At 42.4% G+C, this 126,911-nt stretch overlaps 2 protein-coding genes and 1 long non-coding RNA gene across 6 annotated transcripts; 1 reads left to right on the forward strand and 2 right to left on the reverse strand.

The window, feature by feature from the left end:
* Positions 1–1,908: 1,908 nt before the first annotated feature.
* Positions 1,909–83,572, reverse strand: shf (Src homology 2 domain containing F). 4 transcript variants are annotated; one of them, XM_086107376.1, is made up of 8 exons: positions 82,857–83,509; positions 62,008–62,140; positions 23,121–23,339; positions 21,793–21,891; positions 17,379–17,525; positions 11,748–11,922; positions 11,413–11,532; positions 1,909–5,938 (listed from the first exon to the last, which is right to left on the reverse strand). In XM_086107376.1, the coding sequence occupies exons 1-8, from the start codon at positions 83,289–83,291 to the stop codon at positions 5,752–5,754; spliced, it is 1,515 nt and encodes a 504-aa protein (XP_085963502.1). In that variant the 5' UTR covers positions 83,292–83,509; the 3' UTR covers positions 1,909–5,751. The 4 variants fall into 4 exon arrangements, with proteins under 4 accessions (XP_085963502.1, XP_085963498.1, XP_085963499.1 ...); XM_086107372.1 differs by lacking the exon at positions 21,793–21,891 and having other exon boundaries at positions 82,857–83,572; XM_086107373.1 differs by lacking the exon at positions 17,379–17,525 and having other exon boundaries at positions 82,857–83,572.
* A 5,092-nt stretch (positions 83,573–88,664) lies between these two features.
* On the forward strand, positions 88,665–91,044 carry LOC147207827 (uncharacterized). Its single transcript, XR_015100481.1, has 3 exons — positions 88,665–89,056; positions 89,231–89,301; positions 89,899–91,044. It is a non-coding gene; the product is annotated as an uncharacterized LOC147207827 (long non-coding RNA).
* A 22,961-nt stretch (positions 91,045–114,005) lies between these two features.
* Positions 114,006–124,810, reverse strand: ube2q1 (ubiquitin-conjugating enzyme E2Q family member 1). Its single transcript, XM_086107377.1, has 13 exons — positions 124,108–124,810; positions 123,351–123,455; positions 121,067–121,189; positions 120,905–120,958; positions 120,617–120,757; positions 120,236–120,320; positions 119,209–119,269; positions 119,039–119,129; positions 118,901–118,959; positions 118,691–118,739; positions 118,489–118,584; positions 117,247–117,313; positions 114,006–116,483 (listed from the first exon to the last, which is right to left on the reverse strand). Exons 1-13 carry the CDS (start codon positions 124,264–124,266, stop codon positions 116,452–116,454), a joined length of 1,122 nt encoding a protein of 373 aa, XP_085963503.1. The 5' UTR covers positions 124,267–124,810; the 3' UTR covers positions 114,006–116,451.
* Between the last annotated feature and the right edge of the window lie 2,101 nt (positions 124,811–126,911).

Below are 126,911 nucleotides of genomic sequence, written 5' to 3' on the forward strand. Positions count from 1 at the left end.
GCAAATATTTTGTTTTTTTGGGGGGGTTCAATTAAATATCGGTTGAACGTGATTTTCAAATCATTGTGTTGTGTGTTTTTTTTTAATGTTTAACACAACGCCCCAACTTCACTCAATTGAATTTGTCGTTTGTGTACTTGGAAAGCAACTTAATTGTTTGTCTGTCGTGTCGTGGCTACGTGCTAGTTTGTTGACTGTTTACGTATAGGTTTGTATAGCACGCAGGGAACTTCTTGATTTATTTGAAATAAAATTAAACAAAAATCATTTTAAGCACCATATTTAGGCTCCACTAGTGCATTGTATTGATTGAGATTGGTTGTTTTCTGGTCCTAAAAATATCTGGACTGCTGCAATGGCTGCAACAAGTGTAAATGTTTCTATAATCAAAGCAGAACAGATGAGAAGAATAGCCATTCACATGAGACCACCTTGACGACGAAGAGGAGACAGGGTGGTGAAAAGAGGTATCATTAGCATAACGTCTGGTACCTGAGATTGCTTTCTGTCACCATGTCGGCTGTGAAATGGTGGACAGCAGGCCACTTCTCTCCCCTCAAAGCTTCATTCAACTGCTTTCAACCCACATTTTCTGTACTATAGCCTCCATCTTGGCTCTTTCTTTTGTGCACAAAAGCTCCTGTGACGCGTTTCATGCCTTGATGGAAGAGGTGGAGATCACGTCTGTGGAGAGCCACTATGGAACCTTGGAATAAGAAATGGATTACCTGCTTGCTTTCAGCGTACTGCTTTGATGAATAACACAGTTAAAGACAAAAGTGGCAATACTGTATACAGCCTTAGTGAATGTGTTACACATTAAGGATTTAACTTGAGAAATTACACGTGTGGCTGGCGACTTCCTGGATTGTCAACATATCAGCTAGCAAGCTACTTTCTATTTTGACAGCAGCAACTTCTGGTTTAGTTTGCTAGTAAGCCTCAGCTTCTTGTTTCACTCGGTTGGCCACTTACCTGTTTATGTTTTTATAGTAGGTTTTTTCAAGGTTTGTCATTGTTAGTATGCTGGCTACTTATTATTTTTGTTTAAGTACCTCACAGTGAGCTACTAGATTCCTAGTGGATTTATGTGAAAGTGGGATACGTTCTGATTTCTTTGTTAGTAGTTTTCTGTTATTGGGAAACATCTTGGTGTGATGATTTATGTATTTTCTTACCTACCCGGAGCTACTTTCTGGTTGGTCAGTTTTTGTTAGTTAGCAGATTATATTTTTCAGATTTTTGTTTGTTCATTAGTGGGTTACTTCCAGGTCTGAGAGTTGAAAGGCCATTTCCTAAATTGACTTTCAGATTTGCTTGTTAGATAGCTGGCTATTTCCCATGGTTTATTTATTTATTTATGTATTGTAGTAGTTAATATTTTACTTCTTGTTTTGTTTTTGGTTAGTGCGCTACTTGCAGCTTTGTATGAGTCGCATTTGCTACTTCCAGTTTATTTTTATTTCGTCGGCTGCTTTCTGTCATTTTTTTATTCCTGAGTTGTTTACTTCCTGTTTTTTCATTTAGTTTGGCTACTTTCTGCTGTGTTTGCTTATGTAATAATTGTAGCACTGTTAGTTTGTTTTCTTTGTTAGTTAGTAGGCTACTTTTTGGTTTGACGATAATGACAGCCATTACTCTTAGATTCTGATTTGCTTTTAACTTGTTGACATTCCCTTGTACAGTACTGTGTATATTTCTAATACGCAGTCTATTTTATGTGCGCGCGTGTATTGAGTGAAGTATAGTATCGTGTTTCTACATGGAGCAGTATGAAACTTTGCAGTGGCTACCAATAGCCACAGTCCTTGTATCAAACAATGTAGCAGCGGTTCACTATTTACAGAGAAGCGTAGCCATGGAAACTGGTGTCATCGTCAAAAAAATAAAAAAAAGCATCACACGATATTCCGCGCTTCAGTCATAATAAACCCTATTTCTTCTTTTATTTATTTACTTAGATGCCTTTGCGTCCCCCGTGCTTACGATACATTCAGTATATACATTTGGCCATGAGGGGGACGCCGTGCATACACACTCACACGCACAATTTAAGACACTTCAGACAGAAGAGATGCTTTCCATAGAGATGTGTGAAGTGTCCTCCGTGGATTGCAGTCTATTTCCTCCAAAGCTAAGTAAGGCCTCCCTGTTAGTACTATAACACCCGTTTGCAGCAGTCATTAAGAGCCGACGTCGACATTCATTTATCTTCTCAAAATCTTTTCTCTCATAGGTCCACTTAAAGTCGTAGTAAAGCTGCAGAGACGTCGTCACCGCGACCGCACCCTGTTCGACTTTTTAGGCAGGGGAGTCGTTTCCATCAACCACATGGGACGGTTGGTACCATTGAAACACTAATCAGGAGTCTTCCAGTTGCATAGCACACACTTAGCAGTGATCTCTCCAAAGCTCTACAGTATGAACACTCGCCAGTTAATTTCCCTAAACATGACCATTTCTTGCGTTTTTGCTCAGCAAGCAACTCTTTTAAATGCATGTAAGTGTTTCACTGATAACAATAAATAAACACCAATGATTAGAAGAGCTCTAATTGTGTTGTGGGGCCATCATTGTTCATTTGTTTGGCAATGTTTACGCTAACTCAACTTTGCAAAATGATCAGGGTGCCAGGGCATACAACATCAACAGTGGATCCTCTGAACTCAAAAGTTTTTTTAGATGAACAATTTGGAAATTTTAGAGGGCACAATATTGTCCATGGCAGTGAATCTGTTTCTGTTGTCCATGAAGACGTTAAATCAGAATGTGGAAATTAGCAGGGCAGATGAAAACTATCTACTACAGTCGAAGGACACTTGGAACTTGAAGGTGTCAGCAGTTGAACAACTCAAAAAATGACTGCAAAGTTCTAAAAAAGGAAAATAAGGTCAATGGCAGAGATGCGCATCTGTGGACCAGCAACGCTAAGATGAACTCCTTTTTCATTATTAGCGTGACGATTTGAAAATTTAGGACAGTGGACCAATGGATTGGGCCATTGATTGCCAAACAACTAGGGTCTATGACGGTATTGCGCCGCAGTTTTCTGTGGACTAGCATTGCTAAAGCAAATTCGGTTACCAGAAAACTCTACGACAGTTCAGCCGCCAAACCTGAAGGTGTTGGTCGAAAATTTACAGAAACTTGCCGAAATACAGTGCATGGCGGAAGCTTATATGCATCTGTGATATAGCAATGCTCATGATAACTGAGTTTGACAACATCAGTAGAGTGGCTGGATAAAAATTTACGACAGTCTACCAACAGGGGAATGTTCTGGAAGGACCCGGATGTTTAAAGCAAAAATTGCAAGTCAGGCATGTGTTTTATCGTTTTGATATGGTAATATTAACAATGCTGATGTTTAGGACTTCTTTTTGAGCGACGCTAAAATATTAATTGGAACATTTCCAGTTTACCTTTGGTCATACAGCCTTCCTGATTGCATTAGAATTTTAAGCTTCACTGCAGGGACATAATTTAAGAATTGGAGTACAAGTTGATTCTCTTCCTTCATTATTCTACATAGCAAAAAAAAGTGTGCTTGTTGAGCAAAATCCAGGAAGAAGTGACTGGCCTTCTTAAGGTGGTTCAAAGCAAGATCGCCAGTGTTCTCAAGTCTTTGTAATGGGAGACGTGAAATGTATAGTTGCAGTTTGAATGTTCATCGGGGTTCCAACAAACTGCGCTGCGATTGGTCAGGAAGAATTGGGCCGAGGCGTGACGAGCACACAAGAAGAGCAAAACGAGAGCACCACAGGAGTCACCCCGGAGAACACGATCACGACAAAAAAAAAAGTGGGGCGCTAATTAGCCCACCAATAAATTACAGTCAGGGAATAATCGTTCAAAAGCAGGATAGCAGTCAGCTGATCTCCATGCATGATAAGGCTTCAACCAAACGTTTGACATCACACAGCATCGTAGTAGTGACAAAAACACACCAAAGCCGGGCTTGAATTGTCCTCCCCCCCATTTTTTTTCTTTTAAATCCAAAATGAATGATGCCATTTTAAGGAAATTAGGAAGCAGAGAGCGGATCGATGCAGGCCGTCCCACTGTACCTATTGATCTTCAGACAGACGGCTGAATGGCATTGATTTTCTGAGGTAGACAATGCAGGCGTTGTGGCAAGGGGGGAGGCGGGACAGCTCCAGGGTTAAGGGGGAGGGGGGGGGGGGGGGTTAGTTCCTCTACTCGGGCTTTTTGCATGGGTTGACCCGTCCATCACGCTCTCTCCCCAGCATGTCTTGCCACTTTGGTTGCCATTGGTGTAACACACCTCCCCCTCGCTGACGGATGGCGGAGAGTATGGATGATGACATGAAAGAGAGATCAACGCAAAAGCCGGACACCCTCAGACTTCTTCATGTTCCCCCTTTGCAATACATCTATGTGCATAGAGTACCAACTAGGGATGGGCATGTTAACAATTCGTGGATCATTACGTATTCTGATGTAACAGAGACAAAATAGAGTGCACCGCTCGGCTGGAACCAGCATCAGCGAGTTTGATGTCTTAAAAAAGGACAACTTGTCAGAGAGACGAGACTGCCGCATCAGCAGGGCCACAGTCTAGTTTCTTCTTTTGTCACCCATTCTGGAAACTGGAGTTCAGAATTTGAGGTTCCAGGTTGTCTGTTAACGGGCTGCTACTTGTTTTGTTTCTTAGATGGCATGCTGATTTCTGACGCACTTGATTCATTGCTGTTTGAATAAGATGAACACAACATGTCAGGAGTGACTACAACAAAATGAGACTGTCACGTGACAGCATAGTGCTACGCTGGTGTCTGAAAGCCACAGTCTCCTTTCCTTTTTGTGATCTATCCTCACAGACCTTCACAATAGTGGCATTTCCAACATTAACCCTCTCAATACCCCATTAGCATGGAAGCAGGAGTCTAGTACCTGATCGATAATCCAATTTTGGGACTAGTTTACTCCCTGGCTTGCTTCCCAGTTAGTTAGAAGGCCAGCTAAAACATACGAGTTATGACAAGAAAGAAACGAGAGCAGGGGATGCATAAAAGTCAGGAATCTAAAGTTTTGTTTCTTTTTTTGTCACACATGCACCCAGACCACCATTAAGACATCTTCAGAAAGTGTCTTTTTGGTCAATAGTCTAACTGGCAATGAAATGGAAGTTCAGAACTTCAGGAATGCGCTGATGCCGGTTCCATTTTGTCTAGTTAGCAGGCTACGTCAAAGGTTTGTTTGTGAGTTTAGAAGTTAATTCCTCATGCAATTTAGGAAAATGGAATCCACTGTTCAATAAGTCTCAGTTGGTTTGCTGTCTAAAGAAGGTCAATGTGACAAGTCCCCGAACGCCTACGGGGGGTGTGACAATGACAAGTTGAGATGTGCATGATCACAGCCTGAAAAAGAAACCACAGTCTGGTTTCTTAACTGTCACAAATCACACAGACCTCAACCATGGCGACCTTTTTGGTGGCATTATCGAGCGTTCATTCTGCTGAAACCCAATTGAGTCAGGTGCCCATCCTTTGTATTAGCCTCACAGAAAACCCAAGTTTTCCAAATGAAGAGCCGCAACAAATAAAAGTGTTGTCTCTCAGTGGGAACCCCCTAAAAAAGGGAAGTAAGCGTGTGTTGGTCATAAATAAACAAATAAAACTCCTGCATAAGAGACAGATCCTTGGGAATCGGTCAACAGGTGAGGTGAGTCAGAATCAGCAGTTTTGGGATTTCCCTTTCAATAATGATGGTATTGGTTTGTGTGGGGGACTATAGTGTCCTGATGGCAATGGGGTACAGCAGGGACATATGCTCGGCCCCCTTGATGGGCAGCTTGCGGCTAGAGTAGAAGTAGATGATGTCGGGCACGCTGTCGAAGGGGCAGCTGTTCTGGCCCAGGACGTACTTGTTCTCCTTGGTCCTGGACAGCTTCATGTGCATGAAGCCCTGGCTGCTCCTGGTGACACACAAAAACACAAGAAAGAGTAGTAGGTATTGCGCAACCTGGGAGACGCGACAAAGACTTGTACTTAAAGTGCAGGGTGTCACGTGCCTGGCATGGGAATGAGGCTAATGAACCCTCAGGATAAATCACTTAAGCTAGAGCAGTAAAAGCAAATGAAGAGGCTCCCTGCTCGCTTCCACCAGCCTCAGATCAATACCTTTTACAGTTTCTCAATAATCCTGTGCTCACAAATAGAAAATTACCATTCTGAGGCTGGCCACAGGGAACCGCGTGCTATTTACATTCCATATATCTTGTTAGGGAAATAAACAGAGTATTCTGAATATTAGACTGAGCGACTCATTTTGTTGTTAATTGTGTTATCAGAAAATTGCAAAACAAAAACTACTAAAATATTTTGCTCATCAGAGGTGGTTGATGGAAAAATGCGCAGTTAAACAGTTAATGTAAGTCCCTCGCCCATAACTCCCGATCTCAATCACAATACCGAAACCGTAAACCTAACCCCAAATCATAACTTAACCTTAATGCCGAACTCTGTATTTGTAACATTTCTATGTGTCTGAACAAAGATGGCAGTGTTTCCTTACAACAGACCACGAAAGAATTTTGCTTGGAATTTTGAGTTTTAAGTACTGCGCATGTACTTCTTCATCTGAACAATGTGGAAATCGGGATGTGAAATTCCTTCTTTGATTATCTGCTATTGTAAGTGTACGCCCCCCCCCACCCCCATGGGCACGCACAAAGAGAAAGTAGCACACTAATAAAAACAATGTTGGGAAAAAAAAGCACAAGGTTCAATCTGAGGGTGTCCTAAGAATGACATAATGCTGTCAAAAGAGTCGATGACTTTCTGTAGTTACCTCTTGACAGACGACGCCACTGTGTAATATTTCTCGAATCAAGCAGAGTAAACACACCTCTGTGACTTCTCTGTTATTGAGTCTCCTGAGTGTCGTGAATGACTTGAAATTGGAACATTTCTGTACTTTCTGTATTGCCACTTCTGTTAGTCTGTGCTCGCCAGCCAGGAGACCTCTTGCTAAAAATAGTCGCTACAAAGTGTTTTTGATAAATCATCAATCGCTTGGAGGCGCATGCTCGGTTACATAGAGACGCACATAAAACAGAAAAACACTTCAGGGTTTGTCGTTTCTTTTTTTAGATTCCACGATGATTTGCCAGCAAATGTTTGGAGTTGTTGATGCACAATATTGTCCTTCTGAGACAGCCACAAGGACAACAGTGCTAACTCCTACCCTGATTCATAAGGCTTAGTTCCTAACTTCATCCCCTGCCCCCTGACTCTTTTAACTAATCACTAATCACCTATCTTGTCACCCCAACTTGAACTCCTACTCCTCTGTCCTGACCTTTAATCTAACTTCTCACCCCCAATTACAATTTTAAGATTCCCAGATGATTTGGACTTGTAGATACACCATATCGTCCCGCAAAGCCACGAGGACAGCAGAGCAATAGAGCACAGGGTTTGTCAAAGCAAGAGGAATATCTGCCGTGGCTCACATTGAGCGTGTTCGTCCTTGGCAATGGTGGCTTATCTCCCTGCCTCCGACATCCGGCGACATCCCGTAAAATGACGATCTGAGTGATAAGAATCTAAGATGTCAAAATAAAATAGACAGTCTGTCAAACGGTAATGATCCTTTCCTTTGCCGATAACCTTTTAAAATTTTACTGAGCGTCAAATATACCGTGGGCATCCCTCATTTCACATGAGCGCAAATTGAATTACCCCGACACCATTCTGTCTCACACCAAATTGCCGAGGGCCCCCTTTGACTACTTCCACATCATCAGGAATCAGCCCGTAAAACACCAACACTTTGACTCACCGAAAGATTGTGCTTTGGTATGTGCTGCTGTTTTGGTTTACAAACACGCTAACAACAGAGTTCTGCTGGGAAGGTAACTCTTGTATATATTTAATGTTTAGTCCACAGGATCTATGAACACCAGTTACCTAACACCAAACCTAACCTTGTCCCGTCACAGACAATTTCATTGTTCTTCAGGTGCTTCAAAGTAATTGTACCAATAAATGTGAGACTTCATTCTGTAAGACTAAAAAGGCTTTCGTTGCGACTAAGCAGTCGTCGGGGAAGAGCGAGGAGGTTGGGAGGGCAGACAGAAAACACTTCCCATAAGGTCAGAGAACTGACTGGGGAAGGCTTTGTGGCTCTTTATCAATAATGCAGCGCACACACGTGCCACCATTTGGCCTCATGCATCTTTCAGCAATCCGAGACACAGACCATCCTCACCTTGGGCCTTCCGCTCAATCTCAGTGGCAGCTGGGGAACTCGCCTCATGTCGAGCGGGGGTGAACTCGTCACCTGTGCTTCTGAGGCGCTCCGACGTAGGCCGCTACCACCAATCAGTCCAAAGATTGCTTTTGAGGCCTGACCCGCACTCGCGCCGCAGGCAAGAGAACTGATGTCGTCTGACGCCGAGCAGCACATTAGGGAAGAAGTCTCGCCGAAGTATTGTGATGTGTCGCACGTTCTTTTTTTTTTTTCTCAGCTATTCAGCAATGACTTTTGAAGAGTGCTTTTGTATTCCTTTCCTATGGCCTTCAGAAGATTGACTTAAAATTCTCGATAAGTCATTCAGGAAAAACAATTTGAAATTTGACCATTTGAGCATTTTTGCTCCTATCCGATCAAAGTAGGCAAAAGTCCAATCGTCAAATGCCTTTAAAAGATGATCATGAGCGATTATCTTATGATGTGGACTTGGCGTGTTGAGGGCCCCCCCCCCTCTCTGATCACCTCAGAAAACAGTCAGGGGCTGTCCTAAATAGATTGGAAACCTGTTCAATATTTGTGAGTGAGAAATCGGCATGGGTGTACCCCACTTCAAGGAGTGAATCTAAGACATTATACAGGCCATTGGTTGGTTTGTATTACTGCTTTTGACGGACTCTGTCAACACAGTATCCATTCAATAATATTTTTCCTCGTGAAATTGTTACGCAGGGAATTTATTTACTCAATTACAGATAGTACCGGACATCTAGAGGTGAGGTGTTGACTTAAGGGGAGGCCTCATTCATTCACATTTCTACACGTGTGTACCAAAGTGAAAAACAATTTAACAGTAACTAACTTATTTCCTCAATAATGATTATTTACTTGTTGCAACTATTCGGATGAAGCTATTTTCCAAACTTTCTAACAATTACAAGATTATATAATATGCCTGGGAGAAATACGATTCAGTGACGAAGACGGGAAAGGCAGTAAAGTGAATGACTCTACTTTTGACTACTACTCCCAGTACAGTGAAGCCCCATTTATCATGGTGGATAAATTCTAGCCCCACCTGCAATCTGTGAAAACCCAACAACTAGAGAAAAAAAATACCTCTCCAACATGCTTTAAACATATTCAAGTACTTGGCAGGGGGCATCAATCAGTGTTATGGTGTCCACTACGTCCATGGCGTTCACTGCGGGTGAGGCCTTCATTTGTACAAATACATTTTTATGTGTGTGAACCAAAGTGAACTTGTTGAAAATGTGACTTTAATTTTTTCCGCATCACCCCGTACGACCATCTTTTATGTGGAGGGGTCACAAAAGTTATCCTATGCCAAACCTTTAATATCAGTTAGCAGCAGCCACCGCAGCTTCAAGGCCATAAATAAATCAGGTTACTGCAGCGGCTGCATATCTGCTTTAATGGCTGCTGGCTCGTTATGGAGGTCCAGCTGGACACTTTTGTGATGTGGATTAATGGCGGTGGCGGGATCCAGAAGGCTAACTCATATCTTCTGGTCCACGGAAGTGACCCGAAACGCTCTTATTGTGGCCATCTGATTGTTTTAGTAAAATCTTCTACTAATCCAAAAGGTTAGTAGAAGAGCACGTTGATTGTGGTTGTGCAGCTATTGATCATTTTGTGCTAAATATTGAATTTGTGCTTGTTATTGAGAGTGCGTCGCTGGTTGGAACCCTTGGGAAATTACTTTGGCTGCTTTGAGCATCAACAGATTGCAGTTTGGCAAATGAAAGCTTTAAAAGGGGACATATTATGGAAAATGTACTTTTTAATTGCAGTTGGGTCTCCGGAGTGCCTCCTCATCCAACAAATGTGAAGAAAACAAAGTACATTTTTTTGTTTGCGGACGATTTTGGAAAATGTGCCTGTAAGTGAGCCATGCTGCACCTGCATCAATTTACATTATAACTACCACCACACTGCGTTTCACCTCCTCTGACTTGGTGGCTGGACGAAGATCCAAAGCCACTTTCAAGTGACAGCTGGAATGGCAGAGATATTGTCAAGTTAGCTAGCGATGGCTGGGGGTTGCGTGTACCTCAAAGTTGTCATTTTATTAATTATTTTATTAATTAGGGAGTGCTTTATGTATCATAAGCATGTACATGTTTATGGCAGAATAATAAATGACGAGGTGGCCACGTGCAGAAGCATCAAGATGAAAATGTACGGTATACCATTCTTTTTTTTCCTCCTGCCTCCAGTAAGTTGAAGCTAAAGGCTAATCGGCATCTGTTTGTCTTTCATCTCCCGTCTAAAGGTCCTCGTAAGATCGGGAGGACCTTCCGAAATGTCATATGTCTGCCTTCAAATCTAGAATATTTCCATACATCCAGCAAATAAATCACTTTGCCATGCTGTCAGAGAATATCTCGCAACATTCATGTTGTCATGGCAACCAGCTCTGGCGACAAGCGTGCGATACGACTTCTCCCTGGGGCCGGAAAGTTCGCCGCAGCAAAATGTCAAGACATAACTCGGCCAATAAGAAGGCCGCCCTTCACGGGAGGTCAGGGTTCACTGATGGACGACGGCGGCGGTAGTTGAAGTGTCAGCAGATTATGAGGCCGGTGTGGCCAGGTGAAGGATGAGGGCAATGTTGGCGGGAGGAAGAGGTGGGAAAGGTGAAGATCATTAGCATAACGGGACAATGCAGTCAGCATACCTTTGTGGTCCAGGTGGAGCTTCCCATGCACTCAAGTATGAGAGTGCACGTATTACACCAACAGAATGTACAAATACAGAAGTTGGTCAACCTTGAAGGAGTCATTCATTGACTAAATACTTCTGTAAATGTTGTATACACATTAATGATAATGTAGTGATTCATTCACCTAACATCTGTGCAGGAAGTTCCCACTCAATGATAGTGTGAATGTGAGTTTAAATTGTTGTGTCTGTGTGACCTGTGATTGACAACAAGTCCAGGGTTGACCCCGCCTCTGACTCTAAAACAGCCGGGATATGCTACAGAGCTCACCCACTTCCCAAATGCTGAATTTGAAGCTATATTTTTTCTAGAACTTTTGTTTAAATTCCAAACAGTACCACTTTTGGGGTATGGTGCCACCTAAATTGACCGTTCGGCACGTCACACCAGCACCTATCCAATTCAATAATTTGTAAGCGGTTCAATAAAAACGACAATGTCATTCTTACTTAAGTGAGAGGGAGTAGTCATTCTTGCTGGTTTCGCTGTTCCGCACCAGGTAGCTCGCCTCCTTGCACAGTCGGAGCAGGCATTCTGCGTCCGTCCGACTGATGGCGCCGTGGTACCAGCTGAGGAAAGTAAAACACACAAGGAAATTAAATGTCCCGTTTCCATTACGTGGTTTCTATTCAGCTCTCCTCACTATTGACGGTCAGGTCTGAAGTGAACTTGGCCAACCATCTTTTGAGTAATACAGCTAAAACTATTTCAAGCGTACTTTCGTTTGTTGTTTCTTTTTTAACGCAACCCACCCAAATTCATACTTAGACCCGTAGCAACTCACAATTGGCTTTCCAAGGCCATGCTGGGATCGATGCGTTCCCCTACGGATGAGCCGGGCTGCTCTGCTGACGTCATTTTGGTGTTTACCAAGCAGCCGCTGGAGTGCCGCTGCAGCGGACGGGTTTTCCCATCCTTGGTGGGCGACGTTCTAGATTTTTCCACGCCGTCAAACTGGACTGCAAAAAAAAGAGTAAAATTCAGGCTCAGTCAGATTCAAGTCAGATAATGGACTTGACCATCGCACAACATTTAGCTTGTTTACCTCCAACAATAATTATAAAAACAAGGAGAAAAAAAGGGGGACACCTTTGCAGCCAATTGTCCCATTACTTTTAGGACCTTAAAAGTGGGAGGCACATGTAGAAACTGTTGTAATTCTTACACTGATTTGGATGTAAATACCCTCAAATTAAAGCTGATCATCTGCAGTCGAACTGTGTCTTGTTTGTTTCATTTCAAATCCTCTGTAGTGTTATTTACAACCTGAAAGATGAGAGTTATGTTAATGTCCCAAAATGAATGGGCCCGACTATCGTAAAATCGATAGAAATAGCAGTGAAACTGTGTGAAATGTTGGCTGGGACTGGATGCAGCAATGGTGTCAATTTGTGCGCAACTCGCCCAAGCAACGGAAACGTTCACACAGCGGAAGGAGGCGCGATACATCAACCCATCTTGACATACACGCACGTCGTATATAAATACATGCATATTTACATTCCTACATGTGTGAACGTGTCAGTAGCAAACATACAAACACAGAAAAGTTAAACATTACACATCACGACAAGGTTCTGTGCGCTCAAGGCCGACTGGTAGAAGTCACCAAACTTGTTTAGTGGGCAATGACGTCAGGCTCACATGGCCGCTCAGCCTTTGCTTGTGTGTGTTTCCCATGTGTGTGGCTTTTGGTCTCTTTCCCGCCATCATCCATCACGATAATTGATGTCGCAGCACCCTTGGCTTTGGAAGAGACCTATTTTAGAGACACGCTGACATGCCGGTGGTGAGGCCGGCATGCGCGAGCGGCTTCCATAGCAGATGTTGGGCCGTCCGAACGCTTTGACATATCAACGGCTGTGGCTTTTGATAAAGAGAATTGACGTACAGGGCTGGCAGCGTCTCTCTGTCATCAATGGAAAGTCATCTCGAGTCATCTATTAGCCAGGGTGACAATATGTCCATAAAGATGTATTGAGCCTTGTACCAAATGACATGTGAATTAGCTTCTGGAGCTGAATTTGTAAAATTCTCATTACATTTGGAGAGCAATTTTTTGGGGCGGGGGGGCACCAAAAACCTTGCAACAGCAAAAAAAAAAACGGTTATCAAAAATGACAAAATCCTCAAATTTGGTAGCAGTTGGACGAAAACTCGGGGTGGACATTTGCATCTGAAATTATGAACTAGAAGGTAAAAGTAAAATTACTACTAAGTCAATGAAAGTATATGTGGTTTAAATTTGGTGGCAATCGTACAAAATCTCACTGAAAAGTTTGTTTTGGAACAAAATATGTCTGCCTTCCTGAATCTTTTTCGATGAACTTTTTTTTTTTTATTGGACAACAAAAACATTTATTTGCAGTGTTCTCTGTTAATTCAAAAGAAGGAAATCTAAATGTTGCAGTGAATGTTCTTTGTGGATGAATAAAGTGTCCCTGTCTATCTAGTGTCCATAAATGTTCATAAAATATCAGGATAATCATTTTATCCAAGATCGATCCATTTTTATCGCCATTAGGTTGAGTAAAGTGCCGTTACGTATGTCACTGTGCATCAATCACGCTTTCTTGGCAAATTACTTTTTGGTAGTAAATCCATACTTGCTGTTGTGTTTGTGATTACTTTATGCGCCGTGTATGTTAATGTTATGCAAACACATGCTGTGCATACGTTTTGACTCCTGATGTGGGTGTTCACGTGCACGATGTCATCTGCTCAATGAAGGCACACTAGTGTGTCATTCTAAATTTAAACAGCAGGGGCTCCCCTTCCCCTCCACTCAATGAATGAACTCATTGCCCTTGATGCAATCGCAAACTCACGGAATTGATTCATCCAACTAACTTGTGTTTGTTTTAATGTCCTTGGTGTTAAAACCTGATGCATGATGGGAAATCAGTGACTTCAGAATCACTCAAGACGAATGGTGAGGCATTTGCGGGCGAGGTGGAGGCAATTCAGTCAACGGATGCTCCAGGTGAGTCCACGTTAAGGACATGTTTGGTTTTCCCGGGATATCACATTACGACTGCCACTGTGGTATGAGTGTGCTACATTTTGTTCCCATGGCAACTGACCAGTGGGACAACAAAGGTTTCTGCTCCTCTTATCCCTGTTGACAGCTGTTTTGTTTGAAATTCAACTCCTTCCTTCACTTTTTGCAGTCTGCTTTTTCATGCCATATTCTAAACATGCCAACGTGACAATCACTTGCACGCACACACGTCCACAATGCTTGTAATCACCGTTCCTACAAACGATGCCGTCAAAGTGTGTTAAAATAAAACCTTGCGAGTTAAAAACAAAAACAACTATCAAGTCCATTGGTCAACACGAGTGTACGTATTGCTCACTTGACCACATCTTTCTCTTGTCTACCTACGTCCAACCGAGACAAGACAAAAAAGATGGAGCATCAGATTGGATTAAAATCGAAAAGGATTGCATTTGCTTCCCTCCGAGCGTAAAATGTATATTTTAGGCTCCAACATCAGCGAGTCGATCTTATTCCTCTTTTCTCCAACAGATTGACGAGATGATTGGCCAGGAGAACAAAAGGCCCCGACAGGCAGCTTAAGAGGGATGAGAATGTGCACAGTTATCTGCAGAAACACACACACACACACACACATACAAACTGTCATGCATGTATTGGGGCAGCGATTGTCGATGGAATCGAATGAAAGTGTCAGTCGGATGCTGACGGATGGAGGGAACACGCCCCTTTTTATGCTGCAGCCTTCTTGAGGAAGCACTCTAAAAAATTGAAATGGAAAAAAAAAGGTCAGGGTAGAACGCGTCTGGCTGTCAAGTAAATATTAGATTGTATGTCAAAATGTAATAAAGGTATTTCGATCGTGAAATATTCATGATTTTGGGTGGGCTCAAAATATATATTTATATGAACATTTTAGGATGTGTACAGATGCAAAAGCATCTGTGAACTGTCGTAATTACACTTTTCGTAAGACCGCCTTTAGTAATGTGTTTGCAATATTGTTGGGGTTTGAAGTGCCTCTGTCAGTGTTGCTGTTTTGATTAGCAACAAAGTTCAGAAGAGCTGAGCTCGTCTGTGTGGGAACAACAACGTCTGTGTGGGAACGTCTACAAGCTGATACGTTGCAAGCAGGATTTTTCATTTATTTATTTTTTTGCTGAGGGGAGAGGCGAGGTGGGACAGCATGTTGGAGCTGTGGTTCGCGCCTCGAACGCAAAAGGTTCTGGGTTCAAATATTGGCTCAGGCTGAATTCACTCCATGCTTGCATGGGTTTTCTTAGGCTTCCTCCATATTTCAAAACCAAGCTTGTCAGGTTTTATTTAAGAATCCAAATCGTCCTTAAGTTTGAATGTGACCATGAATAGTTATCTGTTTATAGGGAGCCCTCTGTAATGTTTAATCTTATCATTACGACCAGTCCAGTGTGTAACCCGTCTCTTGACCCAAGTCAGATGGGCGAGGCGCCAGCCTACCCATGACCCTTATGAGGACAAGCACTTTAGCAAATGGAGTCACACGGTCACAGAGGGCACCCGAAAACCTGCTGCACTTGCTCAGACCGGGTGAGTATCGCTTTACAGTTGGATTCCACTCCCAAAGCCACTCACATGGCGGCTGGGGGGGGGGGGGGGGGGGGCAGAAAGCGTTCCCATGGAATGGCCGACATAAATCAAGTCCTCGCCTACAGCGCACAGGGGTGTCCTTTTACACGCTAATCTCCACGGGGGGGGGAGATCCCATTCCCTTGCATTAGTTCTGCCACACGTCCTTCACTTCTCGATGTAATGACGGCAGTTCACAGTGCTTTTAGAGAAAGTCACTTCTTTGTGAGCGTCAATAAGAGGAAATACAGCAGAAAGTCCAAAGCCAAACTCCTCAGAGATTGACTTTTTAAATCCCTGTATGCAAGTAGGAGGGCCGGGCTACCAATCAAGTGTGAAATCAAACAGCCATATAAATCTTTTCTTAGGTGCCTATTTGTGAAAATGTGAGCGAGCTATTCTGAACTTCTGTTCCACTGTGATGTAACAGTAGGGCTAATTTACACAATAACAAGTGATCCTTGACATTATAAGACAGCCTGGGTGAAAATCCAAAGCCAATTTTCATGTCTTAAACACTCATGTAGCAACATCCACTTCCGCCATCCACACCTCTGCGAACATGGCATGCAACCTGTGATATTACACAGGCTAACCTCTGCCTACATCTGTATGACAGTGACTATTTTTACATCATGGACTAAAAACAACTTAAGATGAGTGTGATTTTTTTCATTTCTCCAGTTACTCAAGCGAGGAGGCCGCCATTTGGGGAACCATCTGGAAGCGCGGCGAGTGTTGACAAGAGGAAATGGGGGGGTCAGAGTGAGTGATTATGCAGACAAGAGGCAGTTGGGCACAATTAAAACTAATGAGCCTTCAGGACTTAAAACTCAGCACAGGAGTGAGTGGTTTTCCGCCACGTGTAATCCAGATGGAAAAAGTGCGGTGTTTACAAAAGCAAGTGCCTGGCACTACTATTGCTACTAAATGCTCTTTCAATCATGCCTTGAAAAACCCACTCATACCGATCATAGCACATGCTGTAATTAGCATAGCATACTAGACAAGAAGCGTAATCACTTTTTTTTCAACCAATTGTCTCATGGGAAACATAGATAGCCATGCCTAGCCCAAAAAAAAAATACTCAGCTTGACAGCCTTGAGGGTTTGATATTTAATAGCGTACTCACAATAACCTCAAAGGCATCAAAACTGATTTCTGAACTCATCAACTTTGACTTGTACGTCATATTTAACACCCTGGATGAGGTCTTTCCAGTTCTGCAATTATTTTGTCAATATCGCCTCATGTTTATTTTCCGTTGTGCTTGAAAAGATGGAAAAATGTCATCACAACAAACCACATGGACTCAAACCTAACATTCATCGCCTTGATGAAGACTTTCTAGATATGTCTATATACTGTGTAAAAGAACCTAATATGGTAGCATAGAGACCAAAAACATTTTGAGGGGGATTGCAAAGATCTCAAAATGTAATTCCAACAAACCTCATTGGTTCATACCTCATATCAACGGCCTTGATGAGAGCTAGATATGTCATGGCTTCGTCACGATGCCTAGATACGCTGGCAGAGTGACCAAAACCTTTTGTTGTTTTTTTCTGAATAGCCAAAGTCAAGGTCTAAAAATAATACTGTAATAACCAGATCAAGACAAAACTCATTAATGCCCTCTGGCTTTCCAAAACTGTAATCAGCATCTCCAATTACTCTTCATACTGATCGTAAGTGAAACAAAAGGGTGGATGGATGGATGGATGGATACATGGTAAAAGAATGGATGAAATGATGGATGCTGGGAGTCAATGGGACTGACGTTGGACAAGTGGAACACCAACACCCACCCTGTTGGTGCTGCTCACTGGCGGCTTGTCCGGGCGAGGGTTGAGCCGTCTGCGAGGGCGACTCCAGCTCCTCCACCAGGGGAGGGCTGCTGTTGAGTTGCCCCACCGGAGGGGGCCACGGAAGGTCCTTGATCACTTTAATCTCTACTGCAAGAGACGCCCCAAGGAGGAAAGAAGGAGGCGGATGACAACAAAGGGAGGGGCGGAGAGATAAGAGAGGAAGAAGAAAACAGCGTGAAACGTTGAACAAGTTGAGGTAAGAGAGGTGGTTGAATCGACTAAACCAGGAAGCTGGAAACAGAAAAGGAAGCAAAAGAGGAAGGAAAAAGTTAGCTAGGGAAGACAAGCGTGAAAGCGCACGCAGTTGCAACAATAAACCACTTTTCGTGGAAGTAACCGCACAGAATGGAGAAGATGCGGCAATTTTCTCAACGCTGTAACAGGTGGGAAGAAAAGAAAATGCTGGGACATCAGTAGGAAATTTCTCATTTCATGTGTTGACCTTGCATTATTTCGACGTTGATGATCGGGACTTCAAAAGGCAGGTATACGTTACTTGAGGCTTATTCATTAGCATGCCTTTATGCTCTGCCGCCATTTCATTTAGCTCCGCTTAATTGACTCGGCTAATTGCTACGCGTGCATATTCAACACGAGACGGCCGTGTTTACGCCGCAAATTATGCGCACGAAGAACCTTGTTTTTGCTCCCCTCCGGTGCACGGTTTCTCAATGCCAGGATCCATCACATTGTACAATGGAGCTCCATTTCAGAGCATGTTTGTGTGAAAGAGCTCCATTTGTATGAAAAAAAAAAAAGGATGCAGACTTGATGAAAGTCTTTTCGCGGGGCTGGCCACAAGGACCCTGCGAGGCGGGTGAATACGTTTTGGGGACACTGAGTGTGTGTGTGTGTGTGTGTGGGCCAATGTGTGCAAGGGAAGATAAGAGCAAGCGGCGGGACACGTTTGAAAGAAAGAGGGCCGTCTTGAAGGTCATCTGCACGACGACGGTTTTTTTTCAGGATCCTCCTGCCGCTGAAACGTTAAGCCTATCGATGATTTATTTGAGGACTTTCTGGCTCGTTACGCCCAGAGAAGAGTCATTAAAAATTCATAAAGGCGACTCTTGCACACACCTGTAGAGATGTGATAAATGGTGAGGGCAATCATTTCTGTGTATGAATACATCATTACAGTATCATACCAAACAACCATGAGGTGCCGAGTCACATCAATCTTTGATCCAATCCATAAAGTGGAGTTATAAACAGCAATTTGAATCGTAATGATACCAAACTTTTGTCTACACGATGGTGTATACTAAACAAGAATATGAAACATAGTGATATCAATCCTTTTTTTCTCATACACTGGCCTAATATGTTCTAAACAGCAACACCATAAATCACAGATGCTGATCATTTGTCCACAAAGACTTACAAGCATAGCTCATTCAGTCTACTAGCTTGATGCTAATGCTAATTAGCATCTACATTTTCCAGTGCTTGAACCTTTTGAGCAATGGATTGAAAACATCTTATGGGGGCTCTTACAGATTGAAAACGCCAGCACACTTCCTCCTGCTCCCATACAGGCTTCCTCATTTGTTCCGCATATCATACATCATGGTTACTCCTCAGCTCCTGACTCATCCATCAGCGCCTCAGTCAACGGCGGCAGCAGAAGAGGCTTTTGTTGGCACTGTGCGACTGAGGCTGCTGCTATTGATGAGGTCAGGGCAAGGATGAGCGATTAACCAAAAGCGCAAGTCCGCGCACTCTCCCAACACCTTAACAAGACTTGGAATTTACATTAAAAAAGATTGTGGAGTGTTATTGGCTCCCCTTGGCTGATCATTAACGAGGATAAATAGTCTGGCATTGTGGTATCAGACCCTAGTGGGAGGGCAGCGGGCGGCGCGCGCAAGCGTTTTATGACAGCATTCTCATCATATTTTGTTTGGGCGACACTTTCATTTTCCTATTTAATGTGGCTGTATAAAATTGTGAAGCTTTTTCATGTTTGCCGGAACGGCCTATTAAAATTCAATTGGCGGCGAGTACATCAGTCACTGATATTACCGCGCCCATTACATCCTTCACTTGCTACAAGAATAAAACAGAATAGTTAGTGGTTTGGCAATGGAAAAAAACTATTGCACTTTAAGAACGGCAACTGCGTTAACAACTGGATAAAATGTGTATGTGTGTTTGCTGTGTTGTGGGCACTTATGAATTCACTTTGTTGGAAATCAGCTGAGAGCACAAGTACTGGTATTTCATGCTGGTGTATCAATACCGTATCGTAACAGACAACCTGATACATGGTTCTATTTATCTTTTGTCCAGATGCTGGTATGACCAATACATTATTGTACCAAACAACAAGACAGTAGTTCTATCAACCTTCTGTCTACTCTTTATGCTGGTCAATCAGTACAAAAAAGTACCGTAAGAAACAATACAATAGTGATATCTACTATGAATGAGCGTATCGACACATTCCCCATAAAACAATTTGATACATATACTTATGTATCGATACAGTTCCTTATCAAAGAAAATGATAGCAATCTTTTTTTTTTTGTTTATATCTGCATATTTTCAAAAAGTACAACAGATGAGAGTTGGGCTTGTATCTGCTAGTGTATTGCTAGAGTATCGTAACAATGCCATACTTGTGACATCTATTTTTTTGTCCATATGCAAGATTATCGAAACAGTACTGTGACAATATATTTCAATATTGATCTTGTGTCCACATAACAGTGTATCAATACACTATCTTACCAAACAAAGGTATGATACGTAGCAATATTCATCATCCACATACGTGTGTGTTGGAACAGTGTCTGAACAGACAACGGTACATTACAATATCATTTTTATCCCACGTTTTTGCAAAACTGATCCTTGATGCCGCCCCTGCGTTATAGTCCTGACTTAATCTCTATCTCTGACATTTTTGGTTGGCAAAAGCGTTCCTCCACACTGATAAGCATATTTCCATGAGAATCCATAGCAACCAATTGTTAAAAAGACGTCTCCCTCAAGTGGAGATTCAATCAATCTATATCTCCTGATGCCGGATCATAAACCGACTGCAGACATCAGATCTTATTCCCCTGCACATCTCAAAAAAGGGAATTACGCCAGCTGAGGCCTTGATATGGAGAAAGGCTCCTTGATGTACAGATCTAAGGGTGTTTCAACACCTTGAAGAAGAGTAAGCCTCAAAGGACGAGGCTTGGACTCAATTCACATCCTTGTTTTTCAGGTCCTGCATTTAGAAACACAACCAAGATGAATCAAAGGACTTTTAAGGTGCAGCTTTCTTTTTTTAAATGACATCTTTAAAGGCCCGGCTGACACTGGCATAGTAAAAAACGAGACACATGTCACGAGGGCTTTCAATATAAGTTGAAGTGTGTGTAAAAACAAATGTCTGAGTGCAGCTTGACGGCAACATAACGAGAGAGAGGAAGCATGATTGAGAGAACTGCAACTCTTATCTACGCAGAGGGAGCAAGTCGAATACGTTCTTAAAGAGGCCAGATGGAAAATGGACTTTTTAATGTCTCGTATGTCCCGGATAGTGTAGTGGTACATTCACTTGACTTTGGTGCAGGCAGCGTGGGGTCAATTCTCACTCAGTGACCGAAAGGAATGAATGGTTGTTGACGATCTCCTGCGACTGACTGGTGACCAGTCCAGTGTTTCGCCCAAAGTCAGCTGGGTTAGGTACCAGCTCTCCAACACACTGGACAGGATAAGCGGTGTTTAAAAAAATAATAATACATGTGTCCTATGCAAATAGTTGGGTGTCTGGTGTGTCTCTCCAGCCATCAAGTATGAAATTCAACAACTAAGTACAACAGAAAATGAACAGAAGGACAGAAATTTGGCAGCGTGGGATGAAGTACGACCTTCACAAGCGAAAATACAAGTGCTGCTTTTACAATCTTTATGGGGGCCCATTTTTCTCTTCAAACTCTGGGCCACTTGAGAACAAGTAGCCACTTGCCTATTCCCAACGCCCCATTGTGAGCTCTGGTTGTCATTGCAAAGAAAGCCCACTGTAAGTGGGGTGAGCAGGTGGGTGGGTGTGTGTGTTTGTCAAATCAATGGAATACGATATGATTCTGAAGAAAACTGGCAATATTTTCACACTTGTTGCCTTTGCACTGCCCCTGCTAATGTCATTCCAGTGGCGTACACCTTCAAAGCCAGCTGATTTTCACTTCAAGAGACCGACCTTTTCTCATCCTATTAATCAAAAGACCGCAACCTGAGGGCATCCCCCCCCCCTGTATAAATCTCAAATTGAGCACATGATTTATGGTGAAAACATCACATTAAGAAAAAAAAAAAAGAGAGTGAAAGACAAAGAGGCCCAGTTGCATAGTGGTGGTACCTGTGGGGGATTTAGAAGTGCAGTCCTTTCTTCTGTGGGGAATTGATCCAGTGCCACTTATAGAGCCCTCGTAGCTAATGCAGTCATAACAAAGCAGAGCTGTTCAAGGATACAAAAAAAAAGAAAAAAAATATATATACATGTATATATGGAGGGCTGATTAAATATGATTTATTCTAATGATTTTTGTGCATACTTGTTTGTCGAGAACAGCCCTGTTTTGATGTTATGGCTGCCTTAGCCAACCTGGCCTTACATGCACCTGCCTGCCGAACCAAATACGTATACCCATCCCCCTGCTTAAAGGTAATAACAGTACAAAGGAGGAACACATGCGAATAAACACGGTGGCAGGTGCTTGGAAAAGAGAAAAAGCGTATGGGATGTGTGTTTAAAGCTGAAGCAGAACAGTGAACCAGGAAAGAAAATAGAAATTGGTTAAAAATGACAAGGAATGACAACCTTGTCAGTATTGATTCAGTTGGATAGTAGGAACCACAGTCAAAAGTCGCCTTTCCACCAAGTGGTACAGTTCAGTTCCCTTTTGATAGCCATAAAAAACAATTGGCTGATTACATGGTAAGATTTTGTCAACTGCAACTGGTCCTCAATTGATGCTTGGGTCAACGAGTTTATACTGTAAAGAAGGAGCAGAGATGGGCATTCCATCCTTGGGACGCCACAGTCCCTCCATCCGTCTCTGGCACGATTGTTGAACCGGGTCGCAGCGATAAGTCAGCCTATCCGCCATATTATAGGTAGCTTTAATATTTGCCATAAATCCAGCAAATAAAATCCTAAAACTGAGCAAGGATAACATCATACAATCAAAAGCAATAATTCCATATTAATCCAGTGAGTTTTTGCTTGATGATACATCTCCAAGGAGGAAGCATCTTCACAATTTCCTTCACTTTACCATATCCTGTACGGCTGCAGCGTGAACGTACCGTATTTTCCCCACTAAAACGTGCACTGGATTATGAGGCGCACCTTCAATGAATGGTCTATTTTGTAATGTTTTTCATACATTGGGCGCACCACTTTACAAGATGCAATCTTCAATGCATCCACTAGATGGAGCTATGCTCAAGGAAACGCCAACAGAACGATCAGACGTCATTAAAACTTATTTAATAAAGCAGCGACACAGTTCACTTAACCAACAGCAAGTTATAACATTGACTCGTTAACGTTGAATAGGTAAGCTCGGAATGTCAACTTTGTACAGTCTGCCTTTTATTTAATAGACTTTTCCCAGTGTCAAATTCGTCAATGGTGGCACTTTGTCAGCAACTTTATAACCATAAATCCAAGCTCACATATACCTGCAAAGGCTTTGGAAATTCTCTCCTTCTTCCACTCCCAGGGCTGGTCGTACTCTTCGGGCGGCCGCTCGTCGTCCTGAGGCAGTCGACTCTCTCGAGGGCAGCGCGAACGTTCAGGGTCAGAGTCTCCACCGTTCTCAGTGGGCTCGTACGGAGTGTCATACAGGGGAAGCTGCTTGGTGCCGCCGTCCTTTGACCCACGACCACTGGATCGGATTTCTAAAGACAATGACAAGAAAAAAAAATTGTGATATAAAACTTTATGCTGACTGTTCTGGTCCGGTTTGGTTTGCTGAACTTCTCTACAGGGTCACATTTAGACTGATATGCAAACCAGTCACATCTGCCAACACACTGTAGCAGAAGCCAGGAACATCTGTTTGAGTTATAAAAAGAACACGTGTCACTGTCCATCAGCTTGTCTATAGTGGTCTTTCAATTTCAATTTTTTTTTTCCATCTATTATGGGGGAAGGCCTTATTTGGACAAATTGGTTTTTGGAAGAATGCTGAATGTTACATGTTAAGTTCATGTCACCTACCACCATGGATGCTATCATACGGGATATAAAGCAACAATATTAAATAAATGACTGATTTCAAAGGAAACTGCTGTCAGTGTGCTTGGGTTTAAAAAAATATTAATAATAATAAATAAAATGGAAGAATGGCTGCGCCAAAGTGAGGTGGATTCTTCTGGTCTTATTTGAAGATGGTCTTGCCTTACGATGACATTAATGTCGCGAATCTCCTAATGCCACCTGCTAAACCAGAACGCACGCCAACGCTTTCATCCTCCCAGTAAAGCGACACTCTTAATGAAGCACCATGCCCTTGAGAGCTCCCCATTTTCTGCACCCGCTGTCCTATTCTTCATGAAGCCGTTAGTGTCCACCATGTGAAGGGAATGAAATATTATGCCACCACTGCTGCATAATTGCTTCTTTACCCGCTGGTAGCTCTTGCGGACAAAAAAACGAGCAATGCGTTCGAGAGCCTAATGGGGCCTATGGTGGAGGTGAGGTGAAAATGGCTCGATCAGAGTCTTCGGTGTAAGGCACACTCACACTGTTTGATCTTGCATGTATTTTACACACTTTCACTGAGGTCCAGGCTCGCCAACAGAGGAGCAAAATAGCTTTGGAAAAGGGTAGTAAAGTAAATCTTTAATCCAGGAGTGGAAAATCCTTTTCCTATCGGAAGTCAGTTTAGTTTGGTTTTAGCCTTTTATTGCTTTATTGTTGAGTATATGTTAGTTGCTCCATGTACAGGACTTTGTATGCAGCGATGGCTGTTTGAAAGTGCTCTATACAGTAAATACAATTGAGTTGAGTTGAAAACGATGATGATTATCTCAGTGTGGAGTTGCCCTGTTTTATCTGTACTTGGTGGGGTTTCTGCAGGTACTCGAGCTTCCTTCCACAATCCCAAAAATGTAAGACGCTAAATTGGCCATAGGTGTGAATTTACGTGGAATTGGTTGTTTGATCGTATGCGCGCTGCAATAAGCTGGCGACCGGTCCAAAGTGTAATCCGCCTCTCACTCGAAGGTGCCCGGCAATTCACTACTCTGATGAGGAAGATTGGAATACAAAAAGGAAGCATGAAAATGCTTCTAACTCCTTCCATCCATCCATGCTAGCTTGTGTTGAGGCCTGCTATTGCTTTTGGAGTGCTGGGTGGGGACACAACTGTCTAAGAAAATTACAGTGACTGCCAGAACATCGAACGTCTTGCATGTTGCCACCCAGCCGCAGTTTTTGACCTCTGTGTTTAAGATTTAGGCCCATCCACCCCCACCTTGATGCCCCCCCCCACCCCTCCATCAGGAAGTCCCACTTCCTGTCCAGATGCTGCATTTCCTCTTCTACTAATTTAGAACTTACCAGCCCTTTAAAAAGCAAGACGGGAGCACTGTGGCTAAATGATTAGTCAGTCGGAAAGTTGTTGAGTGCTGCGAGTGTTGTAAAAATGGAGAAAGCTTCATTAAAGCTGCAGTAGAAGTGACCACAAGCATCTGTTAAATGCCACTGGAATAATGTCTAAAAAAAAGGGTGGGGGGAGTGCGATAAAAGTCAGTCGCCAGAATGTGAGCGTAAAGCCAGTCTGATGTGTCAAGGGTTTTCTGTGTCTGCCACAGTGAGCCTCGCCTCCCCTCTAAATGTTTTTTTCTACTCTATGTCTGATTGCTTCGGTACTTGTAACTGGAGGAGGATCATGGGATATGTCACAATCATCAACTTCCATACCTTTTGGGATACAGTGAACCCTCGCTATGACGCAGTTCACCCTTCACAGCTTCGCTGTTTCACAAATTTCTTGAGTGCATGTTTTTTTGTTTGTTTGTTTGTTTGTTTTTTACAGTGCATTTTGTTCAATGTAAAGCCCTGAGCTACTAACATTTCATCTGGATTTTCTAACGCTCTGATGGGTATGAAAATACACCCATTGAGTGGATGATGATATCCTGCTGAGGTGGCTGAATTAACTGATAACACATTCAATTGCTGCCAGGCGCACATTAATATCCTTGCCCTAAGTAATTCTGCTATTACACTGTGTGAATGCTAAAGAAAAATGACATAATTAAGATGTGAACACACAGTCCAGAGTATCTGCAGAGCACGTAAGTAACATTCAGTCATCTACTTGGTGTGATAGTATTGCAGTGCAGCCGAGGTGGGAGTTATATGATGGCAGGGAAGGTGTCGGTCAGTCACACCAACAAGGAAGGGGCTTGCTCCCTGACTGACCCGCGGCGGCCTCGCTGTTGACTGTCTTTCCGCTTGGTGAGTGGAGCCATGAGATGGCTCGCGCTCACAGAATACTAACAACTTTGCTACAGCTGCCGCAATGAAAACCATATTGCCATTTTGGCTGCGAATAAAGAAAGGTTGAGTTTAGTACAGGATAGTCATTCACAAATTAATAGCTGTCAATGTTCCTTAAAAAAACAAAAATGTCAAAACTACACAGAAACTGACACATGACTTCATAGTGCCAAAATATGACCAATTGAAAAAGATTGAAAATGTATTTTTTTTAATCTTTTATATATTTTGATCCTGTGGTGAAAATTTTTACAACTTTTACAGTTTGCCACTGAAATCATAAAAGGGTCTTATTGATGTTTGATAATGGTGTGAATGAGTGTCTTTATATTTGTCTTTATCCCCTTTCAAAGTTATTAGCTTGAGCTAGCCGATACCTTGCCAAACGCCAATTTGAAAGTTTGTTAAAAAAAAAAAAGTCTAATGGGAAAACTGTCTTTAAATGTGAACAAATCATAGGTTGACCAAATAAACATGAAAATTATCAACGACAGAAAAATGCCTCAAAGTCACAAAGTCTACCGTTATTTGCTTGTACCACGAGCCACTAGGTAGCTAGTTGTGGACTGTTTCGATTCTAAAGGGCGAAATTCGAATGCTGACCAAAACTAATCGAAATGTTATAATCTTCAAAATGTACCTTAAATGTCACACAAAAACCTTAATCCAATGTCGACTGTCAACATTGGATGCTGCTTGCCTGAGTTAGCCGCTAACCAACGACTGTTGTCCCTTGTTATCAAAAGTACTATTTGAACTTTTAACATTTAACATGACATCAGCTTTTTTTTAACACACAATTTTTACACAAGTTAATGATTAATAGAACAGCAATTGTTTTCAACCTAGAAGGTATACATACATGCTGTGTGCTCGTGTATTAGTTTTTACACTACATATATTTGCTCTTCTTTCCGATGGCCTGGAGGTGGAAAATCTGTAAAGAATTCAACCCACAAGACGACATGCACATAGATTCACTCCCGGGATTGTGGGGCGGAGAACAAGCCAGAGGAGACAACAGCGCACAAAGCGATGACGGAAATGAGCCAGACAAAGTGACAGAAAGAGAAAAAGAAGAGGAAGAAGAAGAACGAAGGCCTTGGGGATGTTAAGACAAAGAAAGTCACTCAATAGATAAAGCGAGCCGGACAAGTGAGTGTTTCACACAGTGGGCTGCTATAAACAACAGAAATACACTGTGACAGTGAGTCAAAGGTAATGAGGTGAGCGACACTTCTTTGTATGACATCCCCTGAACACAGCACTCTGAGGCTCATTAGGGAAAAAGCTCTGTTTGGAAGGCTTAAGGGCTAAGTAATACTATATGTAAGCTGTTTTAAAGACAAAGACAACACTTTCTTACTGTAAACACTGTAATTCAAACATAAGCATCTTCATTAACTGTGCAGACTACGTTCAAGTGATGTTCTAACGTTTTATTGGTCTTGCATTAAAAAAAAAAGCTCACAATTGCAAATTATGAAAAACAATTGTTTGCTCGCCCTTCATTTGATAGGAGAGTGACCTCACAGAGGATAAAATAAAAGACCAAGGTCATTTTATGGCCACAGGTGGATGTTCAAGGAACTTAAAACGATAACAAACTAAGGTAAATGTCAACAGAATCATAAGCTATTTGGCATAGGCAAAAAAGAGTTGGAAAATATTGGGTGCAACCACATGCTCAGCTCTGCTGCTCATCCCGCAAATGCATACAAATGGGACACCGATTAAACAGGTAATAAACAGGCATGCCAACGGTATAGCTTTGTTGACCAGAAGTACAGCTACAATCTTTTTTTTTTAAATGTGGAATGTTTACTTTTAGATACAGACAACTGCATCAGCATTTGATTGATGTAAAATTTTTCAATAAACAAAATATTTTGTATACTATTGATCAACTTATATGAACAAGAGATTTGGAAAAAGTGGTTTAAATTTAATTTTGGAACAGATTTTTTTTCCCCCAAAATGAACATTTCAAATTCAATTAAGCACAAAACATGATGCAGTCATGCTTTATTTACTTGAGCGAGCCACATGACATGATGCGTGGGATCTGGCCTCAAATTTGACACTTATTTGCTGGAATCTTGCGAGATAGATATCCATTCGAACTCTGGAGTTTTCTAGAAGCGCACCTCTCCTTACAAAACACTCCAAAATGAAGGCCTATAAAGATGTGGGCTTGGGTCCTTCACCAGATGTTCAAAGGAGCAAATTGTGTGTTTGCTTTCAATTGAACATGATTAGGAGTGAGCGTCTGGCAATGGCATTATGACTAATTAAGTGGACTGGCTGTCAAACTGGAGATGATAACAAAACGCTGAGGGAATCCACCCGCGTGCGTGATTTAATCCAGGTCGGGCAATGCCTCGGTCATGCATATTCCCCGAGTCCACTTTGGGCATCGATCCCGGCCTGTCGACGGGCACAATCACAGCTCATTAAGAGCGAGGTGAAAGCTGGTTAATGGAAAAGATGAATGTGGAGATTGCTTTGGAATGCTGCCGGGATAATGGCAGACCCCCCCCCCCCCCACCACTCCCCAACACACACACACACAAATACCCACTCCAAGCCCCTGTGCGAGTAACTCAAAACGCTTGAGAGAAATTACAAGCAGTGTATCAAATCATATCACTACTTGTGGCATTCATTCGTAAGACCGGGGGTAGAAAGGACGGAACAGAGATTTGTGTTCTGCTTTCTTGCATCGCAAAAAGGTCAATTTTCCGTCCTATGGACGCCACCACAGTTTCTCTAAGTTTTTCTTATTCAACAGCATCACAAAAAAAAAATGTGGGCTCTTTTTTTCTCAGACAACGCTGGCCATATTGTACTGAGCAACCAGGACAGAGATGCATGTAAAAGTTCTTTCTTTTCAAGTTGCCATTACACTTTTACCGCGGGATGTTCGATAGCACTTTTTTCAAACTCAAAACAGTGTGGGTACGCACTCTTGAGGCTCACAGATACAGATACCAAGTACCACTGCTTGCACTTGTACAGACACAAGTGTCAAACAATAAATCCAAAATTAGAGCCAAAAATACACATCTAAACACAGTAACCGCATCAAGAAAATAACTTTGACTTAACTTCAAACGTATCCAAACTGAAACAAAATAAACAAACCTGTGTGCATCGTCAAAAAAAGGGAACTAGGCGTATCTTCCTCTCTTCTATTTCTCTCTTTGAAACGTAACGCCGTGTCTTGCTGTGTGTTCATGATGCTTCTCTCGCTCACCTTTGGAAGCTCTTCTCCCCAAAGACATGAACATCACCCCCTACAGCGCCCTCTCTGGTGAGGTTGGCAACAACTACCCATAAACAGAGCTTACTGCGAATGCGAACACAAATGAAAAAGCGGCCGTTACAGTGTCATTGCCGTCCTAAATAAATCCAATTAGAATGCAAGTCTCGCACACTGCAACAGGACCCACGAAAGGCACAATTTCATGTGAGCAGTGACGTGCAGAAACCAAGCTATTTTCCGTGTGTGGCTATTGTTCCTCCGGCGCAGATAAGAAGAGCCATGGATTAGGTCCAGAGTGCAGCCGGAGTTCAGATTGCGCTGGAGGAAGACGACTGAGCAAGGGAATGTGGGAGCGAGAGCTGGAGACGAAAAGGGAGTGAGAGTCATCGGCAAGGAAAAAACAAGTCAGCCGTGTCTGTCATCGGCATGCTTGGTGATGCAGAAAGATGCATGTGTGGTCATGAAGGTGGTGGGGGGGGGGGGGGGGGGGCTGGTGACACGCCGATGGAGATGTGATGAATTGTCATGGCGTGGCCTCTTCCCAATGGGGGTCAACAGCCCATTAGTGATGATAGGGGCACTTGCTACACCCTCACCTTGGACCCTTGGCCTTCACTTTGAAGGCATGTCACGACTGTTATCTACCTACCTACCTATCAAGCTTATCGTCTATCGTGCTATCTATCAAATTCAAGACATAAAAAATGCATTTATTAAAAACAGAAAAAAGTAATTACAATTTCAAGACATAAATACAGTATAAGTTCAATATAAGTGCAATATAAAATAAAATAAGTGCAATATAATCTAAGTGCAAAAAATATCTATGCATCTATTGATGTACCAAATATACCAATCTGTATTTCTGTCTTTTGATTTATCGATCATCCATCACTCAATCCATCATCCATCCATCTAGCTATGCACTAATTGCATTATTGACACTTGTGATATGTCCAGCCGCTGCGTACACACTGTTTCGTGCATGAACTGCCGCCAACATGAGTTAAAAGGTGTTTATCCTGATGGGAACTCACTTTCTTTCTACACTCTGGGCCCAGGTGTGTTCCCGTTCCAGCTCGTGATATCCAGTCTGCAGCTACGCATGCACACACCGGCCAATGTCTCCTTAAAAGGTGAAAAGGTTTCATCAGTAAATCACCGTTTAAATCTCTCTGCTCTTCCCTTGTTTTGCTCTCTCTGTAGCCAAACAACGCAGCCAAACATTAAAAAATAAAAAATTGTTTCCCTCCATTGAGTTTCTGTACTCTCTCTGGGCTGTCACTCACTTTGGATGTCTGCAAAGACATTCTTCACAACTCAAACTGGGTTACTAAGATGTGGCAACAATAGCCACTCTGAACTGTGTGTGAACCCGCACTAACTTGTGGAGATGCTTACCAAATAATAAAACACATTATATATATATATACTATTTCTCAACTTCAGCCTAATTAGAAGCACAAATGCAGGCTGCAACAGTGGTAAATTCTAAAGCGCGTTGCATCAATATTCATTAGGTCAAGAGTAAAAAAAATGCCTTCTCCTGCTTAAAGGCAACTTTATATTGATTTGGGAATCCTGTGGGACTACATGAGGTAAATACAGAGACAGTGACAAAAAGTGTTTACCTGTGAAACAAAAGATGACCTTCAACTGATTATAGGTTAGCACGTAACACACGATTTAACTTCCTGTCTTAACAAATACATGTTACTTTTGTGTTACTATCTCAGATTATAGATGCTATTGCTAATGGATGGGCATAAAAAGCTTTACAAACTGGGACCTTTGTTGCAAACCAAAACAGAAGAAATTGTTTTTGGGAGGACTGGAAGGTTGAGAGGAGCAGCAGCAACAACAACAACAACAAAAAGACAAAGTAAAATGTTCAACGGGAGTCTGGAAAACCATCAGGAATTATTGCCGACTGATTGACAGATATGCCCCTTTCTGCTGATATGTCCTTGAGCAATTGCCCAATCCCGAACTGACATCTCCCTACTTCCATATGCACGTGTGTGCTCAAGCGTGAAAAAGAGAGGGGTGTAATTAAATTTTATTTTGCAGGGCAAATTAAATAGAGTTGATAAAAAATAAATAAATAAATAGACTACACTTTCCCTCCATTGCCGCCATTACAAAACTAGACAAGAGTTAACTGTGTTTTACTACCCTGTTTGGTTGTTTTAAAAGCTGTTGGATAGGTGGCAGAGTTCTTGGGAGAGGTTCTGCTCCAAGTGGCCTCAGGGTGGCTTGTAAAAAACTGACACCCACAGCGGTTCTCATTTTTCCAGAAAGAGTCTTTTACTTTGGAAGAAAAGGGCAAAAATAAGACATTTGAGGTCATATTAATGGCCATTCTGTCCTGATTAGTCACAAGTGATCTAGAGCCTATCGCAGCTTAATTAATGGATACACACTGGACTGGTCGTCAGACACTTGTAAGACAAATCCAGAAAAACAACCATGCACACATATCGACATCAATGGACAATTTGGAGTTGTTACCTAACAAGCAAGTTTTTGGAATAAAACCCACACAATTTGTGAGGCAGCTACCAATGTTTTCTGTTCTTAATGGTATTTTTTTTTTCATTTACACCCATTTTAACAGCTTGCTCTGCGCTCTTGTTTCTTATTCCATTATCTTTGCAACGAAATGGAAAGGATTTGTATCATAATAACTATGATTTGCCATGGGGTATCAAAATCTTAAATTTGAAATCCAGGGACGTTTGAATCAATATTTGACAAGGCTGATGTTTGAAATGATGAATGTGCGGTGTTTTTTTTTTTTAACCTCCTCCCCGTTTTCCATATCTGAAATGTCATTATCTTTGCACGGGGCTCACTGTTAATCGAAGGGATTTAACATTCATTGTGGCAGGAAAGAAGGGGGGCCTACATGTGAATTCCAGGATTGAAAAAAAAAAGTATATCAAACATAAAATGTGTGGAGAGAATTAAAAAAAATGCCTACATTAGAAATATCAGGCAGTTGATGGCTTGGCAAGGGGCAGTTTTGACTAGTGAATTATTATGCTGTTTTAAGACAAAGCTTCTGCGATTGGCTGGTGTCGCCCGCCTCTCAGCCAAAGTTAGCTGAGATAGGCTCCAGGACAAGCACCACGGAAACTCGGTGGAAAGATGGACAGCAAAGTCTTAATAACCATCCAGTGTGTCCAAACAACAGTTCAATGCTATTGGTAAAAGAAACCTGAACAATTCATCCAAACTTAAAACCGTATACTTGATCCTTCAGATTTAACACTGAGAAAAAAAAAACATGCCAGCAATGCTCAACCTTGATAATCTTGCCTCAACTTTGTATTATAGTGGTTTACAAAAACTGGCTTTGGTAGTTAGCATGTTTGCCTCACAGTCGGGAGACACACATCTGAATCTCCATGTAATGTGTTTTTGTTTTGTTTTTGCAAGATCTCCTCATGCTTGTGTGGGCTTTTTCAAGGTTATTGATCCCAAAACATGTTTGGAAGTCCAATTTAATAAACCGCAAACTATTGTCCCATAACAGTTTTATATCATATCAAATGTATCTGATAGTATATTTCAAAAGAAATGGCTTGCAAATGATTTCATTTAAAAAAACAAATGAATAAATAAAATGACCCCAAACTGCCTGCATACATGGATCAAAAACTTGCTCTAACCACCAACAGGTAAAATTTAGCTCCTCCCAGACATGCAAAATTTACCAGCATACTTCCTTGGACCAATTACAGTGCTACTGTCTCAATCCAGAGCTGTCTTTGGCACCATCATGTGGCATTTTATGATATTTTTAAAAAGAGCACAAAAGCCGTGAAGAGCTGAATTTCGGTTGCACAAAAACCAAAGAAACAAACCAACAACAACAACAACAAAACACCAATAGATGTACAGTATTTGCGAATAGTGAATCGAGCGTGTTATGGTGACTTGATATGCCCCACGATTGCCTGGTAACATGTCCAATGTGGACCGCACCTCTGGGTTATTGTCAACTGGGATTGTCTCAAGCACAACCGCTAGTCTTCAATGAATGCTGGTCTAAAGTTTTATGACACCTCTGCATGGGTGCAGTGCACAAGCTCTGCATCAATCTCAAAAGCAGCACTGCCAAACATCAGTCAGCACGCCAATAAATTGTCCACAGTGGATTTCACTGTTTCAGGAAAGCCGTAATAAACACTACACAGGAAACTGGCATGGGAGTCGAATAGTGGTCAGGGTATGGAGGTACAATAGGGTTCAACATCTAAGACAAATCCTGGCGCTACGTGGCAAAAACACGTTTTCCACATCGTAAGGACTGGCTGGCAGTATTGTGTTAAAATCAACATTGACAAGGGATGCTATTACCAATTCATTTGGTATGAATTGTCATCCACAGGAGTGTAATTATCGTCCATGTGGTTTGGCCTTCTGTAGGAACAGCAACATGTGTGCCCTCCAAGAAGTGAAAGGAAAAAAATGTAACACAAGCAAAAAAAGTAGGACTTGGAAGAAGCGCCCCCTAGTGGCGGGGCACGTTCCCCTCCAGGAATGTCTACTCCAACCGTCTACCCACTTTACGTCACGCCGTTTGAAGCCAATGTCACATGCACCGCCTGTGCTCGACTGTAATTACTCCAACGCGTAAATGTACAAAGAGAGTTCTTCGCGTGCATGCTAAAAACTCCACCGTGTCATTATGGACGACTGAAAACCTTGCAAGGCTGCATACTTGGTGTGCCAGTGATGACAGATAAAATGGTGGCATTCTTTTTCTCCCTGGCCAGAACATTACAAACTATCATTGGGTACTAATCTGTTGGTGTCGGCAATTCTGAGTCATTTGAATATTTTGTGCCTTTCGTATAGCTTAAATGAGGTCAGCAAAATATGACAAACAGCTCTCAGCATGACGCAGTACAGCTGGACACCACTCCATCGCAATGGTAATGCCGCTTGGTAGGCCAAAGGGTGTGCAACCTAGGGTCCGTGGGCAAAAGCAGTTTGATTCGGTCCGCCATGTAATGTTAAGTAAACAACTTTGGGGGAAAAATATATCTAAATGTGCAAGATTATACTGGTGAATTTTAATAAATTGCATGGTCGAAAAGATCAATTCAAAATGTAAAAAAATATTGATAAAAATGGTGAAATATTTTAAAATTGTATTGCTGACAATTTTGTTTTAAATCATCGCAAGAAATTACATGTAAGAAACAATTAGATATTCTTGAAATTAAAAAAATAATGTAGAAATTAAATGTGAAAAAAGACCACTTGAAATCTTGAAAATTGACCACTTGAAAAATTTTTTGACTTTTTTTTTTGTGGGTCGACTCAAGATAGACATGCCAACCCGATTTCAAACTTAAGTTATTATTTGGAAAAACATGCTTTTTTGGAAAAGCAGACATTTTTCTTTCATTTGCATTTTGTTTTCTTGCAATCTGTAAGAAAATGTCAAAATGGTGAATGAGTCCTATATTTGTCAGTTTTGCTTCTTGTGTCTAGTATGCTTGGATCAAATTTAGTAGCCATCTGACAATTTTTTTTTAAGTAACCTGGAGATGGCAAAAATAAATCAAAAGTAGTGCTTAGACATCATTCTTCACTCAGCAGTCACCATCATCTCTGCTAACTGCAGTTGTGCATGTGATTCTTTTTTTTTTTTTTAAGTAGTAAGTGGGCGTTCAAGGGGCACTATCGACTCTACTGAGGGCTGAAGCTCCACTCTGTGGAGACTTATAGCGAGTGCGACTTCATGCATTTCCTGCTGAGACACAGGAAGCCCCAGGGATCCTGTCAGGAAGAATGGAGGGGGGGCAATTTCTTCACCAGGCTTTCGATTCTCCAGGAATTTGTCAGCCTTCTTCCTCTCCGGTGTGATTCACAGCTCATTTCTGAAGTAAAGACTAATGTGGCTGCGCGTCTTATCACCATGCTGGCTATGTACTCCCCATTTTACACTCAACTCCAACTAAATGGCGGCTGACCTTTTCAGGCTGCCAGTCGAAGCAAACAACTCTTGACTGGAAATATGGACGGCTGGAGAGGCCATGAATAAAAACATGAACGGATGAGAAGATAATGCAGTAGCTGAGGAAGATGGCACGGTGGAGGGGGTGCAGATGGGGAAGGGTGGTGGTGCTGGTGGTGGGGGTAGGGGTTTGGGGGTTATTCTATCATTTGTTAGATTCCAATAGCTGTCTGCCCGCATAAGGTAGGCTCATTTTTTAGCATTCATTAGTTATTCAAGCAGCGCATAGAGAATCTCTGTCTCCAGGCATGTGGGGAATGCAATCCACTTGGGAAAAGAGGCATTTGATCACGATTAAGATGAAAGGATCGCTCAGTGGAACGGCAATACATCACAATTGAGGTCTGAACTTTGGCATTGCTCGATGACTTGTCCTGATCATTGTCGGGAAGGCGACAATTAAGTAATTGTTTTACTTCAATACATCTTGGAATACCCGAGAGATTGGAGCGTTCAACCTTCGTGGTAGACGCGATAAAGAACAAAACTGACACATTTGAAAAAATGTCAAATAAAAACCTAATGGAGCTGAAGCATTGTTCGAGAGTACTGCATCGAAAATGACCAAATTGCAGAGGAATTAGCGAGGCTTGACAGCAAAAAGGTCAGAAGGGAACAGGCGAAGACACAGGAGGTGACACACGGGGGCGGTGATGCGTGGGCGGTGGCCGCTGCCAGTTGACGCGCGCTCGGCCGCTCTAAGTAGCAGCCAAGCTCAGAGGGGAACCAGGTTATTTATCCACTTGTTTGGATAATCCACCATCTGCCGCATTGTTCAAAAGCCTCCAGGTTGGACACGAATGCAAAGCATATGGGAAGAAGAAGTACAAGTGAAGCCCAACTTTCCCGGAGGGAAAATGCGGCAAGGACCAACAAGGTTAAATCAATGAACAACATAGGATTGCCTTCGGGCATTCTAATGAAAATGTACTGAAACAGCCTGTTAAACTGTGATCAGATGAAATGTCTTTCTCATTGGGGAAGTAGCATGTGGCTCAGTTTATTCTTGTTCAAACAATCATTGGCTCGTACTTGCAAGGTTTCGAAGTTTACCGTCCTATGGTGTCACTTCTGCCTCAACTCAACCCCACCAAGCCCCGCCTCTTTAAGCACTGCATGCAGTATCAAACACACGCTGTTTCATATGCGCTTTATGCTTTTTCTCGTTCAACTACATTCAAAATATGTTTAAAAATTGACCTTTTAAAGTGTGTAGAAGGGCTTAAAAAATATGTTGACATGTTTTTATATTGCTTCTATATCGCATGTTTTCATACAGATCTTTCACCTAGTATGGATGCTCCCTAGAAAAGACTTTTTCACATATTGTGGAATCATTACATAAGCTCTGTGGTGTGTTTGTGGCACATTGATACACTCACGAAACAATAAATAAAAATGCTCCACCCCTCACCTTCATTTACATCCTCCCCCTCCGTCAACATTCGCACAGTCATCAAGAAGCAAACATTTTTAGCTCACGCTAGACGGTGCATCCAACAAAACTCAACGCAGCTCTGCTTACCATTCAACTTTCAAATGAGAGCACCCATGGGGGATGCGAGTGTTTCTGCATGGCAGTTTCTCATACATTGTTGGCCTGAAAGTTTGGGATTTTTAGCCAAACTGGCTATGACATGCAAAGATTAACTGTGTGTGGAAGCATGTGGTTTTGTAAATTAGCCCTATATTATAGTTTGGTGTTATAACAAGGGAATTTTTACATAACTGTATTGCAGTAGTGCAGAACGGCTTGCTTCATAGTCATATTGTCAGGACAAGGCAGTTAAAAGATGTACTTGGTTAGTGTGACACTTGATAGGTTGGTTGGCCCTACAGAGACCCAACTATTTCTATACAAGCTACTGAAATGTAAATTTTTCACAAAATGTCCAGTTTAAGAACACTGTATTTATTTAATATCTTTTTTTCTTCAAGGACCCCCATTAGCTTATGCAGTAGAAGTGTTCTAATCTTCGGTTGGGGAAAGGCTGCAACCACTGCATGTTTGTGTCTGAGCACTTTGTATGCCACTAGAATGCTGAAGGAGGGAGTAGGTGGCTGTAAAAAGAAATCTGTTTCATTTCAATTGGATGAGCCGTAATGAAAAAAAAAACAGCAACCAACAAAGGCACTGGAGTGCCTCACAGAGCCATCGGCGGAAGTACTTTTTGGTGAGAAGTGGCTGCGACGGGCTGGTGGCTGAATGCAACTTCACTTCCAGCTTCCATTGTCAACAAACAAAGGAGTTGCGCGGCAGGGAGTCAAGATGAAAGGTGGATTGTCAGAATACATGACTGTTTAAGAGCTGTCCTGAGACTTAGGTGTACAGATTGAAATTTGCTGGTTTCCAAAGTGATTGTCTCAGCCGGCTAAAGAGAGAGGAAAAACTCGACCTCAAAAGGGAACTAGGCCTGGACCTACGGGCAAAATATCCAGGTTGCAATATATTGTATCATTCTTCGCTGTGACCCCGAACGGATACACCAGCATATGGAGAAAAGATTGATATTGCTATGGAACACATTGTTTGGTAGCATACAATTGATGCACAGGCAAATGAATAAAATATTGATATCACTATGTATGAGAATTGCTACGATACTGTATCAATACATCATGGGCAAAAGATCAATACACTTACGGTTGTACTGTTTGGTACAGTATTGTGTTGGTATACCAGCATATGGACAAAAGCTATATGAATACACGAACATAGGAAGAAAAGCTTGATATCGCCATGTATCATTTCTTTGGTACGACACAATCGATCACCATGAACACAATATTGAGACTGCAGTGTGTATGCATCAATATTTGATATGATATTCAACTAGACTTTAGAGGACTGTATCAATAAACCAGCATATTCCTAAATGAAGGTATCGTACTGCTGTTTCCTGCAAAACCGAAACGATACAATCAGCTAGCATATGAACAAAAGTTCAACATGCATCATATTGTTTGGTAGAACAATGTTTCGTTACGCCAGCAGAAGGACAAAATACGGATACCACAAATGTATTGTAAAGTTGTTTGGTACAATAACGTAGAAAGACGAAACCAACGTTATCATATAAAGCCCTGTTCTGCTGCTAATGCTACAGCTAACACGTTACTCCCTAATCCGCTCATTGTCATGCCAGAGTCGCAATCTGCAGACATGTAGTAATTACTTGTCCACGTTCACATTTCCCTGCTATCACTTAGTTCGGCCTAATTGAGTGCTTTCAAAAACCAAGTCGATTTTTCCATTAGTAACAAAAGGCAGGCAGCTAAACGTGTCGCCGAATGAAAACTGTCAGAATGTGTGTGTGTGTGTGTGTGTGTGTGTGTGTGTACATTGATTGTCATAATAAGCTGAGACAGCTGGTCTCAGGTTTGATGTCATTCCCCCCCAACACGCTGATGGAAGCGAGATAGCACGCCAACCCTGCCGTAAACGCTTGCCGAACACGCCGCCAGAATGACAAGTGATGGAAATGTGCCTAGGATGCCAGATGATACGCAATTAAAACATGCAAAACTTTAAAGGCCTATAGAATCACTCATTACTTCAATGGAGTTCTGTGGCCGCCAAGACCTACTGGGAGAAGCACAAACACCTGGAGCATCCCCTTGTCGCCCAAGGCTTAATTAAACAAACATTAGCGTTTTCAACGTGATAGCCCTCTTAATGGTGGCACACAGATGGGCTTGAGTTATCAATTTCAGGTGTGAGCAATCGTCGGAACGTACGTTTTTTTTTTTCTCATTGCGGAAACACAGCACCTCGTCACACCTGCTCTCGCTGTAATAACACTCACTCCCTCGATTCTCTGAAACACCATCAGATGTCGAATCAGTTATTAGTGTTTAGCGATGTGTTAATACACAACAGAAGATAGTGTAGTTGTGAACTGTTGTAGCCTGTGAACTGTATTGAAAATGATTTTATTGCTCTGCAGCAGCTCAACCTTTTTCTCCACAATTTGGCCTTGGATTCTACAGGTAATCCGCCGCAACATAAAGTATGAAAAACCCTTTGAGCGTTTGTTTGAAAACCTTGACATCCATCTTAAGGTCCATGTACGAGTAAGCTCTTTGTCCTCAATGGTCGGACCATTCAGCATATCTACTAGTATTTCCCACTCCTTGTGCCATTTTTGGCATACTAGTGTAACCTTAAGAAGGATATCGAGAGTAATAAATAAAAGGTTTCCAAAATGTGTCCTTTAAAAGAACTTGCAAATGCAGCTTCAGACAACAAAGAGAACCCTCTTTGTGTCTGCAGGCTTGAAAGCAGAGTTTTCGAGAAGTAGTACAGTTCTTTTTAGATTTTTACAATAAGCTATTTTAATGATTTTTTTTCAATGAAATTATTGATTAATAGTGTCTTCAAGAAATGGAGGCAAAATGGTGTGCACAAAGTGGCACTGTTGAGTCCCTACATTGCTGTCCAAAGGAGACACGTGGCAGCTGTGGGATATTAAACTATATCCAAGGAGTCCTCCATAACGGCAGACGATGTCCATCCATTTCCTACGGCACATGTCCTCATGAGGTTCTCAGGTGCCACAACAGATGTGACCGCTACATGCAAAATTATAATGATTGGTCCTCATGTATAAAACTCGGCTTCCTATGGCTGACTTGTAGTTGTTCTGTTGGTTCGCCTTCAGATCCTTCAGGGCTTATTGTTTATTATTATGATTTCCATGTTTATGCCTTGCAATAGCTTTGACTCAAGTGTTTATTAAGCACTACCTGAGGTATTCTACATTATTTTTGTCGCTTTATATAGACACATTTTCAGCACAGAAGCTTCACAGGAAGCCTCGCAGGGATATCTGATTCATCACTTTGCATTGTGCGGATTGGACTTTTTTTAATAATGCAATGACTCCTGATAAAAGGCAATTAATAAGCAGAGCAGCAGTTTGACTCGGGCAGCTCTTAACCTTGCTTGGCCTGCACTTCTGTTGAATTAATAATCAGCCCCAATGTTTACATAGTGTCACTTGTCCATCGAAAGCCTCCTGAGCTGGATTTTGCCGCCCCCCCCCCTCCTTCCCTTCCTGTCTGTCAATGGACAAACGATCCACTCGACAAACATAGCCTATAGTTTATTTGCTGGCATCGATGTCACTGGATTTCAATAAGGCCATTTGGAAGCCAGACTAACAGTGTAGTGATCTTGATGCCTACTCTGGTTGTTTGTATAGCAAACGAAAAGGGCACATGGCCTTTATCTGTGCGACATGGTAGTCTAACATTCACAAAAGCAAGTCACGTTTCTCGAAAATGTTTTACTAAGAAGAGGAAGTTCAGGTATGGTTCACTCAAGGTGAGTTTAAAGTGGCCAAAAAAAATCCCAACAGTGAATCCTCATCTATGTGTGGTTCACAATTCGCATTTTTTTTATATATTTGTTTTGTGGTGGAACCTAATGACAGTAAACAGGAGGGAGGGTCCAATAATCACAAGTAATGGCCTTGTCAAACTATGCAACATTTTTTTTCAGTTGGAACTAGGCAGTACCACACTATCGTAATAGTAGATGACGGCAACGTTAACTCATGGTTTATGTTCCTATTATATCAGAATTATAGGTGTTTGTTGGTTGATGGCAAAGTTTTGTTCTTAAGCCGGGGCTTGTTGTTTGAAGTGGTTAGAGATCAAAGAGGAGAGAATCCAAGTCTATTTTCACCACTTCTGTCTGAATATGTCTAAGTCTTATCGCTAAACTGCAGTAATAAAGCAATAAACTCACACTGTATATCTAATCATACTACTGTACGTCAAAATGTCATGTGTCGGACCATTGTAAACGTTGGAGCATCAGGGTGCTGTTTTGAAAACTTTGCACTTTTACTTATTCGCATTCTAAAAACTCAGACCAGAGAAATGACATGGATTCTATTTTCAGTTAATCACGGTGTTGTGTAAACTGCCTCTTTACCCGCTGTCTGGAAACGAGGCATGAAGGCGTGTGACTACGCAAAGGTCGTTTAAGTGTGTGAATGGACGACGGAAGCGCGCCCTGCTTCCCTGCCGCCCACGCTGCCGCTCCACATCCTGACAAAGGAAAGCGACTCACTGGGTCAAGCCGGTGCCTGCCGCTCGCCAGGAGAACCCCACCTGTGTTGCATAAGAGCTGGATGTCTTCCTGGCATGCCAGGGAGTTTCAAAGAAAGTGAGATCCCAAAGTGGGAAGTGAAACTATTATTCCTTTGCAGTCGTGTGCTGTGCGAAAAGTCTGGATATATACCAGGAGGACGCTGTCTATATTGAGGAGTCAGGGGAAGAAATAGGTCATTTTCTTTTGGATGAAGGAGGAGAAAGCCTGACAACCTGTTCGTTATAGTGACGCTCGATTTTTATTTCTGAAACGACAATCATTAGGAAAAGGAATGTATTAAGTAGGGCAAACACTACAAATAAACTGATGCTCCTAATAGTGTTCCACATTATTGTATCCCACCACTGGGGTGGGAGTAGGACACGGAATAACGTACATAGTATTGTAACAGCACTTGAAATCTCAACACGGCCCAAAAAAACCCCACAAAAAATGGAAGAAATAAACGGAATCAAATAAGCGGAAATTGTGATAACTTAGAATGTGCAGTAAAAATTCAAACCATAAAAATTCAGCTTCAGGTCAACTTCTTGTTTGTTTTGCTTGTTTTTGTTTTTTCGCTGAGATGCCACCCACCACCGATGGGTGGCATGGAACGCAGTAATTGTACTGCATATACACTCTGCAACACTAGCCAATTTCAATAGGAAATAAAAATGCACAAAGTGACAGTAGTATGGGTCTTCTATATTTTATTTAAGCAATTTTGCGTAAACGGGACACATATTCTGAACACAAAAAATGCCAACTGCTCCCAGTATATTCTCCAATAATACAATATAATGCACTAACTAAAATATTTACTCATACATAAATATTTTCTTTTGAGGAAGACATAAGATAGTTTCTCTTCTGAAGAGTGCGACAGTTTCAATTCAGTATTATATACGCTACAAAAACAACAAGGACATTTTTTATTACTTTGGCTTCAGTCGAAGAACCCTTTAGAGACCTCAATGGCGTTTCAAATAAATGAAATAGTCTGATGCACGACCACAACAATACTGCAAGCAATGATGTGAGCGAGCCAGGGGCTGAGCTACGCTGTATTTGTTTACAAAGCAGACGTGTGGCTCGAACGTGAGAAAGTCCCACTTCCTGTCCCTTACCTAATAAGTTCCACGCGAGAACCTCTGTATCATTCTAAATGGTACTGAATGCTTGAAAAATCAGAATATCAATACGTGTATTTACAGCCACGGTCAGTACGTTATCGACTAAACATGCTTACAACACCCTTTTCTCACTTACACAGTTAACTGAAGAAATAATGCAAGTTGTTATTCACTGCAACATAGCAATTCCAAATTTGGAATCCTAAAATCATTTTGTTGTACTTGCAAGAAATTCCAGAGGAAAAAAAAAACGTGTCAGACTGTTGCATAAAACAGACAAGCCACCTTGAATCACGGATATCATTAGGTCTACAGAAGATCTATTAGCTGGTGGAGATGGGAGTCGGAGATGGTTTCATTCTGGCTGGAAGTGTAAGGAACTTTGATAAATCGAGGGATGATAACAAAATACCCGGGGGGGTGAAAACAGAGATAGTTAAATGAGTAATGGATCACACGGCTGTGCCAGGAGGTACGCAAAAAACTGCTGTGAATTTGGCGTTCCCCAACCCACCTCCCAATCTGCCTCCCTCCGCACCCCCCACCCGCTCCCCACCACCAGGACTCTCTGTCTGCACCCTCAGAATGCAGGAAATACTAGGTCATGGTAGTCGGCACCCAAGTGCTTCAATAAAGCCCCAAAGGGTCCAATTACTCAAGCTGCAGTCCCCTGCGTCTGCGATATGCTGATCAGCGTTATCGGATCTCAGCTCGGAAGCGACAAGACTGATTTATTGCCGTAAATCCCGTCATGAATCATCCGTGAAAAAGCTACATCTGATGTCATAAAACATCAAATTGTGACATGTGTAGTCGGGCCTTAAGAGGTGTAAACATTTTACGACAGATAAGAGGCCATATCGTATAGTGTGTGCCTGCCGGAATCAACATTTGCACCAGCAGCATGCATGAATGTAATACTCACAGGAATCCGTGTGGGCCTTGAGGTTGAGGCCTGTAAAAATGCATTACATCCTTAAAGTAATGAGGACGGAACCTCGTGCTTAGCCTTGGGATGAACATTGCGCACTGGTTATTAGCATAAAAGTAGAAAGACTGACTTTGAATGCTGTTTATCTGTCTATCCCTCCAAACATAATGCAGATCTTACTCCAGTTTCCCCCTAGGGGATGCCGAGATGTTCACTGGCAAAGTCTGGAAGTAAGTTTGCCCGAGTTTTTTCGTTTCTATGTATGATGACCTTGAAAAGTCAAATGAAAGGTTGCCAGCCCAACAAGAAATAGGTGAGCGTCGTCAAGTTTTTCTTGTCACACAAGTCATGCATCTCACCGATCATGTGACACCATGAATTTCGAAATGATCCCGCTTCACTGAGTTCTGCGAGGAAGACGGAGATAGATAAATGCCTGAGATTCTGTTTGGGCTCCGATTTGACCATTTTGCGGCCCAGTGACGGCAAAGACGAAACTTGTTATGTGTGCGAAAGTGAGACTTGTGTGAATGTGGTGGCCGCTCAGTACAAAAACGCTTTAGTGCGAGAAATTGAAAAGTGATAATATGAGAAGACGGTTACATTTAGTCTATGTGAAGAGACACTCTTCCTAGCACATCTAGTGTGCTCTCTCTGCAGGTTTGTCCCTGCATATCATTCAAGATTTATTATTTTCAACTCATTAATTTTTTGATCTTAACAAATCATACTTCTGAGGGGTTTTTATTATGTAACATCCAATGCTTGTGAGACCAAATTTTGGTCAATGTGACAGGAGCATCTACACTGCAACCGCCGAACCACTGATGCCTATCTGGCGTTGACTCTGATCGACTTGACTATGCAGCATAAAATATCCTTCACTTGGAACACAATCTTGTTTCCCACCGAAAATAGACTTTGGGGCAGAATCAGAATGTCTTACCCGAGCCTGGGAGGACACAACCAATTCTCATCTTTGAGAATTCAACCGCTTTGTGATTTCAAACTGCCCTTGGGCGCAAGCCAGAGGCCACATGTCAATATTTGGAATGCGCAACTTTCATCTCCAGAGCATCTTTTTCAAACTTTTGGCAGGTTGAATCCATTTTCTGGGTTGAAATGGTTGTGTTCTGACAGAAAGACGAGTCATGCCAACGCTTTGCTCTCTGTAGGAAATGATGCGCCGGGTGCACATCTAAGAATAGACGCTGTAGCATTCAAGTGTTTTGTTGTGGTGCTGACCGCCTCGTTGACCGAATGTGCTGTGGTTATAATCTTGGGACCCGAACAAGAACATATAATCCAAGGCAGCAAATACATACATAAACAATCTGACAGACAGCAGTAAATTCTAAAAATTAATTCTATGTCATATTGCCTAAAATCAGGGATTATCAATCTGTGGTGAAAAATGGTGTGACCAAGCCTGTGCTGGTGTCACCAATTGAAAAAATTGGTCGCATTTTCAGTTAGTCGCACCAGTGCTATCAGTGTCAAAGTTTGTGTCAAGCCCTGCCCAGGGGGTCCCATTACTAGATTATTTGATGGAAGAGTCTTTGGGGAAATCAATTTTAATTTGTTAGTGACAAATCATTTACCCCATTGCAAATTTCTGACATTCCTATTGCTACGGTTGTGATGCTACCTCAAAAAATAGGAAATTACTGCGTCGACTTCTTCCCTTTGTTCCATATCTGCGCTACTTATAGAGCCAAGCAAAATGTTTCTTTTGCTGAAAGTGTTAGCAGAAACACTGACAGTTTGCGGTGACAGTGACGACTGCTTTCAACAGGGAAACAGAAAATTGCCTTGACACGTACAGTATGTCCCTCCTTTCCACCGTTCTCTAAAATAAATGTGCTGCCCTTCATCTTACAGTTCCGATACCAAAAAGAAAAACTGCTGCGTCGACTTTCTCCTCCCATACCCTGTTATTTGGTTTATTCACAACAGCAAAACTGAAAAAAGTATTAATTTATACTACAGCCACTCATGCTATAATTCCTCAAATCCATTTACACTGCCCAAAACAATAAAAAATATTAAAAAGTACAGTTCGAGAATGTGTTGAATACCAGAAGGAGTAAGAGATATTGTTATGCGTTTCCCAATCCATTTTACCGATTGTAATCTAAAAGGGTAGCCTGCAGACACAATAGCAGCGGTGATTAAGTGTCCAAGGGCATCCTGTGTGCTTTGAATGGCCCAGCTGTGCTCATTCTTAGGTTCCAGTGCTTTCTCAGTGGTTGGCTTACAAGACGTTCCATTCAAAAGGTAAACCGGCATACCGCAGAGAGCAAATGCTCCCACCGTCGGTCTTTCTCCTCGGGACACAGTGTATCTCCAACCTGACTTGGCATGACAAGCCTGTGGGTGACCTCAGCACACCCGGGGAGATTCTAAAGGGCTCGGTAACCCCCACCTGCATGCCCCGCTAGCCTGCCAGCTGACAGTGACGTGGACTTGCTGGCGTGGCATGATGGGGGGGGGGGCGGTAAGACTGTGGTGAAGCAATGTGGCGAGTCATCTGCAAACTCAGTTGGTTAAAAGATGCTTTGTTTCCACCCCTGAGAGTAAAGCCAGGTGCGAACGGACAGGAAGATAAGGACATGATAGCGTGATTGAGTGGGGTCTGTTAATCATTGACTTGTGCCATCGACGATCCAGTTTCTGAGAGTGGCAGACTTTGAGTGGCTTCACTTTGCGGGGAAAGAAGCCGCTCTTCGTGATCACAATGAAGTTCAAGTGTCAACTTCACAGGTCCTTGAGAAAGATTGTTGACTCTCAACGTTCACCTCAGTCCATTACAAACTTCACAAGTCCATTGCAGTCATTTAAACCTTGTCAATTCCCACTGAGCAACCAAGGGGTTGCCACCAGAACCAAATTATTTGACACAAAGTTGTTGCATTGGTATCTATGGGTTTTCCTCAAGGGCTTGGTACCAAAACGAGTCTACACTACATCTAAGGCTGCATGCAGGTCTCCATGAGGGCATCACAGCCATAAAACCCACCAGATGCATCCGAGCTTTCAAGACTAGAAGAAGAGATGTGTAGGTTTCTAAATACACTCACTCTCCTAAACCAGTGTTTTTCAAACTTTTTTGAGCCAAGGCACACTTCTTTCATTGAAAAAATCTCGCGGCACAACACGAGCTGAAAATGTGAAAAAAAAAGCTTATTTTAACAATTAACGTGTTATATTGTTACTCTAACCGTTTTTAACATTGAAGAATGACGTTAGAACAGCTTGACTTGGAATCAAATGAGCACAAAGAAAAAGGTATTTTATAATCTTTCATATGCATTGTTTCACTGTCGTCCTGCATTCATGCGGCACAAATTCGCTTGTCTCTAGTGGTCGAAACACAAGGCAATTGGCTATCTGTTGCTGCTCTCTAGCGGTATGGGAGGGTACTACACGATTACTTTCTGGGCGATAGACCGGACAGGCATACAAATTGGATATTTTACCACGGCACACTTGACAATGTCTCGCGGCACACCAGTGTGCCACGGCACAGGGTTTGAAAAACACTGTCCTAAACAATCATTAAGACTGTCCGAAATAATTATTGGAATTGTCCTGGTCAATCACTGGAAGTGTCTTAAACAGTCCCTGGAATTTGGTGGAAATGTCCTAATCAATCACCGGGGTGGCCTTAAACAATAATTTGTGAAGGACCCATTGTCCAGAATAATCACTGCAATTGTGTTAAACAACCACTGGAAATGCCGTGGCCAATCACTGGAAATATCCAAAACAAACATTGTCATTGTCTGAAACAATGAAACCATAATTGTACTAAACAATCTATGAAATTATCCTCAGCATTCACTAGAGAACAGTAGTGATGACAAAAAGAGACTTTGCCAAAGGTCTTTGAAGTCAAGATGGCGCCCGAGTAGGCAGCCGTCGGCAAGTGCTCTCATGAGCCTTGCTTTTTTTTGTTTGTTTTGTCACTTTGTGTTTGTTGTTACGTCGTGTGGACCTGATGTGGACTTTTTTCAGCATTTTTTGGCCACGGCATTCATCAAGGAGGAGACTCTGTGCTCGGTGGTTGCGCCTTCTCGGCAGCATGGGTATACCAGCACTGTTTTTGACTGGGAGAAATGTCGGCGCCATTTGACTGTCGTTGCTGGACAGTCCGGGGCGCTTGTGTCTTGCGCCTGTTATGGGCAGCATTTTTCACAGCCCCGCTTTGTTCAGCGGAGAGATCGGTGCTGTTGAACGGTCTGCGGCTGGATGGATGTAAGGCTTGAGGAGCCGACGAGAAGAAAGGAGCGTTAGCGCGGAGCGCCGATGCGGATGTGGAACTGGGAGTCGCGGCTTGGAATTGAAGTGGATTTACATGGGACAGGAGATGTGAGCCAATCTCTTTTTCGTCAATGGACGCTACAGCTTCGTGTTTACTTTCAAAACTTAGCTTGTAGCAGACGTGTGCACATTTTCAGCATGACGTCTCTGATCCACTGGTGAAAGGACACTTTGATCCTCTCCTCTTTCATCTAGAACTGCTTCAGAGAACAAAGTGTATGCAGAAAAGTGGTGAAGATTGCATGACTGTCTGTGTCCTATGTGTTGTGTTGTGTTATTTTTGTTATTTTGACTTCAAAATGGCGCCGCGTGAGTGGCTGCCTTTCCAGCAGCTCCTATATTTTGTTGTTCTACTTCTTCCTTTCATAACTTTGCTGCTGTGAATCGGGAATTTCTCCATTGCGAGACTAATAAAGGTTTTCTTATCTTATCTTATAATTTAAGGTACAGTTCACTGCATGTTTCACTGCTCTAATTGTGACAATGAACTCAAAATGACCTCCAATTGACTGTCAACCATTGCTGGGTGTACCCCGCCTCTAGCCCGAAGTCAGCTGGGAGAGGTTCCAATTAACCGCAAAACACTAATAAAGATAAGCGCGACAGAAAAGTGGATGGATGAACTCAAAATGAAGGTGCTTTGCAAGTCTGCTGTTTAGCACAAATTACTGGACTCTAATTCACCTGTTGTCTGGTATGAGCAGCACATCTCTGTCTCTGCCACAAGTACTTAGTTCAAATGAGACCTGAGAAATGATAATGACATTAAGGCCTGCAGAAAAGAGCACCGACTTGAGGCTTCTTTCCCATCAGTGGAGAAAAAAAAAAAATCAAGAACAGATGCAGTTCATACGTTGTCAGTAGTTGTTATGAAGAGCACAAGACTGATGAGCGGCAATTAAATGAAGGGCACTGAGATGGGCCTGTCACTCATATATGACTGAAGCCATTTGGGTCTACTAAAAAAAACTTTGTTTTTTTGCCGTTGTGTCGAATATTTTTGTGCATAATGTCTGCCGAGTAACCTTGGTTTCTTGTATTGTAAATGTCTTTAATATGTCCCCTTTAAGGCATCTTTTCCCATAAAATGTTGGTCGAGCTCCATTTCACAAGCTGAAAGAAGATAAATTGAGGTTCCACTGGAGTGATCCATCAATAGTGATTAGCCACTCCAGATCACCAAGCTGGAGATTAACCACATTTGTGTGCTGAGGCAAAGATCACTTAAAATAGGCTAGCCGAGGAGCCAGACTTTGGGCTCCATTCTAGCCAAGACGTTCTTAATCACCAGAAAATCAATACAAAGCACAAGTCAATTATTGAGGGACATTGTGGGGGCGGGGAGGAGGTTCACGGCGCCATGAGATGCGCAAGCTTTCCCTATCCAGACCACCTATCTTTCCAACAGCCAAATCATATGCGCCTTATTGGATTTGGTCAAGGGAGATTTATTTATTTTGTTTTTGACATGAATAATTTACTCTGCCCATTCCCGCATGTCGTCGTACGCTGGGCCACAGGGGGAGAGCGGCCACGCGTTGTAACACACAGTTGTCAGGAAAAAGCGACTGCAGAATGGAAATGAATTCTCAGCCGCACGGGTTTCGGGGTGATAGCGTTGCAGCGTCAAACATTTCCACATCACCACTTTGCATGCTGTCAATCTGAGGGAAAAATAAAAAATGGTCCATCGCAAACAATACTTTTGAACTCATCGGTCACCAGATAAGGTGATTACGAATAGTTCAGGTAATTGGAAATGACTGCTGACTAATCAGTTCCTTGACGTAAAATGTGTCCTCCATTTTAAGTGATTAATCAGCAACTTGTTTACAACCAGCAGAAGCAATGTTGATTGAGTGTAAACTCGTTTGCTGTGCTGTCAAAAGAAGGAAGGTCAGGAAGTCCTCCATCCAGGCTCAGACTCCTCGGGGATAAGAATTATTCGACTCAATACAACACTGTCATTACAATAAGAGTTCAGAAAATGTCAACAATGTCTCAAATTTGCCCTAAAAGTCCTTGAATTTCCCTGTTGAGGATTTTGGGGGGAAAAGTCAATTCATGCATGGAATCAATCTTCAAACATGGGATTGAAAATGTATGGATGTAAACGATCTCGGAAAGTTTTGAGTTGAACACCACAGAGAACTTTTCAAAAAGTTGGGCCTGATAAATCGATGATCGCTTCGAATATTTCAGGTGAAATTTAAATCAGCAGCACATAGCGGTTTTCTACAATGACCAGCATACAGTACAAGTCCAGTGAGAAATCTTTGCTGCCATGTCGAGGTTATAATGGCATGCAAAAAGGGAGGGGCCGACAGAAAGTAGGAACCTACTCACACCTTGTTCCCATCCGTTTTTGTTCCCGCCGGTGCTATCCTCCCTCTCATAATGGAGCGCCTCCAAGACCCTAATGAGGCTCCTCAGCCATACACACCATATCAAATTAACCAGCTGCACCATCCTATTACAACCCCCCCGAAACCCACAGCAGCCAGCCCCCAAGTAGAACCAGCGCTTCACCTCACCGCACCGGCAAGCCCGTTCCATGATTGATCAAATGGAATTGAAGCAAAGACAGTATGGAGCCGAAGACAGAGAGACAGACGGGCAAGTGGGCAGACAGACCGGTAGCCATGAGAGCCAAACGAAAGCTGTCCACAGTTTTTTTTCCCGCGATTTCCCTTCCCGTAGAGTAATTATTCTCTTGATGGAATAAGTAATGAAGGGAAAAGGTCACATGGAGCTGCTGTCAAGAGTCTAATATTCGTCGGCGATGAAGCTGCCAAACATTTGGAACAGAAGAATATGCATGAATAGGTCACCAGCCAACAGAGATAATTGAAGCGATTACATCAGAAATACAATATGAAATGATTAGGTGAATACTGTCTAACAATTTAGAAATGGTTAGGAAATAGTGTCACCAAAAAAAAAGGCAAATGTGCAGTGTTAATCCTTTCTCATTCTTGCCAGGTATGTTGACATCTGAAATGGTCCATTCTTGCAAATTTGCATGACGGCAGTCCAAACTAATTAAAAATGAAAAAATTTAAAGAATAAGTAAAATAAACAAACTCACCTGGCTTGCCGTGCTATGTTTGCTGTTCAAACTCAAACGTTTGGAATAAGGCTTGTAAAAAGAAAGAGCCAATGAAAAAGAAAAACACCTAGCTAGCGTTAACTCCTTGACATTTGCCGAACGGTCACCTGACAATTTTTGCTGAGGTCCATCGTATTGTGCAACTCTGCCCTCGATTTTTCTCGAAACAGTAGGAACTTGAGGGCATTCAATTTCCCCACTCTTTATTGTTTTGACGATACATTGCTTAGTCGGGTATGTATGACAGATTACTGCACGGCGAACACCATCCTCCAGCGTAACCGCTTCTTGACACTTGGAAGACACACTCCACTTGCTCTGATAAGGTCGTAATCTGGTACCGGTTTCCTCATTAATTTGCTGCCTTAAAACCAAGTGAGAGTCCAATTTACACTGGTGCAGATACAACAATCAATTAGCGGGTGCATGCGTCGTGTATAAAGAGGAAAGGGTAACTGTGGGAATCAAACTGTAATAATAAGGGCCGAATTGCCCAAGGAGGACAGATTACGGCACGTGTCTGAGGAAGTGAAGGTCATCCTTGGGTAAATGTCACAAATAAATTGGCTCCTGGAGAGAGCGAGGGGTTGTTTTATAAGACAACAAAGCCTCCTGTAAGGAGCTTAGCGCATAGTCTATGGAAGTGAAAGCAGGATTCTCAGGCGGCTGCCTCCAGGGTAGAATGATGGAAAGTGTGTGTGCACCGAGGCAAACATGCAGTACACACACAGTCGAAAAGAAAGGAAGTCAATCTTCGAAATGAGGCAGGGAGGCAAAAGAAAAATGGCTGGTGAGGATTCGGTGAAAACAAAATCAAGCGGAAAAAAATGTCAACAGGCGGCAGTTGAGACGGACAATGCGGAGCTCTGTCACACAGAGAATTGAAGTTTCATTTTGCACAGAACCGAGAGATGAAGGTTGTTGTTTTGTTTTGGGGGGTTTTTCCCAAAAAACAGCACAGCGTCCTGGAGTTAGATAATTGGCACCTGATTAGTCACGTGAATTTCAGTGGTTGGGACGAAATTGGGTAATCAGGTGTATCATAACAGGACGTATGAATTTAAAAGGAAATTTTGGTTTGAAATTGACATTTTTAGGTGATCAGAAGCAGGTATCCTCAACAGATGGGCAACACTAAATCATGAAGCTTTATTGCCTATGCCATCTAATGTGAGCATGGCATCAAAATTAAATGATGAATGAAAAAGCAGGGGCGAGGGGGCGGTCATTTTTGAAGTGTCTACATCCATCCATGCATCCATTTTTTTTTTTAAATAAATACCATTTATCCGCCACTTATTTTAGCATTGTTCGGCGCTGAAGCTTTGGACAAAAGGCAGACTACACCCTGGATTGATCACCAATCAAAAATAGGGCACCCATTGAGACAGACAAGCATTCACAGTCTTTGAATGGGAATCAAAAGTGTGCTGTACCAACGTCAGACAAGTTAATTGGTACAACTCTGAAAAACTCCTGACATAGGAATTCCCATCAATGGGCCTCAATCCGAAGCCGACAGCTGGGCAATGCTTAATCATTTAGCCTATGTCATTGAAGGGTTCACTCTTCAAAAGAGGATGCGAGGACACATTCAACCCCTCTTAGAGCTTTGATGAACATGGTATCTTTGACCGGTGAGATACACATTGTCCAAATAATCTATCACATAGTTGTCAGCCTCTTAGCAGCTGTATGGACGGAGCCGCCGCCGACCACTTCATCACTTAGCTGTCAAATATCATATAACCTGCGCACAATATAAACAAAGAAGTACTCTGGAGGCAAGACAGAGAGGAAGTTTGCATCCTCGCCAGCACATTCCTGCTGGCCTCCAATAGGCAGTGCCAAGCCAAGGATGGATGGATGGATGGATGGAATGACCGAGCTCCGTGCCTTACAGCTGGGTGGCTGAGGAGGATGAACGAGTGTGGGGGAGATTACGTAGCCACATTGGCACGGGTCACGGTGGGCTGGAGTCATTCATTTTAAAAGGAAAGATTAACGACCCCATTACATTATACCCTGTCGAGGGATGTAGCGGTTTGGCATTGGATGTAGCAGGCATCGATACGTGCTTCGCAAGATAGAGGTTTACACAGCTGCCGCGCTCACACATACACACATTCCTGCGGGTCATCGGATATGTCAAGTATCCATTCGCCCTCGAGTGCCCGCAAGTCGGAGCTTGCGTCTTGCCGTCGCAGGCAGCTACTTGACTCGAGTTTGACTATTGAGAGTGAATTAGCAGCAGAGAAGCAGATGGCTGGCACGGATAGCATCGTGAATGTGTGGGTGTACGACGAGTGCGTAAGTCTGCGCTAAAAGTCAAGCGAGGGCGTCAGGCGTGTTGACAGTAGGCCGCGCCAAAGCTCTCTTTCAGCGTGATGGTGTCCGAGTGCAAGTCTTACAAGCTGCAGCTGCTGGGGTACACGACAGCAACAGATGCAAACTCACAAGTGGGAGTGTAACGGAACGCCACAAAACCATGGTTTGGTATGTATCTTGGTTTTAAAGAGAGGCTTACATTTGGTATCGTGAGAGAACAAAATGATCGTTAAAAAAAATGCTTTTCTTCTGTGCGAGCAGGACATTTTCCACATAATGTCACACAATGTCTTGGAAAAGTTTGAAAATGTAACCAAATGTATTCACTAAATCAGAATGCAATGATATCAGTTTTTCATGAGTGCGACAAGTACCTGCATTTGAGTAGTTGTTATGCTATTACGGCTTGCCATTGTGATGAAAATTGCTATTTTAATCTTGAACAGTTCAAAAACACAAATCAGAACCTTGCCTTGAACATTGCGTGACATTTTAACATCCAACTGCTCCAACAGTTTTGCCGCACAGCTCAACCTAACAAATGTTGGGTCCATTTCATTATGTGGTGTCTCAGTCTGAACATCAGAAGACACATGTCGACCTCACAGTGCAGAGGTCGTGGGTCCCGGCTCCGGCCTTCCTGTGTGGGGTTTGCATGTTCTCCCTGGACCTGCATGGGTTTTCTCCGGGTACTCCGGTTTCCTCCATCCATCCATTCATCCATTTTCCGAACCGCTTGATCCTCACTAGGGTCGCGGGGGGTGCTGGAGCCTATCCCAGCCGTCTTCGGGCAGTAGGCGGGGGACACCCTGAATCAGTTGCCAGCCAATCACAGGGCACACAGAGACGAACAACCATCCACGCCCACACTCACACCTAGGGACAATTTAGAGCGTCCAATCAGCCTGCCATGCATGTTTTTTTGGAATGTGGGAGGAAACCGGAGCACCCGGAGAAAACCCACGCAGGCCCGGGGAGAACATGCAAACTCCACACAGGGAGGCCGAAGCTGGAATCGAACCCGGTACCTCTGCACTGTGAAGCCGACGTGCTAACCACTGGACTACCGGGTTTCCTCCCACATTCCAAAAAACATGCATGGCAGGCTGATTGAAGACTCCAAATTGTCCCTAGGGGTGAGCGTGGGTGGTTATTCGTCTCTGTGTGCCCTACGATTGACTGGAAACCGGTTCAGGGTGTCCGCCACCTACTGACCGAAGACAGCTGGGATAGGCTCAGCACCCACCGCGACCCTTGTGAGGATAAAGCGGATCGGAAAATGGATGGATGGATGAGCATAACTTGGTATCAATCTAGTTCTTGTGTCACTGTAAATGTCCCAATGCTGTATGTTGCTCTTACACAGAAACGCATGTGGCTTTTAGATATTAATGAATAAAGAGAAGACTTTGAATTCTGTCAGACCTTTTGTCTTCTTAACCTCGACTGTCAAAGAGGATAGTCTGAAGCAACAGCACAGCATTTGTCAGGAACATAATTGAATCTACAGTCTCTTCTGAAAGCTGCTGCGCTTGAATCATTAATCCACCACCTTGATACTCAACAAGGTGGCAGCACACAAGCTAAAATAATTATTCCAGAGAGACATATTTATGAAGTGTGGTTTTTAATGTCTCAAAATAGAAATCTCAGCCAAACGCGAGTGAAGAAGCCTGTGATACCTGCATCTGGGTTTTTAGTGAAATGCCTGGTAAGTGTGCTGTGCAGCTTCTGAGCGTTTCTGTAGCGTGAAGTTATGTAACCAAGGAAAGCCTGATGACAGCGAGATTGGATGGAGATCTCACAGCAGTAAAAGGAGACTTATTTAAAAAAATAATAATAATAATAATACTGTCCCGGTGTCTGAATAACCACTTGACACCTGATTTTGTCTTTCACGGAAATTAATCTGTTTTGAGTGAGCAACTGTAAACTATGCTCCTTCTGCTGCTGGACACTATCGAGTGTACCTATCATTACCGTGACGACCAGAGGAAGAAGAGTAAAGACAATAAAAAATAAATAAATAAATACTTGACGAGGGAGCAGTGTTTATATTTTATGAATGTGGCACATGGACACAATATAAAACACAAATACTTTCCCATCTGTTCAGATTGACAAATTCTGAATGCTTACTTTTCTCTCTTTCCATGTCATTGTCATGGACAAAATACAATGACGGCATACTAAGAGAAGTGAGTGCCGTACACCTGCTCTGTCATTATGGCACACAGGTGTTACATCACCAGGTCCAGCCTGTCAGATCATTGTATAATAACTGTCAATCAATGGCTGGTGCTATGATGTAAAAGTGACATAAGTGGGCAGACTGTTTCTTGGAAAATCAGCAGTGATAGGCTCCAGCAAAACCGCAACCCGGATGAGGATGACAGGTTTGGAAAATAGATAGACAGAGAGATTTTGGTATCATATCTAGAAAGAGAACAATAAAATATGTGGATTAAGTTCAAAAGGCCGCAAGACATTCTGAGTTGCTGGTATTCCCGGCATTGGATCTGTGAGGCCAACAGCATTCTCATGAGTCACGGAAACTGCTAACTCCATGGCTAACAATGACTCAACCTCTTGGCACTGGATGCTCTGCATCACCAGGAGTGTTCCTGTTGGACACTTCCAAGGATCTTACACGCCAACATGAGTCAACCATTGTGGAAAACATGAAGGTTTTGCCCTACTCCTTGGACGATAACCTGCTGCATGAGAACAAACCAATATTGACAGAGTCTGAATGGCTAAAATAATTCACACCGCTGGTGTTACTTGCATTGGACACGCTAAAAGAGAGCAACTGTGGCAAAAGTACTCACACTCTACTCAAGCAGAAGTACACTACAGATTTGCTATTCATGGAAGCTGGAAAAAGTAACACGCCTATTTTACAAAGTAAAAAGAAAGTAGAAAGTACAGATATCAATTTCCACTTGCATGGAATTAAAAAAAATAGATAAAAGTAGAAAATACCTCTACTTAAATACAGTAATAAATAAATTATTACTTCCCAACACTCAACCAGAGACATATGTGTATTCAGTCAGAGGCTTTCAGTGCTGGCAACGGTGGCAACGGTAATTGGAGAGGACCGCAGAGCTAATTCATGTGAGCAGTTTGTTTTGCAAAACCGGACTGTGCTGCACTGTGAGAAAACTCACACAACTTTTGGGCTGTGCCTGAATGAGTGAGTGAGTATGAAGGGCGCGTGTGTGTGTGTATGCGTGTGTGTGTGTGTGTGTGTGTGTGTGTGTGTGTGTTCATTGAGAAATGGCCTGGCGCAACGCTACCCAAGAGTACTAGCGCCGCCCCATGTAGTTGTCAGCACAAGTCTCAACAGCTTCAACAATGTCATTGGGATCGCAGCATATGTAACCAGAATCGCATACCTCTACCAAGGTGAAACAACCTACAAATTTTAAATGGGCCTGCTACCTGTTGCTAATCTCTAACCCAGATTTCATCTTTGGCCCGAGCGAAATAGGACATGTTTACAATGTTAACAGTAAACATGTTTACAATCTGCACCAATCTGACATTAATTTGGGAACATCTTGCCCCTCACTTGATGGGTACAAAAGACTACTGAGATAGAGGGAATGGCAACGGCTGATATGCTAACAAACTGGAACAAGATAGCAACTTGTGTGCAGAAAGCACTTGGATAGATTGACCATAATCTGTATGCTACATACAATATACTAATATACCAATTATTGAATAAAATGCATTTGAGAGATCAATGAGGATTTTACATCATACCAGGTAGTTAGGTACAAAGTCAAGTAGCTCATGAGACCGGATAAAACGAAGGATGTATCGATACTGGTGTCACTACTGGATGTGTGCACCTGTACTCGGGGGGGCGGGAACAACTTCACCAGCCTGACATATAAAACACTTCCCGGCTGGGAGTCATATATCATTTATGTGGAAATACTTTAAAGGACCCATGCCATTAAAACCCCATTTTTGCCACAGTTTATTGAATAGCAATATCTGTGACATGGTTCAAATTAGACATCTATATGGTTTGTCGATTGGTTGCAATAGGCAATAAAAGTTGAAAGGCTCGCAAAACAAACGTATCCGATAGGTCCGCGACTCATTTTTCAAGTCTCTGCACACTGACTGCTACACACCCACTCAACTCAGAGAACATGGCTAAACCGCTGCACATCCAGATCGCAACCTTATTACAGGAATCGTTCTGGTCAATCAAAGGGGACGAGTTCAAAAACATTAATGAAAGGGGATAAAATACTAACATGCAAACAGTGAGTATAGTAAGATATCCCGATTACAATTTTAGAATAGAAACTGCTGAGGCAGATCCACAGAGGTTACACACCACGTAATTATTTCAAAAAGCGTATGACACTGTATGAAATGCCCGCGCGTTAACTGTTGGTATGCTAAAATGTCGAAGAGAAAGCCCTCAGACAGATTGAAGACAGATTGATAATGATTTTACACCATACCCTTTGCTATTCCAAAAAGCTAATGAGACTGGATAAAATGCTAGCAGCTGGTATGCTAACTTATTCTGTACCACCTTTTATTCAGAACCCTGAAAACTGCTTTGTGCAGCCATGCATCATAAACCAATGGTGATGAAACCCAACCTCCGAAGCAAAGGTAATAACAAACCAAAAAAGGGCGTCTCTTCCGGCATCTCCACCTGTGATTAGTTCGTTGCTGTGGTATTCCAGGAATGAGCAGAATGACAGCTGAAGGTATGTGTGTCACTACTACTGAACACAACAGTGTGTGCGTGTGTGTGTGTGTGTGTGTGTGTGTGTGTGTGTGTGTGTGCGTGTGTGTTGGGTGAGCGCGCGCAAAATAGCAACCTGAGTACATAAGCGATACATCTCATTACACCGCGGAGTTGGGTACTATTTCAGTTTAGACTTGATCAAATTTTAACCTGCTAACACTTGGTATGCTAACATGAAGCAAAATAGCAATGCAAGTACAATAAGTGCTACAAATCTTTAACAGGGATTTTACATCATGGCCTGTAATTACTGTTGGTTGTGTTTCAAATGAAAATGTATTAATTGCTAACATGCTAAAACTTGGTATGCTAGCACAAAACAAAATGAGCAAACAAAGCGCTACAACAGATCAAGAAGGATTTTATATCATAGCCTATAGCCATGCTAACAGTTGGTCAGATGATAGATGGCATGTTAGCAATATCAGTGAAAAAGGTGCTACAGCCGACTGATATAGATTTTATATCATTCCCTAGGCTTTCAAATGAGAACTGATATCATGCTTAACCATTGGTAAAATAATAATAATAAAAAGTATGACCGTAACATGAGTCCAAAAACTGGTATGTTGATTAAAGATTTAATGTCATCCATGGAGTCAGGTACAATTGTAAATGAGAATGGATCAAATGTGAACGTGCTAACAGTTGGCATGGTAGCAAAAAAAAATCTGGAATCACAAACATTCAAAGTTGAAATTGTAATGGTTGACGCGTATAGACACGACAAACACGCCAGGCATGGTGGGAACACGTAGACCTGTACACATGCAGGAAATCTACAGACAGGCTGGAGGGCGTGGATGTCTTGGCATGACTGCAGGTTGACCTCAAGCTAGCTCACTCAGAGGGAGGCCGGGCTGGCGTTTTGGGCTGAGGAAGTCATGACATGCCCGTCCAACGCGTCCGTAAATCAAGCCTGAGCGTCAGCAGTCTTTGTGTATTTAAGGCGTGTGCCTTGTGTAACGAAGAAATTATCATTGCGTTTTAAAGCAAATCTACTTTAACTCCCTTCCCATTTTATGCTTATTTTTTGAAAGGGCAATTAAAGGATTATTCACTCCCACTCTACACTCATGAATTAATTGGATTTTATATTTTATTTTTTTACAACGCTCCATCTTTTTATACACTGTTGAATTTTACACGTAGAGTTCACTTTATGAGGGAGTTTATGGATGACATGGCTATGGTGCTAAATCAAAAACTAGGCTGGACATTAACTGTGAATAAGGAAGTTGGTGTTACTATGTTCATCTTGGGCTGTCCGTCTGTCCCATCTGCAGAAAATCACACACTGGAGATTGATATACACCTATTTAAGGGTTTTAAATTGGTGAAATTCGCAAGTAATGGATGCCTCCTAAAAATGACTCAAACAATATTAATACTGGTAGTCGTTTAAAGCCCGAATACACAACTACATGAGTCGATGGTTGAAAGGGTTTTTTTTTGTTTGTTTTTTTCATGAATTGCACTTATGATTTCAAAACCTGAGCACGCAAAACATGAAGCTTCTGTCAAAACTGTAGTAAGGATGCGTCGTAGGATGAAAACAAAAACATATCTCATTTTAGAAGAAAGCTACAACATTGACTTTATCACATCGACAACTGCTGCCATCCTAGTTTAATGTCGTCAGGCAAGCAAAAAATAAAAGCGAATCTAGCTCAATTTAAAACTCATTCGAGTGCTGCCACAAGAAAAAAACAGTTGCTGTGATTTTTCTTCTTTACAGCCACCAGCAGCTAAGAGAAGGCGATAAATCTTTTTTTTTCTCCCTTCTCCTTACTCGGCTGGGGCAACGGCTGGGCCAGGGTCAAACTAGTAAGACAGATGAAAACAAGAGATTGTCTGGAGGCCACGAGAGGAAAATTGCTGAGGAGAGACAGAACACGCTTTTTGTCAAGCTTTAGATCTGTGATGGGACTCTGTGTCAGAAGCTGAAAAGGTGTCAGCTGAGGTATTGAGGCCCCAATAGTCTGAAAACTACACAACTACACTTCTAAAGATGTTCAATTTGACTCAGATAGTGGCTAATCGAAAGACGGTACTGCACAATAGTGCAAAGTTTTGTTCTTCGCCCTTCTTGGGTGTTTTTAGTCATATATTTTGTGGCTTTATCATGCGGCAGGATGCATGACCTACACATTGTGCGACACAGGGTAGCACATTCCGCTTCGGATTGCCTTTATAATCTTGAGATTTTATCGGCTCCACAGACTGAAGACATCCTGTGCCAGATAGAAAAAAAGAGGCTTCTGAATCTACCCAGGCCTCTGTCATGTTTCACAGTCAACTTAGTGATTTGTCAAAAAGCTCCATATTTATATCATCTTTCCAAAGGGTGGGCTCCCAGAAGATTTGTGGACTGTCAACACTTCAATTTGGCAAATTTCAATCTTGATAGCAAGCTCGGTCAGTGGCCAAAGAACACACTGGGCTGACCGTGAAACCTACAGACTGAAATTGGGACTTCTTTGCTTCATCCAGCACACATCAAAACTATCTGGAGCAAAATGGATTGCCCATTGTGAGAACGCTTGCATTTCACAGGCATGTATAGAAGAAAGAAACATTTACACTTAGATACATACCACAATTTAGAGTCTTCAATGGACTTAATTTACATAATTTTGTAATGTGGGAGGAAGATGGAATACACAGACAAAAAGCATTGCAGCCATGGACCAAACATGCAAACGCCACACACGAGGGAGGGGGTTGAGATTTCAAACCTGAACCTCCGGACTGTAAGTGTTGTTCATAACCACTACACTGTTTGTTTGGTTGGTTGGTTGGTTGTTTATTGTTTGTTGAACATGAGCCATACTCATAGTTTACCAGGAAAACGAAAGCCATGTTTTGTGCCATCTTTAAAAATATTTGTGATTATATTTGCATAATTGTTGGGTTGTTTTTTGGGTTTTTTGGTCACTGCTCACTCAGCCACAGGATGAATGTGCAGTGTGACAAAGCAGTGTGGGGAATGTGGTGCAGATGAATTCTTATACGAGGACACAACTGTTGTGGTCTCAGGAGAAGGAAAAGAAGATGTCTTCCAAGAAACTCCCAGCATGCAGCCGCTTCTATGTAATACTTCAGAAAATAACCCTTTTTTAGAACCACTCTTGACCTTATTCCTCTGGGGTTTTTTTCTGTAAATCGCTTCGAGGCGGATATCATATCATTCCTGGCAAGTCGCCGCTTTTGAAAATGTTTCCAAATCCTCAATGACACACATTTGCTTTCTGCTCTGCTGCACCTGTCATGTTAAAGCAGCACATCTGAGGTGCTTTGGTGAGTCCCAGCGTGAAAGAGTGTGGCGAAATTACATCGCAACAAGAACTCCACAAAGCATGCATGTTCAAGTAACAGCACGGACAGAGATACAAGTAATAGTGGCAATCGCGGAATGCAATAATTGTTTTGCCATTGATAGGCTACGGTGGTAATTGATTGTGGAAAAATAAGCCCTCATGATGCATCATGGAAAAAAAGAAACTTATGATCCCAATAAAATAATATAAAAGAAAAGATGCAATAAAAAATGTTTTAAAATAATAAAATAACCATGGAAAAATAAACAGTACAATAAAATGAAAATAATACAAAATTTTAAGAAATTATGATAGTAAAAAAAATTGAAAATAAGATAATATAATGGTATCAATAGATATTCCCCAAAAGAGAAGCCCAAAATAATTTTTGAAAATATTACAATTACACTTCACAGCAATATGGGCGTGTCAACTGTAGAATAAATATAGAAGATAGATATAGTGCTCCTCTGATCAAACTGAGTTTCATGGCTTTTAATAACCAATAAATTAAAACAGCCACTCTCCACAAAACTAAGGATGAAAGCAAAGCACTATCTTTCTGTTTTCTATTAAAAAAAACTAAAATCAAAGTTTCATGGTGAATTTACGTACATAAACATCATGTCTCACTAAACCTTGACTGACTAAAGCGTGAATGCAAAGCGAAAGATATTCCAACTGCGGGCATCAACAATGCGACAAGACATCGTCACACTTACCCGCCATCATCTTCTGAGCCTCGTACGGCTCCATGTATCCATCATTCTCGGTGGTCACTTTTTCCGTGGTGGCCTGCGTGCCGCCGGCCTGCTCGGCGTCAAACGGGTCGGCGTAGTCCTCCAGGATAATGAGCTGCGAGGGGAATACGACAAGGGGAAAGTTGAAATTGCGGCGAGCTTTATTTTTCTGCTCTGTTAAACACGATGAGGTGTCAGGAGGGTTGCGATGACAGATCAGGCGTCATGCGCACTGGACATCTGCAGTCGGGCCGCGAGATGAAGCGATACATACGCCGGTATGCTCCAGCACACCGCAATGTCCCAACTTGGGGCTTCCAGCACGCTCTCTCTGAAAATGTTGCTCGGCCTAATTATATGACAGTGACAAGCCCACTGTTCAAAAAGTAGAGGCTTCGAGCTGGCCTGCTGGACTTTCTTAGGACAAGCAATTTGGCAGATTTATACCCGGCCAGCCGGCCAGCAAACCCAAGCTAATTGCAGTCTTGCGCAGTAGATGGCAATTAAGCGGACGTCCTGAGACCCAAGGAACACGGCCCAAAACTGGAAGGAACAGAGTGTACATCTATGGTGCCTCCGGAGGGGTGTATTTGCATTTGTGAAATATTTGCTTTCTTCACCAAGACACAGCTTCTTAAAAAGTAAACACTTTGAAAGAATTGCAAGCCCCATCGGGAGCCATCTGTCCTCTCAGACTTTGGCGCTAATAGAGAGGTGTGAGCGGAGGAGTTTGTTCTTGCTGTGAGGGAATGTTCTCTGTTCCGACTCCATATTATTTTATCTTGACATTGACTGCTCATACAGACAGTGTCGCATGGCAAATGCACATCCGTTTACCTGGAATGAAACATCCAATCATGTGTTGTCTATACTACTTGTCCTCATTAGGGTACTGGAGTCAATCCAAGATGACTTTGGGTGAGAGCCGCGTGGCACCTTGGACTAGTCATCGGCCAATCGGAGGACACATATAAACAACCGTTCACACTTACACTCAGACAATTAAGAGTCTTGCTAAGAAAATGGTTTTGGGATGTGGAAGGAAACCAGAGTGCCCAGAAAAGTAGCGCCAGAGAGAGATGTTCAAACAGAGATTTGAACTCGGATTTCCTGACAACGAAGCAGAAGCGCACTTTCACACCATGCTGGCGTGATTTATTTGTTTACATTGAATGGTAGCCTAGCAGCTGCTTGGATAGTCATAGTCATGGAATAACTTTGCTACGGAATCCTTAATAGAAAAATCCCCAAAACACAACCGATTGTCTTCTGGATTTCATACACAGAAGAGTGTTTTTGATTTTTTTTTCTAAATTGTACATGGTTGTGAATGTAAGTGTGAATGGTTCTTCATGTATGCAACTGCGATTGACTCGTGACTAGTCCAGGGTGCTCTCCCATTTCACCCAAATTCACGACCCAAATGAGAACAAGCATCACATGCTCAAGAAAAGGAATGGATGGTCAAAGGTAGCATTGTGGATTTCTGTTTCAAAGTTCTGAGATTAAGTGTTAAAATGTCGACTGCAGCCTTTCTGCTTTATACCCAGGAATGGCTAAGAACAAAAAGGAGCATTTAGGTTGGTTGATGACTCCGAATTGTACATCCTATTGACAACAAGTGCGATGCAAAGTGGATGGCTCAAATTCATGTCAGTTTTAAAATGATTTATTGTCATAATTTCAATACGGGTGTGTTCACCTTCTATCACCCGCCGGACTTCCTCCCGATATTTCCCTGACAAACATGGAGAGTGACAGCAGCCCTCATGAGTCAATGCTGCATGCCGCAACTCCACAACGTGTCAATATTTGGGATTATTTCGGTGAGAAAACGAGATGTGACAGGAAAGCTGCAGGCTAAATAGCCGTCTCGCGCTATTCCCGCCAACAATCGATAAAATCGAGCACCAAAAAATTAGCCCCTTTATAACATTCCTTGATTGTGTTAAGATAGCACCACTCAGAACACGACTTCTAGTAACCTTCTCTGTCCCCGAACAAGGCACTTAACAATTTCAAATCTTGTTGGCGCGAGTAAAACACACTGATGTATCGGTCTAATCAGCCAAATGCTTATGCAGCGCCCTGAGTGTGCAACGACGGGCACAACGCCCTGTGAGTCATGGGCACCGGGAAATAATTTTGACTAAATATAAACAAGCATATCACTCATCAGGGCTATGCTGAGACAACAATCAGGAATAGCCAGACGCGCGCGCAGCCCACACACACAAACACGCACGCCCAAACACTCAATCATGCTTAAAATAACTACTGTATGTAGAATATAACGGTGATTTCACTTTAATTGGGAAAGCACCATCAATTTACAGGAGTGACTGAGTCACAGTTTAACTTTGTTTAAACCAATCACTGATTAAGTCAGTGTAAAATATTAAGCACATTATCCAACGATTACAGGAGCACAATTCATCTTGTTCAGGGGTGTCAAACTCATTTTTGTCACGTTTACCTTTGAGGGCCGTTACGACTGTGAAAACATAGAAAGAAGTCAAGAATAATGCTTCATTCAACGATTGTTTAAGTTAGTGTAATGAGGGGGTGGAGGAGAAGTTGACATGCTTGATTTGTTTTCGCAGGCCACATAAAATGATGTGGCGGGCCAGATCTGGCCCCAGGCCTTGAGTTTGACACCTGTGATCTAGTGTGACAAATTGGTTAGAAAAAATTCAAACTGTTGATGTTTCATTCTGAATGTGACAGAAGGGTTTGTTTGTTTATGTTGAGGTAGTGCATGTGGCCCAATTGTGAGACTTTGCAATGATTATTTTCGATAACTTGACGAGTTTGATCACAAAAATAGTCACAATAAATGTCTGCCTCGAAGCTTCACGCTGATTATTTAAAAAAGACGGAATAAAAAAGAGAAATTATATGCAGTGCCTGCACGTCTACGATTGGAAACTCAAGTTAATGGAGACATTGTTAGCTAATTAAAAAAAAATAGTCATTTACCTGTTTCAAACTGTGAAAAAAAAGTGAACTGAACCGTACCACTTGGTGGAAACCTGGCTGAAGTGTTTCATTCTAAATATCACGTTAACTGTGTCGCAACACCTTCGGCATCGTCAACTGAAGGACAACGGATGAATTTCCTCGCAGCTACTGTGTGTTAAATCCCCTATCTTCCAACGCTGCTCTTTTCCATCTGTTTTAGGGAAAATAAATAGGCCTTGTTCTGCCGCAGCATAATTATGGGTTCCTCAAATGTTATGCTTCTGTGAGTTTCAAGTCCAGCACAAACACGGCCCTGGTTTGTTTTTACGCCCCAAAATAAAATACATATGTTTCTCTTGCAAATAGAGGTAACAAAAAAATCTGCAACCCAAACACAAACAACAACCTCGGGGCCCCAAACAACCTCAAATCTCTTAGCAAAATAAACATCAATCACAAATGGAGTTTGATTACCGCCTCGTCACGAGTTGGTAATCTGAGTTGAAAGCTCGAGCAACAGTAATGGCGACTCGTGTGCCAAACCAAGCTCATACACAGCCTGGATCCAAGAATAAGTAACCCTCACTATGAAAACATAATGAATCACATCAATTCCCATCCGACTGTGGTACTTCAATGGAGTAGTTCGAGGTCGGAGGCCGTGGCCCACAAAAACACAAAGTGATGTAATTTGTCTCCTTGTTGGCATAACATGACTTGGCCCCATGTGCTGGTAGATTTAAACTTTCGGAAAGGTTTTGACAAAGTACATCGGTGCTCGTAAAAGTCAGAACGCACCGGTGGCGGTACGATTCCTTTTTCTGGAAAGTTGTTCATAGTATGAGATATACGCAAATGTCATGAGACCCCAGGAAATCTCGAGAGAGTTCAACTTATGCAAGACCTAGGCCAGGGGTGTCAAACTCATTTTTGTTCAGGGCCACATTTTAGTTACCGTTTCCCTTGGAGGGCCGTTATGACTGAAACCAAATTTAAAAAAGGCAATAATAACGGTTTATTTAACTATTGTTTAAGTTTCTGTAATGAAGGGTTTGGTTTCAAGAAAATGCTTACAATATGTCTCTTATTTATTACATATGAGAATTTTAAATGTTGATCGAGATCTAAGCAAGCATCATGGAAATTGACATGTTTGATTTGCTTTCATGGGCCACATCGAGCCTTGAGTTTGACAGTCTGGCCCAAACGTTCAGGGAAAGAAAATGTGCTATGTAAGTCACACAAAAACAGCTTTCTCTCTCGAGAATTCAGCGTATGTGTCCTGGTTGGTCAGTAAAATAAATTGACAACAATGATGACGATTAATGGAATATACATCGGAAAGTAGGGTGTGTTTACTCTTTGCATGAAGATATCAAACGGTAACGACACAGAATTGATTGTTTTAAACTTTTGTGCAACAATTACCATGATAAAATGTGACATCATTGAAACATCATCATCACCATTCAAACCAGCGATGGGTGTATTCGATTAAGTTTGTTTCCTGTGAGAAAATGATCGGAAATTCAGACCGTGTGTTTGACATGGAAGGCTCCACTGGAATTGCAAATCAAAAATATTTTTTATTCAAGGTCTTTAAACACTTTCTACAGCCTTGTTATGGATCCTTGTGCGCTGCAGGATGTTTGAGCATGCTTCAGGAAACAACAGAATCATTGATTGAGTTACGGGCGGAGCTGCTCCTAAAGCATGACATCATCTTTGCCTTTCCTGTTGACATAGCGTTGGACAAACGAAGGACGAGTGAGCAATGAAAACCTTGCCAACAGCCTTCAAACAGTGGCTGAGTGTCAAGTTAAGCTGTAAAATCTCAAAGAGCTGTAATGTTTGAAAGAGAAAGAAGTGTGTGCTTTGCCTTCACGGGCAATCAAAATGAGATTTGAGATGAACGGTCTAAAAGGGCTGCTGCTATTTCAAAGGTAAAAAAATGGGATTTTGCCATCAGACGCAGCAGCTGAGCCACTAATTTGAATGGTCGGGAGCGATTTGAATCAATCTCAGTCTCCAATGCATTTCATTAATCCGTGGGTATCAGACTGGTCCAGAACCAAATGTGAGGGCTGAGGTGTGTTTAAAACACAGGGCTAGGTGAGGCAACGTACAGTACACCCGAAACTTACACTCCCATTCACAGCAACAGACAATTTAGAGTCTCCAACTAATCAAGCACATGTTTTTGGAATGTGGAAGGAAACCAGAGCACCCGTGAGGACGATGACGTGCCAGCAAAGAAATGTCCCGTTGCGGATTCGATCACGCATCTCCCAAGTGTAAGACAGGAGGCACCGCGCTGTCCAGTTCATCCACGATCATCAAAATGACATTCTGTAAAATAGAGGTCATCCCTTCACATGATGACTTTATCATGTGGTCGCTCCACAACGTCGTGGGCGTCCATGTTTATGTTCCGTGGTGTTAAATGACAGACTAGTTACGCCCCTACGTCTACTTCATTTCTTACCATTTGGTGGCTTTTCTTCATAACGTTCTTTGTTTTTAACCCGTTTCACTTGACATGAATTGCTATGTAGCTACCGCTAACATTGTTGAAATAATGTACCCCCCACCCTTGCCCCAAAATGCAGTTAAGTCAGCAAACACCTACTCCTGACCACTATTTAGAATATGGAATTGACTTGAAGTGTGGGACTGACTCAACCAAAAAAAAAAAAAAAGAAAAACGCATAGATTATTGATAGCAGTTTTTTCTTTTGCTACTGTATCTTGAAGTCCGTAATGAGAAACTAAAGCAGTCATTTCAAACCGCAGCAAATCAAATTGAAGGTCAACCTGTTTCAACCCATTCAGTTACATAAAAAGAACAGTTCCAGAAGCTTCCAGAAACATCTTTTCATTCATTGTTCTATTCCATGAAATGCATTACGCAGCAATGTCATGTTTTTTAATGGGTTCAATTCTGTTTGTTAGCTAATCTCAACACGTTCATAACCCGGTCCTTTGTTGTCCACTGCTCGGCAACAGTGTTAATAATTGATCCTCATCACATCTGAACCGGCAATCGCTGTGATCAACAGTGTCTAAAAAGCCCCATCAACCTGCCCCCTGTTGCCTTGTTCATAAACATTAGTGGATATCGATGAGAGGCTTCGTATTTATAAACTGTTCCAAAATGCCCGTCCGGTCCCGCGGCACTAATGACCAACTGACAGCAGGAGAAACCATGAGGCTGCGAGCGGCGAGTGGGTTGCGCCCGGGGACGCACCATCTGCCTCGTGGCATGGCCAGGGTGCGTCGGGACCGCAGCCAAGTCACAGTCAAGACTAAAACGCCCCAAGAAATCAAAGACTTTGATGCTCCGACATGCAGTGCTGATCCAAAGGAATCCCACAGGTAATATTTTACCACCGTTTGTTAATTTACCAATAATATACAAAAAAAAATTACAAAGAATCAAAATGTAGCCAATAGTAGCCAAACACACACACACACACACACACACACACACACACACACACACACACCTCCGTTCAATACATTTTTGCACACCGTTGTTTTGAAGCATACAATATATTGCTATTGCTACTATAAAATGTTGATATTGTTTAAGTTCAAACCAGTTGGAGCATAACATTTGTTTTTAATTGTTAAAGCGGCAGTCTAATTATTTGATTTTTCCGTTATTTGTTGGTTATTATATGTTAATGTTGATGAGTAACTTTCTACATTACTTCTAGTTATTTATATTTTTCAAATAAAATCCCCATTTTTCACTGAACCCAAAGTCCTATCGAATTGTATTAATATTCAGATATCTGGGATGAATATTAAGTCCTTTTTGTTCATCCCTATTCCATATATCTGTGCCATCCCAAGGTTGAAATTCATCACTGTGTTGCAATATAAGAATCTTGCACAACTACGGCAACGGCATAAGCCATGTGCCAATGGTACCTCTGTCTATTACTTTTGTTGCTAACCCAGATTTCGAAACCCCGTCTCTTATATCCGCCTGTTCCCCAGTGAGGGCAAAAACTTGTTGAAATGCGCTGCAGCTCTCAGCCAATAAGGTCCTCTTCGCATCGGCAGCAACAGAGGGAGAACATTAGCGAGGCGGCCAGGCTGCAACTGGCACCTGCCACTTTGGCTCAATATTGGACGACCCGAAAGCTTCTCCGATTACAATTCGATTGGGGCCCTCATTCTTCCATTACATGGGAAAAAAAATGGACGGGAATTGTCCTTCTGTGCACTTAGGAGGGAGAGGGAGTCGGCATATGGCTGAAGAGAGAGAAAAATCGGAAGGGTTGCATTAGTTGTCATTTGAGCTCATGGGATTGGAGTTGTGGCACTTCTAATTAAGAAATGATCTGCTGATGGTTCATTTTTCCAACAGTCTGGATATTTTCGAGAAATTGTGAGCTGTGTGTTAACCAGACAAATTCCTAGACAGGCCTCGGTCGTGCTGACGGGAGTGTGACATTTATTCCGCAGCGGCAGGGATGGAGTGGCGCTTGTCAAGGTTGAAGCCCCGCTGAGAATGGCAGAAAAGTTATCAGGCTACCCAAGGGGAGGGAGAGAGGGAGAGAGGGAGAGAGGGAGAGAGGGAGAGAGAGAGAGAGAGAGAGAGAGAGAGAGAGAGAGAGAGAGAGAGAGAGAGAGAGAGAGAGAGACTGGCGTGTGTGTGATTTATGTTTCATGCCACAAGGGATTCCAGCCACTGATTGCCCGATACAACATAGTGCTTAGCAGCTCAATTGCATTAGAGCCTTTCAAAAGCTTTTTCTTTTTTTTTTACCTCCAGTCACTACTGTGGTTTTGTTTGTCATGATGCAAAACAAGCAAACAGCAGGAGAGCTTCAGACAAAGGAGAGAAGACAAGATGTGGGAGGACATTTTGCGCCACCCCCTCCGCACCCCCCAACCGCTTCAGCTGTTCTGACATCCACAAAGAACATCTTCTCTACGATGAATAGTTTCAATTCACAAGGGGGAATCCACAACAGACTACTCTGGTGACTTTTCCACCACACGGTACCAACTCGAATCTGACCACTATTGAGAGATTTGCGAAAACAGGCAGTAAAGGGTACTATTGGGGAAAAGGTCCAAAAAGGTTGTCAGGCATGTGCGAATTGTCAGCCTTGTCAGCTCCAACAGTTGGCAGCCCCAAACTGGTCGGTCATGTGACAATTAGCACTGTTGAATAATCCATCCATTTTCCATCGAGCGTCTTCATTGGGGTCAGTGGTGATCTGGAGTCTACCCCGACTGACTTTGGGCAAAAGAGGCGGGGCTTACGGGTCATCAGTCAAGCACAGGGAAAAACATACACAAACAATGCATACATACAAAACATGCATACTCAACTTTAACATTCTTATTTATTCCAACATGTGTGCTTTTATAATATGTGAAGAAGCCAAATTACCCGGAGATCAACAAGCATGCAGATCTCGCAGTCTACAGACTGAGGTAACCTCACCTTCTTTGTTTGGGCGGTCTGAGACAGTTTGTAATGAGTGCCACCGACATCTACAGGACTCAGGAGGGATGGCAATCATTAATTTGGTGGGCTGATCACCAATTGATCCGAAGTTACATCTATTCGTCAACCCCTGATTTGGAGTCTTTCATTACCCTACAAAGCATGTTTTAGGATGCGGGAGGAATATGATGAAGAAAACTCCCAAAAAGCATGGGGAGAACAGCCAAACGCATTTCCTCACTGTGAGGTAGATGCGCTGCCCGCTATCCCATTGTGAGATTTTTAAAACAACACTTTTACAATTGCACCGATTGATTAATTACCTCATTAGGATGGCTCTCTCCAAACTACTGACCATATCGTGAGGTGTTTGGCCGTTTTGTGTAAGTCATTTGGCACAATGCAATACCCGCTATCAGTACTGTTGTGTTTGTCAGCCACGACTCTTGTTAGCATTAATCACAGCACCCTTTGCAAAGGACTGAACTGCATTAAAACATTCCCAGACAGATTGGGCAGATGGCGCACAGCACTGCGTTTTACCACGGGCACAGCAAGCCGACTACAATGAAACTTTATGGAATACATTTCCAAAAGCATCACAACTGCTGCACTGGCATTCTCAGGGAAAATTATGCCGTTCCTCCATAGGCCTACTGAGAGAGTAGAGACGGTAATCGTATTGTATTTGCTCTGAAGACATTTTTCTCAATCAAGCTGTGCGAGCACTTCACTTGAGGGGAACTGTGGGGTTGTGTTGTTTTTTGTTTTTCTTGCAGTGAATTCATTTGCTCTGCTTTAATCTAATTGAAGAATCATCTCGGCGCAGCAATTTGTGGACACGTGAATGAGACTGTCAAGCAAAACAAACAGGGATTGAAGTGGGAGGCGGGGTGGGGATGATAAAAGCAAGGTCGCAGGCTCGCAGTTCTTCCAAAACAAGTGTGCCGATAATTTATTCGTTAAAGTCTCTTCTATTTTAGTTGCAATTCAGCCCGAGGACTGCATTTTTGGTAGTTGTTGAAAGGATTCCATGTTGAACATGCGCAGCCATTAGTTTCCTCACCCTAAGAGACATCTGTGCCGCATCGCTTGCAGCAAATTTATTACCAACCCCACTCCCACTTTGAGATTAGAAACACATTCAACGTCTGCGTTTCAGATCTTTGCATTTCTGCCTATGTGGGGCAACTCTAGCAGCGCAGCCATGTTTATAGACGAGGGTAATTTGCATAGAAAAGCTTCCAGAGTTGAGGTCACTGACCAGACACCAGTGGCAACACACTGCCTAAATATCCTCAATCTGTCATTTTAATGGCATGTATGAAGTTCAGAGTACAGATGGGTCATTCTCCATGCAGATTTGAACTGCAGCCACATATGGAAAATGGAGAAAGTTATTCTCTTTGTCATCCGCGTCGTGCAGGGTATGTGGGGAACGAGGGGCCGTTGGCAGCTTCCGGTCCCACGGTGACGGGCAGATATTCTGACAGCCGTGCTCGTAGCGTAAGAGCCCTTATCTTCTTAATGCATTTGAGATTTGGCATCAGCTCGAAACTGGCATTACCGATGTCTACGGGACTTGGATTATCAGAACCGATTCAAAAATTAGGGGCTCTATTTTTCTGCCCAGCAACTGTGAGCGTGGGTGGAGTTATTTTTCTTTTGGTAATTTCGTAGACAGGCTCAGGTACAGTAGGCAAGTGCGCCACTGTGGGTGTGAACTCAGCCATCCTATTTCCCGTACATTGGAAGTGGTGATCCTCCCTCTTTAAATTTAGTGCAGAGAAGCGCACATCGTTTTTGATATTGCGGAAGCAGAAATTGGCTCGCTGGATCCACACAGGAGATAGGCTCACCCAAATTAAGTTTATGAACCGCAAGATCTCCCCTTGTTGATGTAAAGTCGGCCCCTTACACTCCCATTAGCTTAATCAATCAAAAGAAAAAGTACAGCAAGTACAGCAGTAAATGGGCGGGCCTGACATTTTCGTACGCCACTGCACAGAGTAGTTCATTGTGTGCTGCTCGTACCTTTGAATCAGACCTCATCAGAACTGATCTCCGGTAGGTAACGTACAGTAAAAGAGACGTACTTTGTGGCCCAGAACTTCCATGTTCGGAGCCCACTCAGCAGTGTACATACACTCATTATACGGTTTCCAGCCTGATTTCAAATCAACCTATTCAATTTGGATCGTCATTAGTCAACCAGTGTAGATGGAGACATGAAGCAAAAGGCAACTTGTGATCAATCATATAAGTGAGTGGGGATACAACCGTCCGTTTTGCCAGAGACTTTGCCTGAAGGGATCCTTAACATCTTCTTTTAGATTCACGATTGCAGTTTCTCTCACACACACACACACACACACACACACACACACACACACACACACACACACACATACACACACACACACACACACACACACAACACACACACAACACACACAAACACACACATCACTACCATCTCTAGGGTTTATTTGTTGCATAAATAAAGGGTTTTAAAAACATCTCAGACAGCGTATGCCCAGTTTTAGAGGTTCAACTCACACAAGAAACGAGTGGAGGCTCTGGGTTGCACCATATAAAAAGTTCCTTTAATATTCGATAGATGAAGTACTTGGCGACACGCTCGATAGCACCCAATTTCCTTCCTTTTGCCACCCCCCTGGTCCCCCGTGATAGGTTTATTGGTGGGATTGCTGCAGTACAATTGTGGCGGTGCAGCGGCAGAATGTTGAAAAGTTATAAACTATGTTAATCCTGTATGTGCTGTAATTACAAGGGAAATGCTAATTTGTGTTTTTCTTCTTTGACAATGCATGAGTAGGCTTATGGAGGAGAAAAGCTCAAACATGAAAGAACGATGATGCATACTAAGAGGTTTCTAGGTTGTATTGGGCTGACGTAGTGCACTAACAGCATCTCAACATAACCACAGAGCCACAACAAGGTACACAAAGCTCTTTTTGTTTGTTTTGACATGAAGAAACGTGGCCTCAGAAGGCCCCTTGAGCAGACGTCAACAGACAATGCTTAGACTGGGCGGAGTCTCAAATCGCTGTTATGCTCAGCTGTAAACGACAATCGGCAATCTATTACCACAGAGCAGCATCATCAGTGGCGCGTGTGACCGCCACGGGGCAATCACTTTTTGTCACTCTTCATCCGGGCTTTGGCTCTCGCCGGAACAGCTGTGAACATTTAACCCTTGGTTCTATATTTTTGCAGAGCGAAGCGAGCACAGACATGTCGAGTTAAAAAGGGAATGTCGCCAACCCGTAAACACTTCCTGCCAGGAAGGGAGCACTTCCTAAATCCTGGAGTGAGTGAGCTATCGCAAACAATTACAGACAGTGGCTGACTTTCTACATTAACGAGAATATCGGATTCTTTTTTGTGAGTGGAAAATGATTTACACCAGGTTGGAATTCACCTAACTCATGAAACGATACAAATTGGATATACTAAACACACATTGGTGTTTTAAGTTTGACCCAAAAATTAAGTCCGACGAAAAATCGTCATGTTCAATGACAACCTTGTTTTGAAAAGAGGAAGGAGGAAAAACATTTTCAGAAATAGATTAAAAAAGATTTACTTGGTCGTTTAATTTTAATGTATAAGCATATGTATTGTTTTCACATATGTATGGATGTATTAGGCCTGGGCGATATATAGATTTTTTTGTGGCATTAAAAAATATATACTGTATATATTATTATTATTGAAAGTTTTTCCACAAAATACCATACGGGTAAAGTATATGTTTGCGTACATTTGACTAGCAGAAAGAAGAGCCCCACGCCGATTTCTCACATGCATCTAATCAGTGGGTTGTGAGAATTTGCCCAACCGCCAAGACTCCCCCCCAGGCGACACACGCTGCCATTAAACAAAATGGATGACATGTGTCGAGAGTGGCCGTCTGAGGCCTAATTGTGACCTGGTGGAGTTGTTCGACTGAGCTCGTCGGGACAAGGTAATTGGAAACGACAGCGGGTACGCCTGATTGTGGCAAAGGTTGGTCATAAAAAGCCATCCAATGACTTTTGGGCTCGCTCTTTATAAAACCACCAAAACTATGGACTACTTATTATATTCAATAACGCTGGATTATGGCATAGTGATGTTTATGCAGTGAGCGATGTGGACTGCTAAATTATATCTGAGGCTTTCCTGTGTTTTCTCGACAGGATGACATCATGTCAACAAGCGAAGGCGAATGAGGCATAAGCATAAATCCAAGACAACCGAGCGACTTCCTTTTTCCATAACTTCCACGTCACGGACAGGATTTCAGAGAATGTTTGCCATGACAGTCACTGGGTATTTTGAGCTTGTGAGTAACTTGTTGACATGAGCAACCCAAGGTGACACGAGGAAAAATTCCTGAGACACTTCAAATAGCTCAGGAAGTCTGTGGTGTTCTGCCGCACTGGAAACAAACGCGTTCCAATCACAGTTTCAATTTGAAGGAGACATATGCTGGAAAACCGTACACAAATAGCGGCGGGGCCTCTGTGAAATGAAAAGCACCATGTAAATCTTTTGTGAGATGCATCTTTCCGGAAAAACGTTTCCATGATTAAGCTTTTGTAAATTTTGCAGGATTGTGACTTCACAATCCAGCTGATTTACTTGATACCAACTGCAGACGGAATGTCTTTGCCCCATCTGATTGTTCGCTGTGGGATGCAAGCCTTAGGTGCTAGTTTCTGATAAGTGCCGCACGTATAATTTTATGCAATACATTTCCCAGATGTACCTTTTCATGAGGACTGAGCGTGTTAAAATGCCTGATTGTAAGAATGACGCATATGTTGTCGCAGATGTTTGCTATTAAGGATGTTTTTACAGTTAAATGTGACGAATGCAACAAACACTGTGACATCAATCTGGACTAACAGGCATCTTAAAAAGCGCCCTCAAAAGGACACGGTTACAAAACATGAAAGGATCTGATGTTTCCATCCATTTCGGGGCTTTCAAGAGAAAAAAAACACTCTCAAAGGCCATATTGACGAGAGAGCAGCTGCCATTTTTCAGGCAATCAAGGAGCTGAGATGAGGACAAGAGAAGATGCTGATTTTGAAGTGCTGAGGTGAGGAGCCAGGTGAACACATTCTGGCTGTAATGGGAAAACTAGTGTGCCTACAAGAAGAGCAAAAGGAAATCAAAAGGTGATTTGTTGCTTTGTTTTATGTAACAGTTAAGGACTTCGGATACATTAAATTGAATTGATTATCTTACTGAAGCAACTTTGCATGCAACTTTGTACCAAAAAAAAAAACAGCAAATCAAACAAAGTGTGAAAAGCAGCAAAGAAGAACAAATAACAATGGCTGACGAGTCTCTCCAGTATCATTATTATTGTTATTATTATTATTATTTTATTCTTAGTTTTGTTTGTATTAGTTTTTTTTAACATACTGAGTCTTTGTCGCGTGCAAGATTTGTTTTTTTTAATGGTCATACAAATATTGTGAAATAGACTACAACTGTCAAACAATCGACCATCTTCTGTATGGACGTATGGCAATTTCAAAATAAATACTGTACAATTAAAATAACCCCCAAAAGCTCATGTATGATAATAATTGACTGTGACAAAAATCAAGGACATTTCACAATATTTATATTCAGTTTTAGTTAGTTTTATAACTCAACTCAACTGTATTTAGAGAGCACTTTAAAACAACCGCCGCTGAATACAAAGTGCTATACATGGAGCAAATATCATGTACACAACAATAAACATAAGATGGGGTTTCACTTTGTACTTGATTGTTTTCAACATTTTTCTTTCTCCTTTCCGTTAGTTTTCGTCGCCTCTAAAAACCTTGAATCTTAAATGCTACGGTGTTGTACTGTGAAAAGCACTTGGTAGCACCTGTATTTGCTCATGTAAAAGCATCAATTGCGAGCCTGAAAACCCTTGAAAAATTCCCGAGACATATTGTACTGAGCAGCCTGGGTAGAGATGCGAGTGCTATGTTTGTCGCTATGGTAACTGCTATGTTACGATTCCAGTTCTTTGGTTATCGAGTCCAAGGTTTTAGATTCCCCATTTTAAGATCAGTGTTGTGTATTGGATTTGGCACATCTGACATCTCGTACAAGCTTCAATGGCTAGCGTTTACAGTCGCCATTTCAGTGTCTATGTTTCCGGGTTCCCGTTCTGAGTCTGTTTTAATTTAGGGTGCCTGTTTTTGAGTCCCTAATTTTGGGTCTTGTTTTAAACTTCCTGTTGTAGGGTCCGTCGTTTTGGGATCCTCTGTTGAATGCCCCATTTTAATAAAAGTATGACTAAGTGTGAACATGATTGTGGATATTTTCATTCGTCTAGTTCACATGTATCAAACTCATAAGCCCGGGGGCCAAATCTGGCCCGCCACATCATTTTATGTGGCCCCCGAATGCAAATCAAAGATGGTAACTTTCATGATGCTTGCTAAAATCGCTATCAAAATTTCAAATTCTCATTTGTAATAAATAAGAGTGACACTGTAAGCATTTTCTTTGTTACCAAACCCCTCATTACTTCAATTTAAATAACAGGCGAAGAAACATTTATTCTTGACTTCATTATATGGTTTCAGTCATAACGGCCCTGCAAGGAAAACGGTAACTAAAATGTGGCCCACGACAAAAATGAGTTTGACACCCATGGTCTAGTTCGTTAATTTTTTGGGGCAGTGACTCGATCGCAAATGGATTGCTGTATTTGTCTAAGAAGACGTCTTGCCCTCATCTGAGTAGGATTCGTCTGTTGATGCCGCAATGCATGGTTAGGAGTACACCAGCATAAGCTGGTGTGGCAAACCCAGGTGTTGATGCTCCAAGTTGGAGGAAGACCCCAACCTTGAAACTACAAAGTTTGTTTCAAACTAGTTTGTTTCAGGTCACTATTTTAAACCTCTGTTACGATACCACCTCGGAAGACAGAAGATTACGGGTTCGATCCACCCATTGCTTGTCAGTGTTGAGGAGGGGAGTGGGGGGGCAGCTTTTAGAAGCAGTAATAAAGGATTTTTTGGAATGCTGAGCTAGGTTTTCTTCTAGTACAAAAGGCTCACTGAGGACAAGTACCAGAATGAGCTCAGTGGAAATTTGTTTCTATGTATAGACATTTCTTTGCAAGCTGGCTCGACAAGACTGGAGCAGCCTATTCCCCTGTGCGCAAACGCACGCTAATGATGGCGGGCCACGAGGATGCCGCAGTATCCCGTCAGCTCCGCGCCACCGCCTTTTGTTTAGACCGTTGGGTTTTTTTTTTTTTTTTTTTTTGCTTTCCTCAAGCGCAGCTCATCATCACTTTCCCGGCGCCCTTGACTAAAAGTTGAGGGTGGCGATGAGCTAGCCGATGAGGCCTATAATGAGTTTGGAGGCGGGATGAGAATTGATCACCTCTCTCGACGCCGTCTAGCATGAAGGGCTTGCCGTCATTAAAAACAACACAACATCACAGCCTTGAAAGAACACAACAAGGGAGTCGGAATCCATGCAATGATCAATGTCAATATGCTACAGCCTCAAACCGAGTCTTAGACTTGCACGAATTCTGTGATAAACTGAACAATCAAAATGAGATGACACTGGCTACTGAAGTTTAGAGTATGTTTTAGGGTCTCTGTCTTTGGGTACCCATCTTAAGGCTGACTCTTCTTAGGGTGTTTTTAGTTTACGGTCCTAAGGTCTCTGATTTGGTTGCCTGTTTTAGTTTTGCTGTTTTATGATCCCCGTTTCCAATTTGTTCATCTGTCAAAAGTATTCTTCCCAATAAAAAATAATGGAAATACAAATAATGTGTGCCAGGGTCAACGTGTGGAGATTCTACTGCTCAAAATACGCCCCCCATTTGAGAACACTGACCAAACTCCAACTTGGTTGCTAAAGAAAAATCCATTTTTAAATAAAACTGTCACAATTTTAATATGAAATACAAGGTGATAATATCAGGATGCAAACCATAATAAAAGTGTGACTTATTCAGGGTCAAAGTACCCATTTGGTGTTCCTGTTTCAGGGTTCCCGTTTTGGGTTCACACGTTAGTGGCCCCAAACAAGTGTAAAGACAAGTTCACCACCATGGCCTTTCTTTTGAAATAAGACCCGCAACGATGTTTTTTTTTTCATGAATTTGCCCGAATCCGCTGCACTCTTTTAGTGAGGTTTGAACTATAAAGTCAACTTCTTCCAGGTAAATTGGCTTTTCTTTCACAATTCTATGACCGAATTCCAAGGCGCTGCACTTCCACTGCATTTTTCAACATTAAAGTCGCCACAAAAGTGAGCCGTCTAGTTTTCCCCTCCTTCTCTAATAAGTAAAAACAAACCCGATAAATAACCCTCCATTCTTCTATTGGCATTCTGCTAATCAGCCAAGTGCCGATATAATTAGCTTTCATCAGTCAAGTAATTAAAACATCGATGCAGCCAAGCAAGAAGTCGAGTCACTTTGTGCAATTTTTTTTCAGCTTCCATTCATTTTAGTCTGTGGTGTGAGAGCTGTCCTCAACAGACAAGAAGGATATAGACAGCAATTACGTGAAACATGCAGACTATTTTGTCAAATTGGCGCCGTGCCTAGTTGTATGGTAGCATTCCAACTTCAACCATGTTAGCCTGTGACCTTTTCCCATGAATCCGATGACAGGGCAAAATGTAAATTTTTATCTATCATTTTTCTTTTTGGGGGGTTTGACAGGTTCCTATCTTGCGGTTATGTTAGCAGACCAACTGTTAGCATGTTAGCATTTTATCAACTCACATTACAAAGTACCTGGATGCAAGGGGAGCATTTTATCAATTCTCATGAACAATTTTAGAACGCCAGGATATAGGTAAAGCCTTATCAAGCTGCCTTTCCATTTTTTTGTACTCGCATTGCTATCTTGTTTAATGTCAGCATACCATCCATGAATATTTTTGCATTTTATTCGCTCTCACTAAAAATGGTACATGAACAAGGGGCACATTTTTAAACTGTTATCAACTGGCCTCAAACCTTTCACTGCTCGGGTCGGCACCTTTTTGTATGGCAGCATTGCAACTTCCGATCGATTTTTATGACCTAATAAATGATGACACAGTAAAATCTTGCTATCGGGTGAGCATACAAACTTACATATTAACATTTGATCAAGTTTCATGAACTAGTAAATGACGAGAGACCTCAATGTAATTTCCTTAATAATCAGCCTTTGCACCTTCTCTACTCAGCACCTTCTCCGCCATCCTGATAAATGCATACAGTAGATGCATGTGCTCTGTTTTAACATTAACATGTACAGTATTCTGTTCTTTCGGTGCCTGGTGGAGTAATTATTTCCCCATTCTTTTCATATTTGTGTGTGATGCAAGCGTCCACTTGTTCCCAAATCAATACAAACAGAGGATCAGATCAAGTGAGCATCGCACTTGACAATCTATACAACCCTTGTGTCAAACCCTCAACACCTGACGAGAAACCTTAAAAGCCAATCTTTCAGTGTGCTGCTCTAGACCGCCAAGCTGTCAGCACTCATTTCACATTGCGCCTACTGCTCAGCATGCACAGCACACTACACAAAGTGAAGTCTGTTAAAGGCAATGTGTGTGAGAGCGTACTACCGATGTGTAATCTGTTTAATCAGCTTGAGCAGCTGCACTGGTTGAAGCGAAATGATAGTTTTGGGGAAAGGGGATCCTGTTTGCTAGACATAGTTAACACAGACGTGTAGGACTGATAAAACCGAGCTGCGGAGGAAGGTGCCTTTTATGACTTTGTCATGCTTGCTGATCTTCAGGCATATGGGAAATATATGTTGGATGGCAATAACAGTTGTGTTCAGAGTGCCAAAGCAAGGTGGGAGGGAGGAAGAAAATCAGGCACAGATGCTGCACAACACGAATATCAGCATTAACAAGCAACAAAAAGTGACTATCTCAATGTTGTCTCTAAAGTCCCCTCCACAGTGTTAGCCCAAATATACCACCAGAAATGGATGTTATTGTGATATAGCGCTGGAATATCAATGAAATTTAGTGCAACATCTCTGAATTTATTTGATAATAGAAAGTAATCGGCGATTAGTTGGGGAATCGTACCAAAAAACAGTTTTTCATTTCCCTTTACTCAAAAACATGACGATTTCAAACAGAGCAGAAAATGCACAAACAAATTAATTATGCTTCTGTTCCCGGTTTGGTCTATAACAAGTCAGAAAATAGACAAAAATGTGAATTGTTTTCACGAGTAAAAGCAAATGTTTTATTTTGACTCAACACAAAAATAATCAGTGCATTTTAATGGAGGACTATGTAAATCGGATATTTCCACATTTCTGAGAACTTCAACAATTTAAAATAAAAAATGTATCTAAATGAGTCATTGATTGTCAAAAATAAATATTGATTAGTTTGCTAATTGATTAGTTGTCAGCTCTTCCATTAATCAATTATTTGTTGCACCTCTAATGAAATTGGTGTTTTGGTGCAAGCTTCACAGTGGTGGAGCGAAAGCAGTTTTCTCTGTCCTGCCTGCTCAACACACTGAGGCTGAAGCACAAATAAGTTCAATATTAAGAGACGACGAACCTGAATGTTACATATTATGCAAGTTGACACACGGTCCGCCGTTTGGTACTCACTGTCCTGGCTGCTCAGTACAATACAAGTTGACAAAAAAAAATAATAATATTAAAAGATGCAACATGTCATGTGTTTACACACAGTTGCTGTCATATGTTGTCTATGAACATGGGCTGCAAGTATTCCATGCAGCCGGATAACATTCGTCATCACACAAGCGCGTCCTCGCCAGCACCGGACTTCTCAGGTTTCGCCCGTGTTTGTGTGCATGTGTGAGAGAGTGTGTGTGTGTGTGTGTGTGTGTGTGTGTGTGTGTGTGTGTGTGTGTGTGTGTGTGTGTGTGTGTGTGTGTGTGTGTGTGTGTGTGCGCGCGCGTGTGTGTGCGTGTGTGTGTGTGAGAGAGAGAGAGAGAGAGAGAAATCCTGAGAGGCCAGTGCTCCAAGAAGCATTCTGCCTGGCTGTCTGTCTCCACGTTGACTTTGTGCTGACACAACAGCTCCCTGCAGTGTGGCATTAAAAAGCACGGGTGCAAGTGTTGCCTTCTTAGCAATAAACAAAAATTTGTGTGAAATCATTTGGCTCACAGTTCGGCTCCCTCTCACATTCTGAAAACACGCAGAATTAAGACTCAAAATTATATGGAGGTGTACATGTGACTGTCGATTGATGTTTGTACATGAGTGCCTTGTGATTGACTGGCAACCAATCCAGGGTATACGCCGACTCTCGCCCAAAGTCTACTGGGATAGGATCCAGCTCACCTACGATATTTATCAATATAGGCTATAGTAAAACAGATGCATGTCATTTTAAATGCCTGTCCAAAAAAAACCCCCAAAAAAACTCATATGGGATTATGCGACAGATAACAAATCTAAAAATGATGATCTACTGTCATTAGCCAAACTTTTACATTTATATGAAGTCCTTCAAGGGCCATATTAAATTAAATAGAAAGAAATATGAGGCAATATTTTGACACACGGTAACACCTGAAATCTACCGGCAATGCCAATTACAACATTACATTGCTTCTGGCTACATGATATTGACATTTATATAAATATATACAAATTTAAAATTAAAAATAGACTTTAGCCCACATTCCAAAAACATGCATGTAAGGTTCACTGAAGACTCTAAATTGCCCATAGGTGTGAATGTGAGTGTGAATGGTTGTCTACAGGAACCCTGCATTGACAGTCTAATATTTGCCTGACATGGAATATAGACTGGTAAAAAGATTTTTTTCAAAAAATGAATCCCTGATATTTGACTATCTTCTCCACATAAAAAACAAACATGTTATGAGTATGAGAGAGAGATACATATATAGATATAGATTTTGATATCTGTATATCACACGAACACACACACACACACACACACACACACACACACACACAAATATTAACAGGAAAATGTCAATTATGTAAAAATTCAGCCCGGTGCTAAAAAGATCACTTTAACGCACCACTTTGACAGTAAACGTGCAATGCAATACAAAGTGAAAGTAAGTACAGAACAAGTTTGCTTTTCGTTAGTACAGGTCTCGTGGGTCGTGAGTGGACCGCAATTCCCGCACACTCACTGCTGCGCAGGTTAGTCATTAGTCGGAAGTGGAGCGCCGCTCGCACCGTGTGACAAGTTCCACCGGTTGTCACAAAGTGGGTCAGCCCCGCAAAGTTGACAAAATTCCGATTTTATTATCTGCAGTATTTTAAAGCACCTTGAAGACAACCCAATTAAAGCTACTCGTCTATGACGTCAACCGTCTTACTTCGGCTTAATTTAAAGACAAAAAAAGTTCACCAACCTTCTCCTTGTTGTCCTGCTCCGTGGGGGGCGACGTAGGAGATTTCACGCTGCCCACTGCGACGGCTTGAGCGACCACCATCGTACCGCCTCCTCCTCCACCAACACCAGCACCCGGCGCCGGGTTGGGCTTCTCCACCGTCTCCACCTTGATGAGACGGTGCTTCGGTGACACGTACTTGATGTCCGGTGAGCCCACGGCAAACGAGATATTTCCACCGGGAGTGTACGGGTCCTCGAAGTCCAGCTCCTTTTGAAGTTTGTATGCGGCGAGGATGTCCGGCTGAGCGGGGCTCAACGTAAAAGTGGCCCCAGGTTGGAAGCCAGGCGCGCCGGGCACACCGGTGAGGCAGTGTCGGTAGTCCGGCTTCGGGGGCGCCGGAGGGGGTGCTTTGGCAGTTTTGAATCCGAGGTGCTCCTTGAACCACTTGGCCATGCTGCCAGAGCATCGCTTACGACCCAAAAATGACGGTACTATTTTTTTCCTTTTTCTTCTTCTTTTGAAGTTCCAGGAGTCCGAAATTGACAGTGAGAATGAAGTCCGTGGGTCAGCCGGGAGCCACAGCCGGCCGGGGGCGGGGAGGGCTTCGCGAGAGGCACTTTTCCGCTGTGAAAGTCTGTCACAGCACTCACACAACAAACACACCACGCTCGCATTCGCTCTCTACTCTAGTGTAATGTATGTGTGCGCTCCACACACGTCACATTTCCACGCTGCGCAACATGGGAGCGACTATGAGGACACGCCCCCTACTTTCTTCCTCCCCTCTTTCCTTCTCGTAGCAACCTGGTCTCCGTTACCTGACAACGTTTACTGTCCCCTGCTGGACACTCCATTCAAAGCGCGTGCGCTCCGAACGACCGAAATCCGCTTCGGCGAATCTCACGTGACGTCATCAAGAGCTGTCTGTGAGCTCGTGCGGTGTTCCAGACCACTGGGAAATGGGATTTGTGCAATTTGGGAATATCAATTGAAAGAAGGAAATACGGGTAAAAACTCATGGATAACCAGTAATAAGTGTGTATTTTAGCATGAGAGGTGGACAGACAGACAGACAGGAGATCAAGAGATATACAGATTGGTTAATAGGTAGATGGGCCATTTCCCAATGGGAAGAATGCAGAGGGTCTCATGAACTCGGCAAGTACAGTTTCATAAGAACATACTCGACAACGCTCTAAGAACGCAAGTCTCTTTGTAAATTGGAAAGGCTGTGTACTGCCGGATGTATTTCGCGATTGTAGCAAATAATGCATCTTGGGATATTTTCCTAGCTGAGCCTTGACCTGTATCCAGTCGGTGCATCATTTGATTAAGCTTGCTGACAAGAACATTCCTTACGTTGTTGGTTTATTCGTACTTTCAATAGTGCTCCTAGCGCTACAATGTGTGTCTGTGTGTGTGTGTCTGTATAGGACAGACGGGTAGATAGAGTAGGGTAGGTGGGTAGGTATAGATAGAACAGTGGATGGACAAATGGTTGAAAGATAGATTGACAGAGTATTTCCGATGGCTGCATCCGGTACCTTTCCATATAGTGCATCCATACAGTCTTGCTTGCACATGGAGCTACTTAAAGAGGATGTGTCTCCTTTGAGACGCCGGATTACAGCATTTGCATTTTGATGGCTGACAGCTCAGGCAGCAGAAAGTGGGGAGCGCAATAAAAAGAGTGATTGGACTCCAAATACCAGCAGATCCTCTAATCGCAACGTTGAGATGCAGCCATTACGCTGCACCACTGACTATATTTTTCATCGTGCACCTGTAGCCACCCGTGTATGTTATTACATTGCTAATGTCACACATTTCGTGGTTGCAGGGGTTTTTTCCTTAGGAGGGTTGTCTGGAGAACTCAAAGTGAGCTAAAAATAAGGCGCCCTCTGAATCATTTTCATATGAAGCTTTTTTTATGATTGTTTACTCACATTTATGTCCTAGTTTTGAGGTGACTTTGCTTCCCTAAAAATATAGTGAGGACGGCAATAACACATGTCTCCAGAGTTTTTCCGTGTACCAAAGTTAAATTGCGATCTGAAAGTGGTATTAAATAGAAGTATTGCTTCATAAAACCACTGCAGGCATTACTCCTGATAATAATGCACAATGTTGTCAGTGCTTGTTTCTTTTCATCTGCCCTCTGAAGCACTTTGCTCCACTGTGTGATATCACATTAACCACGTTAAGGAAAAACCTTTAAAGTTTAATGCATTAAACTCCAAAAACTTCCCAATAATCTGCATTTTGTTGGGTTTTATTTCTTATTAATTTGTAATGCAATGTGCAACTCCAACGGTGTGCTCAGACCACCTGTACCTCAAACAACTATCAATGAACCAGGTAACTATACCGTTGAGATGGTGAGCTCGTCGTTCCAAAAGTCATTTGTTTGTGATGTAACGTTGCGTGTAATTTTCATATTACCGCCCCTACACACGAGATTTGTCCGCCAATGACTTGGAAGCATTTTCAAAACAAGTAGCCGCTTGCCTAAAAGGTACGCCCTCGCGTCACTCTCGGTTGTCTTGGTAACAAAAGCCCTACAAAGCAAGAATGCAACAATGTTGATGCCCTAGCTTGTCATTTAAACAACCAAGTGGGCATGATTGGTATATGATTATTATTTTTTTAATTAGCCGAAGGAACAGTTACAACCAAGTTCTATAGGGTCTGTATAGCAACAACCACAACGAGAGCAGGAATAAAAATCAGAGAGATTTAGTTGATCTACTTTGTCACGCCTCATCAATAGCAAACATTTTATGCATTTTAACAGAGTGATTAATAACCTTGAAAGTGCAAGAACCAATTACAAAACATTTTTGGCTGTACATTCTCCCTCCTATGGTGTGTGCATGCGAGTGTGTGTGTGTGTGTGTGTGTGTGTGTGTGTGTGTGTGTGTGTGTGTGTGTGTGTGTGTGTGTGTGTGTGTGTGTGTACGGAAAGAAGCCTAAAATTCACACAGCTCAGACAGCCTGTCAGCTTAGGTTCAGTATGGGGGGAGGAGGGGGGGGGCGATTTTAATGCCTTCATCTGTTGCCACGCAGCTCAAATAAATAAAATAAGACTTGCTGTTTTGCGGGACATGCAACAACTTTATTTCCTCTGCTAAGTCGTCTTCCTTTAGGGCTTTTTTGTCAGGCTGTGCTGGAAATGATGCGTCTGCAGAACCAGTCTGTGTCAGAGTGAGGGCTCTGTGAAATTATTTATCAACACATGTATTCGATATTTTGGGGGTATTTTGAGGGGTGAAAATTATCTTTTAGGGCCCAGACAGCAAGATGAAGGAAATAAAAATAATTGTTTCCATGGGTGAATTAGGTCTACTGTAAAATCTTTATGAATTGTGCAGGCAAAGCTTGAAGTAACATTTTACCATTTTGAATTGTCATCCAAACGTCAAATTAACTTCCTGTGCATGCTCTTCTTCCATTGTTCAGACTGCTCCTTAGTTTAGATAAACTAACATTACATCCATAAGCAGAAAAAAATGAAATGATATTCATATTAATTCATTTCAGACTACATTATCTATTTTATTCATCAACAACTGAGATTTTACTCTCAAATTCATCCAATTATTTCAGCACTTTAGATTCCACTTTATGAAAAGCAGTCCTTTTTGAACACATTCCCACATGTCAAGACCTCCTTCGTTAACCTGCACCACCTCTGCAGTTCCAAGCCTTGAACTGCACGTGCAATAATGAATGGACTGATGGCTCTTTGAAGCCTTCATTTTGACAGTCCCTCCTATTCCTTTGCCATAAAGAGAGCCTGTCTCACATATTATTAAAGAGTGCCCTTGTACATACATGCATTATAAAGGACACGTTCGAGGACAGTCCTTGGCTTTCCTAAATGAAACAATGGCAGAAGAACCAATCGGTTCTCTGGTCTGTGGTTCAATGGGGTAATCGTAAAACCCTTGTGAACATGCAAGGGATGTTAAAAGAAACAATTTAAGTGAAATAAATTCACCAAAACAAAGACCACCCAACTGATGAGATGCCGGATCCATGTGGCATAACTTAAATTTATTTCAGCGTTTTTAACAATGGTTAACTGGATTTTTTACTTGGATGACAATTACAATTCTTACTTTAAACATTGCATGTACATTTTATGAAGAGCAATAAATGAACAAAAATATCAAACAATGGTAATAAAGGTTGTGTCATTGGTAAACGACAGGTGTCAAACTCAAGGCCCGGGGGCCAGATCCAGCCCACCGTGTCATTTTATATGGCCCTGGGGCACATTTTAAAAGTAGAGATCTATATAAAGTAGTAGTATTCATGAAGTTTTTTTTAAAAATGGTAAAAAAATAATAATTTCACAAAGCAGGTTCCCTGTATGCGACCACCTGGCCCAAACTCCAGGAGTCCCTGTTCATTATGGCTGAACAGTCACCCAGAAGTTACACAGTCTGTTGTCTGCTGTCTCTTGCTTTTCGGCTTTGAAAACGAGAATCTGTTCTCGATTGTCCTTACCTTGATAAATAAACGTTAGGAAATAAAGAGGGACTTTCTTTCCTGGTTGGACTATCTTTTACACCATGTGTGTCCAATTACAGTGACCATAAAGGTTCCGAAAGGCCCAATAAACAACTCTCCTCAGGCTTACGTGACAACACTGGTTCTCCCAATGGCTTGTTCCTACTGTCCATCTCTGTGTCAAATGTGAACACCATGAGTATCGCCAAGGCAGAAAACTAGGTCATATGGAACTTACTTGTGTCCCACTATAAAGGTCCGTAATGGTTGTGCATGGCCTGATAAAGTAAGTGTCAGACTGTTGGCTCAGTGCATATCTAGGAACAGATCCAATCTCAGGTGTCTGATGCTGTTGGCCGGGCGAGTGTGACATTCGCTCACTCTCGCTCGTTTTTCTGGCTAACGGCATCTCTGTGACCCAGTAATGTCTGTCTGTGTCACGGTAGGCTGCGCTGGAACCAGACAGGTGGATTACAGTTTTGGGTTTTTTTTGGGTGGGGGTAAGTAATACAAAACAAAACAAAGGATGACAGGCAGGAAGGAAGGAAGGTGAGATTGGGGTTTACGTCACCCCAAATCAGAATTTACTGGCTTTTAACGTGAATTGTTTTGTGGTTTAGCATTCCAGTTTGCTTCTGTGATGGAGTGAGGGGGCTGTTGTTTCCTTGTAGTTTCCTTTTACAACGCACTGGAAAAGCTCTTTAGGCTATTTTTTTGGGGGAGGGGGGGTGGAAAATCCAAGGTTCAACTCATTTTGTACAGATTGCAAAACGGACTCTATTTATTTAACAGGTTTGATTTATTAGAACTCATGGAAAATAATGGCAAATCTGAAGTCTGATAGTCAGAAAACTAGTGCAGTGTCAACAAAATAACAGCGCTAGCAACATTAAGCCACCATTAGCACTGTAAACAAGCCGACGTTAGCTAAGCATGGGGTGTTGGTAGAGTGACTTATTTGTAATGCAGTGTGACTATAACATTAAATGTCATTAGTTTCAGGTTTTATTTTTGGGAGAAAGTTCAATCCATTAAAAATTAAAAAGTGATAAACAGGCCTGTCATGCGGAAATGTTGCCAATGCCACACCGCTTCCTTAATCCTCTCAGCTGACTTGAGGTCGGATCTCTCTGCTTCTGTTTGCTAGTATTACACTCAGTTGTTAGAGCAAATGGTTATGGGCATTTTTTTCCAGTGATGAATGTTCTAAAAGAGTTTCCACAAAGCACCAGAAGCCCAAGTTTGAAGGCCATCCCGAGGCTGCGAGTTTGCGCCGTGATGAGTGTGGCCGCGATTGCACAGCAAATGAGTGACACCTCGTCAGCCTTCTGTTTCTGATAGATTGTTCTTCCTCTGGCCATTATTTCTTCTGGGGGATATAAGAAAGGATCAGGATCATAAAATATATAACTAACAGCATTAAAATGTAGGCAGAATGCAGGAGAGAAATACATGATGGGCATATTTCCCTGCAACCTAAACTAAAAGGGTCTTTGAGGACAATCTTTACCTATAATCTTCCGCAGATAAGATGTTTTGAAGTGTGCTTTGAAATATAGACTCAACCAAATCTTCTTGATGCTTCCATAAGGGAGAGAATCTTCTCATTCTGAGACATGAACTCACTAAATGGAGAAAATGATGTCAGCAGCAGCAGCAGAATTGAGGGCACGCTGTTACGATGAAGCCACATCCAAACCCGAGTGAGCCGCTTATCACTTATTTGACACACACGCGCACACAAAGGCAGTCAGTCATCGATGATGCACAAGCATCACAATAATGTTTCTCATTTTTACAGCCTTTCCCCAAAAGGCAGCACAGAAATATCCTCTGAAAGTCTGGTCATCACTCTGACTGATGTTTTCCCCTTACAGGTTATATCCACCACACCAAGGAAATAATGCCAAGCAAAACAAAGATGGGCGCAGACAGATTACAGAGGATGGTGAGAAAACAGCAATATTGTTCTTGTAAGGTTGCCTCGCTCTCTGTGAATAAGACATGTCACTTGTGTGGGCACCCCGAGCATATTGCAAATTCTGTGCTGCCCAGTGATTGGCCTCTGTGCATTTTGGGGGTGTCGCTCTGCAAAGGCTTCAACTGACTGCGGGCAACAGCCTGCATTTGTCTAGATTGTGTTACAAGACAATACAAGTACATTGGCAGAGAGAAGTGTGAGCCTCTCCATTTTGGACTGATTCGATTGATTATGCAGATGAATGCATGGCTATTGTCTTTCTGACAGGAAAAAGTTCATCACCCCACTTCCTTGTATCAATTTATCAGTACCTTGTAATTACATAACGTTTGTGCCTGCTTGTGTAAGTTTATCCCTGCCACTTGATATAATTGCTGCTGTTACACAGATGTGTACAACACTTCCCCATCCACATTAGCATCTCCAGTGTGTGGGTGGGGGGGTTTGAATTAAGAAGCAATTTTGCACCCAAAAAAAACAACAACAATGCTGCACAATAGAAGCGAGATTAAATATCCAAGCATTCTTTGAGCACTTCTCTGAACACCTTTTTTTTCCCCCCAGACAAATTAGACACAGCTCGATGGCTCAGAACGGCTTTCACTCCAGGGAAATCATCAGCAGACAATGGGCTCACCGTCTTTGTTTTATGTCCTGAAGAAGAAGAAAGAAAAGCATTTTGGAGACTTCTTGTTGTTTTTTTCAAGAACCATGAGTCACTTCCTCGAGGGGTCCAATCCGAGAGTGAGCTCGAGCCCACCGGAGTGCCATTGTGCGGGGGATGATCATGATGACATCCTGAAGATGATGGATGGGTGTCACCTAACGTGGGAGACGGGAGCATGTCCGGGATGATGGCCAGCCTGCTGGGAGCCCTTACTTCAGCCTCATTAAACACACCACAAGTCTATATCCTGCTGCTTGAACTGTGTTCAGGTAATAGTCGCTGCTCTATTAAGCAGTTGTACAGTGGGGCTGTGGGTCCGAACTGTAATTGAAAATTGTATTTTTCAAGGCATGCAAGTCAAATATGTTGATTCCACACTTGGGGAATGTGAAAATGATGTACAATGATCCCTTTGCTATATCGCGTTTCACCAAGCGTGGGTGCCTCTGTACTGTGCAATTTTTTTGTGGTCAAACAGATTTACAGGTCGTTAGGGATGCCAAAAGCACTACAGCACAGAACATGCAAACTTCACACAGGAAGCCGGAGCCGGAATTGAACCTTGCACCTCTGCACTGTGCGTGCTAACCATTCGACCACCGTGCCGCCTATATACAGTACATATACATACATACACACACACACTCAGTCTGTATATCGTGGATTTTCACATATTGCAGGTGGGTCTGTAAAGCATTGTAATAGCATTCAGCACAGCTACAAAAAAAAAAAAAAGACTGAAGACGCCTGGGGTATCTTTTACAGTAGCTCATTCCTGGTGCGAGATTAAAAAGGTCTCATTTGCATATGAGTCAAGAGGTGAGCAAGCTGGCGGGAAAGGTGCCACTGGACCTTGTCATCCAGAAACAGCTGATCCAAATAATGCAGAGGGAATAAACAATAGCATATGTCATTTTTTTGTTTGATGTGTTCAAATTTTGCAGCTTTATCGTTTTTTTTTGTATTTATCTATATGTGCACTGTGCCTGGCTGAAGACCAGTCCAGGGTGTAGGTAGACCATTTGTAAGACTTTGTGACGATGAATGTCCTGGGCAAGGGGCAGACACTAGTCGAGCCAGTCAATCTCTCTCTTGGGGGTGTTCAAATAAATATGATCTTAAATACTGCTATCTTTTCTATAAGGGCTCCAGTATACACCATGCCAGTGAGCTCCAAGCTCACCACTGATTAAATCAAAGAAAGCACATAAAATTCCCCCTGAAAAGGCTTGGGAAGGTTGTTTTTCTTTTTCTTTCTCCAAGAAACAGCCAGCTCGGCCATAACAGCAGTTTATTAGATGTATCTTTATGTGCTTCGAAGGCTAGGGTGGCTCCCGGCACCAGTGGCGTTATTATTTTTCTTGGGCTATTGTTTCGTAGAAGCCGTAATTCAAAGCCTGTTAGGCCGTCTCGAAACCAGTGGTCATGATGGTGATACCTGTCATAGCTTATACTACTAAGAAGGAGAAAGATGAAGTATTTTCCTCAAAGGGTATTCTATTGATTTCCATTGTAAGACTGCGATTACAGTAATCCGAGGCTGATCTGGTATTTAACCTTATCTACCATGCTAAGATTTAGTGCTATTTGTTTATGAAGTCCTGGTGTGCCTATCAAATAGTATGTGGCGACCCATCACACACTCCAAACAAAAAAATAAAAAACATGGGGTAATTCGGGTATGGCAGCAAATTCCACATAGTGGATAGCGAGAGGTTGTGGGATGTGCAGTTGCAAAATTTTTAGGAGGTGGAACATTTTTAAATAAGAAGGAAAAAACATAACCAAAAAACATAAAAATATAGTACTACAAAACAATATTAATAGTACAAGCAGTAGAATAAGTACTAATGGGCATAACTGTAATGAAAAATCAAGGTGAGGGTCACAAGGATTAAACATTTTACTGGGGAGAAGGTGCATTTTTCTTACATACTTCCGGAGTAATAGTGTAGTAGCAATGCACGGGTGCACAATTGGTTGGGTGGGATAGTGAAATTTTCAGGAGAAAAAGAAACCTTACCATGGGGCCCAAATTTTTTGTCCCATTTCTAGTTTCAGTGATTGTAATTTCAGCAGTCATAGCAGTCGTAGAAATAGTAATGGTAAAATTAGTTGAGTAGTCATAGTAGTTCAGTAGTAGTAGTAGTAGTAGTAGAAGTAGAAGAAGTCGTAGTCAAAGTTTTAGTTGTATTAGTAGCCGGTACTGCTGATTATTGTTCGATAAAATTCCCCAAGAAAAAAATATGGACATGCCACAGATGGGCTCACAATTTACCATCCCACTTCTCACACCAATTTGAAGGGCAATCTGAAAACAAGTCTGCTGATGTTCTGACTCTTCACTTCCAAAAACAATGACGGAATGCCGCTACTTTGCCCCACTTTCTGTCCAGTATCCTCACATGTCGCAGCATTCCATTTCTGCCACCATTTTTGATCCAAGAAGGACTAAATGTTATGTCCAGTTACGAGTCGCGTCCCTTTCGCATGAATAGAGCTCACACTCGGGAGAACAGGGACATTGTCATTAAAATAACAATAACTTAACACATCCAATAGAGTTGACCTAAAATGTCACTATGAATTCAATTGCTGACATGACAGGAGATGGCCTATTCTTGCAGAAGGTTATCATTCTCTCGCATGGATTCAAGACGTGTCCCATCTGAATGAGCATAATTAACAAGGGCAGATAAAAGCAAGTCCCCCAAAGGGAGATGTCCACTCACAAGATACTTGATTAAATGGAATTGTATAAAAGGATCAATTGTGAGTCGTACGGTCTCAACAGTTCCGCGGGCACGTTCATCCGCTATAAAACATTCATTAAAACAAATGGATCGCACGGCGTCCATCAGTCACGTCGCCTCGTGTGTGTGTGTGGGGGGGGGGGGTCTTGATGCCCATCCGCAAGGTGACGTGTGATTGCATTTCTTCATGCTAATTGGCTCCTTCTGTCAGTCCATGCTGAGCTTCCACAACCAGGTCTGAGCTGCAGCTCTGACAAAGTACCACAGAGGTCAGGACTTCTGGAGACAGCTTATGATCCACATACTTCATCAGTATGCATGTGTGCCCACAGGCACTAACTAACTCTTTGGTTAAAAGCTTGTATCCTAGTCCTGATCCATGAACCCACCAACCTTAAATCACTATATATATATATATATATATATATATATATATATATAGTGTGTGTATATATATATGTGTGTATATATATATATATATATAGAGAGAGAGAGAGAGAGAGAGAGAGAGAGAGAGAGAGAGAGAGAGAGAGAGAGAGAGAGAGAGAGAGAGAGAGAGAGAGAGAGAGAGAGAGAACTAATAAAATCGACTAGATTAAACATGGTGGCCCGGTGGATCCAGTGGTTAGTGCGTCGACCTCACAGTGCAGAGGTCGTGGTTTCGATCCTGGCTCCGGCCTTCTTTGATGCCTGCGTGGGTTTTCTCCGGGTAATCTGGTTTCCTCCCACATTCCAAAAACATGCATGGCAGGCTGATTGAACACTCCAAATTGTCCCTAGGCCTGAGTGTGAGCGGGAATGGTTGTTCGTCTCTGTGTGCCCTGCGATTGGCTGGCAACCGGTTCAGGGTGTCCCCCGCCTACTGCCCGAAGACGGCTGGGATAGGCTCCAGCACCCCCCGCGACCCTTGTGAGCAGATCGGAAAATGGATGGAGGGATAGATTCAACACACTGACATATTTAAAATCACACAACCGTTATTGTATTCAAGCAAATGAGGAGAATGCTTTTAAAATTAAGGCCCTTTTGCGCTCTTGATTGAAAGTTCTCAAAATGTGAAGGAATCAGAAACTAACCGGTGTCCCATAACGGGTCGTGTTCAACCACTGAGATGCTTCTCAATTAAAAATTTATTCACTCCAGTATACATTTTATAGCTCAAATATAAGCTCGTTTAAAAAAAAATAAAAATTTTTGTATGTATTCATGGGTCAATTGTTTCCATCTTTTTGGCCAATTTGATGAGATGAAATGTAAACTGGCACAGTGTGTAAAATATATGTTCGGTTTTAATAAGAGGTGATGCAACAGTAAAATGCATTTATGATTTTATACAAGTTCACTAATTGCTTTGTTATCTTCCTTTTGCATCGGAGGCTTTAAAACACAGCACCTATGCTTCTACAACTGATTACCTACTTTCAGCTAATCGTTCCAATAGTAACATAAAAGCGGCTGTATACTTTTTTTATAAGTGTCCATCCATATCAGTGTGTGCGTGTGTGTGCGTGTGTGTGTGTGTGTGTGTTTGTGTGTGTGCGTGCGTGTGTGTGCTTGCGCGCGCAAGCCATTAAGTCTTAATGGTAAAATGACACCAGGAAGGCTTTTTGGGCCATTTGGCTTTGGATCAATAATGTGAAGCATTGGGATTTCTTGACATCTCATTTTAGGCTTATGTCCCGTCAATGGGTGGAATATATATATACATATATTTTTTAATTGTGGTGGACAACTAAAGTGCAGTGCGGGATCAAGAGGCGTTTTGATCAAGCTGATTGGGGAGAGAGAGGGTCTCTATTAGGGTATTGATCAGTGACTCATTCTGCTTGAGATCATAAGCCAAACAGAGTGACACAGAGAAGACAAGAGGGAATTGATGGACAAGAAGAGCTTGTGAGCATGACTAGAGTGGCACATGAGGTGAGCCCATCGCTTTCATTAAATTATCTGCAGCATTTATTTTTGAAATGCTCCCTTCAATAGATTCAAGCGGAATTTTGTGTCTGTTCTAAATGTCATAAATAAAGAGGGGGCCGAACATACATTTAATTTCATTTGATTATCCCCCTGGCATCTTTTTGTTTTCCTCTTTCCTTCCTTCCCACAAATTAGATTTTTATTCCTGCATTCTAACTTTTATCCTTCCTTTTTCGAAATGTACTTTTCTGCTTTTCTTTCTTTGTTCCTGGTCGGGCAAGCGCAGTTTTCAGTGTGACTAAACAGTTACAAATACACATTCTAAAAAAAAGAACACATTTTGTTAAATTGGAATTTGATTAGAATTTTTTAAAAATCAATTTATAATTGACTACGTACAAAAAAAAAAGACATTTTCAGGTTTTCTGTGAAATTTTAAAAAAATCATTATTGAATTATAATTCTGTATTTCTGTGGAAGTTGACGCAATTTAATGCTGGGGTGGGGGGATTGCTGGAAAAAAAACTTGGCATCAGGGGGGAAAAAAACAAATAGCAGAAGGGGGGGGGGGGGGGAACAGATCAAAACTTAGAACCATTGGCTTTCGAAATTAGAAATCTGATTTTTGTCAGAAAAAAAACCCCTGAGATTTTACATCAAGGCCAGATTGCCCAGCCCAAACTGGGATTTATTTATTTCAAGCATCTGTCAAGAATTTAACATCTTTTAGCCTCTCTCTTCAACCTCTTCCCACAGCCCCGCTGAGCCCCTCACGAGTGCCCTTCCACACACCTTCCTCCACCTATCATAGATGTGACAGGAATACGAATGCAAGCCCATCCTCCCTTTCCTCCTCCTCCTCCCTCCCTCCCTCCGTCCGTCTCTATCTGACTGTTCACCTCCAAGGACACAGACAAAGACATCCGCCTGATAAGGGGGAGCCATCTCGCCACCTGCCTGCCTGTTGACTGTTCGTGCGCCATTGAACGGCCGTCACCACAGGCAGAGATGCTTCAACACCGAAAAATGATCCCCGTTGTTCCCAGTGACAAACGTGGGGAGGGAAGTGCCTGCAGATGATTGGGACGCACCAATATAACTGATGAATTATGAGCAAATTGGAACTGGTCACCTCTTATCTTGACGGAGTTGATCTGTGTGATGAAGTTATGGTCATTTGTGCATGATGAGCAAGTGCCCCACCATGAAAATTTGTTCCAACTGAAGAATGAGATTTCTGTCATCAAGAAAGAGTTGGAATGTATTGTATCAACTTTTGTTGTTTCCTTGGTCTACCCGTCTCTCTGTTTCTTAGAGCATTCACAGACTACTACTACTACTACTCTTGGGAAACAATGGCGAGGTCAACAACAAACACGTAACTCCTAACATTATTTCACAAATTGCCAGAGATAGGCACTCAACCCTATTTTGCTGGTCCGTCCTCCGTCCACGACCTGGACCCCCTTGCGTCATCATCCTCTGTCTGCCACTGCCCCCCCCCTCATTTCCGGTCACCAGAGTCCAGCCTTAAGGGGGACATGTGAAATTCATGGTGGGAAGGGGGACACGGGGGGTTGGCAATAATACACTACAGTCAAGAGATCACTAAAATTTACATTCACATAGCACGCCCAGCTTTTGCGTCAAACGCAAACAAGTACTATCATAGAAAACTTTTACACATCTACAAAGAACCTGTCTTGAGTACATCGACTCTGCAGCCCTATTGGATGTGGCAAAGTGAAGCAAGATAAGATAAGAAAACCTTTATTAGTCTCGCAATGGAGAAATTCCCAATTCACAGCAGCAAAGTTATGAAAGGAAGAAGTAGAACAACAAAATATAGGAGCTGCTGGAAAGGCAGCCACTCTCGCGGCGCCATTTCGAAGTCAAAACAACAAAAACAACACAACACAACACATAGGACACAAACAGTCGTGCAATCTTCACCACCATTCTGCATACACTTTGTTGTCCGAATGAATTATAGATGAAAGAGGAGAGGATCAAAGTGTCCTTTCACCAGTGGATCAGAGACGTCATGCTGAAAAATGTGCACACGTCTGCTACAAGCTGAGTTTTGAAAGCAAACAACAAAGCTGTAGCGTCCATTGACGAAAAGAGACTAGTTCACCTCTCCTGTCCCACGTAATCCGCCTCAAACTCCAAGCCGCGACTCCCATTTCCAAATCCGCATCGGCGCTCCGCGCTAACGCTCCTTTCTTCTCATCGTCGGCTCCTCAAGACTTACATCCATCCAGCCGCAGACCTTTCAACAGCACCGATCTCTCCGCTGAACAAAGCGAGGCTGTGAAAAATGCTGCCCATCACAGGCGCAAGACACAAGCGCCGCGGGACTGTCCAGTCAAATGGCGCTGACATTCCTCCCAGTCAAAAACAGTGCTGGTATACCCATGCTGCCGAGAAGTTGTGAAGATGCTTTTTCCTTGGAGATGTATCATCAAGCAAAAACTCACTAAATTCATACGGAATTATTGCTTTTGATTGAATGATGTCATCCCTGCTCACTTTTACGATTTTATTCGCTGAATTTACGACAACTATTAAAGCCACATACAATAAATATGGCAGATGGGCTCACATGTCGCTTCGACCCGGTTCAACAATTGGCTGCTACAGAATTGAAAAGAAAAACCTGCAGAATATTTATATTCATTCTAGATTTCCAAAGAGTTTATGGCTCCCATGGAATTCGTTTTAAACAGTTCAAATGCCTGTTTAGTTATTGACACTAATGTAATGTCCTGGCACCCGTCGTCTTTCCGTGTTGCCACGCAGCCTTTTCACACTGAGCAAGTGAAGTGTGAAAAGGTCTTAAGGGGCCGAACACAAAGTACGATTAAAAAGCTAGAACCCCCACTGGTTATAGGACACACTTGGATAAGATAACATCTGTCAGTCACGTGTCTCCATTCATGAGAAAGTAAATCTCTTGAAATAAAAGCTGAAATGTTGACCTCATCGTCTTACTGATGTCAAACCCAAAGGTGCTTACTCTACAGCGAAAAGAACGGAAATGTTCCAGTACTTTTGGAGGGCAGTGTAGTCAATTTAAGTGTGAGAAAGCCTGACATTTCTATCTTTATTTACAGATGGGGTTGTCAACATGAACCCCACAACCAGAGATTCCACTACTGCACCTGCTCATGCTTCTTATCAGATGATGTGTGGCTTTTACCAGCATCACATGTGAAGTTATTTGCGCTGGGTAAAGACATAACCAATACAGAGGTGATTAAAAGTGTGAATGGAATGTCACACCTAATGGATATCGAAGCTGGGCGGGGAGAGAAATGGGAAAAGATAGGCTGTGGGAAGAGGAAAAAGTGGTTTATTTCCGTTTATATATGTGTGTGTGTGTTGACATGAGGGGCGTGTAGAGAAATTGCGTTGCGCTGCTCTCGGCTTCCCCAATTTCAGGTGTAATTGCCCCAGAAAATGCCGGGTGAGCGGAGCAGACAGGAGCCTTTCGAGGCCTATTCCCTCCTTATACAACGATGCCTCTGTATGACACCGAGAGGAAACATTCACCAAGATAAAAACGCGTACTAACTACCACCCGGGGTTGTGCGACGCTGTTAAGTTGTGACGCGAGTGAGTCGTTACTGTATGTAAAGATCACAGTGTTGCAAATTGGGCGCAATTGTGGGACGAGCAGAGGTTGTAAAATGGGCCCAACGGCACAACCGGGGTTGTAAAAGTGAAGGGAAACGAGGCGAAGCTTAGCTGGGAAAATGGACACTTTTCAACGGGAATTACAGTGCTAAGCATTGGTGATTTTCAACTTTTAAATCAGGGTAAATAAAGTTAAAAACACTCAACCTTCCCTTTGACAAAGTGACGAAGCCATGCGGATCCCCCCCACCCCCCTGCTTTTTTCTGAGCGTGCCGTGATTTTCCATCATTTCCCAGTCCTGAGCTCACACTTAGCCGCCACGTTAGAGGCGGAATGGATGGCCGTGACGCACACTTAAGATTCACTTGAGGATTTACTTTGCTGTGGGGAAGGTGGGCCCACTCCGCTGTGGTTCCTAATGGATTATTAAAGTGTATTGTGCTGACATTGACGCAATGTCGGTTTGAATATCCAGTCCGCGCGTATGTATGTGTAAGCAGCTGGATTCGCACGCTGATGGACTCCATAAGTGAAATGACATTACAAGCAGACTGATGTCATCCCTTTCCGGAGTGTTTTATGCCTTCACTCGGTGTGAATGATGGCAGCACATGGGTAGCAAAGCACTTTTTAAATAACAATACTCAATGATTTACACCAAAGTAGCCTGCTCCTTATCCTGTTTTGGGCTTTTCACATTTGGGTTTGAAATATCTGGAGCACTGTGCAAGAAGCACATGTGACAATATACGGCGTCATTTGAATTTTGTCATATATGATGAGAGATTTTATTATCTAGGCAATCATGATGTTTCCCATTCTGGCATGTTTGCACTTTTGACCACCTGGCAACTCATCACCCCGCCCAGGGTAAAGGAAAGCTTTATGCAGGAGCTCCCTGGACGATCATTTGGATTGTCTTTTTTTATCTACTTCCAGCCAATGTCAGTTGTGAGAGGTGAGAGAGATTGGGCGTTCAGTGTTTCTGTGTTGGAATGCTTGGTTGGTTAGTTAGAGCGAAACGGGAAAAACAAGTGTTTTTCAGGGATGGTTGGTCAGTTAGTTTTCGTTTTGTAGTTGGTTATTTTGTGATTTGTTTAGGTATTTTTTTTTTTTTTTGGTTGGTTGTTAATTTTATTCTGGGTGAGGGTTTTTTTGGGCGGGAGTTGTTTTGTTCCTTTTTTTGCTTTTTTGGGCCTGTTGTTTATTGTTGAATTTGTCAGTTTGTTTGGAAGTGGTCAATATCTTGTTTTAATTGGTGGGTAGGTTGTTTTTTGTGTTTATTTTTGGTTGGTTAGAATGTGTTTTTGCTGGCTTCATTAGTTTTTGTGTAATAGCTTTTTTTTCCTGGAGTGGGGTTGCATGGTTGTGTTTTTTTGGTTGTTTGTTTGTTATATGGTAGGTTATTAATTAATTTTTGCTTGTGGGTAGGTTAGTTCATTTTAGTTTTGGTAAAATTGTTAGTGAGTTTGTTCACTTTAATTTAGGTTTATTTGGACAGGTTTTTTTGGGTTGCTTGGACATTTTTTTGGGGGGGGGGTGTTGTTTTTGGATTGGTTAGTTATTGTTTTATGTTTGGTGAGGTAGGCATTTGATTATTTTTGGGATTTTTTTTACTGTGATGTTTTGGTCATTTACTTGGTCACTGACTTATGGTCTGTTTTAGTTGATAGTTTTTTTTTTGATTGGTGTTTTAATTCGTGTACTTTGGGGGATTGTGAGTTGCTGTCTTTGTATAGTTTACTTATCGTCTACTTTTTGGTCGGTTGCTCTGGAAGGGTCGGTGGCCCATGAGATGAAGCAAATTGAGCTGCAGAGGAGAGAACAATCACTTTATTTTGGGTTTTTAATTGGTTAGTTAAATGGCCGATCACAGAATTGCAATAATAAAGTTGTATTTTATTACAATTACATTGTTTTAATTGCTTCACTTAGCAGAATTAATGTCTGAGTGGAATGAATGTCGTGGGAGGAAAAAGGAAAAAGTGATCATCAGATGGATGTGAAGAGGTGGTTAAAAAAGTGAGGGAAGAAGAAGAAGGGGAGTTGGCTGTGGGGAAGGTCACGCTGTAAAAGATGTCTGCTTGTGTTTGACAAGACACAAATGCCACCAAAGTGAATGTGACAGCCTCATCGAAGCTGCGTGAGACAACCTTATAGACACCTTAAGTGCACTGTAGGAGTTGACAGATTTCTCTAAATCACTAACTGTGGATTCTGTACTCTAAAACTATAAAACACTCCAATGAGAGGTACTGTCATCTCAAGTTTCGTCGCATTACATGAATCTTATCGCGTAGTGCCCCCTCACCTTCCCCCCGTTAACATCACAGCATCATGTTTCCCCTCTTTTGCATCAGTATTATCTCAATGATCTCTTTGTCTCTTCACCCGTCGTCGCCTGTTTACCGGCCGCTGTTGTCGCACTTCGGCAAAGCTCATGCTAATGTGAAGCGACACGTGAAATGTAGCTAATCGAACACTCTGCCACCTCGTAGCACACGAAACACCACCACCACAGGAGCGGTGTGTCGGGGAAGGATTGGACAGAAGACAGTACGGTGCTATCCTCAAATTGGATCCATCAATTGTGAGTGAGATGGGGCATATTCGAAGCAATAATAATAATAACAATAATTATAAGAAGAAGAAGAAGAGGAAAAAGAAGAAGAAAAATAATAGTCAACTGTTGCTTATATTTGTACAAAAATGATAAACCTTAAAAAGAGACAAATTATGCATTTTTGACAGAATACTGAAAGGGTCAAGAATTAAAGGAAACCTTTGACCTTTGACCATGCTCAAATTAGCCTGTTTTGAGGGGGTGACCCAGTCTCTTTCAAAAGAGCCGTTGCTCACCTCTCCCTCCTCCACTGTAGATCCAATGCCAAGTTGGCTACAATGATGACCAGAAGGGTGAACCCAAACAAACAAACAAAAAAAAGCAAACTACGCATGAGCCCGAGTAGGCATTAAAAGCAGTGACTGTATTTTCACTCAAGGAGGCAACACTTCATCTGGGACTCACCCATTTGTACACAGTGCGTCTGATCCCTGCTGCAAATAGTGAAAGTAAGAAAATACACCATCACCGCTCAGCCCTACTCAAACCTTTTCCAATGAATTAAGGATTAACAGAACAGTTTTTGGATGGCAAGAATTGGGACTCTGTAACAAACGATTTGAATTATAATTTCTCTCCATCACATGTTTTGAGAGTCAAAGGCGCAAATGACTAGGTCACATTGTCTGTCTTTTTGTGTGTGTTGCATTGATCCACATTTCTTGCCACAATTCAAAAGCTCCAAAGAATCCCTTGACCCTCGAAACATTTCGCCCTTTGACATCCACTCAAGATGAATTCCCGGAGACCATTTTGTCATCCGCCGCTTTATAATCCTTCTATCTGGGCAGGCGAATATAAATGAATATTACACTCTGCGGGGGGGGGGGGGGGCTGCTGCTTGAGCCTCTCTCAGGAATGAGCTCTGACAATGTCTGCGGGCATAATTGTATAATGCCGGTGGCATCGGTGGAAGTGATGCTTGCAGGAGCCGCCCTCCTGCCCCCTCAGATGGAAATCAAATATGCTTAATGGAGAGGGGAAGCATTACGAGTGTAGTGGAACAAGATGTGACCGGTCGCCACCGTTAGTCCGGTGTCAGCAGGCTTCTCAATGAAAGGAAGGTTAAGCTGGCATTCCATGTGCTACTTGCTGATCAAACACCACGCAAGATGCTACCGATGGAAAAACATGCTGGAGAATTCCTATCCATCATCCATAATTCATAATCAAGTCTTCTGGGATTGGATGTAGCCTAACTCAAGATCATCCTTGACCAAAATAAGGACAAGGATGATAGAAAACGCAGGTATGGATTGTCCAAGTGGACCACAACCTTAATGGCTCCAGAGTGCACGACTAGTGGATCGAGTTTCAGCCTTCTATCGAGGTCGGTGGAGTGACCTTAGAATCCCGATCTAGTTTCACTGGGAATGGATGGTAGGCCTCAGAGGGTGATTGGCTTTCTGGCTTCTGCAGAATCTGAGATTTTAGCAAAGTATTATCACATTATTCCTGTAAGGCATTATTCTTCTCCCCCCGTCTTTGCATGAGATTTTTTTTGGATACGTTGGCCTCCTCCCACATACGAAAAAAAAAACTTCTGTCTGGACATTATTGTATACCCTTACACACAGTTGTAGTCCCATGTCTGTTAGGCCTCTGACACTACCTCCAAAGCCAGAAAACTGCACACTAGTCCCCATACCATTCCTTGTTAGTGCCTTTCACACAAAACAACAACGCAGCAAAAAGCTATCATTTACTTTCTCTTTGTTCAAACCGTCTTGTGTGGCATTCCCACTTGACCGCATTGTGTAAAGCTAACACTCCTCCTCGTCTTCTCCTCCTCAATGGTGCTACAGTCATATATTAAGAATAAATAATGAAGAAACTCATCAGAGGAGACTTTGCATATAGATAGCCTACTTAAGCCGGAAGCAGCCATTAACACAAGTTGAGGGGAGGGAGCGTCGGGTAATTAGAGTGGATCGCCTTGCCTCCTTGAGAATGCGTGTGTGACTAATAGAGAGGCCAGACCGACAGAAGGAGGACACGGTACACAAAAAGCATAGAAGTAATTTCTCACTTATCCAACTCAAGTGGGGAAAAAACAGATCATTCAATAAATGTGGTGAGTGTGCAGGCAAAGGGAGGATTACACAAAGTTTTAAGTTGAGTATATGCTTAGGACAACAGATATATGATAGGCCCCCTGAATACAGTGTCATCCAGGGAGCCCAGGCCATCATGCTGCCATGACTGCCTCAGAGTGTACCGTGGATGGCCGTGATTCCGCCAAACAGACCCGGTGACTATGAGAAATCCAAATATTAGGAACTAACTAAATTGGGTTCAATTCCAGCTCCGGCCTCCCTGTGTGGAGTTTGCATGTTCTCCCCGGGCCTGCGTGGGTTTTCTCCGGGTACTCCGGTTTTCTCCCACATTCCAAAAACATGCATGGCAGGCTGATTGAACACTCAAAATTGACTCAAAAGTGTGAGTGTGAGCGCGGATGGTTGTTCGTCTCTGTGTGCCCTGCGATTGGCTGGCAACCGGTTCAGGCCTACTGTCCGAAGACAGCTGGGATAGGCTCTAGCACTCCTTGTGAGGATAAAGCAGATCGGAAAATGAATGAATGATATCAAATTAGGCTCCTCCCCCAGTCATCATGTGAACAAAAGTTGTACTTATCATCGGCCTATGGCATTGTCAAACGACACGACATTTTGAAAAAAATGCACCTTATAGACTCCGCTAGGAAATACAGTACGTATGGTTGGGGGACGACGTTCAGGGACTACATGATGTTCTTTGTGTCATTTTAACTTCATATTGGCGACAAAAAGGACTCATCCTTTGTTTCAGCGACACAGTTTATGAAATGAATCAGTGAGAGCAGGTCATTAAATACAGGATATATTAAATAATGTGAGCGAGTTGGCACCATCCATCAAACTCTCAGTCTGCGTCTGGTTCATCAGGGTGGAACTCAAGCCCATCCATCAAACATCAGTGTTTTGCGTGAAAAGTAGCCGATTGACTGAATATAATTTGCGGCTAGTTCGTTGAGTATGTATGAAACTTCTTCCTCTACGGACTTTCTAAAGCTCTGTTACGTGGACTTAAAAAAAAAATGCTGTTTGCTTGGCATAACGGTGTTCTTCATGTCGGACTACTCACCTTTAAACATGTAGAAAAGGCATTTAAAGGTTATGTGGCAAAATGTTGCAAGGCTAATTTGGATACCCGTGACAACAGAATAGTGACAAAAAAATAAGTGTTTATTATCAAGCGAATGTGAGGCTTTCTAGTATGTTCCTGTACATCAATAATTCAATGACAGATGGCTATATCTGATCTAAAATGACAATTGAGTGCTTCCGTTCATTGTATCTCAACTATGTTCCCATGGAGCTTGAATATGAAGATAATACCAAGCATTTTTAGCAATCATTGTTTTCAGAGTGTAGTTGAAATTGCTGCTTGGTTTAAATGCACTGAAACAAATTTTGAATTTTGTCCCAATTATTGTCTAATATACTTCCCTCATTATCCATCCATCCATCCATTTTCTACCGCCTATCTGGGGTTGGGTCACAGGGGCAGCAGCTTTAGCAGGGAAGCCCAGACTTCCCTCTCCCCAGCCACTTCTTCTAGCTCTTCCCGGGGGATCCCGAGGCGTTCCCAGGCCAGCTGGGTGACATAAGGGGTGTTCACACGGCACACATTTGCTCCGGCGTTGCACCGATGTATTTTGTTGCAATATATTTTGCACCGCAGCAAATTGTGTGGAGCGTTCACACGTACAAAGCCGCTGAGCGTGTCTGCAACGGCACAGCGTCGGTGCAGCCCCACTTGCGTTCACACGGCAGTTTCTGCAGCGGAGCAAAACGACAGAAAACAAATGAGCTGTCGTGTTGGTTCTTTTTAAAACGTATACACAACTCAAGCGACTACTGGACAGGCACGTCCTTCTCCTTCTCGGTCTCCGTGCCTTCTGCTCGAGAGTGACCGCCCCCGAAAACGTAAATCAACGATGACTTCAATGACACTCAGAAAAGCAAACACATCATGCGCCAAACAGAAAATCAAGAGAGGAAATCACTAAATAAATTATATGGGGGGCGGGGGGTTGTGAACACACAACAAAGGAACAAACTACACTAACAACTCCGAGACAGTCCAGTCTCCTACAAAAGGAAAGATGTTACCAGCCAAGTCTTGTGTCATTATTAAACAAACACATGACGGAAGTCAGACAGAGCACGAAAGCAACACATTTTCGCCGTATGTACGCTTCACAAGCATTTGCTCTGGAGCAAATTTAACCCAGTTGCGTTCACACGTGCAAATTTACATCGGTGCTGCTTCACAAATGAGCATTTGCTCCGGAGCAAATTTTTAAACCACCTCCCTGAGGTGGATCAAATTTGGTCCGGTGTAAGCCTTTTTCCGGGGCTACGCCAGAGCTAATTTGCACGTGTGAACGCTCTACTGGGGCAGCCCCGGCGTAGCACCGGACCAAATCTAGCCGTGTGAACACCCCTATAGTCTCTCCAGCCTGTCCTGGGTCATCCCCGGGGTCTCTTGCTGGTGGGACATGCCCGGAACACCTCAACAGGGAGGCGTTCCGGAGGCCTCCTAATGAGATGCCCGAGCCAACTCATCAGGCTCCTCTCGATGTAGAGGAGAAGTGGCTCGACCCTGAGCCCCTCCCGGATGACGGAGCTTCTCACCTTATCGCTAAGGGAGAGCCCGGACACCCAGTAAAATGATCAACCAAACACTTAGCTGTCCGTCAGTGGTCTTAACGAAGAAAATTACATTGTTTTGGTCCCAATTGTCATGATAAATTTGAAGCAGGAATTTAATTGGCAAACAAATAAGATCATTTTGCTTTCATGGTACTTTCCAGCTTTGTTTCGTTGCTCCAGCATGTTGGCACAATGCTCACTTGTGTTAGCCTTGAGAAATGACATGACTGTGTGACAGTGTTTACATCCTATGGACAATTGCATTGAAAATATGGTATCTTTAAAAAAAATAATAAATAAAAATCAAATAATCTTCATCAGTAAATTTATCTTTTATTTTGATGTGAGCTGTCCTTTATATCTCGTGACCTTACGCAGTGGACTATCTCAGGCACGACAGAAGCAAGCGGCCTCTATTTCAAAGGTCATTCCCCTTGGTTGACGGCGAGGACATCTTGCTATTATTCCGCATCTTTTATTCTCCCTGAATGGACAATGTCATCAGTTTCAAGAGACACAAGAACTAGAATGGGAATCATTGAAGCGCAGACTACCAAGACTGAAACAATAGGACAGAGTTTTTGGGAGTGGATTTTGAAGGAGCCCTGGAAATAGCCAGAATAAACCCAAAATGTCAGTGTCAAACCAAAACGGCAAACACTCTTTACCATTGCTCTTGAGACATTGAAATTCGGGGTCTGAATTTTCCAAAACGTTTGTGCTTCATAAAAAAACATGAAATTTTGTTGCTAATTTGTGTTAAAAGTGATTGATATTGGCAGGCATCTAATTATCTTCCTGGGGGAAGCTGCAACAGCTGAATGAACGAGCATTTCGTTTCATCAATGGGTGATGGAAGCGTTTGTTGGGGACCCAGACAAGAAAAAGGAAAGAGAGTGCTGACGTGCTAGCGCACCCCCCCTTTTCATCGCAGATGACCTCCGATAGGCCCTCACTCTCTCTCTTGGTGATCCCCTTAATGGAATTTGCTCCTGTTCCAAGTCACTGTGGTTTATCGACTGCCATCGCCAGTGAAAGCCGAGCCACCATGAGATATGAATGCACCAGAAGATTGATGAGACTTCGGAAAGTCGACCATAGAACAAATGTTCCACCTCACTTATAGATAGGAGAGAAAGCATCCTAATGCTAGCATTTTATAAAGAACCCCCCCCCCCCAACTGCCCAAAAAAGACACCCTATACGTGGTTCCCCCACTGTTCGCCTTAGCAAATAATAAACAGGATTTTTCCGGTCTGCAGGGACTTGTCCAACGCTGTGTTCTACAAGAGGCCAAGATGCAGACAACAGGCCGATAAGATGCTTATCTGACTGGGGAGGCTGCGCGGCCTTATCGCTCTTCAAGGGTCCTCTTGGCCGGCAGCCAGCCTGACAATGAGGAAAGCTCAACGGGAAGCTAATTGATTCCCGACATGCCGTTTTTTTTTTTCTCCCCGTGAACTGGAAGCTGTCTTTTTGCTAACGTGATTGAAACGTCGCCTGTATCTTGGTATCTAGGCATATCTGTTTGACATAAAACCTTCCTGGAGGTAATTACCTCTTTCAAGGGCGGTATGTTTTTGCCGGCTACATTTTTTTTGGCCTTCTGTGAGGAGAAACTGGGCTGGAGTAGGAGCTCCTAAAGGTCCCTCGAGGTGCAATCTATACTTGTGCATCCCACAGTTCCAACTCGGAGTTTTACGAGAAATTCGATGAGTATTCCTGTCTTGGTCATGGCACGGCATTTGTTTTTAGAAAAATATTTTTTAATCCATCCATCCATTTTCCGAACCGCTTGATCCTCACTAGGGTCGCGGGGGGTGCTGGAGCCTATCCCAGCCGTCTTCGGGCAGTAGGCGGGGGACACCCTGAAATCAGTTGCCAGCCAATCGCAGGGCACACAGAGACGAACAACCATCCACACCCACACTCACACCTAGGGACAATTTAGAGCGTCCAATCAGCCTGCCATGCATGTTTTTGGAATGTGGGAGGAAACCGGAGCACCCGGAGAAAACCCACGCAAGCCCGGGGAGAACATGCAAACGCCACACAGGGAGGCCGGAGCTGGAATCGAACCCGCCTCTGCACTGTGAAGCCGACGTGCTAACCACTGGACTACCGGGCCGCCATATTTTTTAATAAATACTGTATTTAGATTTTTTGTTCAGATTTTTCTCTGGTTTCTTGTTTTGATGTTTCCTGAACATGTATTAAAATTGTTTCAAAAATGTGTTTGACTTTATTGATTTTACATAAAATTTGTTTTTAGATCATTTAGAATGTTTTTCAAATTTTCTACATTTTTCAAAATTATTCCGTCTCTCTTGAGTGTGTCTTCTCAGTGGAAAGTCAGGCGAGTGGCATACAGCAGTCACGGAAAGCATTCAACAATCACATTAATCCTCAGATTTCTTTTCTTTTTTTTTTTTGACTGAATTTGTTGGATTAATTCAATTTATCATTCAGCAGATCTTACACAAACACACTCGCTGTTAGTTAATAAAAGGCAGGCACCTATTCAATGCGGCCAAAGTAATTGAGTTGGAGGTGTTCACCTTGTGCTTCTCGTAAGAACTCCTATAAATGGTGATTCATTGCGTTTTGTGCCAGCCTTTCAAAAAAAAACAAAAAAACTCATTGGGTTAATGCAACCCTGCCGAGCAGAGTCTTTTCTGCGTTATGAAACCAAATCAGTCAGCTCAGCGAATGATGTCATGTGTTCGTCTGTCATCACCACCACCACCCACTGCTACTGGAAATATGGCGGAAGATTAGGAAGGAGGAGGTCGGGGGGGTCTATTAGCTAAGATATAGGAAGTCCGTCATCTTTGTATACTAGCTGACCGCGGTTTTGTGTCATGTATAAATGGGACCAACACTTTGGCGGATATGACCTCTCGATGTTATACAAAACCATTGTCATAGCCTACCGAAATCAGTATTCAACGTTCGAGAGACGTGTGTGTACAAGATGAACGATCAAGTAAACAACGGCTTTAGAGTGGGAGGCCGTGGGCTCGAAAGATGGAGTGGCCCCACACTACCTTCGTCCTGCGCATTTCTAGGCCAACCCGGAGCCAGACGCAGTGCACCCGACGGCAGAATGAGTGTACCGGCAACAACAGCAGCCAATTCAGGCCGGGTGTACTTTGCTGACGCGCGGATGCTTTGAGTTCCAGATGGAAAATTGGTCAATTGGTTCTGGGTCCATCAAGTCAATGTTCTACTCTATGGAGGAAGTGCAACATTAAGAATATAAGCTACAAATCTACTTGACTGATGTAGTCAGATCATGTATGTGAAGCAGCATGTGGCTTACCGCAGTGTTGTTCTCATGCCGTTTCCCAAGAAAATTACATGGTTGGGATCACAAGGTATCTCACTGTTAACTACCAAGTGCTATTTTCTTCATTGGAAACAAAACAAAAATGAGCTTTTAAGGGGGCGCTGAAACAGATTAGTGGCATTTCGATATATTTCAAAAGGGAAAATTGATTTAATTCTTGAGCGACATGAAGCTTAATCAAGGTACCTCTGCATTTGAATCCCTTGCACGAAATTTACTTGATTGAATGTCATGAATTGTTTTTGTTTGTTTCCAACTTGATGGATGATGAAACATGTTGAGCGTCTTATTTGTGGTACATTGTGTTTATTTTCAAAACCTTCAGGAGATGGATTCCCCCCACTCATACAGCGCTGCACAAATCGCTCCTATTTCTAATTATCTCTGGCTCATTATTCGGCATAAAGATACCATCCAGCGCCTAATGAGAGAAGAGACGAATGTTTCTTTTGGGATGGAGGGTGCGGGGGATACGTGTGCGGCGAGGAGCGCCGTGAGGAGGGGGGGGGGGTGCAGAGAGACCGATGGGCTGTTTCACCGGGATCCATGCTTCTTTTTATTGATCCTCCAAGTGCGGGTTTGGCTGCCTGATGAGGCGTATCCATAAAGACCTGAGCTCCTCCAAGTAAACAGATGTTGCTCCTGAAGCTAACTGTGTGCATTTTTCAACAGTCCAGCTGCCGTTTATTGCCTTTATAGCGGCGGTTCTTAGCAATCAGTCTTATTTTGCGCAATTCTTTCAGCCGTCAGTGTGTGCACACAATCTCCCCGCCTAACGGTCATATTTGCTTTTTTATTGTTGGGTCTAGCGGGGGAACTTTCCGCTACGGTGCCCACACAACATTGAGTAAGCATTTGGGATAAGTCACAGCCCCGCTAATGGAAATCCATTTAGCCTCGGTGTGATGTAAACGTCGTCTGTGCAAGGGAGCAGAACGACATGCTGGCTTCCTTTGAGCCTAGCAAGGACACACAAGGTGAAAAATCTCCAAAAGTAAGCACATTAAGCAGCTACTTTCTATACTGCCCATCTTGTTCAGGGTCACAGGAAAAACGGCATTCTGTCCCAGTGAATCACTCCACCAACAGCGGCTAAAATCTACTGATGCATTTCGATCAAGAATGGATTGTTTGACATAGGGTGAAAAGGTGGACCAGTGACAGGAAATCAAGAATAAACCGTATGTCATTTGGTTCTTTGAACCGCTACACTAACAAAAGCCAGAAATATTGTTGTCAAGCCTTCGTAATTTAAACTAACCCTTTTCATGTTAGATAAGAAGCACACTACACACAGGTCTGCTGCTAGAGTTCAAAGAGTGGGCAGCGACGAGAAAGCAACTTACATGAAAACCAACGATGTGAACCATTACAACCCCAATGGCCCTAAATGCATGTATCTGGCACTTCAAAGTCTTGATACCATCACCGGATCATTTGACAGGAAGACCATTGACAGGGGAATCAAGAACCAAGCAAAATGAACCGCTACATCAAGAACATCTGTCAAGGGGTAAAATTAAACTTTGGTCTGGTTGCCAGTCAATTATATTACAGGAAATGAAAAAAAGGGTATTAACTGGGAATCTAGAACCAGCTGCATTCATGTCAGCTACGTGAACAATTACACCACAAGTAGTTGCAAATGCATCCATGTGACACCTTTCTATCTTGGACGGATTGACTGACGTAGCATAATGTAGATGACACTCGGATTCGGTCGCTGGTCAAGATACAAGCAAGACAGCTACGGCAATCACAACATCAACAGCTCCAACCCAAATGGCTCAAGATGCATCTATGTGGCACTTTTAAACCTTCAACCAATTATTTTACTTAAGGGCGAAATGCGAACTATTGACAGGGGATCAGAAACCAAGTGCCTGAAATTAATCTCAGTGAACCACTGCACCAACAACGGCTGCAAATTTGCAGTGAGCCATCACGTGGGGTGAAAAACAGACGACAACCTGGTTTGGTCACCAGTCAATCACATGGCAACGGTGAATGTGGCATTGACTGGAGGTCAGGAACCAGCTGCGTGAACATGAACCACAATTCATTGGTTCATTTCCATGATGTTATTCGTATATTTTTGTCAGATTCAAGTTATATCTGTGGCATCTGTGGGCTTTTCTTTCAATTACAGAGGGGTGCCAACAATTTTGTCAACGCGCGGAGGTGCAGCTGCTTCCCCTTTTGCATTACAGTAACTCCCTATGACCGTTGGCTCTTCCATCTTGTCAGCTTTTCTTTTCACGCAAACATGGTTTGGTCTTATCAACTCGCTTGCAATTCATCGCCCTTTGTCAGACAGCTTTTCATTTTCACGTCCTTGTCGGCTTGATAGGATTGAAATGTCTAACCCAAGGACGGTGTGATGGCAATTAGTCGAGACAGATGACAAAGATTTCATGCTAGCTGGCTACTCGGCACAAGAAGAAATGAGATTCACCCCTAACTCTTTACATTTAAATTCAATAAGCTATTGGCTATATTTGAAGCCTTGATGATGGACAGTCATGCTATTTTAAAAGTGAATTGCTGCAGACCATTACAGCCGCGTAGCGCCAGCTTCTGAGGGTGGTTATATGGGGGGAGGACACCTGGTTTATTGGCGTCCAGATGCGTTGCCCTGACATGGTCACAGAGTCACAGTGGGAGTTCGTTTTCTTCAAAGCCAGACATCATTTGAGCGGCCCCGGTTGCTAAATTTAGGCTAACAAGGCACACAATATAAAAGGGGTTTTATACCGGGAACCACATGCTGATGCTGCACTGTTTTAAAGGCTGTTTGGAAGAATTGAGCATATCAATGAAATTAGAGTAATCACATGTACTAGGAGATAATGTTACATGCCCTCAGGGTATGTGTAAAAAAAAAAAAATCTAACAAACAAGCAAACAAAAAATAAATAAACATTTGTTTTCCAAAGCAACAGGCAGCACTATCACCTTAAGATGGTTTTGATTTGCCGAATGAAAACAGTCCGTTTGAGGTTATGAACTCGTTTGCGTATGAGTATGTGCCAAACGTAGAATTGTACCGCTAGTACTGATTTTATCCTAAGGTCAGAATCACCATGGAATCATCACATCATATTGAGTAGCTATACATAATTCCATAAATTACTGAAGGGTGGCAAACTCTGTGATGGACCAGTGAACACCGTCAAACAGATACAGCCTGTGCTTGAAGCTGTGCCCATCGAGGCTTCCATGTGGACACTTTTAATCATAGAGATGGACTGTTTCTTTCCTCTGGGCCTCCCCTGAGGCCTTTCGGTTTCTACAATGTGTACCTGTAACAAATAATGGACTCAAGATGGCCTCCGGAGGCCCTGGAACCCATAATACAAATACCAAAGTTTAAAAAAAAACTGCAACAAAAAGAAAAGTGCGACTTTGTTGTTCACTGATGCAGCGTTTGAATGACCCAGAAGATATAGTACTCATTCAACGTGGCCAGCAAGCAAACAATGTTGACAGTCCTCTACTGCCATCTACTGATAAATGGAAACAAACACCATGATAAGAAGGACAAAGCCAAAGGCAAAAAAGGCCGAGCAGAGAAAGCAAATTACAAATTAGGATTATTTTCCATCCATTTTGAAGGTATCTTTAACCACATGACATATGTAGACTGCTACACCTGCAGATGTGATTGCTCAAACTTGGCATGCTCTGACGAACCATCAAGAGATGCGGAAAAATGCTGATGTTATTTTGAGCAAGCGAGCAGACTCACTGATGTACAACTTGAGGCAGTGCAGCCCAAAAAATATTATAAAATGAAGAGCATAGACTGGTGGGAATAGAGTACTGGAAAAGAAATTCATCGAACAAAAATAATTGAGGTCGTAAATATAGGTCAGTGGCTCTGACAGCACTAGGACGAAATTATTCCTTTTTAGGAATCTGGTTCATCTGTGTGGTATTATACTGATGCATATTTGGAAACTGTATTTTTGTGTATATACAGAATGTATAGATGGCTGTTTGTACAATTGTGCTCATTAATTCACATACCTGGGTGGAAATTGACCATTTTTGGTCAGGTACCTTCTTATATTATATCTTGAAACAGCACACCACTTGCTTTTGGGTTTCTCTTTACATTCTGGACAACCTTCTGTCAGTTGTGGAAGACATCTTTGTCTACTTGGCTGTGACTGGCTATCAACAAAAAACACACATTTTCCGCTTCTTTACCAGTTTGGACACAGAGGTTTAGTATTTTCTAATCTTTAGATTATTATTATTATATATTTTTTTAATATCCTTTTCCAAATTTCTGAAGTTCAACGAGCTTTTCTCACAGGTCTTCTTCAGTGCTTTTGCTTTCCACATGGCTCAGAATCAAGCCAAGTAACGGCAGGCCTGGATAAGGTGTGCAGGAGTCGCTCAAATCATGGTTGAGGTCACTGATCCTAAATCACACTTTGTGTCAACATGTAACTATATGAGCAGGTCCAAAATTCAGGGGGTTGCAAACTTTTGGCTGGGTCATTTGGGTGATTTCAGTTATCATTATGATTCAAAAAGGAAACACAGATTTCTATAAGAATCAACTGACCACGATCCAAAAGTACAGATAAATTTTCCACATGATCAATATTTTTTAAGGCAGCATGACACAAATCCTGTCAGGGTATGTACATTTGTGAGCACAACTGTCAAATGTTGTACAAAGTAGACTGGAAGATCACGGAACGCATGTGTGGCATTGAATTTTATTCTTTATGGAAATGAGAACTACCCCCCCCAAAAAAACAACTCATTCGTCGGAGTTCTGGCAGTCAGGATACTCTTTGGCCTCTAACTGGTCAGCCTTGGTACTGTGCCAGAAATCTCTGAGTGTGTGTGTGTATACACGTGGCAAATTTCTTTTTTCTTCATCGTGTGTGTCATCAAAAAATGTGTTGAGATGCTAAAAATTGATGTGTTCCCCTCTTAAGAAGTAGAACAAGCGGTCATCTATTCCTGAATGGTTGGCCAGTATTCCGTATATAAAGAGTGCAGGGATATTTCATAAAATTCTTTATTCATAAACTTGATGCAAGTTCACAAATTATTTTACATGGTCAAATTCACCCTTGGGGGTAACAACAACAAAAAAAAATCCTAACCAAATACAAAGCATGCTAACCAGTGCATAACTTAAGAAGCCAGGGGACAATCGCGGTGAGCGGAACATAATCAATCCGGCGTCACGTCCGCCTTTGGATCGACGTCGGTCTTGGAAATTGTCGGGCTAAGGAGGGGAGCCGCTTATAGTGCACACCAGACTCATGGTTAACAATAATCGGAAAGGTAAAAGGTTAAATGTTGGGTTGGAAATTGTAACGTTATCTAACCTGGTTCCACACGCAGGGCAACACTAAACCGCTGCCAAGTGCCAAGATGCAATCGTTGCTGTTTTAATGATGTTGCCTTTGAAAAATGATAGACCACCTGAATGAGATGAAAATATTGTGTTTGAAGCCTTGGAGCAATGGCGATGGTGTTAACACGGTGACACTGCCAATAAACAGATGCTGGGTTTCCACCTAACAAGGCCTCGCTTTGCCGTTCAGTAACTTTGAGGAGTTCGGATCGATCCACATGCACACCAATGATCAGGATGCTATTTTGAAGATCTGTAGCTACATTTGTGGGATGTATTCCTGAGTGTGCACCAACCTTCCACAGGATATCAGCATGAAAACTGATTGCGTCGATGCCGTTTTGGAAAATGACCACCTCTGATGACACGAGGAGCGGCAGCTGATGTTTTGTTGTCTTTTTTCATAGGGATGACGGAATTAAGGTTGTGTTCACACCCGATAGTTTGGTGCGCTCGTTCGGTCACAAAAAGACATTGATTGCCCGGATGATTTGGCCCACTTTTGTGTTTAACCGAAAGTGTGAACACAACCTTGTGATGAAGGTTCCTATGCTGTCTTTTAGCATGTTCTACTTTAAAACAAAGCTTGTGGCACAATTGAACACCCATGATGGGAGTGCATTATGTGGAATGAACACGGAACAGGAAACACTTGACATCACTGATGCGAAAGGAGTTTCCGTGATGGTAGTAGTGAGGTGTAAAGTTCTGACTATTGCTGTGAGTTGAGGAAAACGAATACACCATCTAGGACAACACGGAAGGTCACTTTTGTTTCCCACCTTCAGAAATCCACAAAGAAAGGATTGGCATTGTGGATTGTGAGAACTAAGCGGCCCGATTAAATGACGATTTGATGCATAGCCTGACTGAGGTTCATCCGGTTAAAGGAATGACCAAAAAACCCAAAAAAAAACCAAAAGAAAAAAAATAAAACAAAAAACCCAAAACGGCAAAACCTTCAGGAATGCCAGTGACAGCTGTGACAAAGAGGCGCCACCAAACAAAAGGAGTCAATGGTCCCTTTTACACTGCCTGCAAAAGCTATTGTTTTTTTTCCCACCGTGTATCGCTGTTCAGGATGAACGGCAGCCACCCAGAAAAGTGGGGATGACATCAACGCTGTGATTTTCGGCTTTTGGAGGTAGTATGGGAGCCGTGATAGAAGTGCGATAGCAAAGGTATTCCGAGACTTTGGGACAGATGGAGTCAAGTTTTCACTGACAGCTTTTCTCGTTAACGTCTCATCTTCTGTTGTGGCGTCGATGCAGGCAGCATTTCTTTTTTCAGGCTTTGTGTGTAAAAGAGGCTATTGTCACCTGGATGACAAATTAATATCAAAAAGAAAACAACTGCAGTAGTCATTCGTCTTACATAAGAATATGGCATACTTTACTTTCCTTATGCAAGAGTATCCATGTCGCAGCTTCTTCATTCCAAGAGGGAAGCTGATGTTGATAGTCGCGGCCCACACGAGTGTGTACAGTCTCAAGGGCCCGGGACGGGGGTTACATTATAAACATCCTCTTGCAGAAATACAAATGTACATGTTTACACTGTGGCGTTAAAATCAACTAGATTACAGTGTGAGCTGATGCCGACCGGTTCGGTCCATTTTTCTTTGTCGAATTCTCAACACCTGGCTCAAGGTGACAAAGGAAAAGTATCTGTGTTCTTTTCATCTGAGGCCTGCAGGCTGGCGTCGCCATAGGTGGTTGGTCCGTCGAGACGCTGTTCGGGAACCGCTATGGTGGTGCGGGCCAAGACAGGTTCTGCGGCCAACTAGGCACCGTCCCATTAAAAATGAGCCTCAATGATGGGCGACGTCAGCGGAATTATTTAGTCCACCGCTTCCATCGGGAGATAAATATGTGACGGCAGGATCGACATCCAAAGCAGAGGGGTGGTATATTTTCTTATGTGCTTGATTCTGGTTGGTTGGTCAATGGATGAAGAATTTTGGCTTGTTCACAAAACGATCAAAACCATTTGCGCAAAAAAAAAAAAAGTTTGAAAAAGAAAAAAAAAGTTGGTCGCAAAAACCAAATCAAGAGCAGGAAGGAGAAAAAAAACAACGACTAATCTTTAGCCATCCTCCTTTGGAGGTGTGTACCATCCTGGAGACCAAAAATGGAAACAACAGGTTCAGTACAAGCAATTAAAATGTAATTGAAGGACAACTATTGCTAAAGTATCCTAATTTTATGTGTTAAGTCATAATGTAAGTTTTGAAATATGACAGGCAGTTTTAGCCAATGAATATGCAGCGGTATCCAGAAAGATACGGTCTACACCGCTGCATTTACATTTGTTTACATTTTATGTTTGTTTGTTTGTTTTTCATCAGTGTTGCCCGAGCAACTCGTTCTATTCCGGTTATGGATGTCACCATTTCAGCAATACATGTTCATTTTTGTTCATCTAATTTGGATTTTGAGCTGAAAACCTTTGGTCAACCCTGGTTGTGATACACTTCCAAAGGTAAAAAGGCATGTCACAACAGCTCCGACTTCAAGGTCATGAAATTGAACTCGGATCATATCCCTCTGGGTCTTTGGTAAAGCTGAGGTGGCGCGAGAACTTCTTCAGCCCTCCTGCGGGGATATTTTAACGGAAAGTCCACTTCTGACAGCATTTTAGTGACATTTTTTTTAAACATTAATATTGTTAGAAAAATGTTTTTGTTGTGTTGTTCTAGTGCCAGACTTTCTGGTGAGAGAATTTCCAGCCGCCTGTGCTGTCACTTAACGGGCGGTCACAGAACCCTACTTTCTACCACATCGTAATTATTTTAGAAACTCAATTCATAGAAGAATGCTAGCATTTTAGTAGGTGCCTGAAGGGTCCGTAAAGGTTACAGAAAAAAATATGAGTACTCACCGTTCTTTTCGTGGATCTGAACCAGAGATTTGTAGGACTGCTGTGCTCTGGCTAGATTGTACTGGTTCTGCAGGGCAAGATGAGCCAACAACAACATGAGCCATTTTAGAAATGCGTCATCAGATGACAACAAAAGACAATTTTGTGTACGTAGCATTAATTCAACTATGATTAACACAATCCATTCACTTAACAACTCTCCACTTGGTATTTTTATATTGAAAAACCTTTACTAGTTTCAAAAACGAAACCCACATCAGGCAGTTTATATTCCTGAATGATGATTGAATCAAAATGATTCAAATTACACATACCAGAAGATATCACAAATAAAACTCCAAATACAATACAGTGATCCCTCGCTATTTCGCGGTTCGTTTATCGTGGCTTAGGTGCATCGCGGAATTCTTTTTTTTTTTTTGGAGTCCGCAAAAATCTGTGTTTAAGTGTTGTTTACTATGCGTGCTAGTGTGTGCCACTCTGCTCAAGCGCGGAAGGTCCACGTGAGGCACGCATGGGCCACGCAGGTGAGTGTATGTGTGTTGCTGAGAGAAAGAGAGAGACAGAGAGGAGGCTTATAAGAACAAAAGCAGGGCTCTTTCATCCTTAATTGTTTTAATAGACTAATCATAAACACGACTGATGCACAAGTTGGATCCTGGCCTGTGTGCGTGTGTGTGCGTGTGTGTAGTTGTGTGTGTAGGTGTGTGTGTGTGTGTGTGTGTGCGCACACGCTTTGCTCAAGTGCAAAAGCCCACATGGGGCATTTTTTAAAAATATATACAGGTATGTTATTTCGGTCGCTACTTCGCGGATTTTCGTGGTTTTGGTCCCCATTAACTGCGATCAACGAGGGATTACTGTACGACCACATCAAGAATGTTACTCTGAATGTGCTGAAGTCCTGTTTCCTGTGCCAGTGTTGTAACGATCAAAACAAAAACTGCCCGTGGCTAATGTCACATTCTGTTTCTTTACATGGCAAAATAGTTTTACTGAACTGACTGATTAAACAGTAGCGCACTCCTTTTTGGACTCAATTATGATTAACCATACAATTGAACTATTAAATCAAGTAATCAATTATTACGCTCATCTCCAATCGATTGGTATCATAACAACTGTTCAATAAAATAATCAGTTTCTGACAATAAGGTCAGCTCAAATCAAACGGTCTTTCGAATAAATCCAGGTGGAGAAAAACAAGGTCTAAAACAGCGCAACGGTATTGCGCTCACTTACTTTATTGGCTCCAAACTGCACTCTGGCCTTTCCCTTGACTAAAGTGGCATTGATCTGCATGATGACAGACTCAATTGAATAGGCACTGCTCCAACCCTGTGGGCAAGAAAGTGATGCCGCCGTTATGAAGGCTCTTCATTAGATGAGAAAAAAATTATAAAAATGATACTAACTTTTGAAGAAGATATAAAGAATAAATCACCTGTTTGGTGAGAAGCTCCATGCACAGGGCACCTCCTCCAAGAACATAGCTAAAGGGGAACAAACAAGAAGCATTATTCAATTCCTTCTTTAACCCTCTAATGTGTTAAACATTTTGCATGAAAAACATGAAAAAAAAGTGTTTTCATGATCTGCGTGGGTGAAGCATGGCGGCAATGTTTCATGACCCACCGCATTGTGAATAACTCACCCCCCAGACAGCACAGGTGACACAACCCGCACAAATGGAGGATCGAAAGGGAAGTTATCCTGAAGAAGGAAATTAAGTACATTGACATATTTGCCTCTTTCTGTCGCAATTTTGGCCCAGAATTTTCGACGGACTCACTTTGTAGGAGAAGTTTAGTAAAATGTAGTCCATTCCTTCCTTTTCCTTTAAGACTTGTAAGTCGCTGTGTAAGGGGCTGTCTGGATCCACACTGTGGATGAACGCAACACGACATTCATTAGTTAGTGCAGTCCTAAATAAAGGCACGTCTCAGGACAATTTTCACTCACGTTCGTAGTTTGACATGCCATTCGTACAGGCTGTCGTTGACCAGCTCCACCGAATAGATGCCTGCCATAGAAAATGGAGGAAATACAGATTATCATTACATTTCTCTGCATCAATAATTCTGCCTTGACAAAGGTAACAATTCTCTCTTACTGCACAAGTCCACTGTTTTGCTTTTTATTTGGTGACACTACGCCTAAAAAAGGCTTAGAATACAAAAATAGAAGTATGAACTTGGTAAGACTCCAGTGCCATTCCGATGTTTTGTTGGCTTTTTTTTTTTAAATATATTATCGTGCTTAACTGCTTTGTATATTTTGAATGTGTTAAAGGTGAGATGCAAGAGCTGTCATTCACCTGGGATGTTAAAGTCAAGTCTGTGGGGTTATGTTCTATTTTACTTTTTTTTTTACTATTTTACGTCTTTTCAGACTTGGTCCAGAATTGGCTGGTAATGAATTAGTTAGGGAGCACACTTATATTTACACTTGTAAGACACTTAAGAATGTTAACATGTTACTTGAGAAATTCTCTTTTTGCATGTGTCGCTGCTTCATGTGTGATCAAGTAGCAGTTGCTTGAAGGTTTATAATTACCAGAACATATCTGTTAAGTCGTCTATAGATTTCTGCATCATGTTTGAGCATTCAGCAAGCGGACCCTATGGCTTGGTTGAACATTTTGGTGTTTAAATATACAATGTTTAATTCTCTTTTTCTGTTGATGTGCCAGTTTTACAGTAAACTTTAACTAGGAGTGATAAACAGCTTGAAGAAACCGCACAATGCATCTTCTTTGGCGATGACAAGTGTGTTTTATGAGACAGAGAGATGCTTGAAGCAAATGGAATCTTTTTATCTGGCCTTTCTATTATGCAAAATGTTCACTTTTGCAGGTGATGTGGAATACATCCCTCACGATAAATGGGGGTTCAATTATTGTTAGGAGAGTTAAGTAAGTATGTGTATGGATGTGCTCGCGCACACTGTTTGTGTGTGATTCTGGTTTCCAGGGTACAAAGCAGCCTACCCGTCTTGTAACTCTGAGACCTGTAGATCTCTCGGAGTTCCTTCATGAGGCGGTCCGAGGCTTGCACAGAACCAGACACGGCCCCCTGAAAGCAATTGAGCAAATCACTCAAAGAAGAAGGCTTTCACTGAACCAGACTGGAAACAGAGATAATACATAGGTAGGTGCGAGCTGAACAGAGTGTTAACCGGTGTCAGAATTCCACACCCACACAACAAACCCCTGTGTATAAGGGTACTATGCTAGGCCACACAAGACAGTGTCGCCATCTACTCCGGGGTGAAAACACCAAGTCATATCAATTTTTGCTGAGCTATGTTTAAAAGGCAAAGGCAAGTAAACGCCACGGCTTCAGCTAACATATAAACAGATCCGACTCACATTTAAGTGGTCCTGCCGCTGGTTCTTCCTGATCTTCTCCAGGACGGCCAGATTCTCCTTCTCGATGCCATCGTCTTCAGACTTCTTGCCTTCTACAGGCTCCTCTTCTTTCATTTCATAGTGGTCCAGGTCCTCAATGTCCTGTCAGGGGCCACAGCTGAGATGTGAGTAATCCTTAAAATGTTAACTCGTATGATTACATGGTTGAAAAGATAGAGCAGTGTTTAGCTCCCGCCATTTAAATCTGTATCTTATAAACAGGAAGTGCTCTCGTACAAATATTGTTACCTCTCCCATCTCTTCCTCCTCCTCCTCTTCTGATGTGACCTCCTCTGTCCCATGCTACACACAAACATACACGCCATTAAAATGACAAAAAAGTGGTATTAGGGCGACCACAATGTACCTGACATAATTTTCAGAACGTGCAATAAATAGCGCCCATCTTACCTTCCGGTCCTGTCCAACAGGGCCGGCAGGCAGCGGCTGGTCCAGCATCTCCACGTCAGGATGCTGGGGAAGGTTGTACAGCCGGCAGAGGTCACAAATCAGCTTCTTTAACTGCTGTAACAGCTGGAGAGCACAAAAACACAAGGTGGTGGTGGGTGGGGGAGTGGATGACATGTTGACATTTCTGAATTGATTGATTGAACCAAACACAAACAGTACTCATTTTATCCGATTCCCGGAAGATAAGGTGTGTTCCAACTATAGCACTTTGTCCACAGTCTGTGAAAGAAGACGTTTTTCTGCATTTCCCAGCGCACACGCTGTTGTTTAAAAATGGCATTGAAATGGAATAGGGAGTTATCAGTTTCACAGCAAGATCAAACATCTAAACAGAAGATCTTATGTTTACTCGCTGTTTATTTTTACCCCATTTCCGGCTTTCCGCTATTCTCTTTCACACAGAAGCCGTTACAACTTGATCTCCAAAATTCAATGTTGGCCACATTCCCAAAAAAGATCTCACCAAGGTGACATCACAGAATATATGGCATTAATATGCCTTTATTGTTACACAGAACCAAGCTAGACAACTAGATGACATTAGTGCTAGCTTCTGGCGGGATGTAAAAATGTCTTGTTAGACAAAAACAAAGTTAGTGGCGGGTTTTGTCCCAGCATGCATGCATATTTTATGTATATATAAACAAGGAATTGTGTCACTTGTACCATGCAGCGTGAATCCGACCTATGAACTTAATTTACTAAGAAGCCAAAACAGTGGGCACTAAATTGTGTGTTCACACCAACAGGTTGTGTGTGATTTACAAACACTACAATGTTCTACTACAATCTACACTACAATCTTCTACTCAGATATCAAATAGAGAGTGCTCTGGGTCAAAAGGAGGGGACGGGGGGATTTGGCGCATTAGGCAGCACTGATGAGGTTTCATCACAGATTATTTGAAAGAGAACCGCAAGTGCAAAATGACATTATAAAAGAGGGAAATGAGATTGGTAGTGGAAGCAAAGCGAACCAATAACGAAGTTACAGAAAATAAAGCTACATTTGGGGAAGCCAACAAACGCATGCTTTGTTTGATTCGACTTATCCCAAGTGTGTGGCAATTGGATTTGTGCTTTCTGCGTAACGTGTATAACATTTGAGAAAGTACACCCGCTCTGGGAAAGACCAGCATCGATTGACACAATGCACTCAAATGACCCAAACACACGGAAGAGATTTTTGTCATCGGAGATATGGCACGACTCCTTCATGTGAATTACTGAGAAGAATATTTCATTGCTGAATAAACGACACATTGCAATCATTTTTGTTTGCATTTGTAAACTGTACTACATGAGCGAAGAAACTGTCTCACTGGATCTCATTTTGTCTGTGCTACGCTGACGCCACTTTGTGTGCTGTTGCACATGCCCATCAGACACGCAATTTAAAAATAATAATCAGCCAGCATAATTCTTGTCTCATGACTGATGTCACATTGCGCATGCTAAATGAAACAATTTGCATTTATTCCTCCAGCAATGTGCAAAATTAACTGCGAGGCAATATAGTGAATTTGGCAGATGCTCCTGGTTGCACCCCGTTAGTCGATTAGCGTCCACATCTGTTTTCATGTTAACCCTTTGCATTAGTTAACCCTTGGATGTTCACTGAAGTCTAGTGTATTTTGCTCATTAATTGGCTTTTCAGGCAACACTACTCCTAATGTTGGAGCAGATTGTCCTCCTTGATATACAATGGGCCCGACATATGACATTTAGAGGTTAACCCTCATGGAGCCTCGCCGGCCTGTCAAAACTCTACTGGATTATTGCAACATGTAGCTCTTCATTGTCACATTAGCCTCAACTAACATGCTGGTCAAAACATACGCCACATTTGATTTTACCCCATGAAGTAGAAGAACATACTTGAAGGTATCCCCTGAAATCAGTGGTATGAGATCAGATAAATCTGATTGCCCATTCACAAGTGTGTCAACAATCTTTCACACAACGCGATGATACTGTCTCATCATCATCGCTTTTTTTTTTCTTCTCGCCAATAACTCAGCGGTTCCTAAGAAACAGGCAGTGGACTAGTGTCAGTCTATGGGCCAATTGATACCCGACACAAAAAGAAATTGAAAGAAATTTTTGAAAACTAGGTGCATCCGCCCACGCGTTGGTAACAAGTCACCCCAACTCACTCAATTCAATCATGCGATACAGCGGGTAGACACTAAAGGGTTCTGCATAATATGGTGGTAATATTTACCAAGGTACTGCCTTTTCTCACATCCTCCAGACGCTCCAACACTTGTGCCAAGCTCGGATCATCAGAGTCCACGAACCAAATAGGTGGTGTTGATGGATAAGACTCCTGGAGACATAAAAATAATGCAAGTTTGAGTCCATGGCTTGCATTTTAGTGAGTTTACTTTGCTTGCAGGCAGCTACACCAAAGTAATTTCTTTAAACCAGTGTGAGATATGATCACGTGTGCCATAAGAAACGTTGCATGTCACTACATTTGTCATATGAAATCTTAATTTACTTTTTTACTAAAAATGTATTTTTGATCAGCTATCTATGCCGGCAATGACAGAGGCAAGCCGAGAAATTAAACGATTTTCCATTAGAAGGCAATTAACCTGTGTGATCATCTGTGGTCAACAGCAGTGACGCGGGTGGCAGTCTTTCCAGTAGACCGTGTGTGTTTAGTTATGTGAAGCAGTTTTAGTTTAAACGGGAGATCAAACTCTCATGCTTAAAAATCATATTAATGTACTGTATATAAATTGTACAGAGTCAAAACTCGTTAATTTGAATGCTAAAAGTGAATTACCTTGTGGATCAATAAACTATCTTTTTATCCATCTAGATATTTGGTCGTGTATCACAACTGTAGACACAAGAACAAGCACACAGGATTTGCAAGGAGTAGGCTACTTGTCCAACAATTTTCACGGCTAACTATAGCTTCCCAGCTAACCTTCCCTAATAAACACGTCAATCGCTGCTAGCGTACTGACCGTTATGTTGCAGTGAATAATCAGCAGCTTCTCCCCAGTTACGTTGAACTGGCAGCTCAGCTCGTCGGGCTTCCAGTCGATAATCCGAAATCGTTCGTGGTTTGGATCGAAAATAGACTCCAAAAACTTCAGTTCGGCCTTCAGCCCCGACACCGACATCTTCCACGCATCTCCGGCCGGGCCGCTTGGGGAGGGGGAGAAGAAGCCGGGGCTTTAGCTCGGAGCTACTTTATGCCACAAGCAAAAACAAAAGTTAAAATTGAAAAAAATGTAGATAGTCCAGGTTTAATATTGGAGTTCAATAATGACAATTTGTCCCTCGGGCTCCCCTGTGAGTTCAACGTCGCGGTGCCTTCCGCGGGAAGCGTCCGGTTCAAGTTGATCTCAATTCGATTTGTTTTCACCGACGTAGCGGCTAATGTTAGCCTTTAGCACGTTAGCATGCTAGTCCGTTGTTGTTGTCTTTCCGTCTATTGTTGTTGGCCGCCTATGATGACAACTGTCTTAAAAGCCCGCAAAGCCGCGTCGGCTCATCTCGTCTGCTCGCTCCCATGGCACGGCGCCCCCGTTATTCATCGAAGTGGCGGGAGAGCGCACGGTTCGCCCCGCTACCCCGCTGAGGGTGGAAATAGTCCGGCGGAGGAGGGACAGTGTTTTTCATCCCGGTTCATCTACTGGTAGCGTAGTTGGCCTCTGTTGGGGTTTAAAGATGGCGTTCCATGAGCTCGCCGTTCCCGCAGCATCCCACAATCCATCGCGCCCGAGCCCGCGCAGGTCCAAGGCAAAAGTTTAGCCGAAATTCTATTTTAGGTTTTAAAACTACAATATATTTATGGTTATTGTCTTTTAATTCTTAAAATTACCTATTTTTAAAAAAAAGTGGAACACTATTATTATTTCTTAAATAAGGTTATTACCACTACAGTTTTCGCAGCATCAAACATTCAACACAAACAATATCACGTGAAATTTAACTCTGATTTAAAGTTAACATATAAATATTGTAAACACAACTTTGGTAGTTGCTGAGGCAGAAATTTGGACCTGTCTTGTTTGGCATGCCCCTACAACATTGCATTGGCATTGGGGACAGTGCCTCTGGATTGGCAGGCTCGGGTTGTGGTCCCCCTTTTTGAGAAGGGGGACTAGAGGATATGTTCCAATTAAAGTGGGATCACATTCCCCAACCTCCGTGGAAAGATCTATTCAGGGGTGCCGGAGAGGAGAGTCCATCTGGAAATCGAATCTCAGATTCAGGAGGAACAGTATGGTTTTCCCCCGGCCGTGTAACAATGGACCAGCTAAACACACTTGGGAGTGTCGCTGAGGGTGCATGGGCGTACCCCTAATTAGTCTAATGTGTTTTGTGGACTTGGAGGTGTTCAACCATGTGTCTCGTGGAATTTTGTGGAGGGCGTTTCAGGAGTATTAGGTGCCAAAACCGTTGATACGTGCTGCTTGGTCCCTATGCGACCAGTGTCAGAGTTTGTTCTGCATTGCTTGCAGGAAGTTGATTTTGTTTCCAGTGATAATAACATTCCAGAAAGTATGTTTGGCACAAACACAACACTGGTCATCACCCAAAGAACAACATACAGTACCTACAGTGAAGCACGGTGATTGCAGCATCACGGCTGAAAAGGACAAAAGTGGGGATGGTGCGCTGCTGACTTCCACTCAAGAAGTTGTGGCTTCAGTGAGCAGAATAATTCATCCCAACAAACTGTCTGTGTTGCACAGATGCCCGCAGAAATATGCACGATGTCCCTGAAGGGTCATGGGAGAATCTCATACAGAGGTCAAGAAGGTGCTTTGACACTTGGCTTTTGAATGAGGCTTCTGCAACGACAGCAACCGCAATGTACTAACAATGAATACTTGCTTAAAAGGTAAAACCTACTTCACATTGTTTGATTGTATTAATACAGAATTTCCAACAAGGGGCAGTATTTCACCAAACAGCAGAGTCTTTTCTTAACGTTATGGCGAAAACGGGCATTAAGAGTGGTCGGCAGATACAGGCCTGAAGTTTATGTTTGAATCAGTTATTTCTTTTCAAAACAAAATCATAATTTGCATAATTTGGCAACGAAAACAGAATTATGATTACTACTACTACTGCTTATAATAATAATAATAATAATAATAATGTCATAAAAATATGCTATTCGGCAAAAATGATGTTTGTCTTTGGAACTAGGATTTTTTTCCCCCTCTTGTACGAATACAACTTTATTGTCATTAAATAATTATTACATTTCTTCCATTTTTATTGGTGACAGGAACATATTTTGCAGTACAGTAATGTTCTTGCATTTCATACCATCAAACATTAAATTGTTGTTTTCTTCCACCTTGGTGCTCTCATGCAGGGAGTCACACATGCAGTAAGCAATGAAACTCTCAAGGGAGGAATGACAACTATCTGGGTCACCTATACTGCACCCCGGTCCTGCAGCAGACATTGTATGCTCTCAACAGAGAGGTCAGGAGGCAATACTGATTGCTACGAAAGGTCGAGGTTCCAGTTTAGCACACTCAGTCATTCGCTTTCATACAGTGACAAATGCAAGTGTGTGTGTGTGTGTGTGTGTGTGTGTGTGTGTGTGTGTGTGAATGTGTGTGTGTGTGTTTGAGAGCATGTCACTATGTTAGCTCTGCAGTTAGAGTTACAATGGTGACATGCATGTTTGCACACACATACAGTAGACTTAAAAAAAGAAGAAGACATCATCGCTACTAAACTTTCAACATGATCAACTACGAGTCAGCATTTTTTCTGGTCTTTATGTCTGAACTTCTTT

Source organism: Hippocampus guttulatus, chromosome 3, assembly GCF_054856545.1.
Source record: "Hippocampus guttulatus isolate MCC_2025c chromosome 3, RoL_Hgut_1.0, whole genome shotgun sequence".
In the NCBI taxonomy this organism is placed as follows: domain Eukaryota; kingdom Metazoa; phylum Chordata; class Actinopteri; order Syngnathiformes; family Syngnathidae; genus Hippocampus; species Hippocampus guttulatus.

Excerpts from the sequence above, each read along its gene's own strand:
- shf (XM_086107376.1), bottom strand. The coding sequence starts at position 83,291 with ATGGCCAAGTGGTTCAAGGAGCACCTCGGATTCAAAACTGCCAAAGCA. Across the intron at positions 62,141-82,856 it reads AGCAGGACAACAAGGAGAAG|CTCATTATCCTGGAGGACTA; the intron begins GTTGGTGAACTT and ends TTCCCCTCGCAG. Across the intron at positions 21,892-23,120 it reads AATTTCCAAAGCCTTTGCAG|CTCTGCTTTGTTATGACTGC; the intron begins GTATATGTGAGC and ends ATCCTTGAACAG.
- ube2q1 (XM_086107377.1), bottom strand. The coding sequence starts at position 124,266 with ATGTCGGTGTCGGGGCTGAAGGCCGAACTGAAGTTTTTGGAGTCTATT. Across the intron at positions 120,758-120,904 it reads AGGAGGAAGAGATGGGAGAG|GACATTGAGGACCTGGACCA; the intron begins GTAACAATATTT and ends GGCCCCTGACAG. Across the intron at positions 118,740-118,900 it reads TCACCTGTGCTGTCTGGGGG|CTATGTTCTTGGAGGAGGTG; the intron begins GTGAGTTATTCA and ends GTTCCCCTTTAG.